The sequence below is a fragment of the Solanum dulcamara genome, chromosome 12, assembly GCF_947179165.1.
Source record: "Solanum dulcamara chromosome 12, daSolDulc1.2, whole genome shotgun sequence".
Taxonomy (NCBI): domain Eukaryota; kingdom Viridiplantae; phylum Streptophyta; class Magnoliopsida; order Solanales; family Solanaceae; genus Solanum; species Solanum dulcamara.
The window spans coordinates 56041610-56185788 of record NC_077248.1 but is presented as its reverse complement, the minus strand read 5'-3'; the positions used below and the strand labels follow the sequence as shown (position 1 = coordinate 56185788).

The 144179-nt window shown below is 36.0% G+C and overlaps 2 protein-coding genes across 2 annotated transcripts; both read right to left on the bottom strand.

Annotated features, from left to right (window-relative positions):
* Positions 1–63673: 63673 nt before the first annotated feature.
* Positions 63674–84513, bottom strand: LOC129877492 (THO complex subunit 2-like). Its single transcript, XM_055953001.1, has 13 exons — positions 84308–84513; positions 83612–83737; positions 82754–82795; positions 77450–77509; positions 77283–77345; positions 76870–76950; positions 72447–72518; positions 72325–72372; positions 72130–72198; positions 71901–72034; positions 70791–70884; positions 70501–70694; positions 63674–64069 (listed from the first exon to the last, which is right to left on the bottom strand). The coding sequence occupies exons 1-13, from the start codon at positions 84440–84442 to the stop codon at positions 63985–63987; spliced, it is 1203 nt and encodes a 400-aa protein (XP_055808976.1). The 5' UTR covers positions 84443–84513; the 3' UTR covers positions 63674–63984.
* Positions 84514–86766: 2253 nt separating this feature from the next.
* LOC129876059 (THO complex subunit 2-like) lies at positions 86767–142413 on the bottom strand. The gene is given in 33 exon segments (XM_055951364.1): positions 86767–87117; positions 87689–87984; positions 94966–95508; positions 95511–96125; positions 98868–99260; positions 99813–99893; positions 99985–100140; positions 100649–100753; positions 100881–101487; positions 101637–101818; positions 102482–102662; positions 103032–103135; positions 103919–104047; positions 104145–104241; positions 114860–114987; positions 117797–117856; positions 117954–118073; positions 118157–118237; positions 118312–118554; positions 118691–118898; positions 124830–124910; positions 131337–131530; positions 131645–131720; positions 132758–132891; positions 132987–133055; positions 133182–133229; positions 133304–133375; positions 137725–137805; positions 138138–138200; positions 138305–138364; positions 140467–140508; positions 141325–141450; positions 142021–142413. Coding segments are annotated over 33 exon segments (5580 nt in total). The 5' UTR covers positions 142156–142413; the 3' UTR covers positions 86767–87047.
* Between the last annotated feature and the right edge of the window lie 1766 nt (positions 142414–144179).

Here is a 144179-nt window from a genome sequence, read left to right as displayed (position 1 = left end):
TTTGGAGCTTTTATTGTGTAAGGTTAAAGTGATTTAATTGTAAATATGCTGCTAGTTGTTGTTGTTGGTATGGTTGTTGATATTGTGGCTGAGTTGGAATCTCAGGAATGTTGAAGTTGTAGGGGAAATGCTGCCCCATTTTCTGTAGCATCGGAACTAGTAACAAACTAGTCGGGGGTAATGGATAAGGAAATGACTCCTATTAGTATTTGGTTGTGGAGTGGGATATTGGAAAGTGAAAGACTATTAATCTTAGTATTACTTTCATGTCAATTGGTTAAGGAGGTATCAAGGCATGCCGGATTTTAATTAATCCCGAAAAAGGTATGTAAAGCTATCTTTTTTTCTTTTGGCATGTCTTAGCCTTAAGTGATTGATATACGAAATGTGGAGATAATTCCATTCATAGAAATCCAAGTATGACTCATAAGTCTTATTCACTTCTTGATGGTAGAATTTCTATACTAGTTGAGTTATTGCCTCTCAAGGCTTCTATACGATGGAGAGTAGCAAGTATGGGAAGTTATCTTATTTCTCTTGGCATATTTTTGGCATAAGTATGTGAAGCTTCTTTCCTTCTCTTGGCATGTTTTTGGAATAAGTAAGTATAGCTACCCTTCTTCTCTCTTGATATGTCTTTGACATAAGTTATGATGAAATGTTTATTGTACCGAGTCCCTTGATGGGCCAAGTATGATATATGTTACTATCTACGGATCGGGACAAACGCTCCTCGGCATTATTATATGATAAATGGATTGAGCCGAACGCTCCTCGGCATTACTATATGATATATGGATCGGGCAGAACTTTCCTCGGCATTACTATATGATAAATGAATTGGGCCATACGTTCCTCGACATTATTCTATGAGATAGCACTAATAGCACATAGATGCTTATGATAATAGAGTGATGTGGTTGTTACATCAGGTCCCCGAATGGGCCGGGTATAGTATGTGATGATAGTATGTATGACTTTATTTTATGAGATGCAGGTACAGTGGTTTGTTGAATGTTATACTTTTCCCTGCATCCCTGTGTTAGCTGTGCCCTCCTTTTGATATTTTATACTTTACATACTCAGTACATATGTCATACTGACTCCTCTTTCTGGGGAAGGGGGGGCTACGTTTCATGCCCATAGGTACAGGCGCGCGCTTTGGGGATCCGCCAGCTTAGGATTCCACTCTGTAAATTTTGAAGAAGCTCTATTGAATCGGAGCCGAGTTTTGGTACTACACCTTCTATGTATATATTTATTTGATTACGGGTATGGTGGGGGCCCTGTCCCACCTTATGTTACTGTTCTTTCTCTTAGAGGTCTGTAGACATTTATGTGGATTGTATAGGTATGCTTGTAAGGTTATGCCTATATATTACGATAGCCTTGTCGTCTTATATATTGTCTTGCCTGTTTGTACACTATGACTCAAATAGAAGACATGTTTGCTTATAGCTAGCAGGGGTATATGCAAGTGTCCAGTTCGGGCACCCGTCACGGCCCGCAGGGGTGGTCATGAAAAAAGTGGTATCAGAGCGGTCCTTCCTTGAAATGTCCACAGACCGTGTCTAGTAGAGTTTTATTTATCAGTGTGTTGTGCACCACATCTATAAACAGGAGGCTACAGGACATTTAGGATGTTATCTTTCTTTCTTGTCTTAGATCGTGCGATAGAGCTGTGTTCTTAGGATGACCTTTTACTAATCTACCCTTATGTTTGTAGTAATGCCTCCGAGGAAAGAAACAACCGCCCGGAAGGGCAAGTCGGCAGCGGGGGAAACCAGTTAGGCCCCGAAAGTTACTAGGGCTTGTTCCCAGCCTATACCGAGGATTGTGCCTTAGTCGGCGAGTTCTACTAGGCCGCCACCTCCAGAGAAGTTTGGGGAAGCAACCGTAGGTCCTAAAGCCCCAATACCGGAGCCTCCATCCCAACAATAAGGGGCGGGGGATAGAGCTATGAGAGATGCAGTGCAGTTGTTGACCAGACTGATGGCAGGACAAGCTCGAAGGCATGGCCTAGATGATGCAAACAAACAAGGCAGCTTGAGGGTCCGTGACTTCCTAGCCTGCAATCCCTTAGAATTTCACGGGTCAAGACCTGTAGAGGATCCACAGGAGTTTACTCGGCAAATGCAGCGCACACTTTGAATTATTAGGGCCTCGAAGACTGAGTCGGTTGAATTGGCTTTATATCGGCTGCATGACATAGCTGTTAACTGGTATGAGTCGTGGGAATTATCGAGGGGCGAGGGTGCTCCTCCAGCCGAATGGGATGAGTTCATATAAGCCTTTGTTGGCCATTTTCTGCCTCCAGAAATGAAACGAACCAGAGTTGATAAATTCTTACAGTTAAAACAAAATGGTAGGAGAATTAGAGACTATAGACTTGAGTTTGACTCATTGGCAAGACATGCGCCCAGTATTATGGCTGATATGGCTAATAGGGTGCATCGCTATGTGATGGGGCTAAATCGTCACCTGATTGATAGTTATATGGCCATAGCTTCTTAGTAGGGCATGGATATTGCTCGGGTACAGGCGTATGCACAAGGAGTGGAGGATCGGCATAGAGGGCGTCAGTCTGACCAAGATTATGATAGAGACCAGCAAAAGAAAACTAAATTACCTGGTTATTATGGTGATTTTCGAGGCGGGCAACCTCAATAGTATAACGGATATCCTCCTCAGCCGGCCCAGAGTGCACCCCTACAGTTTGTAGGTAGGAGACTTGATAGCGCAGGGTATACGGGCGATAAACAAAGCTCCAGGGTCTTGGGCTCACAGATGAATAGAGGTAGTTGTTTCACTTGCGGCCGTGAAGGCCATTTTATGAGAGATTGCCCACTTAAGAGTAACCCGGGTGGTGCAGCTCAGCCTACTGGGTCGATGGCTGGTTTTTCTTCTTCTTCTGTAGCTATGTGCCCTATGGGGCGGGGTATGCAGGTACCAGCTAGCCGTGGGGGAGCTTCCAATGCTAGTGGTCCTTCGAATTGTATCTATGCCTTGGTTAGCAGACAAGATCAGGAGGCGTCACCAAATGTGGTTACAGGTATATTATCAATTTTCTTCCAAAATATATATGTATTGATATTAGGAGCCCTGTGTGGCTGTAAAATGATATGGTACATATATATATATATATATATATATATACATGTCGGCCCTGTGAGGCACTGTTGGTATTTCTTGCGTGCAGGTTTTTGAGATGGTAAAAAATATAGAGAAAACTCTGCCAAAATTTTCCAAAAATAAAATAAAAAGAGAATGAGATATGGGGTTGTAGTATGTCTTGAAAGGTCATGTCCACCGTAATGATAAGATTTGACTAAACTACAAGTTTGGCTAACCTCGAGTAATGAGTTAATTGTTGACTTGACGACAATAGTAACTGGGAGATCAATGCTGGTAGGGTAGAAAGGGACTTAGAAAAGACTTGTGATACTAAAAGATGCTTTAGAGAGGACTAGTATATCTTGATAGACGAATATATGAAGGCACCGGCTAAATTGATGAACAGGGAGAAATTGTGATGAGTTATAGCTAAAGGAGTAATGGTGTGATTGAGACAAGAGTACAAGGAAAAGAGAATGGTGACGGATATGAAGTATGAATAAAATAACTCGTGATATATTAAGAATATTATGAAGGGTAGCAAGGCTATACTTGACTAAGGGTTAAAATGTTGGCAACATGGTTATTGGCTACTGATAATGTGACATACAAGTAGCACAAGGGAGAGAATAAGAAATATTTCCTATGGTAGCATAGAAGAGAACTTAAGAGTAAGTAAAGGAAGCGAAACAAGTATGAGTTATTGCAATAAAAGGAATTTTCCCTATAGTCTGTGTAAGACTTTGAAGAAGGTTTTATTTAACATTCGAGTACGAATGTTCTAAAGGGGGGAAGGATGTTATATCCCACACTTTTGGGCATTCGGAAAGAGAAAAAATATTTTTGGCTTGCAAAGAATGAGGTTGTGAATTATTTTATTTATTTTAATTAATACCGATGTGATGTTCATGGAAAAATTGGTGTGAAAATACGGAGGAAGGCTAAGGGAAAAATTGGGAATTTTGGAAACTAGTTTGTGAATTACTAATAAGACTTATGGTTTTGTTGGGCTCAAAACCATAATAATAATAGTAATATTGAGGCCCAACAAAAGAAAAGGCCCAAGTCTTGGAAAGTTAGCCCATTAATTAGGTAGCCTATATATATTTATGTTGATGACTTTTAAGTCATCTTTATCCATTAAGTTCTCTTTATCAAAAAGAAACTACAAGAAAATTCTAGAGAAAAGGAAGGAGAGAAAACTCTAGCTAGAAAGGGAGAAGGCCATAGATTTGGAGAGAAAAAAGGTGAGTTCCTCGATTTTGTTCCGTGAATTAATTATCTAGAGTGAACCAAGATGATATGGAGGTATTGATAGTATAAAATCATGGGTTAGTGCATCCCAAAACGGACAGCAAGCAGTCCATGCAATTTTAGCGCGTCTAGAGAAGTTCTAAGGCGAGTTTTGGCGAGTTTTGGCCAATTTCGGGAAAGGTAAGGTATTTTCTTTCAATTTGAAGTTTATGGTGTTGTTATATGGTGTATTACACATATTGTATGCTGCTAGAAGTGGAAGAACATCGTATAAATGCTCGACGGTAGAAATAATCTAAATTGAAATCGTTATAGTTAAATTGTAGTCGAAATGAGGCATTGTGCGGGTGGGGGGTGCTTCTGGTCGTGTGGTGGGGTATTTCAGGGCCTAAAAGTGTTCTAAAGGAGGTGGTGGATCTTCTTGTTGTAGCCACACGAACCCCGCTTCGTATGGTTAAATGGTTTGCAAAATGGAAACTAGAAACTCTATTTTTGGTATCGTAGTTTGGAACTAGTTGTTTGGAGCTTGTATTATGTAAGGTTGAAGTGATTTAATTGTACATATGCTGCTAGTTGTTGTTTTTGTTATGGTTGTTGATATTGTGGCCGAGTTGGAATCTCGAGAATGTTGAAGTTGTAGGGGAAATGCTGCCCGATTTTCTGTAGCACCGGAACTAGTAACAAACTAGTCGGGGGTAATGGATAAGGAAATGAATCCTATTAGTATTTGGTTGTGGAGTGGGCTATTGGAAAGTTAAAGGCTATTAATCTTAGTATTACTTTCATGTCAATAGGTTAAGGAGGTATCAAGGCAAGCCGGATTTCAATTAATCCCGAAAAAGGTATGTAAAGCTATCTTTTTTTCTTTTGGCATGTCTTAGCCTTAAGTGATTGATTTACGAAATGTGGGGATAATTCCATTCATAGAACTCCAAGTATGACTCATAAGTCTTATTCACTTCTCGATGGTAGAATTCCTATACTAGTTGAGTTATTGCCTCTCAAGGCTTTTATACGATGGAGAGTAGCAAGTATGGGAAGTTATCTTATTTCTCTTGGCATATTTTTGGCATAAGTATGTCAAGATTCCTTCCTTCTCTTGGCATGTTTTTGGCATAAGTAAGAAAAGCTACCCTTTTTCTTTCTTGATATGTCTTTGACATAAGTTATGATGAAATGTTTATGGTACCGAGTCCCTTGATGGTCCAAGTATGATATTTGTTACTATCTACGGAATGGTCCGAATGCTCCTCGGCATTATTATATGATAAATAGATCAGGCCGAATGCTTCTCGGCATTACTATATGATATATGGACCAAGCCGAATGTTCCTTGGTATTACTATATGATAAAATGGATCGGGCCGTACGTTCCTCGGCATTATTCTATGAGATAGCACTAATAGCACATATATGCTTATGATAACAAAGTGATGTGGTTGTTACATCGGGTCCCCGAACGGGCCGGGTATAGTATGTGATGATAGTATGTATGACTTTATTTTATGAGATGCAGGTACAGTGGTTTGTTGAATGTTATACTTTCCCCTGCATCCTTATGTTAGCTGTGCCCTCCTTTTGATATTTTATACTTTACATACTCAGTACATATGTCGTACTGACCCCCTCTTTTCGGAGGGGGATGTGTTTCATGCCCGCAGGTATAGGCGCGCGCTTTGGGGATCTACCAGCTTAGGATTCCATTCAGTAAATTTGGAAGAAGCTCCATTAAATCGGAGCCGAGTTTTGGTACTACACCTTCTATGTATATATTTATTTGATTACGGGTAAGGTGGGGGCCCTGTTCCGCCTTATGTTACTGTTCTTTCTCTTAGAGGTCTGTAGACATGTATGTGGGTTATATATGTATGCATGTAAGGTTGTGCCTATATGTTACGATAGCCTTGTCGGCTTATTTATTGTCTTGCCTGTTGGTATGCTATGACTCAAATAGAAGACATGTTTACTTATAGCTAGCAGGGGTATACTCAAGTGTCTAGTTTGGGAACCCGTCATGGGCTACGGGGTTAGGTCATGACAGTAAAGGGATTTGCTTCCATTGCTTCCCAGCTAACCAATTCGACCAAGCAAAATGTTCCATTAATATGGTCGGACGAGTGTGAAGAGAGTTTTCTGAAACTCAAGACCTTATTGACTACTGTATCGATTTTTACCTTACTAGTAGAAGGTAAGAATTTCATTGTTTATTGTGATGCATCCTACTCTAGTTTAGGCGTAGTGCTAATGCAGGAGAAGAATGTAATTGTCTATGCTTCATGGCAATTAAAGGTGCATGAACGTAATTACCCCACTCAAGATTTGGAGTTTGTGCAGTTGTATTTGGATTGAAGTAGTAGAGACATTATTTATATGAGGTAAAGTGTGAAATTTATACAGATCATCGTAGTTTACAATATGTGTTCATTCAGAAAGACTTGAATTTGATGAAGAGGAGGTTCATGGAATTTCTAAAGGACTATGATATCACTATTCTTTATCACTCGAGAAAGGCTTATGTAGTGGCCAATGCTTTAAGCAGAAAAGCAGGGAGCATGGGAAGTTTAGCTCATTTGTAGGTTTTCAGACATTCACTGGCTAGAGAGGTTCAAACTCTGGCTAATGACTTTATGAGGATGGAAGTAACTGAGAAAGGAGGATTTTTGTATTGTGTGGAGGCAAGATCTTCTTTTCTTGACAAGATTAAAGAAAAATAAGTTTGATGATGAGAAGCTGAGCCAGATTCATGATATGGTCTTGCAGGGAGAGGCCAAGAAGGTTGTGATCGATGAGAAATGCATCTTGAGGATTAAGGTGTGAGTATGTGTGCCCCTTATTGATAATTTGATTTAGACTATTCTTGCAGAGGCTCATAGTTTGAGGTACTCTATACATCCTGGTGCAACCACGATGTATCGCGATCTGAGACAACATTATTGGTGGAGTAGAATGAAGCGTAACATTGTTGATTTTGTTGCCCATTGTCCAAATTTTCAGTAGGTAAAATATGAGCACCAAAGGCCTGGAGGGACACTTCAAAGAATGTCCATTCCTGAATAGAAGTGGGAAAGGATTGCAATAGATTTTGTGGTTGGTCTTCCAAAGACATTGGGTAAGTTTGATTCAATATGGGAGATTGTTGATAGGTTAACTAAGTCTGCTCACTTTATTTTAGTCAAGGTGACTTCTAATTCAGAGAAGTTAGCCAAACTTTATATCCACGAGATTGTTCGATTACATTGAGTTCCAATTTCTATCATATTAGATAGAGGTACGCAATTTACTTCTAAATTTTGGAGAACCTTGCATGCTGAGTTAGGTACTAGATTGTATCTTAGTACAATATTTCATCCTCAGACCGATGGGAAGTCTGAGAGGACAATTCAAGTGGTGGAGGATATGCTTCGTGCATGCGTGATAGATTTTGGTGGTCATTGGAATCAGTTCCTACCCTTGGCAGATTTTTAGTACAATAATAGTTATCACTCCAGTATTGATATGGCTCCGTTTGAGGTATTATATGAGAGAAGATGTAGGTCTCCTATTGGTTGGTTTGATGCATTTGAGGTGAGACCTTGGGGAATTGATCTTTTGAGGGAATCATTCGAGAAGGTGAAATTCATTCAGGAGAAGCTTCTAGCAGCTCAGAGCATGCAGAAGGAGTATGCATACCGAAAGGTCAGGGATATAAAGTTTATAGAGGGAGAGAAGGTGTTGTTGATAGTTTCACCCATGAAGGGTGTGGTGAGATTTAATAAGCGAGGTAAGCTCAGTTCGAGGTATATTGGGCCGTTTGAAGTTCTTAAGCATGTTGGAGAGGTTTCCTATGAGTTGGTTTTACCTCCAGGTTTGTCTGAGGTACAACCAGTGTTTCATGTATCTATGCTACAGAAATATCATGATGACGGAAACTATATTATTCACTGGGATTCATTCTTGCTTGATGAGAATTTGTCTTATGAGGAGGAGCCTGTAGCTACTCATGATAGGGAGGTCCGCAAGTTAAGGTCAAGGGAGATGGCGTTTGTGAATGTTCAATGGTAGAATCATCCGGTTGAGGAGTCCACTTGGGAGACTGAGGCGGATATGCGTGGAAGATATCCATATCTGTTCGTCGAGTCAGGTACCCTTTTCTACCCTTGCTCTTCTTTTGACTATTCGGGGACAAACGGCGGGTAAATTGGTATCTGTTATGACTCATTAAGCCATTTTGAGAACTAGAGCTTTTTTATTTCCTCAAAGACTCATACCATAAATTTTAATGGGTATTTTATACTATTTGATAATTCTGGATATTAAATTAAGGGTGAATTTATATAACTTATTTAATTAATGGGCTAAAGTGATAATATATTTAATACCATATACCACTTATTCTATATTTATTAAAATAAGTTAATAGATTTTGTCACTTTTAATACATAAGAGATTTAGGAAAGAAAAGAGAAGAGAATCGTTTAGGAGAAGAACTTACCTGCGGCGGACGAAGAGAAGACCGAATGTTTCTTTAAGAAAATTGGTTCAGGTAATACTCAACAAACTTAATTGAATGCCTTTAATTACTAGGATTTGCTAGCATCTGATTATATTATTAATTGAAAGGGACTAAACCAATTACATGATTGTTGTTTGTGAGGTTGTCGGTCTGAAACGGGCAACCAATTGTCCTGGATGATAAATGATTAGGTGAACCTTTGAGTAAGGAATTTAGTATGCCAATGATTAGGATATAATGAAATTATGATGGCTTAGAAAAGATAAGATGCTAACTGGAAAACTAAGGCATATAGGTGAGTGTACAGGTGTAACATCCCCTAAACACGTTGTATACGATGTTTCAATTCTCGCCTAAAAATGATACAGCCTCTGTATTTTGGGCATAACTTTTTATAGGATTGTCCAAATTGGGTGATTAAAATTTCTGAGTAACCAAAGGTTCATTACCTACAACTTTTATGAAACCATAATTTATGTTTCAGAGGTTAAGTAGGTCAAATAAATTAATTACTGTAAGATAGTGTGTTGTGACGAAATGGAGTATTTGTAGAAGAAAATTCATATCTCACTGTAGGATGATCCAAATTGGTTTATTCTTGAACCAAATGAACCTAGACTTCTATATCTACAATTCTTATGAGACACCAAATCTTATTAAGAAATTTATCTTATTCAAAAGCAGCTCCGAAAAGGAGTATTCTGTCAAAGATAACTCATTTCACCTACCATGGAAATATCTAGATACATTTGACATCACTCATGACATAAATTGTCCTCAATTAACATCATCCATGACATCACAATTTTCCATTAAATTTTTAGATTTTTCTTTATAATTATTTTATTTATTGTTAGGTCCCTCTTTCCCACCTATAAATACCCACCTTATTTCCTTATTTTATTCATCAAGCTTTCTCAAGCAAGTCTTTTGTCTATACACTTCTTTACACATTCTCAAATATAGTTTTAGTTCTTAGTAGTGAAAAAAATACTATTTCGGTGATTCATATACTCCAGGTAGTACACAAAACGTTCCGGCGAATAGAAAAGCTAGGACTCAAGAGTGTTCATTAAGTCTTTCGGTTCTGACTAAAGCTTCGGAATCCAGGTATGTAAGGCTTCAATAAGAGTATTACTTCCACTCTCATGTCTAAATTATTTTGATTATATGATAAATTATATTTATTTTCTTTAAGCTCTACTCTAAGTTATGTGGGTGTTTATCCATGGGTTCTTCCACCCATATAGTCCAAAAACTCTTTCAATTAAGACTCTTGATTTCAAGTAATATTTTCTTATGGTAATTCTTATTTTTACTTAATAGTATGAATAATGGTTAAACTAATGATTATTAGTCTATTTTGATGCGACATAATTTCATATGTATGAATTGATGGTTTGCAAGTAATTCCTCTATTTATCTATTTAAAGGTTCTTGAAATTCATGGTGGGTTGTTTAAAGCATGATTTTTAATTAATGGATTTCAAAGTATTTATGTATATTTATTTACATACATATTGGCAAGTTGAAGTGATTTGAACCCACCTAGTTTTACTATATGTTTAATAAAGTTTGACTTGAAAGCCTTGACTCCAAATCAATATTTGTGAAAACAATATCTATGATAAAAAGGGAGTCTTATCAAAATAAAGAATGATGAAATGATATGAATGATGGATTCTTTATGCAATAAGGACAATTCTTGAATATTTGAATTTTCAAATGTTTTAATAGGCTATTCTACCGAATATGATATTTGAATTCTCAAGTTATATGCTATGAATATTTTAAAGTATTAAACTATTCCGTGGGATTGACTTAGCACCGAATGAGGTATGGAGGTGGGATTCGATAAGGGAATCCTAGTAGCAACCCCTTGTCTCATTAACTATATGTCAACATAGGAGCCCTTGTAGGCTTAGGCTAATGGATCCATAAATAACCCTTAAAGTTAAAGTTAAAGAAATGAATGAAGTTGACGGAGTTCTACCTGGCAAGTAGTCTCCCCAGCCAACGTAGGAGGTTATGTTGGATTCCATGTAATAGCTCGCATGGTCTTAAATGTCGGTTATGATTAATTTCCCACAAAATGAATGTTTTAAAGGATATCTATATGATTTATTATGCATTAATTACAATATGTTCCATATTACATAAATGTTTTAATGTTTCCTCAATGTTCATGCATCCTAACATACTTAGTACATTCAAAGTACTAACGCATACTCTTTTGCCTACATGATATCACCATGTAGGGACCAGTGCTCCTCCTCGTTCTCCTCCACGTCGCTAGTTGAGATTTCGTTGAAGACTACTTTTGGTGAGTTTCCATGTTTCGGGAATAATACTCCTTTGTCCTTCTAGCTTATGATATGTTAAGATATTTTACTATGACATTTCTTCTATTATGATTGAGAGTGAGCTAGGGACTTTTCTTAGCCCCGTTAAATCTAATAGTTAGAGGTATTATTGGACATATGTAAGTTGAAGATTTACTATTATGATTTTCTGTTGTTTATTTATCACCATTACCTATGAAAGGCTAAAAGAATGCTAAGAGGCTTGTTTGAGGTACTTTTGGGTTCTTCATTCGCCATGTCACGGCTATGCCCTAGGCGTGGGTCGTGACAAACGGGAAATTTGGGTGGGTTAATTATGTGTGGTTTAGACTTTAGGTATTGTTTTGTGTAGTTAAGTCCTAATTTGCGTAGTTGTCTTTGGTTTTGGTTTTTTTTTATAGCTTCAATTTTTGATATATTGAGAGAGGAAATTAAATAATAGGTGTGGGTCAAAGCTAGACATATAATATTGGTGTATAGGGACTAAATTGCTTACAAATATTATATACTTGTTAGATTGGAAACATTTTGAGGCATCGATGAAAGGAAAATCACCGGTGAATTTGCTCGCTTGATTCGATTCTTTGGTTGAGCTAGATTATGATTTATTTTATATCATATATAGACTCTTAATAGTAATTGATAGTCATTGAGTAATTTTTGAAGTTTACTATGCATTTAATTATTGTGGTTTGGATGGTTGATATGTTGTTGTGATTGGTCTGAAATTCCAAGACCGTGGAATCCATAATCTTGAACTTTCCCTATCAAAAATGGTGCCTTAAATAAAGAAGGCTTGATAAAATATTTTTAATGAAGTGAAATATGATAAGAAATAATAATAAATTATTATATTTGGATCGAGTGTCATGAGCCATCATGGTATATTTGGATCGGGTGTCACGAGCCGATGGGTGTAATTGGATCGGGTATCATATTCCGATATATCAACAAGCACGGCGTGCAAAGAAACATGTTTTGGAGATGTTAAGGGGAAATCTGTTGATGGATATAGGGAGATGCCTAGATACATCCATATACTAAATATTTTGTATCCAAATTCATACATAAGGATGCACAAGTCACTAAACGATGAGTTCATGTATTTGTTCATAGCATTAAGGCCACTGATGAGGGGGTTTCAGTTCTGCAGGCCTGTAGTTATTGTTAACAATGCTCATCTTAGTTGACCTTATAAAGGGACATTTGTATTAGCAAGCACTCTTGATGAGGCGGGGGAGAGTTTTTGCTAATGTTACTTATTGAATAACTATATATAAGCTATTTTAATATATTTATTGTGTACCTGAATTACTAATATAAATATTTGTGGTACAAAATTTATTTTTAAGTTGTATATTACCTTTGGTGTATGGTGGTGTTGATATGGAAAATGATTCTTCATGGACATGATTTTTCCAGCAGTTCAAGAATGCATTCAGTGAAAGAAAAAATATGCATGTTGTATCGTATAAGAATGAAAGTATAATGAAGAGAGTAAGTATTGTGTTCCCCAATGCTCCTCACTATGCATGCATATGACATCTATAAAAAAATATGTGAACAAGCTACAAGAGGAGCAAAACTGTACTAAGTGACCTTTTCTACTCAATGACCAAGTCGTTTCGAAAGGATGAATTCAAAAAAATAATGGAAAAGTGAACAAAATTGATCAGAGGGTGAAAGAGTATCTAGAAAATGCTGGGTACGAAAAGTGGTCAAGGGTTTATGCAACTGTGAACAGGGGGAGAATGATGACTTCAAACATCGCAGAGTGTATCAATGGATCTCTTGTTGAAGTACGAGAGCTACCTATATTTGAATTCTTGGAAGAGACTAAAATGTTAATTGGTGCTTGAAATTGCAAAAATAGAGAAATAACCTCTTGTACAAAGCAAACATTGGCTAGAAAATTTGAAGATATCCTTGTAGTAAATATGATGAAGTGTTCGAGAATGAATGTATGTATCAATTAGTTAAATAGATTGCATCTGATTGATATTTATTTTTACAGATATTTAAATAATGTGTCATTCATTGTGTTAATTTTAGTAGGTTGTTGCTTCATCTTGATATCTTTATTTAGTTTATGATTTAGGAAGAAGATACATTGTGTGTCTTGAAAGAAAAACATGCAACTGTGGGAGGTTTCAACTACACGAGATACTATGTTCACATGCAATCACAGTTTTGAAGAGCAAGAATATTACAAACATGCACCCATACTACTATGATTACTACAAGCCAGATGCATTGGCAAATACCTATGAATTGCCAATGGCTCCAATTCAATGCCAAATAAGAAAGATTGGTCAGTTCCAAAAGAAATTTTGGAGGAAGTCGTCTTGCTACCAAGATACAAAAAGATGTCGGAAAGACCAAGCAAAGGAAGAAAAAAGAATTGTAGTAAGAAGCTAAGTACGAGCACAAACTGTTGTGGATTTTGTGGGCATGAAGTCCACAACAGAAGGACTTGTAACTTCTTTCCCAAAAAGAAGTGATATTTTGATTTTTCAAGGTACATTCAATTTGGATTTGAATGAATGTCTTTTATTCCTTTTAAGTGTAAATGCATCTTGATTTTGGAATTTTAAAAATATTTCTATAGATTGTTTAATTACTTTTAGAATAAGCAGAGTTGTAAAATTTTATTGTTTATAATTGATACATTCTGTTCAGTGATTTTGATACATTATGTTCAATGTAGAAGGCACACGTCCATGCTAGATGATAAATCTATGTATCTGGAGTTTAATGATTAAGGAGCATAATATTTTGATACATTCTATTTGTGTCCTGATAACTGATACATGGATGATTCATTATTTTTGGTTAGACATATCAAAGACACACCAATGGTGTGTATCTGATACAACATATACTCTTTTATCAGTTGAATATAGATAACAACTTTTTATTAAGTATGATACACAAAGATGTATCAAAGTTCAATGTATTATAACTAATACTTAAGTGATAAATGAAAATATTTACTATTTAATTAATAGTCATCTAAGTTTTAAACATAAAACATGATGAATGATACATCTTTGTTATTTATCAAATATAATAAATGTATCAAAAAGAATTGACAATGAAATCTAGATGACATTTTTTTTTAAATACTAGTACATAAGATGTAACAGTTTTTATGGCAATGTAACTGATAATTAATTGTAAATAATATTATTTAGCAAAGAATATTCATTTAAGATTGGGAACTGATACAATAAACTGATGTATCTGTAAGGTGCATCTGATATAAGGTATCATGTTATGTATCATAGTTAACATCAGTAAGATGAAAAACTTTAAAAATGACAAACTGATAGCTAAAATTCAATAATATTTGATAAGTAATTGCATAAAAAATGAGTAAAATAATAATTTTTCAAAATAGTATGCAGTAGTACTTATCCAAAGCAATGTTAACTAACAGTAACCTGACAACTCTAAATTTCAATAACTATCAAAAGAAAAACTTTCATTCTACTAGTATCAAGATCAAACAACTAGTCGACATCGACCATTTCTTCTTCAGCATGAAATATGAAATCACTCTTGGGATTTGGAGGATCATAGTTTTCACTAACATAACCCTCTTTTGCCTTTCCATATTCATAAATCCATAAGAGTGATGGTATCTTGAGCGGAGATAATCTGCCTGTAATGCAGTTGATGGGATAGGTATTTCATCACTGAGATATTCAATGAAAGCAGCCAAGAAAACACCACAACACAAAATGAAAAGTACTAAATAATATAAAATGGATAATATTGAATTAAATATACATAATGATAAATACTCACAATTTATCACTTTCATGTTGTCCAATGCCTTGAACATATTCAACCCAAAAAGGGTGATGTGGTTCAAGCAAATGGTCGGCAGATTTGCCCTTATACGAATCAAGAATTGACCAATCGATATATTTGGTATGCTCAAGAAACCCACTATCATGGAGGTAGGTTGGAAGCATTACTGCTAACTTTTGAATATCTGGGAAAGGAATTTTTTTTCTTGATCTGGATGATGAATCATACACACATATAAACCTATCTCTCAATACAACAACAACCAGCATCCAATGAAAATTACTATCACAGTTTATGGAGATATATACTTCATCTACCAAATGCAATGGAAAACCAGAGGTATTGTGTAACCTCTGATTATGTTCTTCATGAACTTCTCGTGAGAAGATACAACAATGACACGTGACATGTCTTTATGTGTAGAACATTCAGCCGGAATGTGATAATATCGTGCGTGTGCCTCCTCGATGTAAGTCTTGAAGATACAATTTGTTGTTGTGTATATAAACTGATTATCGAATTGTATCTTAGACTTCTTAGGTAGTATAACATTACATCGATGTGCTGCACAACGTAAGTAATAGTTAATTCTATAAAATGATAAATAGATGTTAACACATGTAAGAATTTAGTTTAGAATGTCTTTAATACTGATAATTTAACTTTATTGCATGCATCTGATACATATATTTATGTATCAGATACATTGGTTACAGGTGTATCAGAGAATGACTGTTAATGTATGACTGATGAGTGTATGACTGACCTCATCATTCCAGCATCTGTTGGGCTATGACATCAAATAAAATAAGTTCTTATCATGAGGAAAGGCATTAACAAAATTCATATTTTCAAATCCAAAGAAAGAGCACTTTGCTTTATAGGTTCCTCCTTTGATTTCCTGAATGAAAAAATATAGTAAATTTCCTGTAAATAAATATAAAGTAGATTTGGTTTATGAATACAACACTTATTTGTTGGCATGTGATTTTAATAGCTCCTTGTCTACCCATTGCGAGTAGTCAGTGATTATCTCAAATGGAGAACCGTAGCAAATGTCAAAATATTCAAAAGGGTATTTTTGATAAATTTCAGTCGATAACTTTTCCTTATCCTTTTCACTTGACCCAAATGTTGTCAGGTATGGTGATTGCAAGATCTTCGATGGCATCCTACTGCATTGGATAGGAGTCTTTGTATCATCACACAAGACAATAACTTTGGATGGAAGAGTGGTAGGCAGTTGACTGTCGCATAAAAGATAACCGAATTGAATAGCTTCTTCATGACTAATAACGGTTAATAAACTTGCAGGTAATGAAAGTCCATATATAAGAGCATCTATCACGTCTCGTATTTTGAATAATATTGAAGTTGAAGTTGTGGAATCCTATTTAATAAGAATGATTAAATATGTTATTTCTGTACTATATTTTGAATTATTTACTTTTGTAATTGGATTGAAATAATAACCAAAAACTAAAAAATATTGAACAAGATAAAATTTTAGAAGCCCATCGACACATTGTTCTTAGATTTATCTGTATTCGACTTGCTGAACATTTTTTTCACTTATGTTAGTCATATTAGGAGCCTGAATTGATTCTTTCATGATTTAAATATGTTCATCTGATACATTAACCTATATGACATGTATCAAGTTAATATTAAACTTTTTAATACTAAATGCATCTCAAAGTTGTTTTGATACATTACCTTTGATGTATATATATATATCAGAAGGCTCTTCAAAACCTTCAACAACATCTGTTTTCTTTGGCATTGGTGATACATCCTGTATTTGTTGTGGAATATTGGAAGTTTCTGATTCCTAAAAGTATACAATTAATAATTACTTCAGAAAATAAATATTGAGATGGAAAATAAAAAATCTGATACATCAATATGGAATGTATCAGTTTTTTTAATATTGTGACATTTAGTAATTTTGACACATTACCTTTGATGTATATGTAGTAGCAATCTCTTGAACACAATCAACAGAATCTGAATCTTTGAGCATTGTTGATACATCATCTACTTATTGTGGAATTTTGGATGATTCAGATTCCTAAAATTACAAGACTAACAATTACTACACAAAATAAGTGTTGAAATGAGAAATGATGAATCTGATACATCAGAAGTAATGCATCAACATAAGAATTTGTATGTACTTGAGTAAATTCCTATGCATGAGATATTTCTTGTGTTTTAGGGGCATCAGACTTAATTGGATTAATAATGGGCTCCTTCACTATAGTAGGTGGTTGTGGTTCTTTAACCACATTGAACGATTGCACAAAATCAATATTTTGAATTGGATTTGATATACCGGCATTATCACGATCAAGAATCTATAATGTTAGGAAAAATCTTATTTGTAAGAAATAAATAAATACAAATATTTTAACAAAAAACACTACACTTTTATGGATGGGTTAACTTTTTCTTTAATGTCTTTCAAAATATCTAAGCAAGTAGATTTGATCATACTCTTGAGTCGATTGAACTTCCGATCAACCTTAATAGAAAAATAACAAAAATTAGAATGTATAAACTTATTTAAAATATATTGATTTACTTAAATCTAATATTTAAAGCTTACATATTTCTTTATAAACTTCTTTAGCTCATTGGCATCCGCTAAAGCAATTTATTTCAAAATTCCAGAAGTTTCACCTCCCCTTACTGTCTTTGCTACAGATTTTTCTATAGTGGTTGTGGTCTTTGATACATCATGAACATGCTTTTCTATTGGTTGTGGGGGTAGGACATCTTTCTCTTTGATCGCCATTTTCATCGGAATAGTCTTTTTACCAAGAACAATCTTCCTTCTTTTGAGAGGCGGTGGGGGAGATGTACCATCAACACGATCGAATCTCCTTAGCAACTCTTCGGGTGGTTTAGTTGAAAATTCCTCAAAGTCAGAGAGTTCTTGAGCTTCCGCTCATTTGGGATTCGCAACATATGTCGATCATACATTAGGATCTTCGCTTCCAAGAATATCAAGGGATAAAATTTCATCTTGTGTTGGAACATGAAAACTGAATAAGAAACGGAAGTAAAATGCAAAAAACTCAAAATAAATTCCCCTTCTTTTTTCGGCTAGCTCTAGCCCTAGTAAAGGTCTGAGTAGACTAGACTACTAATGGCCAGCATCCAAGGACCTGCCAGACTGTTGATCTTACTTAAGCACTCGACGTTCATTATGTATCAGTGGTTGTGTAATAAAACATGATGTATCATATTCAATATTAATGAATGTATCAGATTTGTTAAATGTAAAGCATTAGATCATAATTGAAAACAAAATAAAGATTATGTTAATAAAATCTTTGGAATCCGGTACTATAATTCATAAGTACCAGATGATATATACATTGTATGAATGGAGTTTTATGGAATATACCTCACTGAAAATGCTAGACATAAATGTCTCATATTTGGGCTTGACCGCAACAACAAACCAGTTAAGAATTCTAGGGATGTGATTACCCACTCTTACATCAATTTCAGAAGGGACTTGAGATGCACATTCATAAATTCATTCATTTATACCGTATGGCATGCCGCCTAAAGGATACATCTATTTGGCAGTAGTAAACTCATGCCTCATACCTTTCATCAATTTGGAAAAGGCGATTTGACCCCATGAAAACTGATCATATTTACCATCCTCTACCATTCTAAAATTGTCAACAAACATAGGTGAATCACCTAGTTGAGAAAATACAAATGCGTGGATGAAGTAGAGAATAGCCATCTGAACAGCGTCTTCGTTGTTTTCCCATCTACCAATCAATAAACGTTGTACTAGACGAACTTTGTTTACACCCGTTTGTGCACCAAGAAAATATTTTGACATCAACCTGCTAGGAGGTGCATTTGGGTATCAAAAATCATTGATATTATCGGTACATCACAAATTGATAATGATAGAAAATTTCTTGATCGAAAAATAGAGTATGTTACCCTGAACGTGATGAATGTGCAATTCATCAGGGTTTTTCTGCTCCAACTCAAGAAGTAGAAGAAATTTTATAATTTGACCTTGAAAATTACATTGTGGCATATTTAGGTAGTGACCAAAAAGGATTTACCTAAACAACTTAATTCCTTCTTCACCTATTGATGATTGAAAATCATCAATAAAATTAGAAGTTTAGATAGTGTCGAATCTCAATGTGTGAGAAGACATCTTTTTTATGACATACTTCAAGCCTTGCATTAATAGGGTAATTGAATAAATTTATAATAAAAATGATACATTAAATATATAGCTTGATAAAAAATGGTGAACTTATGTATCATGTACATTACTAAAAACATAATGAATAACACATTATGTATCATGAACACCACCAAAAGAATCCGCAAACCTTATGTAACATGAGTAACACGCAATGTATCGGGAATAGAACAAAAATATCATTAAAACTTATGAATTAGGTTATAACACCTAATGTGTCATTAACACAATAAAAAATAGTAGTAAAACTTATAAATCAGATTATAATGCATAATGTATCATGAAGACCACAAAATATCAGTAAACCTTATGAATCATGGATAATACATACTGTATCATGAAGACCACAAAAATCAGTAAAACTTATGAATCATGAATAACATATAATGTAACACATAATAGCAGTAAAACGTATGAGTCATAAAGATAATAACAAACAACATTGCAAAATCCTATTTATCAACATATGAATTGTGTATCATCATTAAAAAATACCTGATACATTTAGAATTATCAAAAATGGTTATATATCATTAAAGATCTTAAGAATGGTACATTTAAATTTAATAGTGAATCAGAGAATTAAACATAAAAATATCAAAAAAAATTGTATTAACTCATACCTTTGGAAGATTAGGGTGTGTTGTAACACCTTCAAATTTTTCCTCCGCTTCTTGGGGGATTGTTGAATAGAATTTTTTGATTTTGCAAGTAATGATTCCATAACTAAGGGATCATTACGATGTTTGATCTAATCTCTTGATAACCTTTCCTAGATGAATCTAATACCGTTGAAACAAGTATTTCTTGAAGTTGGTTTAACTGAATAAGACCAAAACTAAAAGATGGAGTAGGATCCATATGTATCAGTAATTGTGGATGAAAAACTCTCAGAATTTGTAGTGAATTCGATAGAAAATTCCGTTTGATGGAAAGAAAGGAAAATTGAAATTGAAACAAAATGAAGATATTATATTACCTATTTTTAGAAGTTTCAATTTGAGAAGATGGACTGTGATTCAAAAAAAACCGCTACTACATTTTCTTATAATTAGGGGTGAAATTCGGAATGTTGGGAAGAAAAAAAAGATGTATCGGAGAGTTGGAGAGAGAAATAACAAAAGAAGGATTTTTGAAATTTTAACAAATGGTAGAGAATATTTGAAAATATAGAAATATAAGGTTTGTAGTTTGATAATTTTTCATAATAATAACCTCATTTGAGAGAAGGTGAGAAGAATAATACTTTATCCTGTTCAAAAGGAATATTATTGTATCTAAACTAAGAAAACCTTGAAATATTATGTTGAAAGAAAAGAAAATTTTGTTCATCGATATTACTGTAATGATTCTGAAGGTTATTTATGGAAATTTTTAGAAAATTACTATTTTATTCCTCCTGTTAATCGCTTGGACTAGTGTTTGATCAGTTGTTGAGGTTAAAATTGAAATCAGACTGAAAAATTGAGATTTTTGAAAGTTTTAGAGCTTGAAAGCTTTAAGTTGTTAAAAAGTGAATTTTGATGTCAGTTGGAACTACGAGTCTTTGAATAAAATTTCATTAGTTCCATCAGCTCCAAAATGTGGAATTTGAGCATCTTCATCTTCAATTTTGGAGTCTTTATGTGGAATCAAGCCCTTAAGTTGGAAGTTTAAGTGTAATTAGGCTAAGAGTTGACTTCGATCAACATTCAGAGTTCGAAACCTCAAATTGGAATTCTGTCAGTTTCATTGGATTCTGAAGGTGATTTAGGTCTAGAAGAGGTCTTCGATGATATTTTAGATGTTCTGGGGGAAGTTTGATATTTTTGAGCAAATGTTAATTTATTGTGACTTTAATGGATTTTGGGTCAAGAAGACCTCGAATCCATGTTCCGGTGGTTCCATTGAGTCTAAAACGATGGTTTTAGTTTTGATTTGTATATGCGAAATTTTGAACTAATCTCGAGGATCAATTCAATAATTATTCTTGAGCCTTGGTGATCTATTGCACTACTATATGGTTTCCTTCTCAACGTCGTGGATCCTTGACCACGTTCTCGAAGGTAAAGTTGGTCGACCCTTGGATTTGCGAAGCCTTGATCGCATTTTTGGAGAGTTAAGATGGTTGTTCCTCTCATTCGTGGGACTTGGCCGCATTCACAGAGGTTAAGAGGGTTGACCGTAGATTGCGTTCATGAAGCCCTAGCCGCGATCGAAGAGGGTCGGATGAATGACCTTTTTGTTCCCGGTGTAGCTTCCGCGTTCACAAAGGGTAATATGGTTGGGATCCATCTTCGTAGAATAAGGTCCACGTTGGCGGAGTGCAATTCACTGCCAGTTTAATGAGTTTTTTAATGTCAGGGTTTCATTTCCATTTCACCATTTTTTAGCTTTGGGAACTCTTGGCAGGCAATTTCGAAGAGGTTTTTCAAGATTAAATAATTGGGTAAGTGTTTTTAACCCTAAATCTTCATTACACATTAGTTCTCTATGATTTTAAACATCAAATTCTTGCTTTTGAATTTCAAAGTTTATGGTTTTTTCAAGAACTCAAACCTTTATGAAAAATAGTGATTTAAGATTGATTTCAACTCTGTTCTTGAAATGGTTTTCACCAGTGCGTTTTGAATCCTTTGGGTAACATAATTTGATATGAAATTTTCAGATTTAAAACCCTAACTCTCAAGCATATATTTTTGGGTCATTCGGGACTTAGTTTTCAAAATCATTGATATGACTGTTGTTGTTCTCGAATTTTTATTGTGATTCCATATTTATTTACATTGTATTAATTTGGAGGCCCATAATAGAGGAAAAACTCAAGTATCAAGTTGATTGTTAGTCCTCTTTAAGACAAGTGGACTTCTTGACTCTTTGTTAAGTGTATTGAACATGGCCTAACCCATCAGTGGCTCCTTAAAGTTAGCACCAACTTTCACTTAGACACCTAAACCAGGAAATTTTCATTTTAGACACCTAATGTAAGGGTCTGATGTATCATTTTGATATTTTTTACACAGTTGGCATCTCACGTGTTTTCCACCTACCTGAGGCGCATAGAAGCTATTTTTTCATCTGATGTGGTATCAAACAAGGCCTATAACGGTCATATCTCTCTTATCTATATATTTATGTCCCTTCTTCTTCATTTTTGCCCTAATTTCTTAGCTTGTTTCTCAGATTTGGAAAAAGAAAAAGGCATAACTGAGGAGAATTATGAGGAGAATTGCACTTTCAAGTACTTTTCAAGTAGTTTCTAGTTTTGGAAGATCTAAATTTTTAATTTTTAAGAATAAATCTCTAGTCTTACCTCCGTAATTTAGTCATATTGACTCTCTAGAATTGTAAAGAAAATGGAGATGGAGGGAGTACTACTATCATCTACAACCTTGTGGAATGTTGATTATTTGATATGATTTTGTCGAATTTGTTGTGGTTGTGGATGAAATCTATTTTTTTCTCTTTTTGGTAGCCGACATATTCAGTCATATTTTCAAGCATGAACATGATACTTTCCTTTATAATATGGTTGGGTGAGGGAGGGATTGGGGTTGGGATGGGTGGGGTTGGAGAAGACGACGAAGAGGTGGGTGGTGTTGGAAGACCACTGATAGGGTGTAGGGGTGGGGGTTAATAGTTAATTTTTATTTTTTTTAAAAATTATTATTTGGATAAAAAAAGCCACGTGTCATCAAATTATTGGTCATTTTTTCTATTCAAAAGTTATTATTTGATATTATTATTCAAAAGTTGTTATTATATATATATATATATATATAACATGTGTCTTTATTTAATTCAATGCTTTTGACGCGTCAGGCATAGTGTTGGCAGGATATAATTGGTCAACTAATCTATGTGGAGGAAAGTGCAATACACGCTATAGACTCCAACTTCAGATTATTTAAAAAGAGTCAAAATGACACATCAGACCCTTACATTAGGTGTCTAAAATGAACATATCCTGATTTAGGTGTCTAACTGAAAGTTAGTGCCAACTTTAAGGGGCCACCAATGGATTTGGCCATTGAACATTGTATGCCATTGTATAATTGGGAGTAATGAGAATTGGCTACGGTTTTCACATAATTTTTGTATTGTTAAATGATGAATGAGTTCATGAATGATAACTTGGGGTAAAAGAATAATCTTATTGGCATGGATATATATAATGTGCGTGAATACTTGAATGATCATTTTAATCCACCTTGATAAAATGTCTTGATTGCATTGTGACTGGTTATTGGCATAGTAATATTATCCTCTCATTATGCATATGACCATACTTATTTGCATTGATTTTGTGACACTATTATGATGGGAATTTTGTGAATTGATGAGAAAGATATATAAAGAGGATGTATCATTATTGAGGATAGTGCCACGCGTTGTGGTTGATACTATTTTCAAGGAATGCATCACACACTGTGGTAGTTACATCGACTGATAAGTCCCTAATGGATGGCGGATTGAGATTCAGCTGTTGTAAAACATTAGGAAAGACATGCATCACTCTATATGACATTGCACTACATTGCATTGCACTTCATCCATGTTCTTATTATCCATAAGTGATGATATGTTATCGAGGTTGTTGAACTATGAAAGTTTGTGGTGATCTTCCTATATGTGTTGAGGTGCAAGTTGTGAATGAGAACTGTTAGGTTGGGTTGATTAATTTTGTGCAAGTTGTAATTTGTTGAGGTTCAAATGGTGTATGATGGAGTACTTGTATTCAGTATGAGTTTACTTAGAGTTATTAGGGTTGCTTGCTGAGTTTCCCTTACTTCTACACTTGTGTAGGTCACAGACACAAGACGTCTTAATTTCTCCTTCTTACTTTAGTTCAAGGCTCACTTGAGTAGTTCATGAGGTAGCTTCTCTTCACTTTGACAAACTTTATTTGCGCTTCAATTTTTTTGTTGTTCTACACACAAACATTCAGAGTTATATTTCTTGAATCTGATGTAATATTTAGAGGCTTGTATACGTGACATCAGATTTTTGGGGTGTATTTAATGTTAATTTATATTTATCGATGATGTTTATGCTATATAAATTTTTATTCTGTTTTACTTCAAGACTCTCTTCTTATATTGGGTTCTAGGCTGACTGTCTTGGCAGGATAAGATAGGTGTGTTCACACCTGTTTTGGGTCTTGAAAAAATGGTATCAGTGCCCAGGTTCATAATTCTCACATGTGTACAAGTCTAGTATAGTATTGGGGATCAGCACAGAGACGTCTATTGCCTATCTTAGAGAGGCTATAGATACTATTAGAAAATCTTCTTTATATGCATTCATTCTTATCGTGCGTGGTTACTTTTGATAGTGCTGATTTGTTAGGTGTCCATTACCTATCTTAGAGAGGCTATAGATACTATTAGAAAATCTTCTTTATATGCATTCATTCTTATCGTGCGTGGTTACTTTTGATAGTGCTGATTTGTTAGGTGTCCTTTTGACAAATGGCTAGGATAAGAGTTACTGCTGATGGTAGAGGAGGGAAGGGTAACCCCGAGCATTTTATTGCAATCCCAAATAGGGGTAGATATAGAGGCCGTGCGAGTGAGATAGGTCATGCCCGAGGAGCGGCACCATTGAGAGACCGTGGTAGAGGTGTCTCTTTCGAGCCAGAGTTGGATAATAAAGAGGAACATGTTCCTTAAGAGTATGCTACAACATCTTTGCTTCAGAACACCTTGTTGAAAGTGCTGGGTGTGTTTGAGGTTTTCACTTAGAGTGGGGGTGCGACAGACACACCACATGGTTCTCAAATCAGAGCAGGGCTCAGACCCCAGATCAACATCAAGTTTCGATTATTCATGATCCGATGGGACAACCACTAGTGGGTCAAAGAGTTGATGGTGATACTTTACCTAGGGTTGGAGCCTAGGATACACCTTTGCTTCTATTGACTGAGGATGAGAAGCTCCGTTATGAGAAGTGTAGAAAGATGGAATCACTTTAGTTTCAGGGTAGAGAGATTGAGGTTGCACATGATTCCTGACTACGTGTCGAGAGTTACTTGAGACAGTTGGTTTAGTTGAGCTTCATGGAGTTTGTTATGCTATACTTCAGTTGTGTGGGACGTCTAGGGAGTGGGGGAGAGTTTATTTGGGATATAGACTTATTAGATCTCCACCGGTGACTTGGGATGTATTTTCTAGTGCCTTCAATGACTATTTCGTCTCTTGGAGTGTGAGAAAAGGAGAGCCGATTGAGGTTCGAGAGCTTGAGGTAAGATAGTCTTTCAATTGCAGAGTATGTGTCGCGACCCAAGCTACCCCCTAGACGTGACAAGATAAATAGGATCCCAAAAGACCCTAAAAATCCACTTGACATAAGAATAACACTAATAATAAAAAAATACCAAATAAATCAAAAAACGGAAAATAAGTCAAAACATAGTATGATATAGCATAACGGGAAAACTAGATACAACTCAAAATATGCAAAATCATCTAATGTCTAAAATGCCTCTATCATAAATGAGATGTTAGAACACGACTCTAGTTATCTCTAACATAAGGAAAATTGAAATAAAGTCTGAACAAGTCAACCATGAACATCCTCGGAACATGAGGACTCACCAACACTGTAAAGCTGAGAGGAGTGTATACTAACCACATGCCTTATGCAAAGCATCATGACCTATATTATAAGATAAGATAGGTAAAAAATTATGTGTTCAGTACTATGAAATATACTGAACATGGAGAATGTGAAATGCATGACATAAAACATATAATGCAATGACTTAGCTAAAACATGTCGTAATCCTTTAGAATATTGTTAGAAACATGAAACATGGTCATGCAAAACTTATAAGAAAATCATAGTTAAAGCATAACATAGTGAGAGATACCGTTAACCGACATAAATCATGTGAGATATAACATGGAGTCCAGTGTCTTCTCCCTACCAAAAAGATGTTGCCCTACTTGCTAGATAAGGACCAGGAACATGAACTATTTGTGGACCCACTAGCTAAGGCCAATTAAGGCAAATTCCTACGGAGGCACGTAGTTATGAGATTAGGAGATTACTACTAGAGACTTGACCTCTACTAACGGGAGAGCCTCCATTCCAAAGTCCTCTCAGTGCTAATTAATATGTCAATGGAATATCATACATAACATATCATAAGCTTTGGAAATGGTAAGGCTCTTGTAAAATCAAATTCATCATAACATACTTAAATAACAAGAATAACTCTTTTAACAAATCATGATTTTATAACATATTCATAAAGACATTATCTAGAGCATCTAGATCATGATAAGCTTGTTCATACAAATCATGGAAATCCTTCATGATGAGAATACTCCAGTTTCAAGCAACCTTAGTTTCATTAAAACATAATTGATATTTTATCTAAAAGCATTCTTAAATCATAGTTTCTTCAATTCATCATGCATGCATAATTATCAAAAACATAGTGCATAATCATAGAAGAGGCATAATGCATGGATTCATGTAAAATGCCTTGGAAATATGTGATTAAAATCAAATCATGAATAATAAGATCACTGAAAATGAATAAAACCATAATTTATTGAACCCAATACATAATCATAAAAATTTAGGGTTTTGAAGGAAATCATAAAAGAGAATTTGTAGATTCTTTGGGATTCATAGATGGAAAGAGATCCATGGATGAAATTCTCACATGCATCAATGAATTAGGCCTTGAAACTTGAAGAGGAGACTTGAATCCTTGAAATCCTAGCTTGATTGGAGAAGAAGAACTTGAGAGAGAATTTCTTGAGAGCCTTAGGGGTTTTGTGTGAATGAGATGGGATATGGGAAATTTGAAGGGTAAAAATAGTTATTGGACTTAGGAATAGGCTTCAAATGTCATATCTTAGGCATTAAAAGAATAGAAAATAACTAAAATAGACCTGTAAATTAACTATCGAAGTGACCCTACGAGCTGACCTACGGACAACACAATAATATCAATTTTCTTAGAAAAGAACGTGGAGGTGGTGAAGTCAGATTTTTTCAAATATATTTTATAAAAGAAAATTAAAAAATAAAAGGGCGGGAGATTGTCGGGGAGTGAGGGTAGGGGATGGGGTAGATGGGTGGGGGGAGGTGGTAGAGTTGGGTGATAAAAATATTTTAAATTTTATTTTAAAAAAATAATTATTGTAATGACCCTGAAGGTCATTTTTGGATTTTTTTTTTATAAAATGACTATTTTACCCCTATCTTTAGTTGCCCGAGTTATTTCTGATTGGTACTGGGTGTTGGTATTTAGAAAATCTTATTAAATTTAAGTCTTTGAAAATTTTGAGTTTTCATAAGCTTTAAGTGTGCAAAAGTGGTATTTGGGGCCAACCGAATCTACGGGTCTTGAAATAGAATTCCGTCAATTCTAGCAGCTCCGGAATGTCAAAATTAGCTTGGGAGACTTTACGAAATAAATTTTGGAGTTGCAACGAAGATTTGAGGCCTTGAGTTGAGAATTTGAGTAATTTTAAGCTAAGATTTGACTTTGGTCAACTTTTGGAGTTTCAATGCTCGGAATGGAATTCTGACCACTCCGTTGGGTTCAGGAGATAATTTTTGGCCTAGAAGAAATGTTGGTTGAATATTTAGAGGTCCCGAGCCCATTTTGATATTTTGAAGGCCTAAGTTGGTTTAGTTGCGATATTTCGAACTCCGGGTCAAGGAGACCTCAAATTCAAATTCTAATGGTTCCATCAGCTCCAAAATGGCCAAATTAGGCTAATAGCACTATTGGAATGACTATCGAGGCAACCGATACGAGTTTGGTGTCATTTGGCATTTTTGACTTTGAAAGTTAGCCTATGGTTGACTTTGGTCAACATTCTTAGAAAATGTGGTCGAATAAAAATTTTGACAACGCAGTTCTGGAATATCGATTTTGGTCTAGAACGACCCCTTGTTTGCTTTCCGAGGCTTCCAGACTAATATCGAGGCCCGTTGTGGATTGTGGCTTAAAATGGCTCTTGGGTGTGGGACTCACTTTCTATTAAAATAATCTCGTATGGGAATTCTGAATGCGCCATTGAGTCTGGAATGTCGAATTTAATGGGGTAACACATCTGGTTTATTTTTATCGGATTTTGAACGAATTCCGACACCCCATCAGAGATTTTGGATTTTCCAAAATCTGAAATCTGCAGCAGTAGCAGCACAACAGCCCTTTTCTTTCTTTTTTGGGTTTTGTCTCAACTTTTAAACCCTTTATCTATAGAGCTCCAAATCGTGTGATTCAGAAGGCAAACTTGTGAGATTTTTCGTGAAGAACGCATTGGGGTTGAAAACTAATTTGGAGCATTTGATTCAGGTAAAAATCATGATATTATTTGCAGCAGTGTCTATTTTCAGAATGAATTTTTGAAGAACTTTGAGAAGTTATTTCTTGACCTATATAAATTCGATTTTGGTGATTCAAGGGTTTAAATTTAAAAGAATTTCATGAGGAATCTTGTGATGATCTCAGAAACATGAGGGGAAGCTTCGTTTGAGATAAATATGCATTTTTATTTACTAATTTAGTTTTTTTTGAAATGAAATTTTGTTTTATTTTGGAAGAGTGTATTTTGATCAATATAACTCTATTTTGAGTGATTCTTGATGATAGATTGTTGGGTTTTTCGCAAGGATCATAGTACAATTTTTTTGGGTTGAAAGAGTATTGTTTCTTCAGAATTAGCTGATTTTAGTGTTGTCATTTTTGGTCTTTTAGTCGGAATTTATGAGTTTTGGTTGCATGCTCATCCCGCATAGTTTTTCACCCAGAATTATGTTATAAATTTGATTTATGAGATTGGGGTGATGTTTCAAACCTGTTTTGGGGGTCAAATCCAAGATTTCCGTATACGGGTCCCATATTTTTCGATTTAGACCTCAAAATTGATCTGCCTCCCAAAATTATGAAATTAGTGTCTAAATGACCGTATCGACATCGTGGTTCTATTTTTGATAGCGTGGCAGCATTCTGAAGCAGTTCGAAAGGGAAAAGCTCTGGCACAATAATTTGGAGCTCACGTGTTTTGCCTATAGGTAGGCTACGATTTACCTTTCTTTAGATTGATCTAAAATATGTGAAGGCATGTTAAAATAGTTGGAATTTTGGTTGGTTATTTTAATTGTATAGCTCAGGAATTAGAAATCATGCTTTAGGTTTGTTATCGAATTTTTTGGGTATTTAGAAGCATGTGTATCTTGTCGTTATTTGTCAGTATTATAAGAAGAGTTGAATGAGCATGTTGTTGATATTGTAGAGTATTTTGGCCTTAGTATAGGATGTAAACTTGCTTTAGATGCCCCAACGTCGCTCCGATGGACTTAAATCCTTGTAGAATAGTGTAGTGGGCTAGTGTCTAGTAGTTTGGCCTTAGTTAGGCTTTATCCTTGCTCTTAAAAATATCCCCATAAATAAATTGGTATAATCGTGACTTTTGTGATGGGTCGGCAATGCTAAATTTCATGATCGTTGACTTTGTCTTCGGTTTCAGTTTTGGCGGCATATCGGTTGACTCATTTGGAAAAAGATTTTTGGTACTGTTGTATTCTAGTTGAGAAGTAGAATATTTGACATCATGGGATAAATTATCTGTGAGTATCCAGGTACCAAGTCCCGGCCTCCGCTCTGAATTATCGGAGAGCATCCAAGTACCCAGCCCCGGCCTCTGTCGGCTTGCTAGTACGATGAGCATCCAGGTACCCAGTCCTGGCCTCGATCATATTAATATTTTACGGCGAGCATCTGGGTATCCAGTCTCGGCCTCGACTGTACCACTATATTATGGCAAGCATCCGGGTACTCAGTCTCGGCCTTGGCCACTTTAAACATTCGGGCGAGCATCTGGGTCCCAAGCCTAGCCTCGACCCCTAAGGCACCCCTAGTTTGCTTGACTCTTGGAGATTTTGGGTTTGAAAATGATATAGTTCTTTGGTTCTCGACATCGCAGATTCTTGGTTCCTAGGCTTGGTAGTTGTAGCTATTCTGTGTAATCGGCGGGCTTATGGGGGTTCGTCCGAGTTTTTATTTAACTTGCACACGAGTGTCCCATCTGGGCTTATGGGGGCCCAGTTGGGTATAGTTAGTTGTAGTTCTCATAGGTAGTACTCTTTTCCTTTTTGATGCTTATGTTGAATACTATTCAGGCTATTCCCCTTTTTCATATTGTTTTTACCTTTTTTGCTCAGTCGACCTATGATGCCTACTAGGTACCTGTTGGCTTGGTACTCATACTACACTCTACACTCTATATCTACTTTCTTGATGCAGGACCGAGTACTAGCTACCGCCGTAGATAGATCGAGCTTGTTGCAGTCAGCTTCGGAGACTAAGGTAAGAACTTGCCATTTTTGGATCATTTCTGTCTCCTTCAGTATGGATGGCCCATCTTTTGCCTTTTGAGACTAGCCAATTGTTGTATATATTTTTGGTCCACTTTCGAAATTTGTACTCATTTTTTATTTTATAGCAGCCTTGTACTTATAACTTCTAGGTTCTGGGAGGGATCTTTAGTTGTTTAAATCATGTTTTGGTTTACTTCCACCTATTCATTTTGTTTACTTTTATAATTCGCCACTCTTATTTGGTTTCTGCCCTCAAATCCATTACTTGAAGTTTTGGGTTGACGGATTGGCTTACCTATTAATGGGTTATAGTAGGTACTATCATGACCTAAGGAATCGGGTCATGATAAGTTGGTAGCAGAGCCCCAGGTTCATTTGTCTCACTTGTACAGAGCTAACATCTAGTAGAGTCTCGCGGATGGGTGCGGAGACGTCCGTAAATTATCTTCGGGAGGCTACCGAATATCATTAGGAATATTCTCTATGTTGTATCATTTCGTGCAGTTTTGTGTCTTATTGGTTTCCTGAAATCTCATTTGTCCCACTCTTTTATAGAGATGGTTCGTACACGCGGTACCACTGGTCGTGATGACGCACCAAGGCCTTAGAGGCCGACCCCGTGGGATAGGTAGGGAAGCAGCACTAGCTCTAGAACCGAAGATAGAGCCGGAGCTGGTAGTGGAACATCAGGATGCTTTTATTCCTACTCAGCCAGAGGGACCACCACTAGCAGCACAGCCCCCAACAACACCAGTTATAAACCCAACACTACAAGAAGCGATTGTGCAGCTCCTCACGGCTATTGGGGTTGTAACACAGGCTCCAACCCCAGTAGCGGGCATACCAGCACAATGGGATCCACCTACTCAACCAGCACCTAAGGTTCAGCTGCCTCCCCTAGTTATTTCTCCCCCGCCAGCAGTTTTAAAGGGTGTGATGTTATTACATTATAGAAGATGTTAGGGGTATTTCAGAGGTTGTCACCCCCGATATTTTCTAGAGCCATTGGCGAGGATGCCATGGAGTTCTTGACGACTTATCAAGAGCATCTCTATTCCTCGAGTCATGTGGAGTCCATAGGGGCATACTTTAGTAATCACCAGTCCAGAGGGGCAGCCAGACAGTGATGACGCTCTTATTTACATTCCAGGCCAGTTGGGTCACCACCATTGACATGGGCCCAGTTCTTAGAGGCTTACCTAACTCGATACATCCCTAGGAGTGTTAGAGACTAACTCCAGGTTCAGTTTACTCGATTGGAGTAGGGCCACATGACGATTGCGGAGTATGAGGCCAAATTTCATCAGCTTTCCTAACATGCCACTATGATTCTACCTACTGATTAGGAGCAGGTACGATGTTTTATGCGCCGATTGAGGCCTTATCTGAGGTTGGGGACCGAGTACTTAGTTTATGCGGATCACTGTTTTTTGGTTATGGTGGATCATGCCTGCACGATCGAGATTATTCATCAATAGGACCAAGGAGGCAATGATAAAAGACCTAGGCATTATGGTAGCTATTGTGGGTCCCCTTTTAGAGGCCATGATAGTTATGATAGGCCCTGCCAGCGATTCCAGCAGGATAGGTACCAGCAAGGTCAGTCCAGACGGTCAATTCAGGCCGCCCTGCTAGCATTTGAGGGTAGTCATCCCTATTTTAGGGGTTCCACCACATGTCAGAGCTCGAAAGGATTAGGTCCGCTTCGTTCCTACCGCGGACGAGTTATCACAGGTCATTCAGCTTCAGCATGCTTCGATTGTGGCTTACTAGAGCACTAGGCTAGGGAGTGTCCCAGCTGGGCTAGACCGTTGGCAATAACGCCACCTCTACCAAGACGTATAGATCAGGGTCATAGTCGCAGCGATGGTCAGTAGGGTGTTCGAGGAGGTTCCCGGGGAGGCAGGCTAGGTGGTAGGGCGAATGTTCGTGGAGAAGGCCGACAAGGCCACTTCTATGCTGCTCCGGTGAGGGCAGAGGCTAAGGCATCAGGTGATGTTATCACAGGTACTATCCTTATTTGTTAGTAGACTACTTCAACTTTACTTGATCTAGATTCCAAGTATTCCTATGTGTCTATATATTTTGCTCCATGTCTGGGTATTGCTTATGAGTCACTTGAGGTTCCATTGCACATTTCGACCATAGTAGGGGATTCTTTAGTAGTGAATCAGGTTTGTAGATCCTGTACGGTGACTATTCAAGGGCATGAGACTCAGGCAGATCTTATTTTACTTGATATGCTGGACTTCGATGTTATTCTGGGCATGGATTAGCTATCCCCTCATCATGTGGTTTTGGACTGTTATGCCAAGACTATTACATTAGCCATGCCTGATATTCCCCTAGTCTTATGGTTGTGTCCGTGATGTGTCCAACGAGGCTTCTGCAATTGATTCAGTCCCTGTGGTTAGGAAGTATATTGTTGTCTTCCCCACTAACCTACCTGACCTACCCCCAGAGAGAGATATTGACTTTGCCATAGATTTAGAGACGGGAACTAAGCCTATTTCTATACCACCTTATCGTATGGCCCCTACGGAGCTCAAGAAGCTCAATGTGCAGCTTGAGGATCTATTAGTAAGGAATTTATTCGCCCGAGTGTGTCTCCGTGGGGTGAACCTATCTTGTTTGTTAATAAGAAGGATAAGACTATGTGGATGTGTGTTGATTACAGACAGCTGAACAAGGTGACGGTTATGCCTCATATCGATGATCTATTCAATCAGCTTTAGGGTGCCATGGTATTTTCTAACATTGATTTGATATTCGTAGATTCATCAAATTGGTAGGGTAATACAGGCACTTTGTTGAGAGATTTTCTACTATAGCAGCACTTTTGACTCGGTTGACTTGCCAGGATGTTTCGTTCGTGTGGTCGGAGAATTATGAAAGGAATTCCGACTACTCGGGAGATTTGACTTTGGTCAACTTTTGGAGTTCTGATGTTTGGAATGAAATTCTGACTACTCGGGAGATGATTTTGGGTGTAGAAGAAATGTTGGTGGAATTTTTAGAGGTCTTGAGCCCATTTTGGTATTTTGAAGGCCTAAGTTGGTTTAGTTATGACTTTTCAAACTCCGGGTTAAGGAGACCTCAAATTCGAATTCTAATGGTTCCATCAGCTCCGAAATGGCCAAATTAGGCTAGTAGAACTGTTGGAATGACTATCGAGGCAATCGATACAAGTTAGGTGTCATTTGACATTTTTGACTTTAAAAGTTAGCATATGGTTGACTTTGGTCAACATTCTTGGAAAACGTACTCAAATAAAAATTTTGACAGTGCGGTTAGTTCTAGAATGTCGATTTTGGTCTAGAACGACCCTTTGTTCGCTTTTTGAGGCTTCCGAACTAATATTGAGGCCCGTTGTGGAATGTGGCTTAAAATCACTCTTGGGTGTGAGACTCACTTTCTATTAAAATAATCTCGTATGGAAATTCTGAATGCGCCATTGAGTCTGGAACGTCGAATTTAGTGGGGTAACACATCTGGTTTATTTTTATCGGATTCCGAACGAATTTCGAGCACCCCATCGGAAATTTTTAAGATATATATATATATATATATATATATATATATATATATATATATATATATATTTTATACTTTCCGCACGATTTGTCTTAAAAATAAAATTTTTATTTTTGTTATATTCGGTGTGCAAGTTGACAAATATTTTCCTAAAAATATATGTACATATTTAACACAAAGCGAGAAATATGTAAAAAATATAAAAATAAATTAAGAGCGGAGGGTTAGATAGCGTGGGTAAAATTTTTATTTTTTAAAAAATAATATCAATTTTCTTAGAAAGGAACGGGGAGGTGGTGAAGTCAGATTTTTTCAAAAAAATTTTATAAAAGAAATTTTAAAAAATAAAAGGGCGGAGGATTGTCGGGGAGTGGGGGTAGGGGACGGGGTAGATGGGGTGGGGGGAGGTGGTAGAGTTGGGTGATAAAAATGTTTTAAATTTTATTTTTTAAAAATAATTATTATTTATTTTTGGGTAGTAATATTTTGATTTTTAACTTTTAACTAATATTGAAAATTTATTTTATTTTATCAAGGTGGAATATTTTATTTATGTGCAATGACATGTGACAAGATTTTTTCAAATAAAAAAGAGAATGTATTACACACTGAGGTGTGTTTTTCAAATTAACAAGTGATAGTTTAGGTATGAAACTCACACTCTCAATAATTTAAGAATAAAACTCAAAAAAATATGATAATTTAAATATGTTTTTAAGGTTATTTCTTATTTTTTCAATACTAAAAAGTCACCCAACTTCACAATTTTTCTCAAAATATATTTAACGCCACAAAAGGCAAAATAAAGTGCAATTTTTCATATAAAGTGACAAAAAGGACTAGGTCCTACCTACATTAATATTTAGTAATAAATTTCATAATACGAAAGATGGTTTCCACTAACTATTATAATGGCTGCAATTCGTTATTTTACTAAAATAAAAAAGATGCGCTGCAATTCGTTATTTTAGCCTGTGTGCTTATAGCAGCTAGACAAAGAGAGAAACAAAAAAAGAAGGGCTGTGTCGAGTGAACCTCCAGCTTATTCCCTTATTCTACCCCACACACCAACTCCCGCCTGTCAAAATGTTATTATTAAATTACTTAAAAAATAATCACACATAAATAGTCCTAAAAAATAATCACATATAACAAGTTGTGTTATATACTATAACAAATTTAATACATGATATTAGTAATCACATGTGTATGCTTGTTCCAATAGAAAAAGAAGAAGAAAAATTTGAGTTTTGAACTTTTTTAGTGAAGAAAAATTTATTGAAAATAGTGCAAAAAATGCTCTTTATGTCTTTTTCTATTAAAAAAAAAGTCATTTTTAGACTTAAAGATGGATATCAAAGATATTTTATGTCTAATAGATGAATGAGGATTATTTTGTATCAGTTCCAATAATTTAAGGATATTTTAGGATCTTTTTCGTAAATTAAATATAACTTTGAATCCATCCACTTGATTCACGGATTATATTCTCCTCTAGTACTTACCACAAAAAAGTAGTACTAATAAGCAGAGTCAAATATCTTAATGTGAGCGCTTATCATCTGGCATCCACTATCTCTTATTTTTATCAGTACAACAACTTGTATGGTGTTTCTACTTAATTTATCTATTTTCACAACATGATTATGACACACGTACCAATGTTGATTACGAGTCTTTAAAATACAATAAGCTTTGATGTAATTGTTAAGACGAAAACGTTAGGAAGCCTACAAAAATTTTATATGATGATGAGCTTTTCTTGTCCATTTCCCCTTTTTCAACTTTACCTGATGTGCCTATCATCTAATTTCAACTAAATGATGTTTATTGTCAGATTCCATGCGTTTTCACATGATAATGACCTTAGAAATCTTAGCACTGTTTTTTTGACTCCTTTTCTTCTTAACAGTTCAACTGTGTGGGAAGTATGGCAGCGGCAGAGTTACAATCAATCAAGGGTATGCACGTGAACACTATTTATTAAAAGATTATATTTTCTCCGTTTAAAAAAAATGTCCTTATTTTTTTAATTTATTTAAAAAATGATTTCTTTTCTTTTTTGATAAAAAATTAATTTCAATTTTTCACGTGATATGTTTAAGGCCACAAGATTAAAGGACATTTTGATATATATTAACATAACTTTAATTTAGAATTATAATATGAAAAAGTCTTTTTTATTTTATTAAACTTGTGTCAAGTCAAAATAGGTCATTATTTTTGAAACGGAAGAAGTATTTTATATGTAGGTCAAAATTTATAAAATGTATTATATATTTGATATTGTTACCCTAAGGGGTCGTTTGATTGGAAGTAAGTTATTCTGGAATTAACTATCCTAGGATAAGTTAATTTAGAATAAGTTATCCCATTATATATATGAAATAACTTATCTCATATAAATAGTGGAATAAATAATCATATGACTACCTCATACCTCTAATCAAACACATAATAAAATAATTCTATATTTTATCTTAAAATTATTATTTCTTACGCCTCACACCAAACGACTTCTAACGTTATGAAAGTCTTTGGCTCAGTGGAAAAGCCGATGCAAAAGTTTTTAACTTCATTTTGTTTCTCACCTAAATTTTTAACTTTATACTATTTGACTTTTTCCCTGAGGATTATTAGATACTATTTCATCGCTCATAATTTATATGATATTGTTTGATTATTTATGTAATTTTAAATTATTTTATGAAAAATAAAAGAATAATTTTAAAACATTTTTTAATTATAAAATTATATTATTTTTGATTTAACACATTCTTTATAAAATGTCTGGCTTCGTCACTAAAGTGTGGAGGAGGATCAAAGTGTCAGAAAATACCGACCCTTTCTTCCAAGTGAAAAAAGAAAGAAAAAAAAAACTAATTTTAAGCTACACATACAAATCCATTAAAATGCCAACAAATAGTAACAGAGTATTTTAAGAAATTATAGTAGAGTATTCTATTATATGGTTGTCGAAAGTGGAGAAATTTAGCTTGTGCTTGTAGATCACTAGAAGATATATAAATCTTAAATCTTACAACAAATAATTTAGGAAGGAAATAAAGAAAGAAAAACAATAATGCAACGAAGAGATAGACAAATGAAATGAAAAACAAGTAAAAATCACGTTTCGTCCCTAACTTTTAATGTTGCTTGTAAATATTTCACTGGTGTCCTATTTTGGATGCCTCATCTAATTAATACTCGATATATATTTCTTTTACATGAATATTCAATATTAGATGATATTCAGGTAAAAGTATATATTTCTTTTTCAGTTCTTTCGTTTTAGTTTCTGTGTTAAGATGCACATGCCTGAAGTTTTAGTCATTTCTAATATATGCTTCAGTCATAAATGACCGAGCTCTCTAACATACATAAAAAAACAAAAATTAAAAACTGAATGGGTGTTAGATTTTTGTAATTTGACAAATTGATGATTAGGATTTGTTCTTTATAATACATGAAACTTATATTTCAAATTTGAGCTTATTTGGAGTAGATTTTAGTGTTGAATTTATAAAATAAAATTATTATTTTGTTGGCAAAATATTCTAGATACACACGCATGGAAATTTGGTCAGTTTAACATGTGTTTCAGTCAACTCATACATTCATGAAAATATAAAAGAATGATAAATGGGTTGGTTACATTTGTTGTTTTGAAAAATTAATGATTTTTGTTTGTTCTTTATGATATATGAAATTTATGTTTTAAATTTGAGCTTATTTGGAATAGATTTGAAAGTTAAATAATTGAAATTCGGAAAAAAAATTGGCAAAACAAATTCAGACACACATGACTAATATTTAAGACAAATTTTACATACTCTTCATATGTGAATTTTCAACCTTAGTTGTGTATACCTTAACTATTACTAAAAGTTGATAAACTTGTAAACAAAATTCTAGAGAAAAAGCCCAAAATAGTCTCTTATCTTTGGGTTAATACTCAAAGTCATCCTTGAATTTTTACATCGAGCATTAATAGTCTCTCATGTTTGTAATATTGGTGCACTTTTGGTCTTCTCTCAAAATTTTGCCTATTTTTAAAAATTAATTTTGTCCACAATTTTATGTATGGAATGTTCAATCATATATATATATATATATATATATATATATATATATATATATATATATATATATATATATATATGTGTATATATAGTAATAATAATAGTAAAATTTACCTAAATCCCATAGTGAAAAATCACAATTACAATCCATCCCTACTCTTTCTTTAATTATCCGAATTCACTGATTTTTTAATAATTTCGGATACATAAGTTATAACCTAATACATAACTAATTGATACATAGTAATTAATGTAGTTGAGTTTATTATGGAAAAATAACGTATGCCAAATTTAGAGTTCTTCTTTCAAGCAATCACGTATTAAATATGTAATTAACCCCCGCCCCCCATAAACGCATAACAACTTGTAGAATCTGAAAATTCAAAATTCCAAACGAGCAGAGCATGGAATCTGTATGATTTCAATCCAATTTTCGAAATTCATTAAACTAACAACAACAACAACAACAACAACAAACCAGTGAAATTCCACAACATGGGGTCTGGGGAGAGTAAAATATATGCAGACCTGACTCCTACCAAGGTAGGACGACTGTTTCCGAAAGACCCTCGGCAAATTCATTAAACTAATCAAGATGAATATCTCGATTTTATTGAGATATTCTGGAGTTTGGAAATCAGAGTTGAATTATGAGAGATACATAAGTCATGAAATCGTAGTTGACAATAATATTTTGTTCGTGAATCTAAAATCAACCATTGCAGCTGAGTTGAACATCGACGAATCATTAAAAATCATTGATATCCGATACATTGTGCAAGTAATTCATCCCCAATGATTATTCATAATGATATGCGTGTTAAACTTTACATAAAGTTGAAGAAGAACGAGCTTGGATTTGCAAAGTATCCCCTATGCATAACAACATCATATAGATAGAATTGTGAGATTCAATTGTTCGATGCAACCTCTCGTGCAATTGTTTGTGTCGAAGTAAACACGAATGATACATAAGCTCTTAGTTTAGTTCAATCAGATAATGTTGCTACTTGTTATATACCTGAATTGGATGTAACTAATTACATCACTGATACAATCGTGTAGAAGTAAAGGAGAAGCAATTGTATAAGAATAAAACAACACTAGTTATTGTTATGGCCAAATACAAAATTGAGAATGAATTCAATTTCAGAGTTAAAAGATCCGATATGGCATTGTAGTTATTTTGCTATGTATTTGGTATTAGATGAATTCTGATGCAAAGTGGTAAAATATTATATATTTTCAAATTTTATCTAGCAGAATACTTCTATAGTTTAATTACCCAATACATTAAAATTTTAGGTATCTGATACATTTGAATTCTTAATGGTAGAATACGTCTTGATTATTTATACATGAAATATAAGAAATAATATGTATCTGATACAATTAAACTAGATTATCTGTCAATATGCAGAATTGTCATAAGTTTTACTGCTATTTTTTGTTGTTATCTTGATACATTATGTGTTATTCATGATACATAAGGTTTAATGATAATTTTTTATTCTTCATGACAGATTATGTGTTATCCATGATTCATAAGGTTTACTGATATTTTTTGATTTTTATGATACTCTATTTTTTATAACCTGATTCATAAGTTTTACTGTTATTTTTTGTTGTGTTCATGATATATTAGGTGTTATAACCTAATTAATAAGTTTTATTGCTATTTTATTGTGTTCTTGATACATATTTGTTATTCATGATACATAAGAAATATTATGTATCTGATACAATTAAAATAGTTTAACTGTCATAATGCATATTTCAAATTTTATCAATTAGAATACTTCTTGATTTTATATGCTCGATACATTAGTGTAAAGACTCATTAGCTTGTTTTGAGAACTAGAGCTTTTTTATTTCATAAAACATTCATACCATAAATTTTAATGGATATTTTAGACTATTCGATAACTATGGTTATTTAATTGAGGAGTGAATTTAGATAACTTATTTAATTAATGGGCTAAAGTGGTAGTATATTTAATATCCTATACCACTTATTCTATATTTCTCAAAATAAGTTAATAGGTTTTGTCACTTTTAATACAAAAGAGATTTAGAAAAGAAAAGAGAAGAGAAGGGTTTAGGAGAAGAACTTACCTACGGCGGACGAAGAGAAGACCGAATGTCTCTTTAAGAAAATTGGTTCAGGTAATACTCATCAAACTTAATTGTGCCTTTAATTCCTAGGATTTGCTAGCATTTGATTATACTATTAATTGGAAGGGACTAAACCAATTACATGAATGTTTGTGAGGTTGTCGGCCAGAAACGGGCAACCAATTGTCATGGATGATAAATAATTAGGTGAATCTTTGAGTAAGGAATTAAGTATGCCAATGATTAGGATATAATGAAATTATGATGGGTTAGAAAAGATAGGATGCTAACTGGAAAATTAAGGCATATAGGTGAGTGTACAGGGAAATTTGGGTGGGTTAATTATGTGTGGTTTAGACTTTAGGTATTGTTTTGTGTAGTTAAGTCCTAGTTTGCGTAATTGTGTTCGGTTTTGGTTTTTCTTTTTATAGTTATCACATTATAATTCAAGTTTGATATATTGAGAGAGGAAATTAAATAATAGGTGTGGGTAAAGGCCAGACATATAATATTGGTGTCTACGGACTTCTTGCTTACGAATATTATATACTTGTTAGATTGGGAACATTTTGAGGCATCGAAGAAAGGAAAATCATCGGTGAATTAACTCGCTTGATTCGGTTCTTCAATTGAGGTAGGTTATGGTTTATTTTATATCATAGATAGACTCTTAATAGTGATTTATATAGTCATTGAGTAATGTGTGAAGTTTACTATGCATTTAATTACTGTGGTTTGAATGGTTGATATGTTATTATGATTGGTCTGAAATTCCAAGACCATGGAATCCATAATCTTGAACTTGCCCTATCAAAAATGATGCCTTGAATAAAGAAGGCTAGATGAAATATTGTTAATGAAGTGAAATGTGATAACAAAGAATGATAAATTAATTATATTTGGATCGAGTGTCACGAGCTGATACGGTATAATTGGATCGGGTGTCACATGCCGACATGATATATTTGGATCGGGTGTCATGTTCTAATACAGTAATATTAAAGGAAAACACATTAAAATGACTTAATACTACCCAGTCTCCAATAACTCATTTCCCAAAGGAGAGTGATATAGAGGCCTGAGTCCTCATATGTGATCTTGATATTGTTGACTAGTTATGTAATTGTTCATTGTGTTGTCACTTGAACTCTATCTTATTGGTTGCCACCTGTTACGTGCTATGGTTGATTTCCCGCTATTACTTTATATTGATTTCTATTTTGAGTCGGCCGATGATACCTTCTCAGTACATGTTGTCCTGTACTGATCCCTACTTGTATTTTTCTTTATTTTATTTTATGGAGTGTAGCGAATGTTCCATCGACTTCGACTCGACCTCAGCTCTAGCCAGTGTCCAACACATCAAGTTCCAGTATGAGCTATTCCTTCTAGCTCATGTTGGATTCTCTCGGGCATGGCATGATGTCCTTATTTATCAGACACATTAAGTTATTTATTTATTCTGGTGTTTGATATTTACAGACTTGGTATTTTAGAATTAGATGTTCTTGAAGTGATGACATTTAGATTTTGGGAATGATATGTAGTAGACTCTAGTGGATTGATATTTCTTACTTTAATAAGGTTTGAACTTCCGCATTATTATTGTATTTCATAAGTTGAACAACTAATATAAGTTGGGGTTTGTATCGTTGATTATCCTACCTAGAAGGTTAAATATGGCCCATTTTGGATCGTGACAAACTTGGTATCAGAGCTTTAGGTTCGGTGATCTCATAACATAAGGACACGTCTAGTAGATTCTTGTGGAACTGTACGGGGATGCCTTTACTTTTCTTCGAGAGGCTACGAGACTTTAGAAAAACTCCATTCCTTCTTTCTTTCGTATTACTTGAATCCAATTGGTAGCTCGGTGATACAAATTGGTATCTGACCTTCTTCACTTTATTTTCGTAGATGGTTAGAACTAAAGCAACAATATCACCTGAGCCTGCCATTGGGGTTGTAGCTAGATGAGGAGTAGCAACGAGAGGCCATGGTATAGGTCATGGGAGAAATCCCACCAGGGATAGGGGCCAAGCAACTGGGCCATCCAGGGAAAGAGTAGCGACCCTTCCACCGACTGATGAGATAGCTAGAGAGGATATTGAGGTGGAGGATGAGCAGGTTCATGAGAGAGAAGCACCACCCCAACCTACTCTAGAGATGATCCACCAGGTTCTCACCTATCTCAGTGGGTTATTCGATTAGGCACAAGCTCCCCCAGCATCTCATATTCCAAGAGTTCAACATGCAGCTGTTGTGGCTCCCCGCATGACTGCGTCCTTGGGAACAAGCATGTTTCTTCAATTGACTAAAGGGCCGATAATGAATAGTGACCAGCATGATCTCTTTGTTAAGTTCTTGAAGTTGAAACCTCCGATCTTCAGGGGTATTGAATCTGAGGATGCCTATGATTTCCTTATTGATTGTCATGAGCTTTTTCATAAGATGGATATAGTAGAATGATTTGGTGTTGAGTTTGTGACATACCAGTTTCAGGGAGACGCCAAATTATGGTAGTGGTCTCATGTTGAGTGCCGACCAGCAGGAGAAGTATATTCTTCGGACCTTGAGGGAAATAAGGAGAGATGAGTTCCTGAATATAGAGCAAGGGAGGATGTCTGTTGTCACTTATAAGGCCATGTTTCGTGCCTAACCAGATATTCTACTCAGCTTTGCTTCATTCCAGAAGAGTGGATTCGCCGCTATGTGAAGGGATTAAGGTCAGATTTATAGATTCCAACTTTATAGGTGGCTACTTTAGCAAAATCTTTTCAGGAAGTGGTTGATTTTGTGATAGAGGTGGAGGTGGTGAAGCCAGATAACTTCGCTAAAGAGACAACATTCAAGAAGTGTTGTAAGGGAGGTAAATTTAGTGGTTCTTACTCTAGAGGAAAAAGTTTTGGAGATTATTCGACCCGTCCTATTCAGTCTTCATTGCAGGTTTCAGATGGAGGTCCGTTAAAGACTAGTCAGTCCTTTTCTAATTTTAAGGGTTATCTTCAGTCTTCTTCGTCTTCACAAAGAACCACTCTTGACCCTAAGACTTGTTACGGATGTGGTGAGCCTAGACATATTAGACAATATTTTCCAAGGTAGAGTTAGGCTTGGCATGATCAGGGTTATAGAGCCCTAGTAGCTAGGGGTAAAGGTTACAACTATGGTAGGGGCCGTTATTCTAAAGGACGTGGTAGCCAAGGTCGTAGTGGTCGCCAGTCCAGTTGAGGTGGCAGGAAGGTTGGAATAACTGGAGCACAGCCCAACAAGGGAAATGGTCAGACGGACGATAGAGCCCATTGTTATGCTTTTCCTGGGAGGTTAGAGACAGAGGCATCTGATGCAATTATCACAAGTACTCTTCTGGTCTGCGATAGCTTGGCTTTCGTATTGTTTGATACTTGATCCATATTTTCTTATGTATCTTCTACATTTGTTGATGGACTCGATTTACATTGTGACTTACTTGACATGCCTATTCGTGTTTCTACTCTTGTTGGTGACTCTTTCTAGTTGAGAAAGTGTATAGGTCTTGCCTTATGACATTTGTGGGGAGAAAAACTTATGTAGATTTGATTATTCTAAAGATGGCTGACTTTGATGTAATCTTGGATATGACTTGGCTCTCTTAAAATTTTACTATCTTAGATTGCAATGCTAAGACTGTGACATTAGCCAAGCCTAGGATGGATCAGTTGTTGTGGGAGGGTGACTATCTTCCCGTCCCAGTTCGGATTATCTCTTTTCTTCGTGCTAAGAGGTTGGTGAGTAAGGGTTGTTTTTCCTTCCTAGCACATCTCAGGGATGATAGTTCTGAAGTGCCATCGATTGAGTCTATTTTGATAGTGTGTGAGTTTATGGATGTTTTCCCTACAGACTTACCTAGAGCCCGACACTCACCTTATTTCTATTCCACCTTATAGAATGGCCTCGGCTGAGTTGAGGGAGTTAAAAGCCCAACTTCAGGAGTTGTTGGTAAAGGTTTTATTAGACTGAGTGCCTCTTCTTAGGTTGCTTCAATTTTATTTATAAAGAAGAGGGATGGTAGCCTTCGTATGTACATAGATTACAGGCAGCTGAACAAGGTGACTATTAAAAATAGGTGTCCCCTTCCTCGCATTGATGACTTATTCGATCAGTTGCAGGGTGCTTGTCTTTTCTCAAAAATTGATTTGAGGTTCGATTAACATCAGCTGAAAATATGGGCAGCAGATGTATCAAAGACTGCTTTTTGAACTAGATATAGGCACTATAAATTTTTGGTAATGTCTTTTGGGCTTACAAATACGCCTGTTGCTTTCATGAGTTTGATGAATGGAATATTTAAGCCATATTTGGATCTCTTTGTTATTGTTTTTATTGATGATATATTGATCTACTCAAAGAGCAGAAAAGAACATGAAGAGCATCTGAGGATTGTTCTGGGATTGTTAAAGGAGAAAATGCTATATGCCAAATTCTCCAAGTGTGAGTTCTGGCTTGATTCAGTGTCTTTTTTAGGGAATGTGGTTTCTAAGGATGGAGTGATAGAGGATCCCCAGAAGATTGAAGTAGTGAAGAGTTGGGCAAGACCCACTAATGTCTCAGAGGTAAGGAGATTTGTTGGTTTGGCTAGCTACTACAGCCGGTTCGTCAAGGGATTTTCTTCCATTGCTTCCCAGCTGACCAATTCGACCAAGCAGAATATTCCATTTATGTGGTCGGACGAGTGTGGAAAGAGTTTTATGAAACTCAAGACCTTATTAACTACTGCACCGATTCTTGCCTTGCCAGTAGAAGGTAAGAATTTCATAATTTATTGTGATGCATCCTACTCTGGTTTAGGTGTAGTGCTAATGCAGGAGAAGAATGTAATTGCCTATGCTTCAAGGCAATTGAAGGTGCATGAACATAATTACCCCACTCAAGATTTGGAGTTAGCTGTAGTTGTATTTGCATTGAAGTAGTGGAGATATTATCTATATGGGGTAAAGTGTGAAATATATATAGCTCATCATAGTTTACAACATGTGTTTACTTAGAGAGACTTGAATTTGAGGCAGAGGAGGTGGTTGGAATTGCTAAAGGACTATGATATCACTATTCTTTATCACTTGGGAAAAGCTAATGTAGTGGCCAATGCTTTAAGCAGAAAAGTAGGGAGCATGGGAAGTTTAGCTCATTTGCAGATTTTCAGACGTCCATTGGCTAGAGAGGTTCAAACTCTAGCTAATGACTTTATGAGGCTGGAAGTAACTGAGAAAGGAGGATTTTTGGACTGTGTGGAGACAAGATCTTTTTTTCTTAACAAGATTAAAGGAAGGAAGTTTGATGATGAGAAGCTGAGCCAGATTCGTGATATGGTCTTGCAGGGAGAGGACAAGGAGGTTGCGATCGATGAGAAAGGCGTCTTGAGGATTAAGGGGCGAGTATATGTGCCCCGTTTGATAATTTAATACAGACTATTCTTGTAGAGGCTTACAGTTTGAGGTACTCTATACATCCTGATGCAACCAAGATGTATCGCGATCTGAGACAACATTATTGGTGGAGTAGAATGAAGCATGACATTGTTGATTTTGTTGCCCATTGTCCAAATTTTCAGCAGTTAAAATATGAGCACCAAAAGCCTAGAGGGACACTTCAAAGAATGTCCATTTCTGAATAGAAGTGGGAAAGGATTGCAATAGATTTTGTGGTTGGTCTTCCAAAGACATTGGGTAAGTTTGATTCAATATGGGAGATTGTTGATAGGTTAACTAAGTTTGCTCACTTTATTTCAGTCAAGGTGACTTCTGATTCAGAGAAGTTAGCCAAACTTTATATCCGCGAGATTGTTCGATTATATAGAGTTCTAATTTCTATCATATTAGATAGAGGCAAACAATTTACTTCTAACTTTTGGAGAACCTTGCATGCTGAGTTAGGTACTAGATTGTATATTAGTACAATATTTCATCCTCAGATGATGGGCAGTCTGAGGATAATTCAAGTGGTGGAGGATATGTTTCGTGCATGCGTGATAGATTTTGGTGGTCATTGGAATCAGTTCCTACCCTTGGCAGAGTTTTAGTACAATAATAGCTATCACTCGAGTATTAATATAGCTCCGTTTGAGGCATTGTATGAGAGGAGATGTAGGTCTCCTATTATTTGGTTTAATGCATTTGAGGTGAGACCTTAGGAAAATAATCTTTCGAGGGAATCATTCGAGAAGGTGAAATTCATTCAGGAGAAGCTTCTAGCAGGTTAGAGCAGGCAGGAGGAGTATGCAAACCGAAAAGTCAGGGACATAGAGTTTATGGAGTGAGAGTAAGTGTTGTTGAAAGTTTCACCCATGAAGGGTGTGGTGAGATTCAGTAAGTGAGGTAAGCTCAGTTTGAGGTATATTGGGCCATTTGAAGTTCTTAAGCATGTTGGAGAGGTGTCCTATGAGTTGGATTTACCTCCAAGTTTGTCTGGGGTACACCTAGTGTTTCATGTGTCTATGATAAAGAAATATTATGATGATAGAAACTATATTATTAACTGGGATTCGGTCCTGCTTGATAAGAATTTATCTTATGAGGAGGAGCCTGTAGCTATTCTTGATAGGGTGGTCCATAAATTGAGTCAAGGGAGATGGCGTCTGTGAAGGTTTAATGGAAGAATCGTCTAGTTGAGGAGTCTACTTAGGAGTCTGAGATGGATATGCGTGGAAGATACCCATATATGTTCATCGAGTCAGGTACCCTTTTCAACCCTTGCTCTTCTTTTGACCTTTCGGGGACAAATGACGGGTAAATTGGTATTTGTTATGACTCATTAGGCTGTTTTGAGAACTAGAGGTTTTTTATTTCATCAAAAACTCATACCATAAATTTTAATGGGTATTTTAGACTATTCAATAACTATGGTTATTAAATTGAGGACTTTTGTTAGTGCATTCACTGCACCAAAATTGGCTAATCATATAAGAATTCACATCCAAATGATATTAGAGAGGATGTTAAAGTAGCCTATAGGGTTTATATTACATATCAACAAGCATGAAGTGCAAAGGAACATGCTTTGGAGATGTTAAGGGGTAAACCTGCTGATGGATATAGGGAGATGCCTAGATACATCCATATGCTAAATATTGTGTATTCAAATTCATACATAAGGATGCACAAGTCACTAAACAATGAGTTCATGTATTTGTTCATAGCATTAAGGCCACTGATGAGGGAGTTTCGGTTCTTCAGGCCTGTAGTTGTTGTTGACGATGCTCATCTTAGTGGACCTTATAAAGGGACATTTGTATCGTCAAGCACTCTTAATGGGGAAGGGGAGAGTTTTTGCTAATGTTACTTACTGAATAACTATATATAAGCTATTCTAATATATTTTTTGTGTGTCTGAATTAGTAATATAAATATTTGTGGTACAAAATTTATTTTTAAGTTGTATATTGCCTTTGGCGTATGGTGGTGTTGATACGGAAAATGATTCTTCATGGACATGATTTTTCCAGCAGTTCAAGAATGCATTCAGTGAGAGAAAAATATGTATGTTGTATCGTATAGGAATGGAAGTATAATGAAGAGAGTAAGTATTGTGTTCCCCAATGCTCCTCACTAGCATATGGAATCTATGAAAAAATGTGTGCACAATCTACAAGAGGAGCAAAACTGTACTAAGTGACCTTTTCAACTCAATGGCTAAGTCATATCAAAAGGATGAATTCGAAAAAATAATGCAAAAGTGAAACAAAGTCTCTATCCCCTTCCTCATTCAAGAGTTTATGGAAGTAGGACTGCTATCTCTATTTAATGAGGGTCTCATCTCCTAACACAAAGTCTCTATCCCCTTCCTCATTCAAGAGTTTATGGAAGTAGGACTGCTATCTCTATTTAATGAGGGTCTCATCTACCAATACTTTTACATGCTCGTCCTTAATGCACTTCACTTGGTCCACATCGCGTGCCCTTTTCTCCCGCGCCCTGGCTAGCCTGAATAATTTTCTATCCCTACCTGTCTCTTTTAGTTCAGCATAAAGGCGTTCAAAAGCTATTGTTTTTGCCATCGAAACCGCCAACTTCGCCTCCTTCCTTACTATCTTATAAAGCTCCCTATTCGTCCACTTCTCCACCTCATCCGTGCTTTCTATCAACTTCGCGTACGCCATCTTCTTTGCTTCCACCTTTTCTTACACTTCTCCATTCCACCACTAGTCCCGTCGATGCTGACTATGACTACCAGTCGAGATTCTCAACACTTCCCTTGCCACAGTCCTAATATAGATAACAATTTTTATTAAGTATGATACACAAAGATGTATCAAAGTTCAATGTATTATAACTAATACTTAAGCGATAAATGAAAATATTTACTATTTAATTAATAGTTATCTAAGTTTTAAAAATGAAACATGATGAATGATACTTCTTTGTTTTTTATCAAATACAATAGATGTATCAAAAAGAATTGGCAATGAAATGTAGATGACTTTTTTTTTTAAAATACTGATACTTAAGATGTAACAGTTTTTATGGCAATGTAACTGATACAACAACAACAACAATTCAGTGAAATTCCACAATGTGGGGTATGGGAGGGTAAAGTGTATGCAGACCTTACTCCTACCAAGGTAGGACGGTTGTTTCCGAGAGTCCCTCAGCTCAAAAAAAGCATAAAAAGAGGTCAGATAAGGCTAAGAAGTTCAAAGCGATATAAAAAAACAAATAATGAATAACACAAATAATGAAAGCGACATAGATAAAATAGAGTAATCAAAGTACAGAAAGTAATAGAGAGATAATAACAGAAGTCAAAGCATAAGAAAATATAGTGCGCTAATGCGCCTACTAATACGGGAGAATAACGAGACTATGTACTAGCCTTCTACCCTAATATGGGTCATGCACACCCTCCTATCTAAGGTCATGTCCTCGTTAAGCTGTAACTACGCCATTTCCTGTCTAATCACCTCTCCCTAATATTTCTTCGGCCTACCCCTACCTCTTCTAAAACCATCCATGGCCAACCTCTCGTACCTCCGCACTGGGCATCTGTGTCTCTCCTCTTCAGATGCCCAAACTATCTCAGTCATATTTTTCGCATCTTATCTTCCACCGAGGCCACTCCTACCTTGTTCTGAATAGCCTCATTTCTAATTCTGTCACTCTTGGTATGCCCACACATCCATCTCAATATTCTCATCTTGGCTACTTTTATCTTTTGAATGTGAGAGACCTTAACTGGCCAATACTCTGCCCCATAAAACATAGCTGGTCTAACCACCATTTTATAGAACTTGCCCTTAAGTTTTGGTGGTACCTTCTTGTCATATAGTACACCGGAACTGAGCCTCCGTTTCATCCATCCTGCCCTAATATAATGTGTGACATCCTCATCAATCTCCCCGCTTCCTTGCATGATAGGCCCAATGTACTTGAAACTACTTTTCTTTTGGATGGCCTGGTCACCAAGCCTAACTTCCGCGCCAACCTGGGATGTATCACTGAATTTGCACTCTAAGTAATCTGTCTTGGTCCTACTCAGCTTAAACCCTTTAAACTTCAAGGTATGTCTGCAATCCTCCAGCCTAGTGTTAACTCATAGTTAACATCAGTAAGATGAAAAACTTTAAAAATGACAAACTGATAGTTAAAATTCAATAATATTTGATAAGTAATTGCATAAAAAAAAAGATTAAAATAATAGTTGTTCGAAATAGTATGCCATAGTACTTATCCAAAGCAATGTTAACTAACAGTAACCTAACTACTCCAAATTTCAATATTACTATCAAAAGAAAAACTTCCATTCTACTAGTACCAAGATCAAACAACTACTCGACATTGACCATTTCTTCTTCAGCATGAAATATGAAATCACTCTTGAGCTTTGGAGGATCGTAGTTTTCACTAACATAACCTCTTTTGCCTTTCCATATTCATAATTCCATAAAAGTGATGCGTATCTTGAGCGGAGGTAATCTGCCTATAATGCAGTTGACGGGATAGGAATTCCATCACTGAGATATTCAGCGAAAGTAGCCAAGAAAACACCACAACACAAAATTAAAAGTACTGAATAAAATAAAATGGATAATAATGAATTAAATATACATAATGATAAATACTCACAATTTATCACTTCCATGTTGTCCAATGCCTTGAACATATTCAACCCAAAAAGGGTGATGTGGTTCAAGCAAATAGTCGGTAGATTTGCCCTTATACGAATCAAGAATTGACCAATCGATATATTTGGTATGCTCAAGAAACCCACTATTCTGGAGGTAGGTTGGAAGCATTACTGCTAACTTTTGAATATCTGGGAAAGGGATTTTTTTTCTTGATCTAGATGATGAATCATACACGTGTATAGACCTATATCTCAATACAACAACAACCAGCATCCAATGAAAATTACTATCACAGTTTATGGAGATATATACCTCATCTACCAAATGCAATGGCAAACCAGCGATATTGTGTAACCTTTGATTATGTTCTTCACGGACTTCTCATGAGAATATACAACAACGGCACGTGACATCTCTCTTTGTGTAGAAATTTCAGCCAAAATGTGATAATATTGTCCGTATGCCACCTCGATATAAGTTTTGAAGATATAATTTATTGTTGCATATATAAACTGATTACCGAACTATATTTTAGACTTCTTAGGTAGTATAATATTACATCGATGTGCTGCACAACGTAAGCAATAGTTAATTCTATAAAATGATAAATAAGTGTTAACACATGTAAGAATTTAGTTTAGAATGCCATTTATACTGATGATTTAATGTTATTGCATGTATCTGATACATATCTTTATGTATCAGATACATTGGTTACATGTGTATTAGAGACTGTTTATTAATGTATGACTGACCTCGTCATTCCAGCATCTGTTGGGCTATGACATCAAATAAAATCAGTTCTTATCATGAGGAAAGGCAATAACAAAATTTATTTTTTCAAATCCAAAGAAAGAGCACTTGAAGTTGGCTATTGCGTAAAAGACAGCCGCACTGAATATCTTCTTCATGACTAAAAACGGTTGTTGAATTTTCAAGTAATGAAAGTCCATATATAAGAGCATCTATCACGTCTCGAATTTTGAATAATATTGAAGTTGAAGTTGTGGAATCCTATTTAATAAGAATGATTAAAAATGTTATTTTTGTACTATATTTTGAATTATTTACTTTTGTAATTGGATTGAAATAATAACCAAAAACTAAAAAATATTGAACAAGATAAAATTTTAGAAGCCCATCGACACATTGTGCTTAGATTTATCTGTATTCGACTTGCTGAACATTTTCTTCACTTATGTTAGTCATATTAGGAGCCTGAATTGATTCTTTCATGATTTAAATCTGTTCATCTGATACATTAACCTATATGACATGTATCAAGTTATAATAAACTTTTTAATACTAAATGTATCTCAAAGTTGTTTTGATACATTACCTTTGATGTATATATATCAGAAGGCTCTTCAACACCTTCAACAATATCTATTTTCTTGGGCATTGGTGATATATCCTGTATTTGTTGTGGAATATTGGAAGTTTCTGATTCCTAAGAGTATACAATTAACAATTACTTCAGAAAATAAATGTTAAGATGGAAAATGAAAAATCTAATACATCAATATGGAATGTAACAATTTTTTTAATATTGTGAAATTTAGTAATTTTGATACATTACCTTTAATGTATATGTAGTAGCAATCTCTTGAACACAATCAACAGAATCTGAATCTTTGAGCATTGGTGATACATCATCTACTTGTTGTGGAATTTTGGATGAATCAGATTTCTAAAATTACAAGACTAACAATTACTACACAAAATAAGTGTTGAAATGAGAAATGATGAATCTGATACATCAGAAGTAATGTATCAACATAAGAATTTTTATGTACCTGAGTAAATTCCTATGCATGAGATTTTTCTTGTGTTTTAGGGGCATCAGACTTAATTGGATTAATAATGGACTCCTCCACTATAGTAGGTGGTTGTGGTTCTTCAACCACATTAAACAATTGCACAAAATCAATATTTTGAATTGGACTTGATATACCGATATTATCATGATCAAGAATCTATAATGTTAGGAAAAATCTTAATTGTAAGAAACAAATAAATACAAATATTTTAACAAAAGACACTACACTTTTATGGATGGGTTAACTTTTTCTTCAATGTCTTTCAAAATATCTGAGCGAGTAGATTTAATCATACTCTTGAGTCGATTGAACTTCCGATCAACCTTAATAGAAAAAATAACAAAAATTAGAATGTATCAACTTATTAAAAATATATTGGTTTAATTAAAACTAATACTTAAAGATAACGTATTTCTTTATAAACTTCTTTAACTCAATGGCATCCGCTAAACCAATTTGTTTCGAAATTCCAGAAGTTTCACCTCCCCCCACTGTCTTTGCCACAAATTTTTCTATAGTGGTTGTGGCCTTTGATACATCATGAACATGCATTTCTATTGGTTGTGGGGGTAGGACATCTTTCTCTTTGATCTCCATTTTCAACGGAATAGACTTTTTATCAAGAACAATCTTCCTTCTTTTGGGAGAAGGTGGGGAAGATGTACCATCAACACGATCGAATCTCCTTAGCAACTCTTCGGGTGGTTTAGTTGAAAAATCCTCAAAGTCAGAGAGTTATTGAGCTTCCTCTCATTTGGGATTCACAACTGATGTCGATGGTACATTAGGATCTTCACTTCCAGGGATATCAAGGGATAAAATTTTATCTTGCGTTGGAACATGAAAAATAAAAAAGAAACAGAAGTAAAATGCAAAAAACTCAAAAAATCATTATGTATCAGTGGTTGAGTAATAAAATATGATGTATCATATTCAATATTAATGAATGTATCAGATTTGTTAAATGTAAAGCATTAGATCATAATTGAAAACAAAATAAAGATTATGTTAATAAAATCTTAGGAATCTGGTACTATAATTGATAAGTACTAGATGATATATACATTGTATGAATGGAGTTTTATGGAATATACCTCACTGAAAATGCTAGACATAAAGGTCTGATATTTGGGATTTACCGCAACAACACGTTAATTAAGAATTCTAGGGATGTGATTACCCACTCTTATATTAATTTCAGAAGGGACTTGAGATGCACATTCATAAATTCATTCATTTATAGCGTATGGCATGCTACCTAAACGATACATCTATTTGACAATAGTAAACTCCTGCCTCATACCTTTCATCAATTTGGAAAAGGCGATTTTATCCCATGGGAACTGATCATATTTACCATCCTCTACCATTCTAAAATTGTCAACAGACATAGGTGAATCACCTAGTTGAAAAAATATAAATGTGTGGATGAAGTAGAGAACGACCATCTGAACAACGTCTTTGTTGTTTTCCCATCTACAAATAATGAAACGTTATACTAGATGACCTTTGTTTACACCCGTTTGTGCACCAAGAAAATATTTTGACATCAACCTGTTGGGAGGTGCATCCCGGTATCGAAAATCATTGATATTATTGGTACATCGCAAATTGATAATGATAGAAAATTCCTTGATCTAAAAATGGAGTACGTTACCCTAAACTTGACGAATGTGCAATTCATCGGGGGTTTTCTACTACAACTCAATAAGTAGAAGAAATTTTATAATTTGACCTTGAAAATTGCATTGTGTAATATTTAGGTAGTGACCAAAAATGATTTGCCTAAACAACTTAATCCCTTCTTCACCTATTGTTGATTGAAAATCATCAATAAAATTAGAAGTTTAGATAGTGCCGAATCTCAATGCGTGAGAAGGGATCTTTTTGATGACATACTTCAAGCCCTGTACATTACTAAATATATAAAAATATGATACATGAAATATATATCTTGATAAAAATGGTGAACTTATGTATCATGTACATTACTAAAAACATAATGAATAACACATAATGTATCATCAACACCACAAAAAGAATCAGCAAACCTTATGTAACATGAATAACACGCAATGTATCAGGAACAGAACAAAAATATCAATAAAACTTATAAATTAGGTTATAACACCTAATATATTATGAACACAATAAAAAATAGCAGTAAAACTTATGAATTAGGTTATAATGCATAATGTATCATGAAGACCATAAAACATCAGTAAACCTTATGAATCATGGATAACACATAATGTATCATGAAGACCACAAAAAATAGTAAAACTTATGAATCATGAATAACACATAATGTAACACATAATAGCAGTAAAACTTATGAGTCATGAAGATAATAGCAATCAGCATTGTAAAAATCCTATTTATCAACATATGAATTGTGTATCACCATTAAAAGAAACCTGATACATTTAGACTATATCACAAATGATTATATATCATTAAAGATCTTAAGAATGGAACATTTAAATTTAATAGTGAATCAGAGAATTAAACATAAAAATATCAAAAAAAATATTGTATTAACTCATACCTTTGAAATATTAGGGTGTGTTGTAACACCTTCAAAATTTTCCTCTGCTTCTTGGGGGATTGTTGAACTGAATTTTTTAATTTTGCAAGTAATGATTCCATAACTAAGGGATCATTATGATGTTTGATCTAATCTCTTGATAACTTTTCCTAGACGAATCAGAGCCTGTTGAAACAAGTATTTCTTGAAGTTGGTTTAACTGAATAAGACCAAGACTAAAAAATGGAGTAGAATCCATATGTATCAGTAATTGTAGATGAAAAACTCTCAAAATTTGTAGTGAATTCAATGGAAAATCTTGTTTGATGGAAGGAAAGGAAAATTGAAATTGAAAGAGAATGAAGATATTATATTACCTTTTTAGAAGTTTCAATTTGAGAAGATGGACTGTGATTAAAAAAACCCTCTTTTATGTTTGCTTGTAATTAGGCGTGAAATCAGGAATGTTGGGAAGAAAAAAAAAGATGTATCGGAGAGTTGGAGAGAGAAATAACAAAAGAGGGATTTTTAATTTTTTTACAAATGGTAGGGAATAATTGGAAATATAGAAATATAAGGTTTGTAGTTTGGTAATTTTTCATAAAAATAACCTCATTTGAGAGAAGATGAGAAGAATAATACTTTATCCTGTGTAGAAGGAATATTATTGTATCTAAACTAAGAAAACCTTGAAATATCATGTTGACAGAAAAAAACAATTGTTCATCGATATTACTGTAATGATTCTGAAGGTTATTTATGGAAATTCTTAGAAAATTACTGTTTTATTCCTCCTATTAATCGCTTGGAGTCATGTTTGATCAGTTGTTGAGGTTAAAATTAAAATCAGACTGAAAACTTGAGATTTTTGAAAGTTTTAGAGCTTGAAAGCTTTAAGTTGTTAAAAAGTAAATTTTTATGACAGTTGGAACTACGAGTCTTTGAATGAAATTTCATTAGTTCCATCAGCTCCAAAATGTGGAATTTGGTCTAGGAGCATTTTCATCTTCAATTTTGGAGTCTTTGAGCCCGTTTGGATAAAGCCCATTTTTAGCTTTTGGACGTGTTTGCCTAATGCTGACTTTAAGCCATAAAGTTCTTAAAGTCAGTCAAAAATGAAAAGTTAGGATTCCTAACTTTTTTTTCCAAAGTGCTTAAAGTCATTTTCTTTGACAATGGAAATTACTTTTATATCCCTTATATTTTAACTAAATTCTCAAACTATCTTTTTTTATTCTTTTAACCCTAAAATTCACATCATAAGCACTTTTATCCAAACACTCAACTGGTTATTTATAAAAATAATTTTCAGCACTTCAAAGTTCTAAAAACACTTCATAAATAAAAGATACTTTTTTTAACCCCATCCAAACGGGCTCTATATGTGGAATCAAGCCCTTGAGTTGGAAGTTTAAGTGAAATTAGGCTAAGAGTTGACTTTGGTCAACATTCAGAGTTCGGAACCTCAAATTGGAATTCTGTCAATTTCATTGGATTCTGAATGTGATTTAGGTCCAGAAGAAGTCTTCGATAATTTTTTAGAGGTTCCGAGGGCAGTTTGATATTTTTGAGAAAAAGTTAGTTTATTGCGACTTTAATGGATTTTGGGTCAAGGAGACCTCAAATTCATGTTCCGGTGGTTCCATTGAGTCTAAAACGTTGGCTTTAGTTTTGATTTGTATACTCGAAATTTCTAACAAATCTCGAGGGTCAATTCGATAATTATTCTTGAGCCTTGGTGATCTATTGCACTACTATATGGTTTCCTTCTCAATGTCGTGGAGCCTTGAATACGTTCTCAAAGGTAAAGTTGGTCGACCCTTGCATTTGCAGAGACTTGATCTCATTTGTGGAGAGTTAAGTTGGTCGATCCTCTCATTCATGGGACTTGGCTATGTTCACAGAGGTAAGAGGGCTGACCGTAGATCAAGTTCACGAAGCCCTAGCCGTGATCGCAGAGGGTCGGATCACTAACCTTTGTGTTCCCGGTGTAGCTTCCACGTTCACAAAGGGTAATATGGTTGGGCTCCGTGTTTGTAGAATAAGGTCCACATTTGCGGAGTGCAATTCACTACCAGTTTAATGAATTTTTTAATGTCGGGGTTTCATTCCCATTTCACCTTTTTTTACTTTGGGAACTCTTGGGTGGCAATTTCGAAGAGGTTTTTGAGATTAAATAATTGGATAAGTGTTTTTAATCCTAAATCTTTATTACACATTAGTTCTCTATGATTTTAAACATCAAATTCTTGCTTTTGAATTTGAAAGTTTATGGTTTTTTCAAGAACTCAAACCTTTATGAAAAATGGTGATTTAAGATTGATTTCAACTCTGTTTTCAAAATGGTTTTCACCGGTGAGTTTTGATTCCTTTAAGTAACATAATTTGATATGAAATTTTCAGATTTAAAACCGTAACTCTCGAGAATATATTTTTGGTTCATTCGGGACGTGGTTATCAAAATCATTGATATGACTATTGTTGTTCTCGAATTCTTATTGTGATTCCATATTTGTTTACATTGTATTAATTTGGAGGCCCATCGTAGAGGAAAAACTCTAGTATCAAGTTGATTGTTAGTCCTCTTTAAGACAAGTAGACTTCTTGACTCTTTGTTAAGTGTATTGAACATTGTATGTCATTGTATAAATGGGAGTAATAAGGATTGGCTACGGGTTTCGCATAATTTGTGTATTGTTAAATGATGAATGAGTTCATGAATGATAACCTGGGGTAAAAGAATAATCTTATTGGCATGGATATATATAATGTGCACGAATACTCGAATGATTATTTTAATCCACCTTGATAAAGTGTCTTGATTGCATTGTGACTGGTTATTGGCATAATAATATCATCCTCTCATTATGCATATGAACATACTTATTTGCATTGATTGTGTGACACTATTATGATGGGAATTTTGTGAATTGATGAGAAAGATATATAAAGAGCATGTATCATTATCGAGGATAGTGTCACGCATCGTGGTTGATACTATTTTGAAGGAACGCATCACGCGCCATGGTAGTTACATGGAATAATAAGTCCCTCATTGATCGCGGATTGAGATTCAGCCGGTGTGAAACATTAGAAAAGACATGCATCACTCTATATGACATTGCACTACATTGCATAGCACTTCATCCCTGTTCTTATTATCCATGCATGATGATATGTTATCGAGGTTGTTGATCTATGAAAGTTTGTGGTGATCTTCCTGTATGTGTTGAGGTATAAGTTGTGATTTTCTATATGTGCTCTATTGTTGTGAATGCGAATTGTTAGGTTAGGTTGATTAATTTTGTACAAGTTGTAATTTGTGGAGGTTCGAATGGTGTGTGATGGAATACTTGTATTCAGTATGAGTTTACCTAGAGTTATTAGGGTTGCTTGCTGAGTTTTCCTTGCTTCTAACCTTGTGTAGGTCACGGACCCAAGACGTCTTGATTTCTCCTTCTTACTTTAGTTCGAGGCTCACTTGAGTAGTTCATGAGGTAGCTTCTCTTCACTTTGACAAACTTCACTTGCGCTTCAATATTTTTGTTGTTCTAGACACACAAACATTAAGAGTTATATTTCTTAAATCTGATGTAATATTTAGGCTTATGTATGTGATATCATATTTTTAGGGTGTATTGACGTTAATTTATGTTTATCGACGGTGTTTGTGCTATATAAATTTTTATTCTGTTTTACTTCAAGACTCTCTTCTTATATTGGGTTATAGGCTAATTCGTCTTGGTGGGACAAGATAGGTGTCATCACACCCGTTTTGGGTCTTGACAAAATGGTATCATAGTCAGGTTCATAATTCTTACGTGTGTACAAGTCTAGTATAGTATCGAGGATCAGCACAAAGACATTCATTGCCTATCTTAGAGAGGCTATGGATACTATTAGGAAATTTTCTTTATATGCATTCATTCTTATCATGCGTGGTTACTTTCGATAGTGCTGATTTGTTAGGTGTCCTTTTGACAAATGGCTAGGATAAGAGTTACCGCTGATGGTAGAAGAGGGAAGGCTAACCCCGAACATTTCATTGCAATCCCAAATAGGGGTAGATGTAGAGGCCGTGCGAGTGAGATAGGCCATGCCCGAGGAGCGGCACCATTGAGAGACCGTGGTACAGGTGTCTCTTTCGAGCCAGAGTTGGATAATAAAGAGGAACATGTTCCTTAAGAGTATGCTACAACATCTTTGCTTCAGAACACCTTGTTGAAAGTGTTGGGTGAGCTTGAGGTTTTCACTTAGAGTGGGGGTGCGATAGACATGCCACATGGTTCTCAAATCAGAGCAGGGCTCAGACCCCAGATCAACATTAGGTTTCGATTATTCATGATCCGATGAGACAACCACTAGTGGGTCAAAGAGTCATGGTGATACTTTACTTGGGGTTGGAGCCTAAGATGCACCTTTGCTTGTATTGACTGAGGATGAGAAGATCCGTTATGAGAAGTTCAGAAAGATGGATCCACTTCAGTTTCAGGGTAGAAAGACTGAGGTTCCATATGATTCCTGACTACGTGTCAAGAGTTACTTAAGACAGTTTGTTTAGTTGAATTTCATGGAGTTTGTTATGCTATACTCCAGTTGTGTGGGCCATCTAGGGAGTGGTGGAGAGTTTATTTGGGATATAGACTTATTAGATCTCTACCGGTGACTTGAGATGTATTTTCTAGTGCCTTCAATGACTATTTCATCCCTTGGAGTGTAAGGAAAGGAAAGCCTGTTGAGGTTCGAGAGCTTGAGGTAGGATAGTCTTTCAATTGCAGAGTATGTGTCATGAACCAAGCTACCCTCTAGACGTGACAAGATAAATAGGATCCCGAAAGACCCTAAACAATCCACTTGACGTAAGAATGACACTAACAATAAAAAATACCAAATGAATCAAAAAATGGAAAATAAGTCAAAACATAGTATGATATATCATAACGGGAAAACTAGATACAACTCAACATATGCAAAATTATCTAATGTCTAAAATGCCTGTATCATAAATGATATGTTAGAACATGTCTCTAGTTATGTCTAACATAAGAAAAATTGAAACAAAGTCTGAACAAGTCTAGCGTGAACATCCTCAGAATATGAGGACTCACCCACATTGTAAAGCTGAGTGGAGTCTATACTAACCACATGCCTGATGCAAAGCGTCGTGACCTATATTATAAGAGAATATAGGTAAAAAAGTATGCGTTCAGTACTATAAAATATACTGAACATGGAGAATATGCAATGCATGACATAAAACATATAATGCAATGACTTAGCTAAAATATGTCGTAATCCTTTAGAATATTGTTAGAAACATGAAACACGGTCAATGCAAAACTCATAAGAAAATCATAGTCAAAGCATAACATAGGGAGAGATACCGTTAACCGACATAAATCATGTGAGATATAACATGGAGTCCAGTGTCTTCTCCCTACCGAAAAGATGTTGCCCTACTTGCCAGATAAGGACCATGAACATGAACTATTTGTGGATACTAGCTAAAGCCAATTAAGGCAAAGTCCTACGGAGGCATGTAGTTATGAGATTAGGAGATTAATACTAGAGACCTGACCTCTACTAACGAGAGAGTCTCCATGCCAAAGTTCTCTCAATGCTAATTAATATGTCAACGAAATATCATACATAACATATCATAAGCTTTGGAAATTGTAAGGCTCTTGTAAAATCAAATTCATCATAACATACTTAAATAACAAGAATAACTCTTTTAATAACTCGTGATTTTATCACATATTCATAAAGACATTACCTAAAGCATCTAGATCATGATAAGCTTGTTCATAGAAATCATGGAAATCCTTTATGATGAGAATACTCTAGTTTCAAGCAACCTTAGTTTAATTAAAACATAATTGATACTTTATCTAAAAGCATTCCTAAATCACAGTCTCTTCAATTCATGATGCATGCATAATTATCAAAAACATAGTGCATAATCATAGAATAGGCATAATACATGGATTCATGTAAAATGCCTTGGAAACATGTGATTAAAATTAAATCATGAATAATAAGATCACTGAAAATGAATAAAATCATAATTTATTGAACCCAATACATAATCATAAAAATTTAGGGTTTTGAAGGAAATCATAAAAGAGAATTTGGAGATTCTTTGGGATACATAGATGGAAAGAGATCCATGGATGAAATTCTCACATGCCTCAATGAATCCTAGCCTTGAAACTTGAAGAGGAGACTTGAATCCTTGAAATCCTAGCTTGATTGGAGAAGAAGAACTTGAGAGAGAATTTGTTGAGAGCCTTAGGGGTTTTGTGTGAATGAGATGGGATATGGGATATTTGAAGGGTAAAAATAGTTATTGGACTTAGGAATAGGCTTAAAATGACATAGCTTAGGCATTAAAATAATAGAAAATAACTAAAATAGACCTATAAATTAACTATCGAAGTGACCCTGTGAGCTGACCTACAGACAACCCAAACGTTTCGTAGGTCAACTTCAGGAAGTCAAAAACCACAAACCCCTCATATGATTCGTAGATCACTCTATAGGCCGTACGCCCTGCTCATCCTATTTAACCTTGAACTCCAACTCTCTGTTCCTCTCCTATGACCTCACTTACGGGCTATAGGTCCCATCTACAGAACGTCCCATTAGTCCATAGAAAAACTTTAGAGGCTTCAAACTTTCCAACTTTCAAGACCTCTTCTACTATGGCCTTGTACAGATTGTAGGACTTTATATGGTTCGTAGGTAGGCCTCGTGCAATCATCCTCTAAAACTAAAATTTTCCCAAGTATTGAATTGATTCCACGACTAGTTCCTATAGCCCGTTGAACCTTTGACGGTTCATACATGGGCTCGTTGAACCTTTGTACCAGCAATATTTTTGAACTGTTTCTTTTTTAATCGTCTTTTTCATTTCCCAGGTGTAACAATATCTACCTATAAGGAATATTCATCCTCGAATGATACTCAAGTTATCATGAATAGAGTGGAAATGAGATATAACAACCTAACATGAGTGCAAAATACAACAAAATGCATAAATTCAAGGAACAATCAATCTCAAGCTAAAACATGACTTTAAAAACTAACTTCATGAACATGCATGTATGTGGAAACATGAGAATAGCTTAAACGTATGAATCCAAGACATTAAATCATAAGGATGTAATACCCCAAGCTGAAACTGAAATGGAGGGAAATAGATAAGGATACCACAATATCGTATTGGCTTTGGCCTCCCAAATAGCACACTCAACGAATTGATTCCTCCAAAGATATTTCATGGAAGCAACTTTTTTATTTCTCAACTTCCGGACTTGATGATCAAGAATCTCAACCGGAACTTCTTTATAAGAGAGACTTTCCTTCACACCCAACACTTTTCAATGGCACAATTTAAATAGGATCACCAATACAATTTTTTAACAAAGAAACGTGGAACACCTAGTGCACCGATGTCAATTCTGAAGGCAAATCTAACTCATAAGCCACCTTACCAAAATGCCTCAAAATATGATATAGTCCTACATAAGGGGGACTATGATTTCCTTTCTTACGAAAATGCATTGCATCCTTCATTGGCGATATTTCAAGTAAACACAATCATTAACTTTAAAATTGACCTCTCTTCTTCACATATCTGTGTAGGATTTCTGTTGACTTTGGGCAGTCCTCAACCTCTTTCTAATGAGTCAAACTTTTTCCATAGCCTCATGACCAAGCAACTGGAGATTTACACCTCCTACCATAGAGAGCCTCAAATAGAGCCATTTGAATACTGGAGTGAACTATTGTTATAGGCAAACTCAATGAAAGGCAAATGGAATATTAATTACCCTTGAAATCAATCACACAAGCTCTCAACATATCTTTCAAATTCTTAATAGTTTGATCAACTTGACCATCAGTCTGAGGCTGAAAAAGTTGTACTAAGCTTAACTTGAGTACCAAAATCCTTCTGAAACGATCTCCAAAAATAAGAACTAAACTGAGTACTTCTGTCAGATATGATACACAATGGAACACCATGCAGCTTAACGAACTTTTGAATGTAAGGTCTAGCATAATTCTCCATTGAATAAGAAGTCTTAATTGGAAGAAAATACACTGACTTAGTCAATCGATTACAACAATTCAAATCGAATCATGTTGATGGCGAGTGTGAGATAAATATTAATAAAGTCCATATTCAAGTCTTTCCACTTCTATGGAGGAATTCTAATATCTTGAGCTAAACCTCCCAATTTTTTATGGTCAATATTCACTTGTTGGAAATTCAAACACTTATCCATAAATTCCGCAATATCCTTTTTCATGTCATTCCATTAATAGAATTTCCTCAAATTCAGGTACATCTTAGTAGGTCTCACATAAATAGAATATTGAGAACTATGAGCTTCCAATAAAATTTGTTCCTCAAACCATCAACATTCAGAACACTCAAACAACTTTGGTAATGGAGTACACCATATCCCCCTTAGGAAAAAAACCACTATTGTATTTTCTGAAACCGCTTTCTTCAATTCAACTAGCCTTAGATTACTATCTTGTTTCACAAACACATCTGATAGAAGAGATGATTCTGAGCTAATTTGCACAATAACACTACCAAGTAAAAATGTAACAAGGAGGAGAAAGCTCAACTTTGATTATTCCCTCAAGCTATTGGGTTTTAAATAGTGGAGTTTGACTACTATCCAATGTTGCAACATTGATCTCCTTTTCTCGTATAGCATTTGAAGAAGAAACAAAAACTCATGATCCCATATTTGACATTTTTGCGGAGGATTAATCTCATAGCAACAAGGTCTAAAACGGGAAAGCAAACCATAGGTAACATAATTATTGGAAAGAAACAAATATTAGTTAAATCTGACTGATCATAACTAATACACAAATAATTTACTATACTCCAAACAAAGAGAAATGATAGTATCAATTAAGAGTCCACCCTTGCTCAAAAAATTACAACAGTTAAATCTTAGTGAATGGATAATGAACCAAGAATGTATTAAGACCAATTACCACACCTGATGCATAAGTAGTTCCGAAGAACAATGCAAAAGTGTGATAGATGATTGATAACGGCAAAAAAAGCATAATTCCCCGGTGTCATAGGTTACCTTTCTATCTTCCTCCCCCGTGACGTTCCCAAAGCGATTGGGAATTGAAGAGGGGAGAACGAGCAGACATCAAACGATTAATGAGATTTTGATTTACCTGAATAATCCATCACATATTTGTACATGCTCTGCTGGATTAAGATGGGAGAGACGGTCAAACAACACATGAGCATGATACCTGGCAGTAATAAATGTTATCTGTAAAAGTATCCATATGTATAAATTATAAAAAAGAAGACAGAAGAGCGAAAGACCAAAATACCACAGAAGGAGTCAACAAACATGGAACTCAAATGATTTTACCTACATAGGATTACAGAAATATTTTACCTGCTGGACAATTAAAAAAGGGATATCTAGGGAAATTGAAGCATGCAAAATTAAACAAAAATGCTCTCAATTAATAGTTTGGTCTAACAATACCCCTGCCATCATTAGTTTAGTCCTAAAATGCCCCACCACTAATAGTTTTGTCCAAAAATGTCCCTATTGTTACTTAATGGGTCAAAATGTTCTTTTTCCAACAAATATATTATATCTTTTCTTTTTAAAAACATTTTATTTTTAATAAATATAAAACTTTTAACAAACGCTATTCTTGTTTTTTTAGATAAGAGTAATTATGTATTCACAAAAGGATCATCATTAAAAAAATGATGAGCACAGGTCACTTACAATCACATCAGAGCTTATCAAAACTACCCAATGGGAGATTACAAATTGCCTATGAAATCAACAAAAAGTTCTGTATCCCTCATCATATCATGTTTACACCACAAATACAAAAGACTAAGACAATTCATTCTAATCTTATGAATGTTGTTTCTTTTATCCTTGAAACATCTAGCGTTCCTTTCTTTCCACAGAGTCCACCAAATGCAAGTTGGGTTTAACTCCCACCAGTCTTTAGCAGAGTCTCTTCTTCCTATCTCCTTCCATCTGTCTAGTAAATCCTTAGTGGTCTGTGGAATTACCCAACACACACCAAGGATAAAAAAAATGTTCCATAGGTTAGTACCAACCTCGCAATGAAGGAATCAAGGAACAGATGCCCATTGAATTCAGCATCTTAGTCACACATAAAGCACCTTGAGCAGATCTATCTTACTTTCTTCTGAAGCACTTCATGTGTTAAGCATGCCCTTCTACACACCAACCAAAAAAAACATGAGACCTTTAGAGGTATTTTTATTTTCCAAATTAATTTCCATGGCCAGATTAGCATGACTTTACTATGAACATTCCTTTACTTTGTAATCTCCATATAGGCTTATCAGGTTCGATAGAGGTACCTAGGAGGGCATTTAGAACCTGAAATAGGTTAATGACTCTCTCAATCTCCCAATCATTGAGGGCTCTTCTGAATAAGAGATTCCAACCTTGAGGGCTCCATATCTGGAAGATTGTGTCCTTGCTCTGTTGGTTGCGCATAAACTGTGTGTTTAGGCATTCTTCTCCAATCCATAAATCGTACCAGAAGTCAATTTTTTTGCCACTTCCCACCTCTAGTGAGATGTTACCTTTGAAATGTAGCCATAGTCTTCTGATGGTTTTCCATACACTACACCCAAATGATCCCAGAACCTCCTCAATCGACCAATGGCTTTGCATGCCATATTTCTCAATGATGACACTCTTCCATAATGGCAACTCTTCAGTGCAAAATCTCCACAAACATTACTGAATAAGACGAGTTCTGAAGACTTAGTTTTTTATACCCAGCCCCCCATGCATCCTGAGGAGAGTTAGTACGTCCCACTTGACTAGCTTATACCTCCATTCTCTCTGTTCCCACTCCAAAGAAAAGATCTTCTAAGTTGGTTGATCTTCCTCTTAATGCTCTTTGGGATAGGAAATAAACTCATCATATAGGATGGGAGTGCATCTAAGACTAATTTGACCAGTATCAACCTTCCTCCCAAAGAGAGGTATTGACTTTTCCCCCTTGCTAGTTTCCTGTCACATCTCTCCAGTACTTCATTCCACACTTATGTGTCCTCTTTTTTTTCTCCCAAAGGCATGCCCAGATACTTAGTAGGTAGTGTTGCTATTTGGCATCCCAGATTGCAAGCTAGCAACTCCATGTTACTTACATAATAATTGGGTAAAGGAAACTCTTTTGCCAATTAACATGGAGCCCAGATATACCTTCAAAGATAGTGAGAATTGCTCTGATGTGTCTAATTTGTGTCACCTCAGACTCACAGAAGATCAAAGAGTCATATGCATAGAGTAGATGGATAACCTCCAACTCCTTATCCATGTTGCCCTGCACCTTAGCTTTAAAACATTTTAACCATCCATCGCCATTTGCTTTTCTGAACATGTGGTTGAGTCCTTCCATGGCTAGAATGAACTAGAATGGTGAGAGAGGGTCTCCCTGCCTCAACCCCTGTTGTGATTGGAAGAAACCCTCAGTTTCCATTTATAATTATTGAGAGCATAACAGTGGATATGTAGAACCTTATCCAATTAAGCCACTTCCTTCCAAATTCCATGACCTTCAAAATCTTCAGCATAAAAGGCCAATTGACATGATCATATGCCTTTTCTATGTCCAACTTACATAAAATTCCAGTATTTTTTTCCTCAACTCTAGAGTCCTCCAATTCATTAGCAATAAGTGTAGCATCCATAATTTGCCTTCCTTTCAGAAAGGCCATTTGATGTACATCAACCAACTTCCTATTACAATCTTCAACCTCTCCATGATTAGTTTGGAAATAATCTTGTACACTCCTCATATCAAACTGTTAGGTATAAAATCTTTTAATTTTTCTGCTCCAGCTTTTTTAGGAATCAATGCAATGAAAGTGGCATTGAAGGACTATTCAAAAACTTCATTTTGATGAAAGTTATGAATTGTCAACATCAGGTCTTCCTTTAATATTTCCTAACAGGATTTGAAAAAACTCATTGTGTAGCCATCTGGACCTGGGGCTTTGCCTCCATCACACTGTTTTAAGCAATTTAAGACCTCGGTCTCAGCGAAAGGTCTTTGAATCCAGATCTGCTCCTCTTGAGAAATAGTTGGGCAATCCAAAAAGTCAAAACAAGGTCTCCAGTCCTCAGGTTCACTATAGAGTTTCCTATAGAAACCAACCATAGTGTTTCTGATTTCTGAAGGATCTTCTACAACCACCCCTCTGTCTATTAGCCTGTCAATGGTGTTGTTCCTTCATTGTGATGTTGCCATTCTTTGAAAAAATCGCTTGGATTCTTCATTTTTTGCCAGCTCTTCCAGTTCCACTACTATGGTGGCTCTTACCATCATTTCATCCACAGTCAAGTCCCTTGTTTCCTGAAACTCATCAATTTCAGCCAATTCTTCAAGTAGACTATTCTTTTTATTTACTAGCTTCCCAAAATTTGATTTGCTCCATTCCTTTAGCTTCTGCTTGAGAATTCTTAGTTTGACATTAAGCTTTAATCTGGGCATCCTTCAACCAAAAATTCAGTCCACCAAGCTTGGATCAAATCAGTGAAACCCTCCACTTTGAGCCACCAGATCTCAAACTTGAAGTTTGATCTTTTTTGTTCCCAATTTCCACATTTTAACATGATAGGGCAATGATCAGAGAGCACCCTAGGTAGCAACTTTTGTTTGATAGTTTTGACCTTTTCTTCCCATTCTGTAGAAAATAAGAATCTATCTATTCTAGCTGCGGTGTGATGATTAATGCCTCTAAACCAAGAAAAGATTCCGCCATTAAAATGAGGGTCATGTAATTCCATCTCTTGTATCCACCTTGAGAAGCCAGACATAACAAAAGTGATTATGTCACATCCTCTTCTTTCTTCCATGGTTCTGTTGGTGTTAATGTCTACACATGTGAGCCAAGGACCATCACATAAGGTTCTGACTGCAGCCAACTCCTCCCAAAATAGTAGCTTCTCATTTCTAGCATGTGGAGCATACACTCCAGTGAGGTACCAGGTAAAGAAGTTATGAGTTGATACAAACTCATAGTTAATGGTGGTGGCCTATTTTAACTTGAGTCCCACTTCAAATTCTACAGTTCCACACCAAAATCCCCCCCCCCCCCTCCACACACACACACACACAACTATCCTCAACCTCTAGGTAGCCACATTTAATCCACCTACATGATAATAACTGCTTGTCCATTGCTTCAACTTCCTTGCTTATCTTTGTTTCTTGAAGGCAGTAAACATCAACTTTCCATTTTTGCATTAAACTATTCACCATTGTTCTCCTTTTTTGGCTGGTTAACCCCCTTACATTCGATGTCAACAGATTAACTTTCATTTAAAAGTTAAACTCAAGTTCCTCCCCCTACTTCTGCTACCTTCCACTTCATTAAAGCTGGATTTTAGGTTTTTCAATTCATTTTTTCCAATTCCTCTACTCATTGGAGTAGACACTGCCTTCCCAGGCCCTTTATTATCTAACAATTATTTTCTCTCATCAATCTTCATTAACATTGCTGTGGTTACCTTTTCAAATCCTTCGAAAGCCACCCCATAAGTATTGCTCAGTTCTAAGATATTTGAATTAACCCAATTTGATGCTTTTGTCTCGATAACTTCTTGAGAAATTAGAAGTTGAATATTGACTACATCAGCATTAAGGATATGTTGTATCTGCAAATTGTGTTCTGTCTCTTGCGTGTTATTGGTAAGCAGTCAATACAGGTCGGCCCAGCCCATCCGAGCCCATACAGGCTTTGTAACTTTACAGGTCAGGCAGTCTGGCCCATTATTTTGGCAGGACAAAAAACAGCCGGCCCAATCCACAACTACGTGAGCTACGGGCAGCGCCAGGCCAGTCTATTTTTAAAAAAAATAAATATTCTAATTGAACGAAGTTCTTGTGATGGTGTTTCAGCTCCTTTCCGTCCAGTCATACCATTCGCCAACCATTCCATTGATTCTTTTGATGTCGAAAGACTTGAAGCCTGTAGCAAAGTAAATACAATCCTCTATAGTAAAGAAAGGTTTACAAAAAGGAAAGGGTGAGGGAGAGAGGTTCACGGTGATCAGAAGGACCACCGGAAGGGAGAGGTTTGGGTGGGCCTAAGCCATTTCTTGGATGTTGTGCCTGGAAGAAAAAAAAGCTTTTATTTCAATGTCGAATATCTATTCTTGTTTGTTTTCCTTTCAAAATCACAATATTTCTTCTTAATCTCATTTTATCAATTAAAATAGAATATCTACATGCACCATTTTAACCGAAAATATAGGTGTATATATATATATACATACACGGAAAACTACACAAAATAGACCAATTGTGAAATATTTACCCAAATTGGACCCAACTCAATATTTACCTTCATAGACTCATGGCCCAAACTATTTACCTTCTTACTCCACTTTCTCCCTTTCAATCCCTTCCCTTGTTCCTATTTGATACCATCAGAGTATATTATACTTTGATGGTATCAAGCAATTTATCAAGAAGGAAGAGACAGTGCTTCAACGAAACTGTTTGATACCATCAGAGTATCTTATATACTCTCATGGTATCAAATGCGCGAAATAGTTAAAAACAAGGGGTATGAAAATAATGGAGTATCCAATGGTAAATAGTTTCTTTTTGGGGGGTATAACAATAATTATCCTTCATATATATATATATACACACACACAAGATCATAGTAACCCCATCATAGTTTCATTTCGATAATGATAAAAAGAATTCTAATAAAATAGAAAATATCCTTGTATCTTAATCGTTTTCCAATTAAAATAGAATAAGCATTTGCTAATGAAAAACTTATTATTAGGAAAAGAATATGTTTAAAAAGAAATGAAATAATATATTTATTTGGGAATGGGCAATTTTTTACCCTTTTAAGTAACAAAAGGAGCATTTTTGGACCAAAATATTGACGACAAGGGCATTTTTAGACCAAATTATTGAGTACATTTTTGTTCAATTTCGCATAGCTCAAGGGCATTTTTGACCCTCTTCCGATCAAAGTAACCCTACTCTAAAATGAATTCTTCCAACAGAGAATACTCCAAAGGATGGTTACTAAATTTGCATAACCCTTCATGAAAGGAAAAAAAATGAGCTTATGAAACAAATCACGAGTAAAATACTTTGCAATTATACAAAGATTAATTAGGAAAACACTGATTAAAACCTCACAAGTATGTAAAAAACTCTTAAGAGTTGTAGGCTGCTAGCTAGACCACACCGCAAATAATCCACTAAATTAGAACTGAGATAGATTTAAAAGTTGAAACAACCCAGTGTAATCCCACAAGTGGGATTTGAGGAGGGTAGGAATGTACGCAAACCTTTACCCCTAACTTCATAGGGTAGAGAGGTTTGGAATTCCTTCCGATATACCCTCAGAACAGGCAGATAAAAGAATGGATATTATACGCCTAATGTCTGGCACAAAGACAAAAGTAAGCTGCTATCTCACTAGACAAAAGAACTGATATTTACTTTCTAGAAGAAAAGGAGAGACCCAAAAGCTATAGTCAAAATATAAAACCAAGAGAAAAGATAGTCGAACAATTACATACATAAAATCACTCGGAGCAAAGTAAAGATGAACAGATGAACAGAACACACACACCAGCAAATGCAAAGGTAAGGTTATAAACATGGAACTTCGAAATCAAACTTACCAGTCATCCACTTCAAGAAATCCCATAAGCAAGCCCAGGGGTTGACTATTTTCTAGCTCCGAGGAACGCTCAGCAACTGCCTCTGTTTCCATGTCCAATGCAGCATACAGATCCACTGTCACATCTCCTTGTTTCTCTTCATCCATGAGATCCTTTCCAGTAGCAGCAAGATTTATTCTACCTATTTTGTTAGCCTACATGAATCCAAGAGGAAAGCTAAAATAACCTCCTAACCAAATAAGCATGCCGAACTTCAAGCTAAAATACCCGCATTGAACAGAAGTATTCACACTAGAAAAAGTTGGAGCCTCATTAAGTCTCTTAGCTGAAAATGCATTGTAATGGTCAAAAGCATCCCCCTCCTTGGGAAGTAAATGTGCATAACTGAAACAAAAACCAGGTCACCAGTAGCAATAAGTTGAATTAAATCTAATAGTCCAGATTACCTACCAAGAGGTGACTAGAAAGCCCAATTATGCTTTGGGCCTTAAGCAACTCAAATTAATCAGTAGATGCTTTTGCTTAGAATAAGCAACTTCTTATATCAATAAAAAGAGGATGTAAAGATCTTACTTATTTTCCCAGAAAGAGAAGACAAATAAGTAGCATATTTCTTTCCCTGTATACATTTTATTAAGCTTACAAGTCTCTGCCTTTTGTTACCTACCTAATGCCCATTGACACCAATCTCAGGGCAACATCCTTTTTTATTATTATTAAACGATCTTTTCGATGAAAACATTCATACTATCCTTATAGAAGCAGTATGTTGTAAACAAAAGAAGCCATGAAAAACACACACGAGATGCTCTTACACTCCTTAAAAATACTTTTATTTGGTCCAACGAATAATAGCACCTTTGATTAGCTATTTTGTTCAACTATCATAATTCACACTAGTAACCAGCATCAGAAGGCATCGGTATCCTATACTCTTAGTAACGTCAATGTGCATGAGATAATAAACAAAATCACCAAGTCAAACTCTTACTTGGTTTTTCATAAAATACACAAAAATCTTTTTATACATTTTTTTCCGACAAGGTAAATTTCTCGATTTGTGCGTGTCATCCAAATTCTTTTTATACATAAAGAAGGTGTCTAATGAAATACACAGTTTAATTGACATCTATGGTTTGTGAAATGGATAATAAATAACAAAATCCATTTCTGCAAGAACCAAAAAAAAAAGAATACAATCAAGCACGAAGACAAGACATAATACTTTCTAGCAAGAAAGGTGGATGTTCATGGACAACAGCTATTCAGAGCTTATTTGAAGCCTAATGTTCACTACAAAAGTTAAGTACCCCTTTTTTGGCACTCAAATACTTAAAAGAAATTGTAAAGGGGAGGAAGAAAAGGTGGGCTGAGGTAACCAAGTACACAGATATACTCACATGCTGTCAACATCAATGAAGTCTCTTTTCACCAGCAAGGCTGTTAGCTGATAAAGTTCACTCGGAACAGGATCATTTACTTCCAGACGTTGGTAGTATTGAAACTTAAATCCAAGAATTTGGGAGGCATGGGACTGCAAATAATGGAGAGAAAATGGAAAACAAATGCACTTTCAAGACTCGGAGAGCTCCACAAAACAAGAAAACAGCAAGACAACCACAACTATACCTTGGGAAATATGGGAATCAAGTCCAAAAATATACTATTACCAGGCTGACGTTCAAAACACTCCAAAACCTGTAAAATCATAGGCCAAAGACAGAACAGAACACTGAACTTTCAAAAGTTTAAAAGGAATGGAACTCAAAAAAATGCATAAAAAGGAATGGAAATGAACGATATAATTATGGATAAAGAACGCACAATATCAAACACTCGGTTTGGATCCAGATCAAAGTGCCCAATCAGCGACTGCATATGGTCCAAGAATTAGAAATACATAAAAATGAGATTTCAGCTACCAGAGTGCTGAGGTGAAATAAAACCTTGATTATGCCAACTGTAGCAGCTGAAGCATTCCGTGTAGAACCCTCTGGAATTTGACAAAGGAGAGTGACCTACAATTACAGTCAATGGAGGGTCAAATTAAAGGAGAAAACAAAAGTAAAGTTGAGCTACAAAGAAGTGGAGGACAAGAGGTAAACATCACCAAAAGCGAGCATGAACTACTAAAAATTGCCTTAATTAGAGAACAAACGCACAGAGAACTTTGCTTTGCACAAAGCAAGAAAGGAATGGGGATAATCGTTTTGCTTGGAAGGAGAAGTGTAGGTTTGGTCTTTGATCTTTCTTCCCTTACTTTAATCCATTGACTAGAAGTGTTCAATAATTATCACCTTCTAAGAACACTACAGAAAGGGAAAACGAGGTGGAGCTTTAGGGGAAAGGATGAAAGTTTTCACCAGGCACTCTGCTGTATCTTTAACCGTCAGTGTTTAAGGACAACCAGTTTTCAGAGGACAGGTAAAAGTCCACCAGTCACCTCACACACTTACGTGTCATTTGTTTGCACTAAATGGGGTCCGAATCTGAATGCTTCAAATCTCAGCCCATTAAGTGCATTTGCTTTCTGCATTTTAAAATCTCTTAATGAGGGAGGCGAGATTGAAATTATTCAGGAGATGCACAGATGCCTCATTGAGGAGGTGTGAGAGGTTGTCTATGGCGGGTCTGAGGAAAAGTAGAGGTATGCCAAAGAAGTATTGGGCATAGGGAGTAGACAGGACATGGCGCACCTGCAGCTTACTGAGAACATGACCCTAGATATAGAATATAGAGAAGGTTAGTAGATAGCAAAGTATTGTTCAGTTTCCATCATCACTATGCAGTATTAATATCACCCTCTTATCTTGTTCTTCGATTTTATTATTACATGTTTGTTTAGCTTTAGTTATCGTACTATATGTTGTTACTATTGTTCTTTTCTCAATTATTTTCGACCTGACTGCTTTACTATAGTATTTCCATCGGAAACCTCTCTACTTCACAAGGTAGGGGTAAGGTTGCCTACACACCAACCTCCTCAGACCCCACTTCTAGGAATACACTAGGTATGCTGTTGTTGCTGTTTAATGGGTCTGAATGGACCTGAATAAATCACAATTCAGACTTATTCAAAAATGCTACTTTTATTTCCCGAAAAGTTCACGCTTCTCTTTTTTTTTCTTAGACAGAAAATTTCACACCTCTTTTATTTTTGAGAATCGTAACAGTATATTTAAAATCACTTAAGTGTGCAAAAGAGTAGATCAAAAGTGATCTACCTACAGACTACCTAATGTATCTACCAGAGAATCTGTACTCTCTACGTGGTTTTTTTTACACCAAAAATAAAAATAAAAGGATACAATTCATCTTAACTTTTTGCATTGAATTGTATGTCTTCAAAACTTCTTGAGTTTCTCTCTGTCCATACTGAACGCCATATGCAAGCATGGACCACTCCACCACTGTTTCTGTCTCACTATGTTCCCCTTGTTGTTCCAAGTTCTAGCAGATCAGCAGAATTAACAGACATAGTCCATCTAAGCCCCACCAAGTTTAGGAACAGAAGCCACAAATGAGTAGTGAAAGGAAAGTGTATAAACAGATGGCATTGGATTCTAAAGCTTTCCCATATAATCACACCTTGAAGGCTTGAACATAATTAAAAGCCCTTTGCTCTTGAGTTTTCCTGAGTTAGGCAAGCATCTCTAGCAACCAGCATGAAAATCATACAACTTTGGTAGGAACTTTACCCTTCCAAATGCACTTCCATGGCCAATTCACAATGGATTGGCCTGTATGTGAAAGGTTAAGATAATCTGATTTAACAGTATAAATCCCATTCTTATTTTTGTTCCAATAATGAGTCTTCTTCCTCCTTGAAACCTTTGAAAGCTTCTAAATTAAATAAAAAATAATTGATTCTCCCCAGGTCCCAATCATTTAACCCTCTCCTGAAGATCATATTCCAGCCATTCAATCCCCAAGCACTATCCAGTTTGATGTCAGGAAGTGATGCTATAGAAAAGAACTCAGGAAATATGTCTTTTGGTGGCCCATGACCTACCCATTGATAATGCCAAAATGAAGTCCTTCTCCAATTGCCCACCCTTGTCTAGTATTCATTTGAAAAGAATCACATAGTTGCCTGATAGCTTTCCAGACCCCTGTCCATGAGGGGTGTTGATTGGACTTGTACACCACTGATCTGTCTGGTTCTATTTTTCACCAGTGACAATTCTCCATAAGGCATCAAATTCAGAATTGTACTTCCACAACCACTTCAAGAGTAAGCTTTGATTATGTGCTTCTAAGTTCCTACGACCTATGCCACCTTCCTTTATGCAGGTCATGAGAGATTCGCAATTAACCAAGTGCATGTTCCCTATCTTCCTCACTCACGAAGGCTCCCTCTTTAAAGACAAAAGTAAGAACTCCAGTTAAACAGCCACACCCATTTTTTCTCTTTTTTTCATTGCTAATTTATTTTGGATTTTCATACTGACTCCATTCACTTTTACTTATTTACTATACTAAAAATAAATGTTCACTTTTACTTGTCTAGTTTGGAATACCAAGCAATGATTTATCATTTTATACCTATTTTACCTCTATTATTAAGTACTAATCATTTCATTTCCCAACATGTAGATGACTTATAATAATTAGGGGTAATATAGAAAAATTACCATTTTACTTATTGCTTCTTAAGGGATGTATCAAGTCAAACATGGACAAGTAAACATGAATGGAGGGAGTATTATTAAAGACTGCAATTCAATGGAGTTTCAGCATAAACCCATTTGGTTTCTTCCAACATCCTATTACTAGAATGAGATGATCCCCTCAAATTTAAGATATAAGATTACATAAACTTTTATTTGTTTGTGATGGACCAATAATAGTAATAGACTCTTCTTCACCAAATGAACAAGAAGGTTGAATCTGTGATGGTAAAGATCAATTTTCTCGTTATTATTAAGGGTAAATTACTCAAAAGTCAATTTTCTCGTTAATAATAAATAAGTTAATAGAATGTAGAATGTTACAGAGAAATCAAGATAAGGGAGGTCACAGTAATAATGTAAACCACAAGAAGATTAGTGTTAAGAAGCAAGACCGTAGGGGTGGTTTCTAAAATTAACCTTCGGCTTTATTGTTTGGTTGGATAACTTTCTTTTAAAGATTAAATTATGTTGAGCTTAAAAATTTATGACAACATTTTGTGTTTTAATTGATATAAATTTTTCTTTGTAGTCTACATAGTTCAAAAAATTAGCACATTTACATTTTTTATCAAATTATAATTTTATGTTTTTGTTTGAATTAAAATTTTCTCTTATATTTTATTTTAATTACTATTTATATGGGTTGTATTTTATTGTGTTTACACATATAAACTATACTCAATTCACATATTTAAAAACAAGAAATTGTCCTAATTATTCTGTGTTCAGTCTAGACACAGCATCTTAATATTCAAATTTGCATTCAAATTCAAACATCTTAATATTAATGAAAACAAACGACGCCTTAAAGCATCTCCTTTACAAAGCCCTCCAATACTATCTGCATATGTAGTTCAAATGGGAATTCTTCATCTCAGAACATTCACCTTCCAACAACTAGCCTCAGTTCGGCTATATGAATCCTAAGTTAATCATTCTTCACTAATAAAAAAGACATGTCTACTAGCAACATCAAGCCTTAAAAAGAGTACTAAGAACTTAATCTAAAATAGTACGATGCATAAAAACACAATCCGCAACTGATAGTACCTTCCACCCACACCAGCCCCTCAAAAGGAACAACCTGCTCAACCATATAACTTTTAGGAAATATTAACCTGGACCATAACAATTGGCCATTCTTCAGCAACTATAAGACGCACTTCCATTAGAGCAGAACACACTGAACAACATAATGTGAATCAGGATTGGAAGTCAAAGATCAAGACTTCTTGAGATAAATCAAAAATCAAAAAAGTCAAAAAAAAAAGTTCATTGCAACATTTTTTCATAGTAAAAAAATCAAAACTGCACATGGATGTAAAAGAACAATTATCAATATCTCCTAAGCAACAAAGTCAAAAGAGATGGTCCACAGGAGAGCTTCATTTTAAGCATACGACAGCCTGGAATGGTCATTTATCCATGCTCAGAAATAAACTAGCTCTTGCTTACCTCCCATAGGGATATGGAAGTTATGAACTAGAAGTTGGAAAAGTTTAAGCTACTATTACCAGCTCAAAGTGGAAGCTAAGCTCCTTATTGCCTCCTCCGTATACAAACTTAGATTTGATTGCAGTAAGATCACCCAAAGGAAATAGAGAAAGAGCATCCAGAGCAGTGACTAGCAAAAAGAGGAGATGCACAGAGACTAGAAAGACAACAGAGAGGAGAAAGACGAAGAGGAAACAGTTACCAGCTTTGCATAACCTTCACTTTCTTCGCGAAGAAGGTTAAACTTTGTTTGCTGATAAAGAAGACGAGTATTTACCCTAACCTGAAATCCATTACAAAAGGATATCACACTTATGGAAAGTATCTTCATCCACAATTTGCAAGCAATATGTTAGAGTTTACTGAATAAAAACCAACAAAAGCAATGAAGAAAAGGACAGATGGGTTCATTAACATATTAGCTCATATTAGCCAGGAAAATTTCACCAACCCTCCGAGTCATTTTATGCAAACAATAATCACCAACTGACAAGCACACTCAGTACAAGATGTATTACAAACTAGCCGGCAGGGATGACCCCGAGCAAGAACGATAGCCCTAAAATATATATTAAGCAGCACCTCCTTCCTTACTTTGGGAAAAAAAAACTATACCTCTTTCGACTTCAAATCTGCAGCCTTTATCTTGATCATCTCAGACTCCCACAAAAACTCTTCCTTTTCACATGAAAAAACATTTATAAGCTATCATTTTTCAAGCTAGTATTTAACAAGAGCAAAATCGTAGAAACATATTAAGTTAGAAACAAGTAAAGAGGTACCTCACATCGCTCCTGAAAAAATCTCAAAGGAACTAAAGCAGATTCCACAAGCCATTTTGCCTATAAAGAAGACAAACGCAAACTATGTAAAGACAAAATACATTAAACTTCAAGATGGCTTTCTACTCTGAATTAATTTCTGCAGAACAAGCTGAGTTTTTTTCTTGTTTTGATTGTTAAAAGTGCAGAACAGGCTGAGAATTGACAGAAGAAAAGGAAAACAGAAAGAAAGATACAGCAATAGCAACTACTTCTACGTCTTGATAAGTATATTTCAAATCAACTGATCTTTTTTAAGAAAGATAACAATGATTTTGTGTAAGCTTATCAATGCCTAATCCATGAGTTTTACTGTTAAGACCAAAGTTACGAAGTAAAATTGATGACTAAAGGTTTTATCCATGTATATGTAGTAATTGTTTGTTACAAGGGGTGATTAAAGTCAAAACAAGCTGAGACCAGATCTCTCTCTCTCTCATACTCTTTCCACACAATCACCGCAAGGCTAATAGTTGAAAACAGTAAGCTCTATTTCTGAAATTTGCAACCACTAGGTAGACATGTGATAAGTATGACAAAACTGTGAGCTGAAATTCAAGATTGCCATAGAGACATATGATATCACCTGTCTGAAGACTGGCCAAAACATGAGCTACAGTTACTAAATCTTGATTGCCAAACCTATAACGTGATTGCACTCTGTGTTCAAAAATGAATTTCCGGAAGACAAATTAGGAAACTCGGTCAATGCTTTTAAGAGGGGTATAAATAGTAGAGACATGAATTTGTAGGTGATGCTACAGCTAGGAAGCCAAAAGCAGCACGTCCTATGTTCTTAACAAGCTCTATGGCAAATTGATCTTCGGTAAATACTTACCAAACCCAATGTTTACACCAAAGCAAGTAATTTATCCATACAAGATTGTCAGTCTTATAGTTGTTTTATAGTACTTACCTTCCACTTTTGTAGGCACCTTTTAACACTTAACACCCCGGTAGCAATTCTCCAGTACAACCATCCGGTTTTAATCATATGGGTAACATCTCCATTCCATTTATTATTCCATTCTCTTCAAACAATAAGCCCAGATATCTAAATTGTTTGCATTTTGGCACTGTAATCCCATCCAATCTCATGTTGATTAGACCTACAATGCACGTATTAAGTCTTACTTCTACTTATCCTAAAACCATTAAAAAAATATTGAAAATGGAAACTTTTTCATCTATATATCTGCAGGTATACTACATCAATGTAGTCCCCGTTTCAAAACATATTACAACCTAACAGACTCCATCTGTGCTTTTTATCACAAATAGTCTAAGACGTCAAAAAGGTCTTCTACCTGTACTAATACTTCTTGTTTACACCAAAAATAATAAAGAGCTAAAGAATTCATCTTAAAAATCTGTAAATTGTTCTTCTTGCTCTCAAAATACCTTTGATTCCTTTCTTTCCACACTGTCCACCATATGCAAGCTGGACAATCTTCCATCTCTCTTCCTTTAATGTCGTATTGCCCACATTGATCCAGCAATTTAGAAGTTGTGCTATGTTTCTTGGTTTCACCCAAGTGATCTTTCTAAGAATGCTAAATATTCTCCATATTGATAAGCCCATTTGCAATGCAAAAAGAGATGGTTGATTGTCTCTACCTGTTCCTCACATAAGTAGCACTTGAACATAGTTGGAACTTCCTCTTCCTCATATTTTCTTGTGTCAGCAGTGCTTCCTTGGCTAGTAACCATGTGAACCAATTAACCTTGTATGGGATTTTAGTTCTCCAGATCATCTGCCATGGCCAGTGCTCTATCTTGTCATTTGAATGATTGAGGTCTTTGTAAGCTAAATTGACACTGAAGACCCCTTTCCTGCCAATCTTCCAAACAACCTTATCTTCCCCATCAATCAGATTACTAAATTGTGCCATTATGTCATGAAAAGCCTTTATATTTCCCATCTCCCAATCATTTAAGTTCCTCCTAAGATGCAAGTTCTACCCCTGTCCTGTCCACATTCTAGACATTGTTGCATTTTACTGGAGGCTTAGAGCATACAAGTCTGGAAATAATTGTTCCAAAGGTTTTGGGGTTATCCATTTGTCCTCCCAAAATAACACCTTCATGCGATTACCCACCTGGAATCTAATACTAGATAGAAGCAGAGGCTAGAGATTTCTTACTGATCTCCAGATACCACATCCATATGGTGTAGTCACCATCTTTGTCATCCACCTATTCTCCATCTCATATTTTTCCCTGCCACCGCTTTCCATAGCATATTCTCTCCTGTCATAAACTTCCACAACCATTTTACCATAAGGCTTTTGTTTTGCCTTTTCATGTTCCTGATCCCCATTCCCCCTCTTTCTTGTTTTTTATGACCTCTTCCCACTTGACTAAAAAGAATTTCTTTTTATCTTCATTTCCCTGCCATAAGAAGTTTCTTCTCAAAGCATGTATCCTCTTTATGACATTGTCTGGTGCTGGGAACACAGACATCATGTAAGCAGGTAATGCATCAAGCACATTGTTAACCATAGTTAGTCTACCTCCCCTAGACAAGTATTGGCTCTTCCCGTTTGTCAACTTCTTCTCACACTTTTCTATCACTCCATTCCAAATCCCCTTTGATTTGCTCTTTGAACCCAAAGGCATACCTAGGTATATAGTTGGTAGCTCCCCTACTCTACCACCCAAAACTTCTGCCAATCTATCCACCCCAGCCACTTCATTAATGGGATAAATGAAGCTCTTTCCCTAGTTGATGCGTAATCCAAAAACTGCTTCGAAGGTGATGAATATTACTCTTAGAATCAACATTTGTTCTCACTGCTTCACAAAAAATAAGAGTACCATCTACATATTGTAGATGAGTGATCTCCAAGTCATTTAGTGCACTATTGTCCACTTGGAAGCCCCTTACCCAACCCTTCACCTTTGTTGTCAGAATCATATTACTCAAGCCTTCCATGGCTAATAGATGAACTGGAGACCTCTACTTCCCTCGGTACCTTTTCCCCATCACCCTTCACCTTGATTCGAGCCCAGTGAAGGTGGTTCTTGAGGTTTGTTTCTTCCTCTGTCTCGATGAACCCGCTGCATTGGTCTCCGATTTTTCTGAAGATTTTCTGGAACCATAAGTTCAAAGGGTCCCATAACTCTTATCCATACCAAATCTCTCTTTACTTTCTCTGGCCAGCAGCCGAGGTTAGCTTCCACCCTTCAAAGACTAAGCTCATCTTCTTCCAAACCCATTTCCCCAACATGACATGTTCTGCTGCTACTCTTGATGGGAGTTCAAATAGGAATTGATTGTCGTTCATAGCAAAGAAGCTTACTCATATGGCTGATCTCCACGTGTTGCAAGCCCCTCTTCTTACATCATTCAAAGATGGGGTCTCCTGTGGTGTACCTTGAAATCTGCTGACGATGCATCTATTGAGAAGATTTGTCTCCACCAACAGTGCTACATATGCAACCTCTATGCGAGCATCATTTGCATGGACCTTTGCTTTCTTCATGGAGTTTGTCATCCACCTGCTGCTATGAACTGCCTCCTTATAGGATGTGCTCGATTGCATTTCAATGTTTACTTGAGTGTTTAGCTCCATTGTAGGCTGATAGATGAACTTAAATATTTTGTGGACAATATTACACCATCCCCCTTTGTATGAAGATTTCGGTGTAATAATTACAGATTTATTCTATCCTTGAATAGCAATAAAACTGATATATATGCCATTTTCATTGTATTTAAGAGAGCAATAGAACTCTGCAAAATGGTCCTTCAGATTCCGTCTCCTAATAACTTTTCCTTGTACCTTGGATGCCTCAATAAATATTGAGACCAACCACTGCAAGACTTTAATGCTAATCTTTCTCTTCTCATTAAGTTTCTGCTACTCTCTGTCCACTCGTACCAGGAATCTGTTCTTTTGCATCTGGTGATTTGTATGATTTAAATCCTGCATTGTAATAAATGTTGTTATACCCTGGTGATACGAATCTAGCCATAGTTGCTGGAAAAAGGCCCCCCGATCAGTGGCTACTCAATCTTAGCTTAGAATAGGCTAACCTCAAAAGTCGTGCCTGGGAGCATTTTTTAACTTCAATTATATAAACTTGATTTTTTTAATCCTAAAACCATTACTCTCTAAGGTGCTTCTCTCCATAGTTCAAGCTTTTCGTTGACACTTCGTCAATTATATCAATATCATCAGCAAATAGCATACCAATAACAACATACCCAGTGAGACCCCACCTAGTAGGGTCTGGGGAAGGTAGTGTACGTAGGCTTTATCACTACCTCGTGAAGGTAGAGAAGTTGTTTCCGAAACATCAGCAAATAGCATACAATAAAAACTATGTTTTGACCAATTTGCCCTTCAAGGCCAACGGAGAAACATTTGTTCTTGACCTAAAGCCTTCTCCGGCAAACCCATCTTCAACATGCTCCGAGACAACTTCCCCCTTCCCACTACACTGCCTCTTACAAATATGAAGTATTGCAAGCTTGATTCTTGTCTTATGTTTGTCGAAATGTCAACATGGCTCGAATATGTTGTATAGTAGTTCATAGTAGTCTTGTTACTGGTTATTGTAGATTGAAACAACAAAGGAACGTTTGATCGTCGCAATGAGCTAAAGGATTGGAATCAAGAAATAATAGATGTTAATCATGTCATTGACCAAGTGCAAACTAAGAGTAGCAGTTGCAACATAGTTTTCATTGAATCATAAAAGACAAACAATCACATCCACCGTTAAGATCCAAATCCTATCTAGCACATGTTTCTCCCAAGCCAACAAGTGCAGAACACAACTTATCTAGAATTAAAGAATGGGTCCTTAACAGGGTAGCATATGAAAATTAATGCACTTTTATTTATTTTCTCCATCCTAAAACTTGACCCACTTTGATAGCTCGGAGATGTAATTCTCTTTATTACTCCATCCACCATTAAGATCCAAATCCTATCTAGCACCATACTTCTCCCAAGCCAACAAGTGCAGAACTCAACTTCTCCAGAATTAAAAAATACGTCCATAGCAAAGCAGCACACAAAAACTGATGTACTTCTCTTTATTTTTTTCCAGAATTAAAGAATGGGTCCATAGCAAGGTAGCACACAAAAACTGATGTACTTCTCTTCATTTTCTCCATCCTAAGACTCATCAATAGCTTAGAGATTTTTTCACAAGTTCAATAAAAATGTTTGAAATAATAGCTTCAAATGCTAGACTATCCAAACAAAGAGACACGAGTAAGGCACACAAAAGAATAAAGGAGATCAGGCTAACCAGTTTGTTAACACGTTGACGATTTTCTCCCGGTAATGACAGCTGCAAAGCAAAAAATATTTCATGTGTATCAGTATGATAAATGTCCTAAAAGAATATTCACAATGCCATTGCATAAATTAGCAAGTGCATAGGCAAGGAACAAGAGCTAGCTTCTTGCTAATTTTTGCTGAATCAAGCTCTTCATTTAGAAAAGGAATATCCATTAAATTTTTCTCTTATTTAATATGTGAAACCAAAAGAACTATATAAGCGATATCAACAAAAGTCTCGCTTAGGTTGGTATTTTTCTCTGGGATCTGGATTGATTTTGGAATAATTGATTCCCTTGGAAAATAATACATGTTAACAGCAAATAATTCTGAAATAATTGGTTTTAGATAAGAAAAATCCGGACAGTATATGTCCCCTGCATCCTATTGTAACTCACACATCTGTCCTGATAATAACCAAAGAAACCCTGAGAAATCACTCCTATTTTCCACCTATACCTAGTGCCACTAATGCTAGTGCTAACAACATATAGTCAAGTTTGGCCTTCTGAATTGAGCTTTTACAAGTCGATACTCGACTAAATATACTCATCAATTCATTAAACTAAGCTAATGCTAAGAAATAGTATTCACAGAACTCCAACAAAGAAATTTGATGTTTCAGGTTGGAGGTTTATAAGCCAAAATCAAGTGGTGTTTGTTTGATATCTAAAGCATCAAGTGAATGAAAACAAACAAAGATACCCCTGTATCCTTCTATTTATGTCTATTTTCACATATTAAGAGTCAAAAAGTAAACAAATATGGACAATAATTTCAGGATTAATAGTTGACAATAAGAAGAAATGGGAATACGAAAACTCACATCCTGAGCCAATTGGGTAACAATATCAGCCAAACTCGACCCTAGCTCCTCCTGGGATGCATAATCCACAAACTCCACACACTCTAATGCCATTTTACATTTCTGAAAGGGCAATTCACCTCGAACCTTAAAAACAACCCAAAACAATCAATTCACAGACCTTAAAGCAACAAACCAATGAAAATCAACGCTAACGAAAATATCCTTTCAGGGTGTTTTGTTTGAATTCTTTTATATGATCTAATCAGTATGTTGTTTTAAATTCAATAAATTTACAAACAGAAAGTAGTGTTTTGCAGCAAATAACCAACTAATCTCATCCAAAACGATCAATAATTTATCAATTAGCTATTTATTGACTTTCCAAATAATCAAACTTGTCAGAAAATCACCTTTTTTTTAGCAACTAACCAAATTTTTAAATAAATGGAATAAGCTTTTCTATCAGTTATGTAATAATGGATTTTTTAAATTATCAAAGTTGTCCCTTTTTTTGCAGATAGCCAACTATTAGTTCAAAAAGTTACTAGTGAATTATCTAATAATTGTTTTTCTACATAATCAGACATAGGAAATAAGGAAGTAATATTTCAACAAAATGAATGGATTTTACTCAATTATATAAATATAAGCATGGAACTTGCAAATAATCCTAAGTATCTAAAACGAAACATAAATAAATAAATGAATGAATACCATAACCCAGCAGAGCTCATAGAGAAAGCGAAGAGTGGGAAGTGGTTGAGAGAACTTGAAGCTAGTGTTTCCATTTTTCAACTCTTTGATGGAGTCCTCTGTAAAGTACAAATACTCCAAAGGTGAAAGAGACATTTTTGTTGTCGGGAAATGACAAACCCTGCGAGCTAGGGTTTCTTCACTTGCTTATTAAGAATTAAGATAGAGAAACACCAAATCCTAAATTGGGGAATTTTCCATGGGTCACTACAGATATCACTACAGATCTTATAGCTATGCTTATGATGATGGCACCAGCACCTTCACTTGTGGTTCTGCAGATTCTGTTATCGCCTTTTGCCCTGTTCCTTCTGCTAGGTATGTGGCAAACTTGCTTCCTCTGTTTTGCTTAACTTCTTATGCCTAGAGGCGGACACAATTTTAGGTTTATATGACTTTTGAATTCACATCTTTTTTTAATCCTTCTTTTTTTATTAATTATGGGCAAATTTTAAATATATAGGATAAAGTAAAGGTAAATTACTTAGTTGAATTGAACGTGTTTTAAAAAATATTTATTATTTTTAAATATATTTTTATTTTAATAATATTTTAATTAAATAAGATAATATATTATTTTTTTATTTGGGGAAAAGAAAAAGGGCGCGTCATTATTTCTCTTTCTTTTAGGGCTTTTTCTTCATTTTTTCTAGCGTCATTATCCCTCTCTTTTTCTTAGGGCTTTTTCTTCATTTTTCTAACTCATCATTCTTTCTTTATTCCTTTATCTTTTTGTTTGTTTCAAACGAAACTCATAGGTTTTAGGTGCACGATTGTAATGGAAGGTCAAAAATCTTTTAGAAAAAGCCCACGAATTTGAATTGTTGATTCAGCAGACGGTGGTGAAATGAATGTCGGTCTTACTTTTAGTTTGAGAATTTCTGCAAATCAATCTCCAGAAGAAGGTGGTGGTGAGGTTAATCAAAATTTTCAAGCAATGTATGTGAAGAAAAAGGGCAATAGAAGTTAGAAAAAAAAATCACTGAGTTGAGTTCTAAATCTAAATCAAAAAGAAAACAAGTTGATGTTGCATCGACATCTAAGAAAGTTGTTGACAGATGATTTTGAGGATTTATCTCCTCAAGGATTTATCTCCTCAATTTCAGTCAAAGAAAGTGAGACATATAATTGCTCAGGAGAAGAATCCAAAAAGTCGAAATCGATTATGCAAAAATACGGCTCTGTCGGGGAGTCTAGAATTAAGTATGTGATTCTACCAACACATTATTTAACTGATAGCATTTTCAATTTGTTTATGTGTATTTTTTCTTAGTTTGTTGTTTTGAACTTGTGTGCTAGATGTTGAAGAAAAATGTATGTATTTGATACTTTTATTATAGTCTAAATTTATTTGCTCAAGTTTATTATACTTCAGTGATCTATAGACACACACATTAAAATTGAATTAGAAGAGAATTAGAGACGAATGAAACTTGTAGCTAATGAAAAAAAGTCTTCAGTGATCTATACACTACAAAAATGAATTAAATTTTGAACTAAAATGTATTACACATACATTAAAGTTGAATTAGAAGAGAATTAGAGATTAATGAAACATGTAGTCAATTGAAAAAAGTCTTCAGTGATCTGTACACCTTGAGTATCTCTTTTTTGTTTTGTTTCCAGCTTGTCCCCATTCATATTGGAATCGGATACGGTTCAAACGACTTCACAAATTTCCACAGAAATGATGGTTCATCATTACATTCACCATCATTGCAACATATGGTTGCCTACTATTTTCACCTACCAATATCATCACTTGCAATGATTATTAATTATCACAATCAACATTTATTACAATCACCACAATTGACCATTGACACTACCAATCACCATAACCATAATAACGAGAATGCAGTTCATAAATGCTAACTATTCTATTACAAGAAATTGAATAGAAATCTATTGTTTAATAGGAGAAAGTTGAAAAGATTGAGAAATAGTGGCATCTAACTCAAGTTTATTCTCAATATCCACTAGATGATCGTCTTACCGTAAGCTTAGATGTTTTATTCGATGCAAGTGTATATCAAAGGGACTTTCAATCCGAGCACTAACAATGAGAAATACCAAGCCCACCGGGGTAAGTGACAATACCAGGGCTCTGGCATATCCAGTAAGCTCATGACATTACCCAATAAGTTTTATAACTGGATGAAAATAATCTTCTTGGATAAAAACTTCAAGCACCAAACTAACTGGATAGTTTAATTGTACTACATGAACTGTTCTTAGAATTCGAATTATCTACATGCACATATCAAACTATAGCACGATTTATAAAGTTGGAACTATAAGTACTAGTGCTAGTTCCTGGAGTTCTTCCATATTTTTTATTAGGGGGGATTTAGTACAAATACTTGTGTCAAAAGTGACAATTTATTTTTTTACATTTCAAACAATGGCTAAATAAACAGTGCAAGAAATAATTATCCAACCTAAATTTATTTTTCCAAAACTGTAAGCAGTATTCATATTGCCATGTAATAATGTAAATATAGAGTTCCGAAGCATTTTGCACAAAGAAACACAATCTTCTTGCCTACTTACATGCATATAATAATTCAAACCCCATCGAGGGCCTAATAAAACAATTGACTAAACAAAATTGGTCTGGGAACATATATGACACAAGCCAAAAACCCCACTAAGTAAATTTTACTTCGACAGAAACTTCAGTTGTCTAGTGGTTTAGCAATTACTTCCGATGCCGCCTCTTGGGCTCAGCTCTTTGCCTCTTGTCGTCATCCCACTCTCTGTCATACATACTGCGGTGCATAGTTAAGGCATCAAATATAAACAGACTTCAATGGCAAGCCATGACACTACCTTTATACCAACACTGCCCAAGTTGAGTTAAAAAAAAAGATTAATTACACTAAATCATTGTACTTTTCATGTAATATATCAATTTATGGAATCATAACTGATTTGTAAACCTATATACAAAAATTGACTTTGAACAAACTCACAAACCCCTGATAGTGAAATATGGGCAACAAATTTTGGGTAGACCATATGAAATAGTAAAAGTGCATAAAATTTATCTAATTATAATTGTATTTTTTTTCAATAGTAGTCAGTATGCAATAGTAGAGGAGTTGGATAAAACAATGACACAAAAAACATTTCTATCAAATGACAACCACTAAAAAGGCCATATAGATTGGTAGCATTGTACAGTTACAGCCAGACTGGTATTTTGGATGACAAGGCATTGCTGATAAAAGAAACAAATCTTCAATTCAAACAAAAAAAATTGCATATGTTGGTTTATGCAGCAGATGGTCAAAAGAAAACGCTATAAGGAATTGTATGCACATGTATCAATAAGGATACGAGTCCGCATCACGACGGGGTGCTTTGCTGGCACTTTCTTTTCCATGAATCCTAAGACCTGGCTCGTCCACGTAACCTGGACGCTGCTGAACAATAATACCCTTTCGCTCTCCCCTATCTCTTCCATCACAGGGCTGCGACATATTATTAGAAAGAGGAGGATGAGCAGCGGGTGAATACTCGCCAGGTTCTGAAGCCATATGCTCTCTTTTAAGTTTACGCCTCTTTGAGGCATTTGGATCCATATCTTCTTTCACAAGGCATATTTTCTCCCTCTCTCTTTCCCTATCCTCTACCTACATCACACAAATGAAATGTAAGTAACCACTAACATACAACAAGGCGGCAAGAGATCCAAAAACAAGGGTTTTACTCGAAAGAATCTGACGCTTGAAGCAAGAACGTAAACTGCAAAATGTAGGTAAACAACAAATAAGTCTCAATTCTAAACAAGTTAGGTCAACTATATGAATCCTCACTCACAATGTCGCTCCAAACTTGTAGGATATATCACACAAAAAAATAAATTTAACAAGTACTAGAAAAAAAAATTGATCAAAAAAATCCAAGAAACCATATAACCTATCCACAAATGCATGCCTCTGACCAATATGAAGACAAAAGGTTATTTTAAGCAAGGAAAGAATAGCATTAGAAAAGATTTGAGTATTATTGTTAAGCCAACACAGAAAATCAACTTAAAAAATCAGCTTCTACCATCCTTATCACTTCAACTGGAAAGAGGATGCAAAAGGTGTAAGGAAAGAATATCCCAGCTGCTACATCTCAATAAGGTAACATGTCAGTGGATACAAAAGTGTTACAAGTCAAGAACTCAAAAGTGTTGCAGGTCAAATGATTAACAAGAAAGAGACGCAGGGAATGTTTTCAACATGCAAAATGGATAGACATTTGACAAGCAGCTATGGAAGCAGATTGATACATAAAATTTAGACAAGCAAACAAAACGCAAACCTATTCCACAAAAATGTTCAATGTCTTCCAAAATGTTGGACTCTTAACCTAAAACCATTTACACTAATATGGGGAAAGCTCATCAAGTACAACCCAAAATATATCAAGACAGTCCAAATGATTAAATGAAGTTAAAGATGGATCTATGGCCAAATAAACATATCATGGTCTTGGGCATATAAGCAAGGCATCCTGCTACTTCTAACTTTAGTCCACTAGGGCCTTAGTCAATGGTCAACCTTGGTCAAACCCTCCAGTCTTCACTTTTAATCATCATTGTGAGCACATTATACTCCTTGGGAAGCCTCCCAAATACTAAGAAGTTCCTCCACCTTCTTAAATAAATGAATCTCCTAGATTCCCTAGTACAAACTTTTTAGGAATTGTGATGCTTCCTCCTCTTGAATAGGGTCACTAGAACCTAGTCTGTTGTTACTCAGACCTCAAGGGCCAAAAATATAACTCAAAACAGGGAAACTACTCCCTCCATACTTTAGAGAACCTAGTTCCATGTTGCCAAGGTCAAAATATGAACGTTAGGGCATATTATCACATTAGAAATTAAAATACCTAGAGAAAAATATTAGTTACATTGGCAACTGAGGTAAAACAATTGAGCAATTCTTCAACTCGAACCACAGGAACAATAATTGGGATCTACATGCATTCTTGCACAATAAAAACTCAAGCTATAGTTGTAGAAATAGATCAGAAGAGGTACAGGATGCAACGGAAAATATAAATATTAGAAAAGCTTTCTTGTACAGATGAAATCATCATAGAAGTATGGAGAGGCTGGAGTAGGATGCCATACCAAGCTATCCAATATAACACTTATGAAATGGTAGGATTTCCAATGCGTGCAGCAGGATCCTGATGCTAATTAATAAGAATAAATAAGATATTAGAAGTTGTCCGAACTATCATGGCATTAGGCTTATGAATTATGCTTTGACTTCCATTTTTTTTCTATTTTTGGCCTGCTATGGACTATTTTTCTTTGAGATGAGAGTCCATCGAATATAATCTTTCTATCTCTGAGATAGCGGTAAGGTCTACTTACACTCTACCCTCCCCAGACCCACTTTGTGGGACTACACCAGGTATGTTGTTGTTTCCCAATGGACCTACAATGTAAGCTATATTCTTGTTAAGAAGATAATTGAAAATTTATGGCGAGAAAGAAAGATATGCACATGGTAACCGTTGATCCGGAAAAAGCATATGATTAGAGTCCCTAGAAAGGTTGTTTGGTAGGCGTTGGACAAGAAAGGAATTCATGTTAAACATTCATAAAGGACTTCCATGAAGTAGCCGTTACTACTGTAAAAATAGAAGTGGGAGATACAAAGGACTGTGGGTTTGCACGTATTTGCTTATGGTAACTATGGGTAAGCTAATGCACAAAACAAGAAGAGGTCCTTTGGTGTATGCTATTTGCTGTCAATGCTAATCACAAAACCAGCAAGGAGGTCAAACAAAACTTGAATTATGGAGAAGCACTCTACTTTTAGCAGTAGCCGAGGCCATGAATGAGAATAGGTCTTCTAAATACCACTTTTAGGGAAAACTCTCAAGGTATAATTAGAACATTTAAACATTTTGAAGGGGAATTTGACTCTTTCCCTAGAGAAGGAGCACCACATGTTAGAGAGAAGATTTTCACCAAGTTCTTTGCAAATTCAAGCTATTCAAGGAGTATAGTTAGGTTTGTGAAGCTTTGTCTTTACTCTTTTTACTTTAGCTATGTGTTGAATCAGTCTTGTTTGCATCTTGGTGACTTGAGCTACATGTAGTAGATCTTATAGTAGGGACTAGAGCTGTCAAAAAGGCTTGGCCCATGAGGCCGGCCCAACCCAACCCTTGAATTAAGAGGGGTTGGGCTAAATTTTTTCAACCCAATTAAGAAGAGGCTTTTTAACCTAGCCTCATTTGACCCGCCAGACTAATAGGCCTAACCCGCGAGCTTCAGAGGCCAACCCGTGGGTCGTGAATTTTTAAAATATTTATTATATATATTTTAAGTAGTGTTTTATTTTGTGAAATCTACACCAACTAGGCAATTGAAGGTAATATAACTATGAATCTGACATCCTTTACTTTTATGTTTATGCCTAATTTTTCATTTCTCCTTTCTTGTCAAATTTATGAAAAACAAATGATCATGTAATGTATGTTGTTTTGATGAATCATATGAATGTTGACTGTTGTATCTTTGCCTATTCTGTTATTTTGTAAGTGTTCCACTAAAATGTGTGCAACTCATAAACATGTGAATTTTTGACATATTGTTATTGTGCTCATCAATATTCGATAATATTTCTAAGAGGCCAATGTTGTCCATCTTTTGATTGAAGGGTAAACCCATCCCAACCCGGAGCCCGCTTAGGACTGAGTTGGGCTGCTATTTTATAGGCCCTTTAGTTAAGAGGGTCAACATGTCCTAACTAATTTAACTAGCTAGCCCTTTAGGGTTGGGTTGGTTGGCCCGGCCCATTTTGCCAGTTATAGTTGGGATGTAAGGGGTACACAGAGGGGTAGGGATGGGCTGAAAAAAGTATTGAGGAGGTGATGTGATTTGACATGACATGACATAACTTCATATTTTCGAGGACACATTCCTTTAGATAGAAAAGAGTAAAGGTCGAGTACTAGGGCAGAAGGCTAGTAGGGGTAGAGTATTGTCTTGCCTTGTGAAGGTTAGTGCCAAACATAGGACTAGTCATGCCTTGGAGTTCTTGTCATATGTTGTTTATTGCTTTTCGATTATCATATTATTTTGATGTTGTTATTGTTTCTCTCTTGTAGACTTTACACTGCTTTTCTTTTTAACTGTTATGCTCTCTCCAGTATTTTCTTCTTCTTTTACTTGGGTTTGATACACTTGAGTCGAGGTCTTTCGAAAACAACTTCTCTACCTCTATGATGTAGTGGTAAGGTTTGCGTATACTCTACTCTTCCCAAACTCCACTTTGTGGGATTTCACTGGGTATGTTGTATATGGATGGGACTTGGTATACTAATTTAAGTTTAATCTTTCTAATCCTACACCCATGTGATTGTTAGAATTTGAGAAAGAAAAGACATTTTTTTATATTTGAGTATGTATTTACATCCAATGAGAAAGGGTAAATAAGTGAAGTCAAACTAATTGAGGAGAGACAATCAATTACAATAAAAGAAAAATTCTATAATTACGTTGGAAAAGGAAAATAAAGTCTCCTAAAACCATGTTAATTAATAAACACAATCAATACCCCCCCCCCCTAAGTTAGAGCAAAGATGTCACACATGCCTAGCTTGCAAACCTAAATATAAAGTCATTTTGCAGATGTCTTTCGTAAGCATGTTCATTAGTTGTTTTTTCTGGCAGTACATGAAGCAAACTCAAGGTGCTACTAGTAACTTTCTCATTGATTCAGTACCGATCAATTTCAATGTATGGTTAGTTATGTTGAACAGGAATCTGAGCTATACTGGTCGGAGCTTTGTAGTTGCAGTACAAGATATTTCCTTTTACCAGACAATCTCAATTCTTCCAATAACTATTGTAGCCAAAGATGCTCATAAATACCGAGGCAAAGATCTACATTCTGTTTCTGCACTTGATCATGCAACTACCCGCTGCTTCTTACTTCTACAAGTAACTAGGTTCCCTCTACAGTAATCAGATGTAGATCTTATGTCATCTAAAGATAGACTCACTTTCGCGTCTGTAAAAACTTTAATTGAAGGCAGCCATGTTTAGAGACACGCAAGCCTTTCCTTGGAGCAAACTTAAGATCGGAAAATGTGAAAGACAACTTGCATAAGACAATTTTGGGGATCATAAATATGAATAACTCACCAAGCTGACTGAATATTTTTCAAAGCACCCTATCCAGTGATTGTAGTTGATAAATCAACTTGTAACAATTGTCAATATAAGACTGTAAAACCAACCTCCTCTTATTACCTTATCATTTGTATTAAGTCTATCAAAGTCGCCCTTAATTTGATTTCTATTAGTGAACTCATCAGAGACCTTAATTGTTATATCTCGTTCTTTCACAATCATTGTCTACTTTGTGAGAAACAACATTTATTTGATGATCTCTTCATCCTTGATGATGGAAGCTCACACTAATTGTCTTCTCTAGAAGTTCACACTGAGTCATGTCAATTTGCGAGAAATCACCACATATCATTTGGACCAAGGGGTTTTAAGCGAATTGAGAGTTGGTTCATTCTAATGTTTGAGGACTATGTCATGTTGTTGCCAAAACTAGACATAAATATTTCACTTTTGTGGATGATTTCTCTTGAATGACTTGGATTTATCTTACGGAAAAGGATCAAAAATGCCCTCATTTAATAGTTTGGTATAAAATGCCCTTGTCATCAATAGTTTGATCAAGAATGTTCTTATTGTTACTTAATGGGTCAAAATGCCCTTTTCCAAATAAATATATTATTTCTTTTCTTTTTAAACACATTCTTTTCCCAATGATGACTTTTTCATTAGAAAAAGTTAATCCTACTTCAATTCATAAAAGATTAAGAAATAAAAAAATTGAATAAAAAGGCCAAGAGACGTGAGTTATAACAAAGAAACTGTCTATGTACAAAATAGCTTAGGCCCAAGCCATCACGACCCGACCGAAAACGCAAAAGGAAATAAACTAAAAACTAAGAACAAATCTGAAGAAAAATCTAGAAATTAAACATGAAAAGGAAAGTGAGGAGGTTAGTCTTCCTCTTCCTCATCTAAGCTAGAATCAGAACACATCCGGTACTCTTCTTCAGCTAGAAACTTGGAGATGATTATTGAGCTGAGACTCTGTGATGCAGTGGGAAAGATTGTTGCGATGCCTCTCTGTGATGCGGTGGAAAATGTTTTTTATTTTATTAGGAATTTTTTAATCGCTACGCAAATGAAAATCAATGATGGGGTTAATATGATCTTATATATAACCTATAGTATCAGTTAAAAAGGTACATGGAGTTATTCTATTTTTATTGTTAAAATGAGATTAACAAGAAAAAACGATTATTTCCTACTTATTTATCAGTTAAAATGATTTTTTTTTTAAAAAAAAACAAGAATAGGGTTCTTTAAAAGTAATATGTTTGTCAGGAATAGAATAGATTTTTTAAAGGAACAAAAATACTAATGTATTTATCAGGAAAAGGGCGTTTTTGACCCATTAAGAGTCTGTTTGGAATGGCTTTTTTAAAGTACTTTTAAGCCAAAATAGCTTTTAAGCACTTTTAAATTGTTTGGATAAATTAATAAAGTGCTTATACGCACGTGATTTTAAGTTGAAATGCTTTTAAAAAGAAGACAAAAATCATAAGTTAGAATTTCTACGTCAAAAGTCAATCCAAACAGGCTCTAACAATAAAGGCATTTCTAGAACAAACTATTAGTAGAACCATTTTTGGACCAATTTATTAATAGCATGGGCATTTTTGGACCAAACTATTAACTGGTGGCATTTTTGTTCAATTTCACATAGTTTAACGGCATTTTTTTACCCTTTTCCATTTATTTTATGAGAAGTCGCTCTAAAGTGTACCAACTTATGTGCCTTTTGTGTGGAATCCAAAACTCAATCCAGTGCTTCAGTGCATATTCTAAGGACTGATAATGCTAACAAGTATATGTTAGTATTGTATTCTTCATCAATCTTCATATGTTGATACCATCTCTGAAAATGGAGTTGCAAAAAGGAAGAGTAGGACTTCAGACAACTCGAGCACTTTTGGTCAAATTGAAGGTTCCTAAACAATTTTGAAGGGATATAGTCTCTACCGCTTGCTTTCTGATTAATCACACACCAATGACTGTTCTTGTTGGTAATGTTCCTTTTTCAAACATGTCAATATTTCCGGTGGAACCTAAGGTGTCTGAAAGAACATGTTATGTTCGACCATCTATTACCAGTTGGACCCTAAGGCATAAAGTGTGTTTTCTTGGGCTATAACATCTGGTATCAACTGATATTTGGGACAGAGTCGTAGTTTCTGGCAACTGGGTCAAATTAAATATGAAACCAGAAATGAGATGTGCTCTTGGAAACGGAAAGCTTCTTCAATTTAAGAACAAAGGTCAAAGGATTAAAAAATAAGTAACTGGCCCCTAGAAAGGGAGATAACCTGACAATAAAGCATATTGTTTCTTTCACGGGGCTTCACTTCCATTAATCCATTTTGATAGCCAAAACTAACATTGAATTACGATGAAAGATTAAAAAATGTACGAGCAAATAGGAATCTGCTGTATCTTGAACAATTATGCATGAAATGTAAATCAAGCTTACCTTCATTGAAAGTTCTCTCTCTTCCCGCTTTCTATCTCGAAAATCTTCTTCTCTCCTTCTCTTCAAATCATCCTGCAACAATGTGTTATTCTCTTCTGACCGCCGTCTCTCTCTCTCATCATGCCTTGGAGAAAGTCTTTGACTATGCCTGGCAATTCCAAAACGTCTATCAGCATCGTCATCTCTCCTGCCTGCATTAATGGATTGTGGGACCATGTGAGGAGGCAATGGTGGAGGTGGAGGCAAATTTTGATTGTGAAACCGATCATCTGTATGAGATTTTTCTACAGATGCTTCATTATGTCGCAGCTTGCTCCTATCATCTTTGATTCTTTCATCCTTACTCAACCTATCAAAGTTCCTATCAGCAACTCTTTCATGCACTCTCTCAATTGAACGTTCTCTTCCATGCCGCTCCGTTGACCTATCTCTAGATTTTTCAAATGCATCATCCTCGCGAGACCTATCAGGACGGTCCCCTCGTTCTCTGGGGTCTCTCTCAAGTCTTTCACCACCCTTATCTTTTGATCTATCAAGAGGCTTTTAGAGGCTCGGTTCAATATTTGATCATCAGAACCATGTTTATCATAATCTGCTGGATGAAGTTTATCTGCAGCTCGTGCATCTATCAACCGCTCTTTCTCCGATGAACGGGTATCACCACAATCAATATCTCTACCGTCAATTTCACCTTTCCGGCGTTTATTCAGTCTATCAAGCTCTTCTGCAGGAATAGATCTCTTCTGTACTTTATCATTAGCTTTAGAAGCATCCTGTCTAGGCGAATGAACCAGACGCGATGTGGACTCCTTATGCACATCAAAACTTTCAATGACATCATCTTTTCCAGCAGAAACCCTCAGATCAGCAGACTTAGTAGCTGTAAGTTCAGCATTAGATTCATTTGAAAGATCTAACAATCTCGTTAATGAAGCTGCACCTCTAGGTACAGTAGAAAACATGCTACCATTCCCTGAAACGGTAGTAGAAACATTAACACTCCCACTTGCTCTGCTCTCAGATGGATAAACAACATCACCAGAAACAGCTCCAGATGCTCTTCCAACAGCTTTCCCAGACTTGTCATCTTTTGCAACATCATGCTTTTGTTGCTTTGAGAAAGATCCAGCAGGAGTAGCTCGCTTGCCTGTAGCTCTTCCCTGCAGAAAAGAGTGAATATTTTTTAAGTTCAAACAAGTTGACAAAAGAGAACTGCTCAACTGAATAATGAAGAATCCATCCATATGCATAAGATTCATCGAAAAGGAAAGCAAAGTGGTTACTTCATGATACATATCACACACTAACAATTAGGGTGGCAAATGGGCGGATTGGGTTGTATTGAGCGCTTTGCCACACGCTTTATGGGCGCTTCAGTGTCATCATCAAAGCTCTGAGGCATAATTTTCCTTGCTAATGAGTGCAATCCTGAAGATGTGACACTAAATAATTGATATTTCGCAGTATTATAATGATTTTTTAAAATTTCTTTGTCTATATTTATTATTCATGCTTACGATTATTAATCTTGGACTACAGATACATATTTGCAGTTTTCCTCCATTTGTGCTTTTTTCAATTAAGCCCATATTTTATTTACACTTAATCCCCAGAGGATCTTGGAGCTTTTTTGCACGTTTCGTTTTCTGATAACACTGATATAAGTTAAACGAACATTACTCCAAGTACATTGGTTTCAAAAAAAAAATCCCCAAAAAATAAAAAAAAATTACTCCGAGTAGATGCAGCGAATCACTATGATGAGATTGAGAGGATCAGATGGGTTGAACTATTGAAGCATCTTCAATGATGATTTCGAAATGTTGAAGTAGCAGCAACTCGAGGGATTACTGAAATTGGCTACATGGAATCCATATACCGTGTCTGGAACTAGCAAAATAAACACACACATGGCAAGCCCATTTTTACCTATACTAGTATGGGTTAAATATAGGTTGAAATCCACATTTCACCCTTTGGCCAAAATCTTGGCATGATATTGAAAATAGTTTATCTGTAAAGCCCTGGTGACGCTGATTCGGGTTAATTATGAACCCAATTACGTGATTAAAATAACCCCGATGTATGTTTGGACCCACACATGGTGGGTGGGACCATTAGGACATGTTAACATATGTGCATGGTGCAAGATGGAAAATGTATTGAAGTGCTGAAGTGGCTAAAAGTTTCAAAATGGAAAGATGGAATCAAGTCCAATGCAGTGCCATGGCGTCACGTTGCATGCCTAATGTGAAGAACTTAAAAGTTTTTGAGGGAGAGTGCCTGGCGGGGACAGTAACGTTAGCCCCCCATGCAAGCTCATCACATACTCATTCCCAGGCACTAATATCAGGGCTCATGCCACTAGCACATCACGAGAAGGATTCTTCAGCTGACCACCCAGCCTTGTGATGGTCTCGCGCCACAAGGTAAGGTAAGTCGAGGAACAATCCAAGCTATGCAGTGAGCTCATGTTGCAAGCCTATTCTGAGGACCCTCAACATATTAGTGTCTGAGGTGAGACTTTGCATTGTTCATGGAGGCTGCCGTTTTAACTATATATATTTTGTATCGTTTATTTTCTTTTCTTGAGGTTTGCATGCCCTCAATTAGAACTCATGTTATTCTATTAGATGCTCCATAGTCTTAGTGTGGGATTTGGGCTAGAGATTTATTATTTGAGTGATCGTTGGACTTCATAAGTTGATATATAATTTTGGTTGGATAATTATTTCGTATCTAATGACCATTATGTGTTTGGACTTGCACTTATTACCTCTCAGTACTTACATAAGTGGTTAAGTGAATGGAGAACTGATTTGCTTGGCAGGTGGTGTTAGCGGGTGACAGTCACGTGTGGGTGTAGTTTGGGATGTGACACTTTTTTTTGTATAATGTGGTATAATTATGCATGTTTTTCATAAATCTCATCCCATCTTTTGAAGGGAGGTTGACGACACTTACACAGTACATAGTCGTACTCACATCTGTTTTCTATTTCCTTCCTATAAGAGAAAAGTGTTCTAGGTGACGGTATTACAAGTTAGGTATCACCTTTTAGTGAACCCTATTATAGATCCAGTGGAGGTGTCTTAGTTTCATTCTTTTGCATAATTGGGTTGAAAGACCCAGACTATGATCATTCTTTTGTTATTGTTGTCTTTTATTGCTTATTATGGATATGAGTGTCAAAACGGTAAATAGGGTCCGTTCTCTCGATGCGAGTAGAGTGTTATGTGCCAGTCAGGTAGGCCTGAAAATTGGGATGTGACATTATATGAAGGAACTAAGAGTCACCAAAATTTTGTTCCATAATAAAGCCTTCCGGGTCAAAAGTTCTGGAATAAAATCAGCAAATGAGAGCTATCAAGAGAGTCAACTACAAGCCTACAAGACAATAAACTATTAATTAGTTATGCAAAAACAGCACATCAAAAATTTAGTTAAGACTGATAATTCGTGTAGGAATAACTGTCGAGCTAAGTGATGCTATATTAGTGAAGATTGTGAAAGAACAGATCCATCATGACTGAAACATAGATGCTCCATCAGAATACAGGCTTTTCAACAAAGGAGTTCCATAAAGGAACAAAGCTTATGTTACTAACTAAACTAGGCATGGTTTACACGACCATCTCAATATCATAGTCTGTAGTTAAACAATAGAGGTGGTTATTTAAGATGCTATGATATAATAAAAAAGTGAAGTTCAATACAACTACATTTAGACAAACTACTCTAGGCTCTTTCAACTATCAAATACGATGATCGATGTGAACATAATTTGACAACAATCACACAGTTAAATTCAAAAACCAAAGCCACCACACATCCACAAAAATGGCTGCTAAATTAACATCTATTAGATTGTATTTGGACGGTCAATACTGTATGGAACATACCTCCTGCTCGCCAGACATCTTAGAAGCAGCTTTTATGGTACTCTCTTCCCTACACATAGAGTCATCTACGTGTTTTTGACTTGGACTATCAGAATGCAGGGCAGTAGATGGCATAGATTGCACATCCAGTCCATTAATTGATTGACTGCCTTTCTGTTTTACCTGACCTAAATCAGGTTTTGGCATAGAACTGTCTGGCCTATCCAACTTGCCATCAGCTACTCTTCCTGCCAGCACAGTTCTTCCAATAGAAGGCTCACCTTGAGAAACACTAGCGCCGCTCCCGTTTGGTATGGCCACTGAATTAACAGCCGAAGACTTAGAAGCAGGTGCTGCTGCAAGTTTTAGTTCTAGGTAACCCATTCCAAACTCTTCATCTGTCACCCATGATGGCTGGGGGGAAAAGAAGGCAAGCAAATTGCAAATATCAATTAATTAAGTCCCTGAATCAAATCTAACAATACAAAGTAATTTTAACGTCAAAACAGAAATAATCTCACTGCCCCAATTTTTTCCTTTTGATGTTTCACTGAACATGGAGCTTAATGGAATTTAAGAAATAAAAGAAGACTGCCTGACATAATCTTTATCTCCATGAAGTCACATCAGGTCCTAACAATAGCATGTCACTAAAAGCAAAAAAGCGTAAAAGTGGGCAGGGTATAAAGATAAGAAGTGCTAATTTTTTGGCAAAAATTGGGACGAAATAAGCAATATTTCATATCAGGCTTTCACCCGCCAATGTCATCCTGCCCTCAACAGGAAGATAACAAAGAAAGAACAAATACCACAACATCAGGTGAAATAGAAGAGCAAAGAAAACTCATGCTTACAGAAGTAGAAACTCTTAAGAAGCCATATAATATGGTTTTTGATTGTTGTAATCAGGTAAGGTATTGCTCATAATCAGTTAAAAACTACGATAAAGCTTTACTCAAAATTTACCTTTCTAGATGCCAAAGCTGCAGCAACCCCTGTAGCCAATACTTTGAGATCCTCTCTTTCATCAGATTTAATTTTGGCAACCTAGAAGAAGACCAAAGAATAAAAGAAAAACCTAAGAGCTTGATCTTTTAGAGCTCTAAAGATACAAATTTGAATTTGCAATCAGGTGTACCCTCTTCTCAAGGTTTATTCCACTCTTCCGAGTAACTGGAAAGACACTGGAGATCTTTGTCAATAAAATAAGAGCATTTCTGATTTCCATGTACTCAGTTGATTCCAGACACTGTATGAGCAACCTCGTGATTCTCTGACTCCACTTCCAGTGTACCTTAACCAGAATTGCAACTATTAAGTAATAAGGTAAACAAAGAGTATTTAGCACTAAGGAAACAAGAATGATAGGTGGAATAAAAGAAATCAAGCATCATAACTTTTTTTTATCACACAATAGGAGATAAAGGAGGAAATCACATAGAATATATAATATATAAATAAGAACAAAAAAAAAATTATGAAAAAGAGAAGTAGAAGAAAGAGAGACTAAAGGAGGACCACCTCATGAAAAAGAGGACACCTTATATACACTTTTTGAAGAAATTTAGTGTTGTGAAGTAAAATTCAATCACAAATTTACGTGTTAGGATGATAATCCACTGTTTGTAGACCCCTCATTTTCTGCTGCTGAGAAATGCTCCTAAGGAGAAAATCTTTGGAAGTGAAGTGACTTGCCAAATTATCACAATAAGGGTAAATAAGGAACTGAGCAGTTTGTTCCCCGCAATTTAAACTGCACTCATGTTTTCCCATTGTATGCATATGAAATGTCACAGACTAACCTTAATAAACTGGCCATACGTAACACGCTGGCTGTTTGGATATCTATAATAGACGGCAAATCCAGGCATGTTTCCACACTCACGTTCATAAATTGATTCATCACCCTTCAATTTGAAATTTAAAAAGTTAAAAACGGTAGCTAGTATAGCTGCACATTGTTAGAAACTGCCAGTCAAACGACTATTTCTGTCCATTGAAGGTATTATGCAACAGTGATGTACTGAATTGTACCTTCCAATAATAAGCCATCTTCAATGTCTCATACAAAAATCTTCCTAGTCGACCTACTTCATACTCGGTGCAACAACAGATCATGGGTTGTAATGTCTTACATATCAAAACGTCTATGTGATTCACAGTGTTGAAGAAAGGCGTTCCAAGGGAATGAAGAGTATTAACAAACACGGCGCAATACACAGCGTCCGGCATACTGAATGTACAGCGTGGAAATATACACCGCTGAAGGAATTCCATGTTGATCTTTAAAGTATCAGGACAGGAACTCAGCCATGTATCCTTCTCACGAGTCAGGCGTCTCCGAACAGATGTTACATGCTCTTCATGCCTCTGAAGCTCCATAGTTAACCGATCTAGAGACTCTTGAATTCTTTCTTTATCTTTTTTCCTTTTTGTGATTGCAGAACTTGAATTATCAGAAAGTTCTTCCAGAGCTTTAAGAGCAGCATGCTGCTTACCAATTTCAGACTCATAACGGGATCTAGGAACATGAAGATCATAGAGTGTAAGACCCCAAAAGGTGGCATACAAGTCTGGGGACAAGCTATTCCAGGCTTTTGAAGGCAACATTGTTTTGATGGTATCAAGAAGGTCTGTCCATCTACACAAAAGATAAGGAAGGCTGAATAATACTTAAATTGATCGTAGAAGCAAGAAAAGAAGATTCTGTGCAACAGACATAATTACATGCAAAACACTTATATAAAGACATTCTCTAACTACTCGAGCATGGAGTTCAGAAAGTATTACGAGATAGGTTTCCAAGAAGAACCAAGATCAAGGAGTAAGCAAGCAGATGAGTCTGATCTTTCAGACTCCTTTTCAGCATTGGCTGCACTCACTGCTTCATCACTATCTGAAGGCCAAAAGACATCTGAATTTCTCTGACACCTGAAGAGCCTCATAACAGGCCGATAGATCAAAAATGCTACCTGAGGTAAGAAATCGCACGTGTTATAGGAAATTCCGAAGCATATTACTTACAATGGTGTGAGAACGCTAGAACAGAGAAGACCTAGAGAAAACCTAAGAGGAGACCATTTGGATGGAAAGTTTTGCTGCCATTATTTTTTTAAGGATTCTCACTGCTACAAAATATAATGTAGACTCTGCCACTTGGGCAGGAGCCTCTTGAAGTACAATGAAGGTCACCAACCTATTTGCACCTATTTGGATATACATCAAAAGAGATCTTGAATTGTAATATAAACTCAATAACAATTCATTTCAAATTTTATTTTCAATTTATTTTATAACCAGGAAATCCCAGAGAGCTCGCTAGCACATATTTTGAAACTCGGGAGATATGGACTCACCCCTCAACCCTTATCTACTTTATATACCCAGCATTAGTCCATAGAAGAGCGAACTCGTAGCGTGCTTAACCGACATGCCATGCGTCACACTCTTATCAGGGAACCAAAGTCAAGGGGGATCTTATTTTGTCTTTTTAAATGACAATTATGTCCTTTAGCATTTATATATTTGAGATGCCCTCTCAGTCACATGGACCCAAGACTTCAACAAATTTATTAAATCAAGAATCATATGAAACATAAGAAAAGTTGGAAGACACCAATAGACATTGGGATAACCTCAGGATCAAGATGATACACATGTACAAGCTCATCCAGAGCTGGAATAAGAACAGCATAGGCAGCTGTTGGAGTCACCGCACTAGACAAAAATTCCACATACTGAAGAAGGGCTCCATGACACCTATCAAACTGTTCACTGACCATTTTAATAAATGGAACTTCGGCATTTATAACTACCCTGCAGAACAAAATGCAAGATTAAAAGAAATCAATCAACACAGTTGTTGAAAAATGTAATAAGGGATTCTGTTTTTAAGCGCGAGAAGTAGCTCGAGCCTCTTGATTGGATCTCGATCAATATAATATTGAAATAAAATTGGATGAGCCCAAAAAAAAAAGCATAAACTCCGTTGATGTGAAGGAAGCCACAGTATCCTTCTATATACTATCCTTCCAGATATAGAATATTCAGCATCTTTCAACTAGGAATCAAGAAAAGAAGTTGGACTTGATTTTCCCGGGAATAAATTTTAACTCTTCATAACTACATGCTTCATATTTTGGTTGTGGAATTTTTCTACACACACTCAGTATGGTATATGCTTACAGAGAACGATGTTGAGCAATGAGTAGCAAAAGTGGAATTGCCAACTTTGGTTCATCTTTTGGGAGCAAAGCATCTCTCAGCCTGTTAGTCGATTTAATCAATGCCTGTAAGAAGAGCCACATTTTAGGACACTCAGTCAAATTAGGATGCTAAATGTCAAATTAGAGATCTACAGCAGGCACACAACAAGGTGCAAGAGAAATACGAAATGAATTGCACAACTATATATTTAAGGTTTGTGGAAATCTGAGCCTACTAGTGAAAACAACATAGACAAAATACAATGTCAGAAGGACACCTCAAGCTAAAGTAAGATTATTTTTTTTGGCTGGAGAGGGAGAGGGAGAGGGAGGGGAGGTGATAGATTTGTATGTACCCAAGGCTTTTTAATGATGTTGTATCAATTCATAAATGTTTGAATAAGGGAAAACCAACAAATCAATGTAGATACATTATTTATATTTATATTTTTCATTTGATTGGTACATAATTTATGTTTATCTATAACAAATAATTAAAACTTATCTTATACCATGTCCCACTTTACGTAAATCTGTTTAACTGGTCACGAGTTTACGAAATAAAAGAAGATTTTTTTAAGACAAGATAAATATATGCAAAGTACCAACACTGCCCTTACTACCATTACTAAATACGTCACGGTAAGATTATCAGATGTTCACTCCAACATAGAAAGATTTCAAAGCTACTAGCACTTGCATATGTAAAATCAAAATCAAATGGAAATGAAAACCTTTCCAACCCAATTCTTTTGAAGACATTTATTTGTAAGTATCATGCTCCAGCACCATTGCAGATTCAAGTAATCATTTTCCAAAAAATAAATTTCTGAAAACTTCTGCAACTAAAATGAGTTTCTAATGCACCTTATTGTTCCGTGTTATACCAAATGAGGTAGCCTGGTAGCGTAGAGTGTCACTTCCAGCCATGGCATCCAATTGCTCCTCTGTCATATTTTCTGTATAGTGTACATTAGCCATTTGCTGAATGAGCTCCTACAGATTATCAACAAAATTCCAAAAGAGGTGTGTTTTCAGAAGAAAAAAACAATTCACTGTGTCACGTATCAAAATAATAAAATAAAATCCATACCTGCATGAAAACAAGCTCAATACCATTTCCTTTCTTCAACTGATTCACAAGATACTGAAAAAGGCCCCTCAATTCCATTGACGGATATTTTTTACACCTGGAGAATTTACCAATGATTATACTAAGACTCAAGCTATGCAAGAATGTAACATGGTATTAGGTTGACATCATTCACTCTGGCTGAAAAATAACTTATTTTCGATCAACAAGGTAATTGACTTTCTTTAAGTAGCTTATAACCTAAAAGCCATAAGTTAGTCATACCCAATGTTTGGCTTTTAGCTTATTTTTCTATTTTTTTGGCCAAAATAAGTTCATAATAGCACTTTTTGTCTTTCTCAAACACCTCCAAAAATAAAAAAGAACTTACAAACCAAAAGCTACTCAAAATAAGCCAAACCAAACACCCTCTTAGTCCATTACTGTTAAATAAGTTAAATGAAAAATGCCTATTGTGTGATTATAAATTGCTACGAATATAGTATTTCTAAATATAGCAATAACAAAAGAAACATCTAGAAACATTATAGTACAATTTAAGGCACGAGTTCGACTGACAGATGCAAGATCAAACGGACAATTAGGGACATAAAGAATGGAGTTCAGAGTGATAAAGCATACAGAAAATATTGTGAATAAACAATATTTGACAAAACTGATTTATCATCAGAAATATGATCGGAAGCGCCGAAGTTTACAACCCACGATCCAAGGGTATTAGACTGTGAAGCACAAGCAACAAAAGTATCAAGCTATGCAATTGAGGCTACTTGTAGAGATGTCTTACTTGCTCGATGTTATTAAAGGAACTTATTATATTACCCTACAAATAAATAATCCCGCGGATTAGTCTGAGCAACATTAACATTTTTGGGTGTCGACCATGTCAAAAATAGCATACTTCACAAATGTGTCCAAACCTAAAACAATAACTACACTAAGATCAAGATATTCCAAAATGACCTCCTCCATGTTGATTCTTCACAGACCTCGATCTTCGATTTCCTGATCATGTCATTTTTTTATTTGTTTTGTCTTCTCATAACAAGTTCTGAGGTAACCATAGGACATCAATTTTGGACTTCCATAGTTTGGAATTAAACATATCAAATCCAAGAGACATCGTCATGCGTAAACTACTGTCGCTACGAAAATTTGAAACGAGTGCGCATATTAGGGTTCCGACGGTCAGAATCTTCAGAGAAAATATCACCACCACTTAGAAATCTCGAGAAACAAAGGGATGTGTAGCCGCCGGAATCTGGCCTAAAACAATCTGGAAAACAATCTCATGCACCCAACCAGTGTTCTGAAAGGCGAGCGCCATGTCGTCTTTGGCGAGAGGCGAGGTAAGGCGAGGCCTTGTCGCCTGTTCTCTTCGAGGTGAAGCGAGATCAAAATGGTGAGAAAAGGCGACAGAAAGGCGAGAGGCAACCAGGCGTGGCAAGGCGACAAAGGCGGACCTTTGTTTTGCGTTTTAAAAAAAACATTGATTTAATAATAAAAAGGAAATATTACGGTTTATTTGATGTTTTGGCAAACCTGCGGTCTCGTCTCTCCTTCGGGACAACCGACGACTCTTTTCTCTCTTTCGCATGAGTCGCGACTCTTCTTCAGTTCGCGCGACATTAGCTGCTCAAGTCTCAACAGGTACGTTTTCAGTTCTTCAGTTCATCAATTTTTTTTCCTTCTTTTTTCTTCTTCAGTTCTTCTCCTCTTCTTCTTCCATATGCAGTCAGCACAGCAGCGTGCAATGTGCTCTTTTTCTAGTGCTTTATTTTTGTCTTATGAATTATTGAGTAATTCAAGTTCTAGACTTTAGTATCTACTATTAGTTTTTGAATAGAAATATTTGTTAATATATGTTATTGTTATTGAGATTTTGAATATTTATATATGCAATTCAATATTTTAAGATTTTGGTATTAATTGGCACCTCAATTCAAAACGACGAGCGCCTCGCCGTGAGGCGAGGCAGACCCTTGTCGCCTTTCGCCGTCCAAAACACTGCACCCGGCGCATGTAACAGGCGAGTTGCCTGAGCCAAAGGTCCTTCCAGCACATGACGGCGATTCTAGCGGTGGTGCTTTCTTGGGATTTTTATCTCCAAGAGTGTTCTCTACCATGTTGTGGTCTAGGATTTCGCAAAAGACCCACTGGAGAGAGACTGAGCAAAAACAACCCTAGCAATGGCCAAAAATTCAATACAGCACTAAATTTTCTTTCCTGGATTTTCTCACCAATGCTCTAATAGCATTGTGAGAAATAAAGACTTAGAAAATATTATTAAGACGAGTTAACTACACTATCACACTAAGCCTTATTTATAGACACTATATTACAATCTTATTCCTATTACTATTCTAACAATTCACATTGGTTACCAAAACAAAACATAAGAATTGTTTCTAGTCGTGAGTTCACGTGTGACTTCAGTGCTCTTGGATGAGGTGGGTCGTTCCAACAAATCTTTCAGAAGGACCCAAATCTCATATTTGTAACACTTACTATTTTATTTATAACTTGAATAACAACAAATTATTCTAGTATTTTATGAGCATATATATACATGGCAGCATAAACAAAAAAATCAAACAAAATATGCAATCAACCTATACTTCTTGGCCATAGATGTAGTCAAATCAATCAAGTTACATTGCCCAAATCTGATGTGGATCCAACACTCACACCTAAATTGTGTTGGATTGAAATGAGCTGATTTTGAAGGATCCGAGCAACATAGCAAAAGATTCTCCAGCTTTTTATGTTGGAAGCTAAAAGATTCACTAGATGAGACTGAAATAGGCTCAAAACTAACTACCAGACACTACACAATAAGCACTTCAATTTCACAGATAACAATGAAACTCAATCATCAACTAAACCACCCCTTGTAATGACCTTGAGAGTGATTTTCAAAAATTTGTACAAAACACGTGTGAACAGTAACACGTGTGAACAGTAACTTTTTGGGCAGAAAATGCCCCTTTCTTCCCATTTCAATATTTTTCATCATTTGTTTGAGTTCTTGAACTCCTTGAGGTGATTTGAGAAGAGATTTTCGAGGCAAAGTGTTGGGTAAGTGATTTTTGACCTAAAACCTTCCTTTTTCATTAAGTTTTTGACGATTTTAACTCTTAAATTTTAGTTTCAAACCCCAAAAATCCTTGTTTCTTCCCTAATCCGAATTTAAGGAAAATTGTGATTTCCAACTCGTTTTGAGGTCTATTTTTATGGGTTTTTCAACCATGAGTTCCTTATTACCAATAGAATGGGATTGTTCAATAAATTTACAGATTTGACCCTTTTCGAAAATAGTTAATTTTTGGACCATTTTACCCCCGATTCCGAAACCTATCAATATGGGTGTCATTGGACTCCTTGTGACGTGTATGTTTCATTGTTGATAGTGGGTTGTCATTCCGAGCGCTGAATTCGAGAGTTGCTTGTCCGGTGGAGGTATTCGAGTGCGGTTTCGGCAATTGAGGTAGGTTTGGCTATCTTTCTTTGAGATTGAGATGGGGTAATTAGTCATTCATATGTTATAGACTTTGGGATGGGTTGTAGTATGAGTTGAGAATGTTATATATATTGTGATGCCCGTGTGGGGGCTCATTTATTAATGTGTTGCCGTGTGGCGGTTTATTCGTATTACATAGCCCGTGTGGGGGCCTTATTTGTTATCTTATTTGCTTTGAGAGCATGTGAATTGTGATTTGCCTAAGAGAGGCTTGAGTGTATTATTTGACTTGTGATTTGCCTAAGAGAGGCTTGAGTATATTATTTGACTTGTGATGTCGCTTGAGAGATTGAGTTGGGGGTTTTGAGCATACTTGAGTATTGAAATATTGTTGAGAAAGGAGTGAATATTTAAATGAAAGTGTGTTCTTCCCGTTACTATTTATTGAGGGTGAATATTATGTGTAGGTTAAGTTTTGAGAACTTTGAACCTTATACCACATGTGAGTTGATTATTACTTCCATGCATATGTGTTTTGACGCATTCATCCTCATTCATAATATCATGAAACATGGGAAGTTGAGAAATATGAAAATTCTTTTTGAGAAAGAAAATGAAACACCTTTAAACCTTTGTATCTTGAGTCCCTGACCGAGGCAGTTTTCCGGCAGGGTAGTGGATGCATTGTGATCCCAACCTTTGTATCTTGAGTCCCTGACCGAGACAGTTTTCCGGCAGGGTAGTGGATGCATTGTGATCCTAACCTTTGTATCTTGAGTCCCTGACCGAGGCAGTTTTCCGACAGGGTAGTGGATGCATTGTGATCCCAACCTTTGTATCTTGAGTCCCTGACAGAGGCAGTTTTCCGGCAGGGTAGTGGATGCATTGTGATCCTAACCTTTGTATCTTGAGTCCCTGACCGAGGCAGTTTTCCGACAGGGTAGTGGATGCATTGTGATCCCTTGACCACGAGGAGGTGGCAAGGATAATGAGATATTGTGATTGATGTATATGGTCTGCAAGACCCCCATGGGTCCTGCTTGGTAGCACAGCTCAGCAGGTGTATACAACAGGCTGTGCGATAGTCTTGATTCCACCGTACCACCACATCATTACATCATCATATTGCATTGCATTGCATTGATATTTGTGCTGCTTGAATTATCTGATTAATTGTGATTATGATGTTATTATGGATTTACTTTACTCGCGCCAATATATATATAAACTGGCGGCACCAATGCCGAAGTGGGACTTTTCTGTATGCAGGTGGAAGCGTTCCTTAGTTTATTTCATAGGTTTGATTAATTCCTTATATTCAGTCAGCTAAAACCTACTGAGTACATATGAATTGTACTCACCCCTACTTCTGTGTCCCTTTTTGATGCAGATACTAGTCGGGGTACCCCACGTGGCAGTTAATATTCTAGCGGATTGTGTATTCTCAGATTAGTGGTGAGGTCCCAGAATTCGGATCGTCACTAGTCTATCTTTATTTTTCAGTCTTTTGTATCATTCAGAGACTTATGTTGTATTTTCGGATTCGAACCTTGTATTAGATGCTCTTTATACTTATGACACCAGGTTTTGGGATAATTTCTTCATTATTTTTTTTTCTTTTTATTTAAATCGTGGCATCACTTTCCCCTTTGGGAGTCTTGTATGAGTTTTATTTTTAGGGTTACACATCAGATTGAGTTTTGAGATGTGTGCCATCATGACGTCAGTTTTTGGGTCGTGACACCCCTCCTCCCGGAAAAAAAAAGAGAGGAGGAATATTTGAATTGTCTTGAACCTACAAAAAATCTCAATGGTACAGCTTTTTCACTTCTGGTAAAACAGTTGTTATCGTTTGGTTATATCATTGATACACTAGGATTTTGTTAGCCTTGATGATTTATACTACTCCCTCTGTCCTGATTTATGATGATTTATAATACTACCTATGTCCTAGTTTTTGTGACACTTTCATTTTAGTCAATCCAACACTCTAATATTTAGTAATAATAGAACGTTAAACTTCCCATTTTACATAAAATGATCTATAGCCACATATATCTATGGACTGTTTGAGACCATAAGTTTCAAAATTCTTCCTTATATTCTTAAACTCCATGCTCAGTCAAACATCATCACATATATTGGGATGGAGCGAGTACTAGATATGTCGCCTGATAGTTTACACATATAAATATGTACCTACATGCATATACAGATATGTATTAGTTATATTTCTCTTTTTATAAACTTGGGACCAATTGTGAAATACCCATTTTCTGATAAAGAAGACACTCCCAAAGTCCTCAACATGCATCCATAATTATGCCATAGCATTGATCATACTTATCATATCAAATTGAACGACACCCTCAACACGAAGCAAAATACTCAAGCACATAAATCTTATTTGTTAGTCTTCTTAATTAGAAATAAAAACAAAATAAAAATCTTCATTCCCAAATGAAAGGATTCATAGATGCATCCAAAACATACTAACCGCCACAGCAAAAAGACTCAATTAGCAAGCAATAAATATAAAACTTACAAGAAGAAAGGGACTTGTAAATCTCAGGGACCACTGATTGGCTGTGATTACAAGATAGTGGCCAAGTTACTTGCAAACAGACTGAAGAAGGTCATTGGCAAACTGGTCTCCAACTTTCAGAATACAACAACATAGCCAGTGAAATTCCACTATGTGGGATTTGGGGAGGATAGAGTGTACTCAGACCTTACCACTACCTCGTGGAGGTAGAGAGGTTGTTTCAACAAGACCCTCGACTCAAGAGCATCAAACCAAGTAGAAGAAGAAGAAAAAAATGAAGAAAGCATAGCCATTAATAAGAAAAGCAATGTAAAGTCTACAAGAATGAAACAATAACAACAAAATAGTGCGATAATCAAAATACAATAAACAACATGTGGAAAGAACTACAAGGGCACGACTAGTACTATGTACCCTTGGCTAACAAGCCTACACATATGCACAATAAAACAACACTTCACCTCTACTAACCTTCTAACATAATACGCGATCTCCACTCCTTTTTATCTAGAGTCATGTCCTCGGTAATATGAAGTTGCACCATGTTTTGTCTAATCACATCTCCCCAATACTTCTTCGCATACCTCTACCCCTCGGCGTACCCCCTACAACCAGCCTCTTGCACCTCCTCAACGAGGTGTTAGCACGCCTCCTCTGCAAATGCCCAAATCATCTCAGTCTCGTTTTCCTCCACTTTTCTGCCACACAAGCCACTCCTACTTTCTCTCAAATAACCTCAACCCTAATTTTGTTGCTCCTAGTATGCCCACACATCCATCTCAACATTCTGATCTCCACCACATGTGAGTTGTTGATTGACCAACACTACACCCCATACAACAAGGAGTCAAGGACGATCTAAACATTACTCTGTAAAATTTACCCTTAAGTTTATGTGGTACCTTCTTATCATACAAAAATACAGAGGCAAGCCTCCATTTCATTCATGCAGCCCAATGCGATGTGTGACATCATTGTTGATGTCCCCATTACCCAGAGTACGGACCCAAGATACTTCGAACTTTCTCTCTTGGGAATAGTCTGTGTGGCAAGCCTTACTTCCACATTCGCTTCATCCAACGCAATACTGAATTTGCACTCCAAATTTTTCATTTTGGTCCTGCTCGACCTGAACCCTTTGGGCTCCAAAGTCTATCTCCAAACCTCCAACCTAGCATTAACTTTGTCTCATGTCTCATCAATCAATATTACGTCGTTCGCGAGCTTTCAGAATGCCTTTGTTAAAAGCAAACAGAGTACACATGCAGTTCTAATAGCAAATGAGACCTTGGACTAGAGACTAAAATCAGGGGAGCCTGGAATCATGTGCAAGCTTGACATAAAGAAGGGTTTTGACAAATTGAGATGATCTTATCTAATTTCCATTTTGAAGAAGATGGGATTTAGCATTAAATGGGCTAGATGGATCAGATTCTACATCTCAACTTAAATACTCAGTATTAGTCAACGGAGAACCAACTGAGTTCTTCACACCACAGAAAGAGATTAGAATGGGAGACTCTCCTTATTTTTGTTCATTTTAGCTATGGAGGGCTCAAGTGACTCTGACATGTTTGTTTATTAAAGTTTCCTCCAGCACTTGAAGTGCTCAAAAGCCTGTGTTGGTGTGACATCAGTCAAAATAGTACTAGGTTTTTTAGGTATAGATACACGACCTCTATTACCTAGTGGTATGAAGGTCTCCTCTTCTCCAATTATCTTTTTCCTTCTCACGGTCGTCGGAATCTCATACCAAATCGATAAATTAGAAAATATAATTGTCACTTTCTATCTCCACCTCTTCTAGAAATTTTGCTCCGTCGCCCCTAACTTTGAATCTAACAAAACATTGATGATTTTTAAGAGTTATTCCTCCTCTGTTTCAATCCAACTCCTAGACATCTCCTCGATCTACTTGAAGGTGGTTTGCGACCACAAGTGTAGAGGCAAAGCATAAATAAGGATTCATACCCATCTTCTTGTCACCTCTTCAAGCTAGCATCCAGCTGTGGGGGACCACCATTCTAGTGAAAATTTTGACTTCTTCCATCTCCACTCACCATTGATGAAATGCTTTGCTTCCTTTCTAGATGGAAGCTCGAACAGAGACTGGGAATCATTCATAACGTCTGCATCGATTCCATGAGATGACTTCCACATACTACTAACATATCTCCATACTTCATTCAAAGTTGGTGTTTCTTGGCTGAGGTCTAGAAATCTCCCCACAACATGTCTGCCAAGCACATCCTCTACTCTTAACTATAGAACTTCCAGGGAAGTTGATTTTGCAGTTGGTTATCTGCGGGATCAAGCCTTTTATTTCTTCTGCCGACCATTCATTGCCTCTAATGGCTTCAGCAAAAGAAGATTTGATATGATGTTTTATAATAACTGCTTCTTTCTCGCCCCTTTCTAGGACCCTGATAAACCTTGTAATTTTGTGAGCTATTGCTAATCATCCAACATATAATCCAGTATGTGAGTTTTTTCATCTGTAGAAATAAGAAAATTGAAAGCAACTCAAATAATAAGTCATAGTATTGCATATTTACTACTCCCTCCTTCCCAATTTATTCAAGTTAGTTTGGCTTGACCGTCCCAATTTATGTGAGTTAGTTTTACTTGACATGCAGTTTAAAAAAGAAATACGGACTTTTGAAGCTTGCGGTCTAAAATAAGTCATAGATGTTTGTGTGGCTATAAATCATTTCAATAAGGTTAAAATGGGCATTTTAAAGTTAAATTGCTACTAAATACAGGAATGTGTCATTTTATTTGGGAATGACTAAAAAAGAAAGTGAGTCATATAAATTGGGACAGAGAGAGCATTTGAGAACACCCTGAGGGTGAATATCACTTCACATTTGTTTTATGTCTCAAAATTATCATATTTTATCATTTATCTATTTAGTTTTTTTTATTCATGAAGAAGTGATGTTTTAACTATAATACTAGTAAAGCTTATTGATTATTTTCTTTTGGTGAGGTAAATTGCATAGCATGATAGTAATATATTTAAGAAATTGTGATTCTTTTATTGTTTGAAGGTCAAGATGTTAGAGTTGTTTTGCATCTCATAATAACATTTATATCATTGCATTATTTATACTTGTAAAATCATGTTAGAAGTTTAGTTTTTTTATGTGTTTCTTGAATCATGTTTTTAAATTTTTTTAAACTATAAATATATTTGTAATTATTTATCCTGTTGTTATACTATTTTACTACAACAACAACAACATACCCAGAGAAAATCCTCGGGTGCATCAAACTCAAGTACAATAAAAAGAAAAAAATAGTGTGATAATCAGAACACAATAAATAACATATGACAATAACTACAAGGAACATTCGCAAGGCAAGACAACACTCCACCCCTACTAACCTTCTACCCCAATATGCGACCTCCCCTCCTTTCTATCTAGAGTCATGTCCTCGATAATCTGAAGTTGCGTCACATTATATCTATCACCTCTCCCCAATATTTTTCGACCTACCTCTACCCCTCCGCGTACCCCCTACCAACAGCCTCTCACACCTCCTCATCGAGGCTTCAGCACACCTCCTCTTCATATGTCCAAACCATCTCAGTCTCGTTTTCCTCATCTTGTCCGACACAAAGGTCACTCCCACTTTCTCTCGTATAACCTCATTCTTAATATTGTCGCTCCTAATATATCCACACATCCATCTCAACATCCTCATCTTCGCAACATGCATCTTCTGAACATGTGAGTTCTTCACTTGCCAACAATCCACCCCCATACAACAAGAAAGGTCTAACTACCACCCTGTAGAACTTACCTTTAAGTTTAGGTGGCACCTTCTTATCACAAAAGACTCCAGAGACAAGCCTCCATTTTATCCATGCTGCCCCAATGCGATGTGTTACATCATCTTCAATGTCCCTACTACCTTGGATTACGAACCCAAGATACGTAAAACTCTCTCTTGGGGATAGTCTAGGTGGCAAGCCTTACTTCCACGCCCGCTTCATCTAACACCACACTAAATTTGCACTCCAAATATTTTGCTTTGGTCTTGCTTAACCTGAAACCTTTGGCCTCCAGAGTTTATCTCTGAACCTCTCTAATCTAGCATTAACTCTATCCCGAGTCTCATCAATCAATACTATGTCGTTCGCAAATAACACACAGTCCCACACCACGGAACCTCCTTCTAAATGGACCACGTCAACTCATCCATCACCAAGGCAAATAAGAAAGAGCTAAGAATTGATCCCTGGTGCAGCCCCATCTCAACTGGGAAGGGCTTCGAGTCTCATCCCACCGTTCTAACCGGAGTCTTGACTCCATCATACATGTCCTTTATCGCCCAAATATAAACCATCAGGATACCTCTAGCCTCCAAGCACCACCAAAGGACATCCCTCGGGACTTTGTCATAGGCCTTTTCAAGATCAATGAACATCATATGTAGATCTCTTTTCCTTTCCCTATACTATTATTTTACATTAAAAATTAAAAATTTACAGATTTGATGGGCTTACACCTCGCCTCAGGCCCCCACCTTTTGAAACACTGACCACAACTACATAAAACGACACAAGTGTATGCAGTTGCTAAAAATCCCAAGTGACATACTCGTTCCTTAAGGAAGAAGTACAACAAAAACCAGTAACATCATATGCAACAGAATATGTTCAAACTAGGGAGATAATAATGAGCAAGAAGAAACTACACATACAGGTGACCCCAAAATGATGCCAAAGACTGAAGCCAATCAGACAAATTAAGGCCGTCATCTTTCAGCTTCTCTCTCCCACTTTGTGCCAACCGTTCAATAACAACATATTCCAAAATATCATATTCCAACTGTTTCAAAAAATAAAATCAATAAGTTAAGTACAAATAAATCAGACTAATATCCAATTTTAAATTAAATAAACTCAAAATGTGATCTGACAAACTATTGTATATCTTTCATGGACAAGTCATAATAGTTTTTTAAAAAAAAGAATACAGAGCAGCTTATGACAAGCCATAACGGGAATGTAAAATATTGGCACAAAGTTCCTCGACAAAATGATAGTCAAGGCAAGATGCATGGCCAATGGTGTACAAATTTCTGTAACTTCTGCACAATCAGCAGTGATATGGGGACGTCTATAAGGAATCGGAATCCCTGGGAAGAAAACCAACCTTAGTGCCTTTGAGGGAGAAAAATTTTAAACAGTAAGGCTATTGCTTGAATGTTGGCTAGATGAACCAGAAGATATATTTCCACAATTATATAGCATTGCAGTAAACCAGGAGCCAGCAATAAAAAATACTAGTAAACCGTATCGCTGACTTCGGCATTTCATTGGACATGTCTTATGGCGTTCAGGAATGCATTAAGAGTGCTGGGAAACTGAATGTCCAGAGGCATCCCTAAAAAAGTTCTGCAGAGCTATTCCTCTTAGCATAGCTAGGACTATGAGGGTGTTTGGGTGAGCTTAAAAGCTGGTCAAACCTGCTTTTAAGCATTTTTTAACTTAATTTGGTGTTTGCGTAATATTTAAAATGCTTTGAAGTTAGGTGCATTTAAGCCAAAATAAGCGAGAAGATGTAGTTAGTCACCCTCGACTTATTATTTTTTTTACTTAACAGCTTTTTTAGTTTGCCAAAAAAAATTAATTTATTATCCCTTAAATATCTTATAAACCCCAAATACCCTCCCCTCATAGAAACCCAAAGTAGGACTCTTTTCAATTCAAAATTCTTGACTCATTTTTCTCCGGGAGTCTTTCTCCGGAGAAGGTAACTTTCTTTAAATACGTCGTAATTTCTTCCTCGTCTTTGAGATAGAAGTAAGCGTGCAGTAAAGAAAACCTTAAAGTCTTCCATTGATTTTGCTTCTTTCATGTATTTGTTCTCACAATTCAAATTCATGTTATTTATATGTGATTTTTTTATCGTATTGGAGTATATTTTTTATTTATAAAAGTCAAATTATACCATAATAGTCATTTAAAAAATAATTAATATTTATTCAAAGTTATCAGAGCAGTTTATAATTTAAAAGTGAATTGAGATAACATCATTTACAAGGGTAAGATTACTCTAACTATATAAATTTGTAAGACATTTGGTCTGCCAGGGAACTGTTGGGAGTTGAAATGCCATCAAAGCATCTACATTTCCTTTCAGTCCAAATACACTAAAAGTCACACAGGAGCTACCAATTGTTGAAACCTAATTTTATCCCTCTTTTTCTCTATATAATATTTTGGCTCTATAATTTATGCTAAGCCAACAAGGTTACTAGTTTCAAAAAAAAAAATATAAAGCCAACATATTATGTTATCACTACTACTATAGTATTATTTTCCTTTCACATTGTGCTATATTGTTCAGGAATATTAAAGAAATAATTTTAAAATTACTGCTTTTAGCACACCTAAATATTTATCTCATATTTAAGTTGTTTCTTTAGTTTAGTTCATACATTTATTTTATTTTGCACCGACTTATTAATAATGATCTACTTATTTCCTATTTACTCTCTTTGAATTAATTTGTTACTTTAGTTATTTATTAATCATTTTATAAAAGCCCAAATCAAATAAATTGAGAAGTAGATAAAAGACCAGTCCATTTATACTAACACCACTAGGCGCCCATTTTATTTATATCACCAGACCAAACCCACTTCCCATTTGACCTATCCGGAAAACCCAAATACCACCTCACTCTGGCCCAACCAAACTAACCAGTCAGCCCAAAACTATCACCAAACCCATCCATACGACTCGAAGATCTGCTAGACCAATTCAAACCCAGCTGAATCTCAGCCATCCATCAAATCCCATTCAATGGCCCGCGTTTCCCTATCCTTTTATATAAAAAAATCTCATCAAAGCAAAACCTTATTTCCTAAACCTAGTCTCCCAACCTCCCCCCACCCCCCTGCCTACCCCCACCCCCATCCCAAAAAAAATATGGCCCTACCCTAGTCTATATTGCCTCTCCCTATTTTCCCAAACCTCTATTTCCTCTTTCCTTCTTCATTTATGATATTAGCAGACCTTTCCATAGAGGAACCAATACAGGATACGATTTTCCCCTCCTTTTCATTTCCAACCATACACCACCTTCGCCATCTTGGTAACTGGAATATCACCCTGGTATGATACACATCTTTCCTTTTACAGAGAATTCAACGCCGGCCTGGACGAACAAAGATACGAGAATGCATGGATGTAAGATTTTGAAGTTCAGGGCCTCCACGCAACCACCAAAGCCCACCAGATATGAATTAGTTAAAACATCATAGTCAATAACAGTAGTCCTCTTTAAACTTAGGATTTTGATCAATGTCAAAAACATAAGAAAGATTAACTAGCTACAAAACTGCTGACAACACCCAACTTAATTATCATACTGCTTAACATAACATTTAAGATCTTCTAACAGACAGAAGACATGCAATGACCAAGCAGCAGCAGCAACAATATACCCAGTGTAATCCCAAAAGTGGGGTCTGGGGAGGGTGATGTGTATACAGCCTTGCCCCTACCTTGTCGAGGTAGAGAGGTTGTTTCCGATAGACCCTCGGAACATGCAATGACCAAGCACACATGAGAAAGAGATACATAAAGAGAAGTAGGAGCAGAAATGGGAGAAGAAACAACGACTAGACCTGAGTCAGATACTTAAAAGCGTCTACAACAGGTGTAATCATATCTCTGTAAGCCTCAATCTGCACAGATGAATTGCATGTTATATACCTAAAGTTACAACCTTAAATCTTGCAGGACTTGAAAAACACAGGCCGATAGGCACCAATTAAATGATACCTGGTGAACAATTGTTCGCAAGACTGTCATTGGGTTGGCATGAGCAAGTTTGGCAACCATTCGACCAAGCTGCTTTAGATTTTCTTTTGCAAGGCGCTTCAGGATCCTCCTAGTGTCCAACTGTCACACAAAGTAATATTGCAATTAACACAGAGACATGACAACAAAATAAAATGCACTATTTCTAGACATCAGAATTACACCTTTGCTGTTTGCCTTGCAGCCAAAAGCATTGGAAATTGGTCATCATCTTTCTCCCATTCACCATACAAACGATAACGCACCTAAAGCAACTAATTTTTTATCAGACCAAATAGCAGCAAAGGCTGTAACATGAAGGTTAAAATCTTAAACCAACCTCATACGGAAGGAGATTCATTAGTTCCCAGATCTCTAGTCCAACTGCAGGATTTGCTGGTATCAACTGTAAGGAAGGAAGCAGGCATCCTCCTAATGCTTCTTCAATTCTTGACCTAGCATCCTTCAGGTGCATTCGAGGAGTTCGATCTCCAATGGTAACAGTTTGGGAGATAAAGCCTGCCTCACCACTAGTGACAAGCTCATGTGCACAAATGTAGTAACCTCTCAATACTCTGCATACCTGATTATCCCAAAATCAGAAATATTAATCTTAGGAAATATTTCAAATACTTACATTAGAGTCCTGGTAAATAAGCAAAAGTTAAGTCATAGCATAAACAAGAAGTCATATTATCATCAAATCAGGGGCACCAAACCTTCTGTAGCAATAATGTATCTCGATAAAGATGAGGTCCCACAGAAGAAAGCATCTCAAAAAGCTCTTTTCGAAGATTGATATAAGATCTATTGCTTGATGAATTTGCCACTTCCATAGAGTTGTCAGTGACAACTCCAGGAAGTGAACCCAAAAGTTGCATCTTGCAAACAAGGTCATTCGGTTCAGATATTGATTTTTCAATGAGCCTGATCACATGAATGAAAATAGAAGTATCAGCCAGCAAGATTAATAGGAAGGACAAATGACAAATATAAAGAAACAATTATTTTTGATGTTTAATAGGAAGCCCATAACTCCCTTAACAGACATTTAACATCTCCTAATTTGCTACCCAATTCCACTGGTGTACTAGCTTCTTCACCAACTTTCTCTAATTACCCTCATTTAATTCCCTAACATTCCAAGAAATAATTTAGGTTCTCATTGATCACCAATTGATGGCCTTCTCCCCTTCCTCAATTCACTTCTTGGTTCCCCTCCCTTATACATTACATCAAAGATTAAATTTCTAACTTCATTTGGAACTAGTTGAGTTCTGTTGCTAACCATTGGTATCCCCCTCCTTTGATAAAGCTTCTGGAATAGTACTTCTGCATCCTTCTCCAAACCATCAAACAGTCTGCATTGCTTGCTCAATTTGATGATGTTATCTTGTACCCAGGTAGAGGCACCAGCCTCCACTTCCTTGATACACTCACTGGAATCATATTGAATTGGTGTTGGTTACTCCAAAAGAATTATTTGGCTTTGCGAGAGGTCCCCTGTGTTCTCCTTGTTTCCACCTGTGTCAGCCATGTCCAACTCTAAGATCAGAATCTCTGAGGCTAAGGTCGCCCCCACCACAAAATTCACCTCCCCCTTCTTCATGTGTATTTCAGAGCTTCCTTTGATGATAAGATCTCTGTTTCATCACCATAACTGGCACTTGAGAAAACTCTCTCCTCCGCGACATTTCCAAGAGTTAAATGAACTCTTTCTATGAAAGGCTCATCAACTAAAGGAGCTCCCTTACATTCCATGTGACCAGCTTGACTTTCATTAGTTAGTTAGGGATAGAATTCTCCCTCTGGATCTTGATTCTCAATCTTTGAAGTTTACATCGAAAAACAAGTTCCTCGCCTCTTTTGGGACAGTGCTCTTTGTAACTGAAGTCACTGCCTTCAAGCAGTTCCCGTTACCTTCTCCCCTTCTTTTATCCAATTTTGACAATAATAAAAAGGCTTCCTTCTTACAGCCTTTGAAGTCCACTCCAAATTGTTGGCCAAGTTTGAACATGTTGTCCTGTACCCATGCATTAGCATTAGCTGCATAATTTTCTTCTTCATCACCATTGTAAACTTGTAAAGGCTCTGGGTCTGCATACATGACCAGAAGAGAATCTGAAAAATCAGTCTCTGTAGCATCATCATCATGGACCAAACTGGTCTACTTATCGTGCTCTTGGCCCCCATATTTTTGTATGGTGTATTGCTCCTTTTCCTCGGTTCCTTAACCATTGTGTCTTCACTTTCGGCTCTTTTATCACTTAGCTCCGTCTCGCTTTCAAAAAGAACAAAATTCTCATGAACTTCTTCTTTTCTTTGAGGTGTGATAAGTTCTGTGAAAGACTCACAAAAAAGCCTTTTGTTTTGGTTTGGGCTTAAGTGAATTAAATCAGCATCAGCCGTAATGTAGGAGGGATTGGCCTTTTTGGTTGAGAGTCCACTACTTAAAAGCCCACTAAGACCTTTGTCTCTTGAAACCCTTCCATCTATTGACAGCTGTACTCCACAGGTCCCCACTGCACTATTCAAATTTTGGGCTAGCCCCATATCCTCCACATGTTTATCTTTCCCCATAAGTACTTCTTCCATGTAAGTATCAAAAGATGAGACACCTTTCCCTACTTTTTCCTTACCTTTTCCATGCAAAGGTCTGAAAAGACCTTATTTCACAGCTAGACCCTACCTCCTCCTTCTCCGGCTCCCTTTTCCGGTAAGATGCCGGTTCTTCACACCAGATTGGTAGTGAGGAGGTCAGATTTTCATCTGAGACTTCAATGGAAGCTGGAATTTTTTCCCTGGGCCCTTTCACTCTAATTCTTGCCCACCTCAGGTGATTTTTGAGCTCTGTCTCCTCATTTTCCAGCCAACCGCCATACTCTGCTCCAATTTCCTCATTGTCTTCTCATCCCAAAGATGTAGGGGCAGACCCAAAACCCTAACCCAGAACCAGTCGTACTTGGTGGACTTCGGTATTGCACTGGAAGTTGGACTACACCACTCGAGATTCAGAGCTTGTCCTTTTCTCTCCCATTCTCCCATGAGGATATGTTCCGCTGCCCTTCTTGATGGAAATTCAAAGAGGAATTGGAATCCATTCATGTCGAAAACTTGAAGGTTTGGGACCCCCTTCCAAGTCTGAGATGCCCATCTCCTGACGTCATTACGAGTGGGGGCTTCTCCTCCAATGAATATGCCGACCAAGCATCTTTGTGAGAGAGTATTCTTCTCCCAACATGGTGTCTTCGTTGATTCGATCCCGCTTTGTACTTTTCCTTGAGTCCATTTGTTATTAGTGATGGCTGCTTTGTAGTTACCTTTGCCAGTGAACGTATTCATTTTAATATTTCCTTCTGTAATAAAGGCCCCCCGTGTGCTTGACACTTTATTAATGAAATCTTCGATTCTGCTGGCAAGTTTTCCCCATCCTTCATTAAATTGGTTCTCTGGGATAATGATTACTGATCTGTTCTGTCCTTTAACTGCAATAACGGAGATGTAGCGACCGTATTTATTTAACTTTTGTCAGCAATAAATATGGGTGGCTATGTCCTTGCATCTCCAGGATTTAAAATTCTTCCCCATGTTTTTTGATGCTTCAAGTAGCCTTCTGCATAGCCACAACATCACTCCCCTTCCTACTGTCATCCTTCTCAGTGAGAGTCTGGAACTCTCCACCCAATTAAACCACCAGCCAGGTTTTGCTGGTATTGCTGTAATGTCGTGAGATTTACCCCCCATTTTGAAAAAAATACGATCCTCCATAACAAGAGAAAAGGAAGAAACCAAGAAAGATGAATAGAGAGATCTCTGATGGTAGAATACCACCGGAGAGGGGATTAGGAGCCTGGAAGAAGCTCCTAAGTGATCACCTTGGGGAATGTGCCTGAGAGCATTTAGTTTCCAATGCATGCATGGCTCACTTGAGTGTGATAATCAAGTTGTGAAGGGGAACTCCTATAACTTTGATCCAAGTTTCTTTGAATTCCATGGAGGTTGGTACACAACCTAGAATTAGGCACCACCTTTCTAGGCTGAAACCTAGGTTTTCCATTTCCACTGGCCTTGAAGTATTTGTTCTGTCGTTGAGTCTGTGGGGGAATTCAAAGAGGAACGTGTCGCTGTATAATGCATACATATTGACTCCAAAACCTTATTTCATTCAGATGAGGACTATCTTCTGATCTCAGACAAGGAAGGGTTCTCTTTGCTGGCCTTCTCCAGATATCATACAAGACACCTACTCAACAACCCACCCTCTTGCTTGTCTAATATGCTAGCCACCTTTGTTTCTCTATGGCATTTTCAAAGCCATTTGCTGTCTCTCACAGCCTTTGATTAATGATAGTTGAGGTCTGTAAATGTAGGTAGAGTAGCTGTTAGTCTATTACTAGTTTTTTTTGGAGCATTTAATGAAATTCTCTACCTTAAATGCTATATTGTTATCAAGCATTCAAAACTGGTTCTGGGATGATAATAACAGATCTTCCCCCAGCATTTAAGGCTATAATGCTCATTTATCTCCATTATTCAGTATGTTTCCTAATACAAAAACATCCTCCCATATTCATTATGTTTCCTAGTTCATTCTTCTTTTCTGTCAGCAAACTTCCATCTCCTGGTGTTCTTCTTTTTATCAGAGGTGGCTTCTCTTAGTATGAAGCATATCCATTCCATTACCTTGCTGCTCACAGTTGATCTCCTTATCATTCTTCGACTTCTCTCCACCCATTCATACCAAACAGTACCATCTGCATTCCATTTGGTTATATCAAAAGAGAGCATTTTTTTCAATTGTTCAATTCTCCCACTCCCCTTATTTCTCTATTATATACCACTATACTTCTCTTTTTTTGTCTCATCCATTCACCCTCCCCACCCTGACATAACACAACTACCTTCCCTGTCAATTCTTCTAGTCTCTTGTTCAAAATATCTAACAAGAGAAATAATTATATCATCTTTCCCTCTCATGGAACTCCTAAGAAATTACAAAAATTAAGGAATTTGTTCCCTGGGAGCCGAGGGTCTCCAGGAAACAGCCGTCCTACCTTGGTAGGAGTAAGGTCTGCGTACATTCTACCCTCCCCAGACCCCATGGTGTGGGATTTCACTGGGTTGTTGTTGTTGTTGTTGTAAGGAATTTGTTCCCTGGCCATTTAGACAACTTTCCCCTACAATGGTCACTAAAGGTTCAGAGATATCTTCCCCTTCCCTCAATCCCCAAAATTTTCTACAATGTTCACAGACAGGTTTGAAACATTCCTCAAAACAATGACAACAGTAGCTTAGAGTTACCCACCTGTCCCAATCACCTCCATACTGCAAGTATTTACCATAAACTGGGGACCTAAAGCTTTACTCAAGCTCTCACACCTCAACAGGGTATTTTGACCCCCACCAACCATGCCTCCTTTAATTTGGAGTTCACCGGAATCACCAAATCTAGCTAAAGCTTTGATTGACATAAAATATTCATGTAATTTCAACATAGAAAATATATTTTAAAACAAGACATGGAAAATAATATCCTATTCTTGAACTTCTCTAATAAATCTTCATGAAGATGATTACATGGAAAAAGAGAGAAAAATAAGCTAAAAGCCAAGGAAGGGCGATGCATCTGTAACAATTTCATCAAACACTACACAAAAGCAAGGAAGAAAAAATCATGATATATTGCCAACGGCCTCCATGATAATTACCAAGCTTTTGTAACTGGTCTCCAAGGGTTGTTGAAGCTTGTGTTGGAATTTTGTTGTAAATAGGCACATGTTTGTATAAATGACATCATCCAGTTTTCTAACGTAGAAGACACGAGATCTATAATGATCCCAGGTGCCAGAAAATAAAGTGAGAATAGAAAGAAAACTCAAAATCTCGCCAAAAAATAGATTAACCCTCTCGAACTAGGGTTCTGGTGACCAAAATACAATGGAAAATGTATGGGGATCTAGTTGGATGGAAAAGATGAACAGCACAGGCAGAAGAATCACACTGAAGAATGTCAAAGGAATTTCTCACGAGCCCCACATGTGCATGACTGTCGTCAATAGGTCTAGCTGGGTTTTCTTCCGAAGAAGGTTGCGAGCTTGCAGAAGTGTTGGTTTCGCACATCTCCAGACACTAAAGGTGACTCGAAGAGCAACTTTGGTCAATGAAAAATGCATATTGAATATCTTTCTTCCTCCTTCACATTGCTAGTGATTGCATAGTAAGAATTTTAACAAAAGGATTGTTATACCAAGTAAAAATGTAACAAGGAGGAGAAAGCTCAACTTTGATTATTCCCTCAAGCTATTGGGTTTTAAATAGTGGAGTTTGACTACTATCCAATATTGCAACATTGATCTCCTTTTCTCGTATAGCATTTGAAGAAGAAACAAAAACTCATGATCCCATATTTGACATTTTTGCGGAGGATTAATCTCATAGCAACAAGGTCTAAAACGGGAAAGCAAACCATAGGTAACATAATTATTGGAAAGAAACAAATATTAGTTAAATCTGACTGATCATAACTAATACACAAATAATTTACTATACTCCAAACAAAGAGAAATGATAGTATCAATTAAGAGTCCACCCTTGCTCAAAAAATTACAACAGTTAAATCTTAGTGAATGGATAATGAACCAAGAATGTATTAAGACCAATTACCACACCTGATGCATAAGTAGTTCCGAAGAACAATGCAAAAGTGTGATAGATGATTGATAATGGCAAAAAAAGCGTAATTCCCCGGTGTCATAGGTTACCTTTCTATCTTCCTCCCCCGTGACGTTCCCAAAGCGATTGGGAATTGAAGAGGGGAGAACGAGCAGACATCGAACGATTAATGAGATTTTGATTTACCTGAATAATCCATCACATATTTGTACATGCTCTGCTGGATTAAGATGGGAGAGACGGTCAAACAACACATGAGCATGATACCTGGCAGTAATAAATGTTATCTGTAAAAGTATCCATATGTATAAATTATAAAAAAGAAGACAGAAGAGCGAAAGACCAAAATACCACAGAAGGAGTCAACAAACATGGAACTCAAATGATTTTACCTACATAGGATTACAGAAATATTTTACCTGCTGAACAATTAAAAAAGGGATATCTAGGGAAATTGAAGCATGCAAAATTAAACAAAAATGCTCTCAATTAATAGTTTGGTCTAACAATACCCCTGCCATCATTAGTTTAGTCCTAAAATGCCCCGCCACTAATAGTTTTGTCCAAAAATGTCCCTATTGTTACTTAATGGGTCAAAATGTTCTTTTTCCAATAAATATATTATATCTTTTCTTTTTAAAAACATTTTATTTTTAATAAATATAAAACTTTTAACAAACGCTATTCTTGTTTTTTTAGATAAGAGTAATTGTGTATTCACAAAAGGATCATCATTAAAAAAATGATGAGCACAGGTCACTTACAATCACATCAGAGCTTATCAAAACTACCCAATGGGAGATTACAAATTGCCTATGAAATCAACAAAAAGTTCTGTATCCCCCATCATATCATGTTTACACCACAAATACAAAAGACTAAGACAATTCATTCTAATCTTATGAATGTTGTTTCTTTTATCCTTGAAACATCTAGCGTTCCTTTCTTTCCACAGAGTCCACCAAATGCAAGCTGGGTTTAACTCCCACCAGTCTTCAGCAGAGTCTCTTCTTCCTATCTCCTTCTATCTGTCTAGTAAATCCTTAGTGGTCTGTGGAATTACCCAACACACACCAAGGATAAAAAAAATGTTCCATAGGTTAGTACCAACCTCGCAATGAAGGAATCAAGGAACAGATGCCCATTGAATTCAGCATCTTAGTCACACATAAAGCACCTTGAGCAGATCTATCTTACTTTCTTCTGAAGCACTTCATGTGTTAAGCATGCCCTTCTACACACCAACCAAACAAAACATGTGACCTTTAGAGGTATTTTTATTTTCCAAATTAATTTCCATGGCCAGATTAGCATGACTTTACTGTGAACATTCCTTTACTTTGTAATCTCCATATAGGCTTATCAGGTTCGATAGAGGTACCTAGGAGGGCATTTAGAACCTGAAATAGGTTAATGACTCTCTCAATCTCCCAATCATTGAGGGCTCTTCTGAATAAGAGATTCCAACCTTGAGGGCTCCATATCTGGAAGATTGTGTCCTTGCTCTGTTGGTTGCGCATAAACTGTGTGTTTAGGCATTCTTCTCCAATCCATAAATCGTACCAGAAGTCAATTTTTTTGCCACTTCCCACCTCTAGTGAGATGTTACCTTTGAAATGTAGCCATAGTCTTCTGATGGTTTTCCATACACTACACCCAAATGATCCCAGAACCTCCTCAATGGACCAATGGCTTTGCATGCCATATTTCTCAATGATGACACTCTTCCATAATGGCAACTCTTCAGTGCAAAATCTCCACAAACATTACTGAATAAGACGAGTTCTGAAGACTTAGTTTTTTATACCCAGCCCCCCATGCATCCTGAGGAGAGTTAGTACGTCCCACTTGACTAGCTTATACCTCCATTCTCTCTGTTCCCACTCCAAAGAAAAGATCTTCTAAGTTGGTTGATCTTCCTCTTAATGCTCTTTGGGATAGGAAATAAACTCATCATATAGGATGGGAGTGCATCTAAGACTAATTTGACCAGTATCAACCTTCCTCCCAAAGAGAGGTATTGACTTTTCCCCCTTGCTAGTTTCCTGTCACATCTCTCCAGTACTTCATTCCACACTTATATGTCCTCATTTTTTTCTCCCAAAGGCATGCCCAGATACTTAGTAGGTAGTGTTGCTATTTGGCATCCCAGATTGCAAGCTAGCAACTCCATGTTACTTACATAATAATTGGGTAAAGGAAACTCTTTTGCCAATTAACATGGAGCCCAGATATACCTTCAAAGATAGTGAGAATTGCTCTGATGTGTCTAATTTGTGTCACCTCAGACTCACAGAAGATCAAAGAGTCATATGCATAGAGTAGATGGATAACCTCCAACTCCTTATCCATGTTGCCCTGCACCTTAGCTTTAAAACATTTTAACCATCCATCGCCATTTGCTTTTCTGAACATGTGGTTGAGTCCTTCCATGGCTAGAATGAACTAGAATGGTGAGAGAGGGTCTCCCTGCCTCAACCCCTGTTGTGATTGGAAGAAACCCTCAGTTTCCATTTATAATTATTGAGAGCATAACAGTGGATATGTAGAACCTTATCCAATTAAGCCACTTCCTTCCAAATTCCATGACCTTCAAAATCTTCAGCATAAAAGGCCAATTGACATGATCATATGCCTTTTCTATGTCCAACTTACATAAAATTCCAGTATTTTTTTCCTCAACTCTAGAGTCCTCCAATTCATTAGCAATAAGTGTAGCATCCATAATTTGCCTTCCTTTCAGAAAGGCCATTTGATGTACATCAACCAACTTCCTATTACAATCTTCAACCTCTCCATGATTAGTTTGGAAATAATCTTGTACACTCCTCATATCAAACTGTTAGGTATAAAATCTTTTAATTTTTCTGCTCCAGCTTTTTTAGGAATCAATGCAATGAAAGTGGCATTGAAGGACTATTCAAAAACTTCATTTTGATGAAAGTTATGAATTGTCAGCATCAGGTCTTCCTTTAATATTTCCTAACAGGATTTGAAAAAACTCATTGTGTAGCCATCTGGACCTGGGGCTTTGCCTCCATCACACTGTTTTAAGCAATTTAAGACCTCGGTCTCAGCGAAAGGTCTTTGAATCCAGATCTGCTCCTCTTGAGAAATAGTTGGGCAATCCAAAAAGTCAAAACAAGGTCTCCAGTCCTCAGGTTCACTATAGAGTTTCCTATAGAAACCAACCATAGTGTTTCTGATTTCTGAAGGATCTTCTACAACCACCCCTCTGTCTATTAGCCTGTCAATGGTGTTGTTCCTTCATTGTGATGTTGCCATTCTTTGAAAAAATCGCTTGGATTCTTCATTTTTTGCCAGCTCTTCCAGTTCCACTACTATGGTGGCTCTTACCATCATTTCATCCACAGTCAAGTCCCTTGTTTCCTGAAACTCATCAATTTCAGCCAATTCTTCAAGTAGACTATTCTTTTTATTTACTAGCTTCCCAAAATTTGATTTGCTCCATTCCTTTAGCTTCTGCTTGAGAATTCTTAGTTTGACATTAAGCTTATAATCTCGGCATCCTTCAACCAAAAATTCAGTCCACCAAGCTTGGATCAAATCAGTGAAACCCTCCACTTTGAGCCACCAGATCTCAAACTTGAAGTTTGATCTTTTTTGTTCCCAATTTCCACATTTTAACATGATAGGGCAATGATCAGAGAGCACCCTAGGTAGCAACTTTTGTTTGATAGTTTTGACCTTTTCTTCCCATTCTGTAGAAAATAAGAATCTATCTATTCTAGCTGCGGTGTGATGATTAATGCCTCTAAACCAAGAAAAGATTCCGCCATTAAAATGAGGGTCATGTAATTCCATCTCTTGTATCCACCTTGAGAAGCCAGACATAACAAAAGTGATTATGTCACATCCTCTTCTTTCTTCCATGGTTCTGTTGGTGTTAATGTCTACACATGTGAGCCAAGGACCATCACATAAGGTTCTGACTGCAGCCAACTCCTCCCAAAATAGTAGCTTCTCATTTCTAGCATGTGGAGCATACACTCCAGTGAGGTACCAGGTAAAGAAGTTATGAGTTGATACAAACTCATAGTTAATGGTGGTGGCCTATTTTAACTTGAGTCCCACTTCAAATTCTACAGTTCCACACCAAAATCCCCCCCCCCTCCACACACACACACACACAACTATCCTCAACCTCTAGGTAGCCACATTTAATCCACCTACATGATAATAACTGCTTGTCCATTGCTTCAACTTCCTTGCTTATCTTTGTTTCTTGAAGGCAGTAAACATCAGCTTTCCATTTTTGCATTAAACTATTCACCATTGTTCTCCTTTTTTGGCTGGTTAACCCCCTTACATTCGATGTCAACAGATTAACTTTCATTTAAAAGTTAAACTCAAGTTCCTCCCCCTACTTCTGCTACCTTCCACTTCATTAAAGCTGGATTTTAGGTTTTTCAATTCATTTTTTCCAATTCCTCTACTCATTGGAGTAGACACTGCCTTCCCAGGCCCTTTATTATCTAACAATTATTTTCTCTCATCAATCTTCATTAACATTGCTGTGGTTACCTTTTCAAATCCTTCGAAAGCCACCCCATAAGTATTGCTCAGTTCTAAGATATTTGAATTAACCCAATTTGATGCTTTTGTCTCGATAACTTCTTGAGAAATTAGAAGTTGAATATTGACTACATCAGCATTAAGGATATGTTGTATCTGCAAATTGTGTTCTGTCTCTTGCGTGTTATTGGTAAGCAGTCAATACAGGTCGGCCCAGCCCATCCGAGCCCATACAGGCTTTGTAACTTTACAGGTCAGGCAGTCTGGCCCATTATTTTGGCAGGACAAAAAACAGCCGGCCCAATCCACAACTACGTGAGCTACGGGCAGCGCCAGGCCAGTCTATTTTTAAAAAAAATAAATATTCTAATTGAACGAAGTTCTTGTGATGGTGTTTCAGCTCCTTTCCGTCCAGTCATACCATTCGCCAACCATTCCATTGATTCTTTTGATGTCGAAAGACTTGAAGCCTGTAGCAAAGTAAATACAATCCTCTATAGTAAAGAAAGGTTTACAAAAAGGAAAGGGTGAGGGAGAGAGGTTCACGGTGATCAGAAGGACCACCGGAAGGGAGAGGTTTGGGTGGGCCTAAGCCATTTCTTGGATGTTGTGCCTGGAAGAAAAAAAAGCTTTTATTTCAATGTCGAATATCTATTCTTGTTTGTTTTCCTTTCAAAATCACAATATTTCTTCTTAATCTCATTTTATCAATTAAAATAGAATATCTACATGCACCATTTTAACCGAAAATATAGGTGTATATATATACACATACACGGAAAACTACACAAAATAGACCAATTGTGAAATATTTACCCAAATTGGACCCAACTCAATATTTACCTTCATAGACTCATGGCCCAAACTATTTACCTTCTTACTCCACTTTCTCCCTTTCAATCCCTTCCCTTGTTCCTATTTGATACCATCAGAGTATATTATACTTTGATGGTATCAAGCAATTTATCAAGAAGGAAGAGACAGTGCTTCAACGAAACTGTTTGATACCATCAGAGTATCTTATATACTCTCATGGTATCAAATGCGCGAAATAGTTAAAAACAAGGGGTATGAAAATAATGGAGTATCCAATGGTAAATAGTTTCTTTTTGGGGGGTATAACAATAATTATCCTTCATATATATATATATACACACACAAGATCATAGTAACCCCATCATAGTTTCATTTCGATAATGATAAAAAGAATTCTAATAAAATAGAAAATATCCTTGTATCTTAATCGTTTTCCAATTAAAATAGAATAAGCATTTGCTAATGAAAAATTTATTATTAGGAAAAGAATATGTTTAAAAAGAAATGAAATAATATATTTATTTGGGAATGGGCAATTTTTTACCCTTTTAAGTAACAAAAGGAGCATTTTTGGACCAAAATATTGACGACAAGGGCATTTTTAGACCAAATTATTGAGTACATTTTTGTTCAATTTCGCATAGCTCAAGGGCATTTTTGACCCTCTTCCGATCAAAGTAACCCTACTCTAAAATGAATTCTTCCAACAGAGAATACTCCAAAGGATGGTTACTAAATTTGCATAACCCTTCATGAAAGGAAAAAAAATGAGCTTATGAAACAAATCACGAGTAAAATACTTTGCAATTATACAAAGATTAATTAGGAAAACACTGATTAAAACCTCACAAGTATGTAAAAAAACTCTTAAGAGTTGTAGGCTGCTAGCTAGACCACACCGCAAATAATCCACTAAATTAGAACTGAGATAGATTTAAAAGTTGAAACAACCCAGTGTAATCCCACAAGTGGGGTTTGAGGAGGGTAGGAATGTACGCAAACCTTTACCCCTAACTTCATAGGGTAGAGAGGTTTGGAATTCCTTCCGATATACCCTCAGAACAGGCAGATAAAAGAATGGATATTATACGCCTAATGTCTGGCACAAAGACAAAAGTAAGCTGCTATCTCACTAGACAAAAGAACTGATATTTACTTTCTAGAAGAAAAGGAGAGACCCAAAAGCTATAGTCAAAATATAAAACCAAGAGAAAAGATAGTCGAACAATTACATACATAAAATCACTCGGAGCAAAGTAAAGATGAACAGATGAACAGAACACACACACCAGCAAATGCAAAGGTAAGGTTATAAACATGGAACTTCGAAATCAAACTTACCAGTCATCCACTTCAAGAAATCCCATAAGCAAGCCCAGGGGTTGACTATTTTCTAGCTCCGAGGAACGCTCAGCAACTGCCTCTGTTTCCATGTCCAATGCAGCATACAGATCCACTGTCACATCTCCTTGTTTCTCTTCATCCATGAGATCCTTTCCAGTAGCAGCAAGATTTATTCTACCTATTTTGTTAGCCTACATGAATCCAAGAGGAAAGCTAAAATAACCTCCTAACCAAATAAGCATGACGAACTTCAAGCTAAAATACCCGCATTGAACAGAAGTATTCACACTAGAAAAAGTTGGAACCTCATCAAGTCTCTTAGCTGAAAATGCATTGTAATGGTCAAAAGCATCCCCCTCCTTGGGAAGTAAATGTGCATAACTGAAACAAAAACCAGGTCACCAGTAGCAATAAGTTGAATTAAATCTAATAGTCCAGATTACCTACCAAGAGGTGACTAGAAAGCCCAATTATGCTTTGGGCCTTAAGCAACTCAAATTAATCAGTAGATGCTTTTGCTTAGAATAAGCAACTTCTTATATCAATAAAAAGAGGATGTAAAGATCTTACTTATTTTCCCAGAAAGAGAAGACAAATAAGTAGCATATTTCTTTCCCTGTATACATTTTATTAAGCTTACAAGTCTCTGCCTTTTGTTACCTACCTAATGCCCATTGACACCAATCTCAGGGCAACATCCTTTTTTATTATTATTAAACGATCTTTTCGATGAAAACATTCATACTATCCTTATAGAAGCAGTATGTTGTAAACAAAAGAAGCCATGAAAAACACACACGAGATGCTCTTACACTCCTTAAAAATACTTTTATTTGGTCCAACGAATAATAGCACCTTTGATTAGCTATTTTGTTCAACTATCATAATTCACACTAGTAACCAGCATCAGAAGGCATCGGTATCCTATACTCTTAGTAACGTCAATGTGCATGAGATAATAAACAAAATCACCAAGTCAAACTCTTACTTGGTTTTTCATAAAATACACAAAAATCTTTTTATACATTTTTTTCCGACAAGGTAAATTTCTCGATTTGTGCGTGTCATCCAAATTCTTTTTATACATAAAGAAGGTGTCTAATGAAATACACAGTTTAATTGACATCTATGGTTTGTGAAATGGATAATAAATAACAAAATCCATTTCTGCAAGAACCAAAAAAAAAAGAATACAATCCAAAAAAAAAAGAATACAATCAAGCACGAAGACAAGACATAATACTTTCTAGCAAGAAAGGTGGATGTTCATGGACAACAGCTATTCAGAGCTTATTTGAAGCCTAATGTTCACTACAAAAGTTAAGTACCCCTTTTTTGGCACTCAAATACTTAAAAGAAATTGTAAAGGGGAGGAAGAAAAGGTGGGCTGAGGTAACCAAGTACACAGATATACTCACATGCTGTCAACATCAATGAAGTCTCTTTTCACCAGCAAGGCTGTTAGCTGATAAAGTTCACTCGGAACAGGATCATTTACTTCCAGACGTTGGTAGTATTGAAACTTAAATCCAAGAATTTGGGAGGCATGGGACTGCAAATAATGGAGAGAAAATGGAAAACAAATGCACTTTCAAGACTCGGAGAGCTCCACAAAACAAGAAAACAGCAAGACAACCACAACTATACCTTGGGAAATATGGGAATCAAGTCCAAAAATATACTATTACCAGGCTGACGTTCAAAACACTCCAAAACCTGTAAAATCATAGGCCAAAGACAGAACAGAACACTGAACTTTCAAAAGTTTAAAAGGAATGGAACTCAAAAAAATGCATAAAAAGGAATGGAAATGAACGATATAATTATGGATAAAGAACGCACAATATCAAACACTCGGTTTGGATCCAGATCAAAGTGCCCAATCAGCGACTGCATATGGTCCAAGAATTAGAAATACATAAAAATGAGATTTCAGCTACCAGAGTGCTGAGGTGAAATAAAACCTTGATTATGCCAACTGTAGCAGCTGAAGCATTCCGTGTAGAACCCTCTGGAATTTGACAAAGGAGAGTGACCTACAATTATAGTCAATGGAGGGTCAAATTAAAGGAGAAAACAAAAGTAAAGTTGAGCTACAAAGAAGTGGAGGACAAGAGGTAAACATCACCAAAAGCGAGCATGAACTACTAAAAATTGCCTTAATTAGAGAACAAACGCACAGAGAACTTTGCTTTGCACAAAGCAAGAAAGGAATGGGGATAATCGTTTTGCTTGGAAGGAGAAGTGTAGGTTTGGTCTTTGATCTTTCTTCCCTTACTTTAATCCATTGACTAGAAGTGTTCAATAATTATCACCTTCTAAGAACACTACAGAAAGGGAAAACGAGGTGGAGCTTTAGGGGAAAGGATGAAAGTTTTCACCAGGCACTCTGCTGTATCTTTAACCGTCAGTGTTTAAGGACAACCAGTTTTCAGAGGACAGGTAAAAGTCCACCAGTCACCTCACACACTTACGTGTCATTTGTTTGCACTAAATGGGGTCCAAATCTGAATGCTTCAAATCTCAGCCCATTAAGTGCATTTGCTTTCTGCATTTTAAAATCTCTTAATGAGGGAGGCGAGATTGAAATTATTCAGGAGATGCACAGATGCCTCATTGAGGAGGTGTGAGAGGTTGTCTATGGCGGGTCTAAGGAAAAGTAGAGGTATGCCAAAGAAGTATTGGGCATAGGGAGTAGACAGGACATGGCGCACCTGCAGCTTACTGAGAACATGACCCTAGATATAGAATATGGAGAAGGTTAGTAGATAGCAAAGTATTGTTCAGTTTCCATCATCACTATGCAGTATTAATATCACCCTCTTATCTTGTTCTTCGATTTTATTATTACATGTTTGTTTAGCTTTAGTTATCGTACTATATGTTGTTACTATTGTTCTTTTCTCAATTATTTTCGACCTGACTGCTTTACTATAGTATTTCCATCGGAAACCTCTCTACTTCACAAGGTAGGGGTAAGGTTGCCTACACACCAACCTCCTCAGACCCCACTTCTAGGAATACACTAGGTATGCTGTTGTTGCTGTTTAATGGGTCTGAATGGACCTGAATAAATCACAATTCAGACTTATTCAAAAATGCTACTTTTATTTCCCGAAAAGTTCACGCTTCTCTTTTTTTCTCTTAGACAGAAAATTTCACACCTCTTTTATTTTTGAGAATCGTAACAGTATATTTAAAATCACTTAAGTGTGCAAAAGAGTAGATCAAAAGTGATCTACCTACAGACTACCTAATGTATCTACCAGAGAATCTGTACTCTCTACGTGGTTTTTTTTACACCAAAAATAAAAAAAAGGATACAATTCATCTTAACTTTTTGCATTGAATTGTATGTCTTCAAAACTTCTTGAGTTTCTCTCTGTCCATACTGAACGCCATATGCAAGCATGGACCACTCCACCACTGTTTCTGTCTCACTATGTTCCCCTTGTTGTTCCAAGTTCTAGCAGATCAGCAGAATTAACAGACATAGTCCATCTAAGCCCCACCAAGTTTAGGAACAGAAGCCACAAATGAGTAGTGAAAGGAAAGTGTATAAACAGATGGCATTGGATTCTAAAGCTTTCCCATATAATCACACCTTGAAGGCTTGAACATAATTAAAAGCCCTTTGCTCTTGAGTTTTCCTGAGTTAGGCAAGCATCTCTAGCAACCAGCATGAAAATCATACAACTTTGGTAGGAACTTTACCCTTCCAAATGCACTTCCATGGCCAATTCACAATGGATTGGCCTGTATGTGAAAGGTTAAGATAATCTGATTTAACAGTATAAATCCCATTCTTATTTTTGTTCCAATAATGAGTCTTCTTCCTCCTTGAAACCTTTGAAAGCTTCTAAATTAAATAAAAAATAATTGATTCTCCCCAGGTCCCAATCATTTAACCCTCTCCTGAAGATCATATTCCAGCCATTCAATCCCCAAGCACTATCCAGTTTGATGTCAGGAAGTGATGCTATAGAAAAGAACTCAGGAAATATGTCTTTTGGTGGCCCATGACCTACCCATTGATAATGCCAAAATGAAGTCCTTCTCCAATTGCCCACCCTTGTCTAGTATTCATTTGAAAAGAATCACATAGTTGCCTGATAGCTTTCCAGACCCCTGTCCATGAGGGGTGTTGATTGGACTTGTACACCACTGATCTGTCTGGTTCTATTTTTCACCAATGACAATTCTCCATAAGGCATCAAATTCAGAATTGTACTTCCACAACCACTTCAAGAGTAAGCTTTGATTATGTGCTTCTAAGTTCCTACGACCTATGCCACCTTCCTTTATGCAGGTCATGAGAGATTCGCAATTAACCAAGTGCATGTTCCCTATCTTCCTCACTCACGAAGGCTCCCTCTTTAAAGACAAAAGTAAGAACTCCAGTTAAACAGCCACACCCATTTTTTCTCTTTTTTTCATTGCTAATTTATTTTGGATTTTCATACTGACTCCATTCACTTTTACTTATTTACTATACTAAAAATAAATGTTCACTTTTACTTGTCTAGTTTGGAATACCAAGCAATGATTTATCATTTTATACCTATTTTACCTCTATTATTAAGTACTAATCATTTCATTTCCCAACATGTAGATGACTTATAATAATTAGGGGTAATATAGAAAAATTACCATTTTACTTATTGCTTCTTAAGGGATGTATCAAGTCAAACATGGACAAGTAAACATGAATGGAGGGAGTATTATTAAAGACTGCAATTCAATGGAGTTTCAGCATAAACCCATTTGGTTTCTTCCAACATCCTATTACTAGAATGAGATGATCCCCTCAAATTTAAGATATAAGATTACATAAACTTTTATTTGTTTGTGATGGACCAATAATAGTAATAGACTCTTCTTCACCAAATGAACAAGAAGGTTGAATCTGTGATGGTAAAGATCAATTTTCTCGTTATTATTAAGGGTAAATTACTCAAAAGTCAATTTTCTCGTTAATAATAAATAAGTTAATAGAATGTAGAATGTTACAGAGAAATCAAGATAAGGGAGGTCACAGTAATAATGTAAACCACAAGAAGATTAGTGTTAAGAAGCAAGACCGTAGGGGTGGTTTCTAAAATTAACCTTCGGCTTTATTGTTTGGTTGGATAACTTTCTTTTAAAGATTAAATTATGTTGAGCTTAAAAATTTATGACAACATTTTGTGTTTTAATTGATATAAATTTTTCTTTGTAGTCTACATAGTTCAAAAAATTAGCACATTTACATTTTTTATCAAATTATAATTTTATGTTTTTGTTTGAATTAAAATTTTCTCTTATATTTTATTTTAATTACTATTTATATGGGTTGTATTTTATTGTGTTTACACATATAAACTATACTCAATTCACATATTTAAAAACAAGAAATTGTCCTAATTATTCTGTGTTCAGTCTAGACACAGCATCTTAATATTCAAATTTGCATTCAAATTCAAACATCTTAATATTAATGAAAACAAACGACGCCTTAAAGCATCTCCTTTACAAAGCCCTCCAATACTATCTGCATATGTAGTTCAAATGGGAATTCTTCATCTCAGAACATTCACCTTCCAACAACTAGCCTCAGTTCGGCTATATGAATCCTAAGTTAATCATTCTTCACTAATAAAAAAGACATGTCTACTAGCAACATCAAGCCTTAAAAAGAGTACTAAGAACTTAATCTAAAATAGTACGATGCATAAAAACACAATCCGCAACTGATAGTACCTTCCACCCACACCAGCCCCTCAAAAGGAACAACCTGCTCAACCATATAACTTTTAGGAAATATTAACCTGGACCATAACAATTGGCCATTCTTCAGCAACTATAAGACGCACTTCCATTAGAGCAGAACACACTGAACAACATAATGTGAATCAGGATTGGAAGTCAAAGATCAAGACTTCTTGAGATAAATCAAAAATCAAAAAAGTCAAAAAAAAAAGTTCATTGCAACATTTTTTCATAGTAAAAAAATCAAAACTGCACATGGATGTAAAAGAACAATTATCAATATCTCCTAAGCAACAAAGTCAAAAGAGATGGTCCACAGGAGAGCTTCATTTTAAGCATACGACAGCCTGGAATGGTCATTTATCCATGCTCAGAAATAAACTAGCTCTTGCTTACCTCCCATAGGGATATGGAAGTTATGAACTAGAAGTTGGAAAAGTTTAAGCTACTATTACCAGCTCAAAGTGGAAGCTAAGCTCCTTATTGCCTCCTCCGTATACAAACTTAGATTTGATTGCAGTAAGATCACCCAAAGGAAATAGAGAAAGAGCATCCAGAGCAGTGACTAGCAAAAAGAGGAGATGCACAGAGACTAGAAAGACAACAGAGAGGAGAAAGACGAAGAGGAAACAGTTACCAGCTTTGCATAACCTTCACTTTCTTCGCGAAGAAGGTTAAACTTTGTTTGCTGATAAAGAAGACGAGTATTTACCCTAACCTGAAATCCATTACAAAAGGATATCACACTTATGGAAAGTATCTTCATCCACAATTTGCAAGCAATATGTTAGAGTTTACTGAATAAAAACCAACAAAAGCAATGAAGAAAAGGACAGATGGGTTCATTAACATATTAGCTCATATTAGCCAGGAAAATTTCACCAACCCTCCGAGTCATTTTATGCAAACAATAATCACCAACTGACAAGCACACTCAGTACAAGATGTATTACAAACTAGCCGGCAGGGATGACCCCGAGCAAGAACGATAGCCCTAAAATATATATTAAGCAGCACCTCCTTCCTTACTTTGGGAAAAAAAAACTATACCTCTTTCGACTTCAAATCTGCAGCCTTTATCTTGATCATCTCAGACTCCCACAAAAACTCTTCCTTTTCACATGAAAAAACATTTATAAGCTATCATTTTTCAAGCTAGTATTTAACAAGAGCAAAATCGTAGAAACATATTAAGTTAGAAACAAGTAAAGAGGTACCTCACATCGCTCCTGAAAAAATCTCAAAGGAACTAAAGCAGATTCCACAAGCCATTTTGCCTATAAAGAAGACAAACGCAAACTATGTAAAGACAAAATACATTAAACTTCAAGATGGCTTTCTACTCTGAATTAATTTCTGCAGAACAAGCTGAGTTTTTTTCTTGTTTTGATTGTTAAAAGTGCAGAACAGGCTGAGAATTGACAGAAGAAAAGGAAAACAGAAAGAAAGATACAGCAATAGCAACTACTTCTACGTCTTGATAAGTATATTTCAAATCAACTGATCTTTTTTAAGAAAGATAACAATGATTTTGTGTAAGCTTATCAATGCCTAATCCATGAGTTTTACTGTTAAGACCAAAGTTACGAAGTAAAATTGATGACTAAAGGTTTTATCCATGTATATGTAGTAATTGTTTGTTACAAGGGGTGATTAAAGGCAAAACAAGCTGAGACCAGATCTCTCTCTCTCTCATACTCTTTCCACACAATCACCGCAAGGCTAATAGTTGAAAACAGTAAGCTCTATTTCTGAAATTTGCAACCACTAGGTAGACATGTGATAAGTATGACAAAACTGTGAGCTGAAATTCAAGATTGCCATAGAGACATATGATATCACCTGTCTGAAGACTGGCCAAAACATGAGCTACAGTTACTAAATCTTGATTGCCAAACCTATAACGTGATTGCACTCTGTGTTCAAAAATGAATTTCCGGAAGACAAATTAGGAAACTCGGTCAATGCTTTTAAGAGGGGTATAAATAGTAGAGACATGAATTTGTAGGTGATGCTACAGCTGGGAAGCCAAAAGCAGCACGTCCTATGTTCTTAACAAGCTCTATGGCAAATTGATCTTCGGTAAATACTTACCAAACCCAATGTTTACACCAAAGCAAGTAATTTATCCATACAAGATTGTCAGTCTTATAGTTGTTTTATAGTACTTACCTTCCACTTTTGTAGGCACCTTTTAACACTTAACACCCCGGTAGCAATTCTCCAGTACAACCATCCGGTTTTAATCATATGGGTAACATCTCCATTCCATTTATTATTCCATTCTCTTCAAACAATAAGCCCAGATATCTAAATTGTTTGCATTTTGGCACTGTAATCCCATCCAATCTCATGTTGATTAGACCTACAATGCACGTATTAAGTCTTACTTCTACTTATCCTAAAACCATTAAAAAAATATTGAAAATGGAAACTTTTTCATCTATATATCTGCAGGTATACTACATCAATGTAGTCCCCGTTTCAAAACATATTACAACCTAACAGACTCCATCTGTGCTTTTTATCACAAATAGTCTAAGACGTCAAAAAGGTCTTCTACCTGTACTAATACTTCTTGTTTACACCAAAAATAATAAAGAGCTAAAGAATTCATCTTAAAAATCTGTAAATTGTTCTTCTTGCTCTCAAAATACCTTTGATTCCTTTCTTTCCACACTGTCCACCATATGCAAGCTGGACAATCTTCCATCTCTCTTCCTTTAATGTCGTATTGCCCACATTGATCCAGCAATTTAGAAGTTGTGCTATGTTTCTTGGTTTCACCCAAGTGATCTTTCTAAGAATGCTAAATATTCTCCATATTGATCACATCCACCGTTAAGATCCAAATCCTATCTAGCACATGTTTTTCCCAAGCCAACAAGTGCAGAACACAACTTATCTAGAATTAAAGAATGGGTCCTTAACAGGGTAGCATATGAAAATTAATGCACTTTTATTTATTTTCTCCATCCTAAAACTTGACCCACTTTGATAGCTCGGAGATGTAATTCTCTTTATTACTCCATCCACCATTAAGATCCAAATCCTATCTAGCACCATGCTTCTCCCAAGCCAACAAGTGCAGAACTCAACTTCTCCAGAATTAAAAAATACGTCCATAGCAAAGCAGCACACAAAAACTGATGTACTTCTCTTTATTTTTTTCCAGAATTAAAGAATGGGTCCATAGCAAGGTAGCACACAAAAACTGATGTACTTCTCTTCATTTTCTCCATCCTAAGACTCATCAATAGCTTAGAGATTTTTTCACAAGTTCAATAAAAATGTTTGAAATAATAGCTTCAAATGCTAGACTATCCAAACAAAGAGACACGAGTAAGGCACACAAAAGAATAAAGGAGATCAGGCTAACCAGTTTGTTAACACGTTGACGATTTTCTCCCGGTAATGACAGCTGCAAAGCAAAAAATATTTCATGTGTATCAGTATGATAAATGTCCTAAAAGAATATTCACAATGCCATTGCATAAATTAGCAAGTGCATAGGCAAGGAACAAGAGCTAGCTTCTTGCTAATTTTTGCTGAATCAAGCTCTTCATTTAGAAAAGGAATATCCATTAAATTTTTCTCTTATTTAATATGTGAAACCAAAAGAACTATATAAGCGATATCAACAAAAGTCTCGCTTAGGTTGGTATTTTTCTCTGGGATCTGGATTGATTTTGGAATAATTGATTCCCTTGGAAAATAATACATGTTAACAGCAAATAATTCTGGAATAATTGGTTTTAGATAAGAAAAATCCGGACAGTATATGTCCCCTGCATCCTATTGTAACTCACACATCTGTCCTGATAATAACCAAAGAAACCCTGAGAAATCACTCCTATTTTCCACCTATACCTAGTGCCACTAATGCTAGTGCTAACAACATATAGTCAAGTTTGGCCTTCTGAATTGAGCTTTTACAAGTCGATACTCGACTAAATATACTCATCAATTCATTAAACTAAGCTAATGCTAAGAAATAGTATTCACAGAACTCCAACAAAGAAATTTGATGTTTCAGGTTGGAGGTTTATAAGCCAAAATCAAGTGGTGTTTGTTTGATATCTAAAGCATCAAGTGAATGAAAACAAACAAAGATACCCCTGTATCCTTCTATTTATGTCTATTTTCACATATTAAGAGTCAAAAAGTAAACAAATATGGACAATAATTTCAGGATTAATAGTTGACAATAAGAAGAAATGGGAATACGAAAACTCACATCCTGAGCCAATTGGGTAACAATATCAGCCAAACTCGACCCTAGCTCCTCCTGGGATGCATAATCCACAAACTCCACACACTCTAATGCCATTTTACATTTCTGAAAGGGCAATTCACCTCGAACCTTAAAAACAACCCAAAACAATCAATTCACAGACCTTAAAGCAACAAACCAATGAAAATCAACGCTAACGAAAATATCCTTTCAGGGTGTTTTGTTTGAATTCTTTTATATGATCTAATCAGTATGTTGTTTTAAATTCAATAAATTTACAAACAGAAAGTAGTGTTTTGCAGCAAATAACCAACTAATCTCATCCAAAACGATCAATAATTTATCAATTAGCTATTTATTGACTTTCCAAATAATCAAACTTGTCAGAAAATCACCTTTTTTTTAGCAACTAACCAAATTTTTAAATAAATGGAATAAGCTTTTCTATCAGTTATGTAATAATGGATTTTTTAAATTATCAAAGTTGTCCCTTTTTTTGCAGATAGCCAACTATTAGTTCAAAAAGTTACTAGTGAATTATCTAATAATTGTTTTTCTACATAATCAGACATAGGAAATAAGGAAGTAATATTTCAACAAAATGAATGGATTTTACTCAATTATATAAATATAAGCATGGAACTTGCAAATAATCCTAAGTATCTAAAACGAAACATAAATAAATAAATGAATGAATACCATAACCCAGCAGAGCTCATAGAGAAAGCGAAGAGTGGGAAGTGGTTGAGAGAACTTGAAGCTAGTGTTTCCATTTTTCAACTCTTTGATGGAGTCCTCTGTAAAGTACAAATACTCCAAAGGTGAAAGAGACATTTTTGTTGTCGGGAAATGACAAACCCTGCGAGCTAGGGTTTCTTCACTTGCTTCTTAAGAATTAAGATAGAGAAACACCAAATCCTAAATTGGGGAATTTTCCATGGGTCACTACAGATATCACTACAGATCTTATAGCTATGCTTATGATGATGGCACCAGCACCTTCACTTGTGGTTCTGCAGATTCTGTTATCGCCTTTTGCCCTGTTCCTTCTGCTAGGTATGTGGCAAACTTGCTTCCTCTGTTTTGCTTAACTTCTTATGCCTAGAGGCGGACACAATTTTAGGTTTATATGACTTTTGAATTCACATCTTTTTTTAATCCTTCTTTTTTTATTAATTATGGGCAAATTTTAAATATATAGGATAAAGTAAAGGTAAATTACTTAGTTGAATTGAACGTGTTTTAAAAAATATTTATTATTTTTAAATATATTTTTATTTTAATGATATTTTAATTAAATAAGATAATATATTATTTTTTTATTTGGGGAAAAGAAAAAGGGCGCGTCATTATTTCTCTTTCTTTTAGGGCTTTTTCTTCATTTTTTCTAGCGTCATTATCCCTCTCTTTTTCTTAGGGCTTTTTCTTCATTTTTCTAACTCATCATTCTTTCTTTATTCCTTTATCTTTTTGTTTGTTTCAAACGAAACTCATAGGTTTTAGGTGCACGATTGTAATGGAAGGTCAAAAATCTTTTAGAAAAAGCCCACGAATTTGAATTGTTGATTCAGCAGACGGTGGTGAAATGAATGTCGGTCTTACTTTTAGTTTGAGAATTTCTGCAAATCAATCTCCAGAAGAAGGTGGTGGTGAGGTTAATCAAAATTTTCAAGCAATGTATGTGAAGAAAAAGGGCAATAGAAGTTAGAAAAAAAAATCACTGAGTTGAGTTCTAAATCTAAATCAAAAAGAAAACAAGTTGATGTTGCATCGACATCTAAGAAAGTTGTCGACAGATGATTTTGAGGATTTATCTCCTCAAGGATTTATCTCCTCAATTTCAGTCAAAGAAAGTGAGACATATAATTGCTCAGGAGAAGAATCCAAAAAGTCGAAATCGATTATGCAAAAATACGGCTCTGTCGGGGAGTCTAGAATTAAGTATGTGATTCTACCAACACATTATTTAACTGATAGCATTTTCAATTTGTTTATGTGTATTTTTTCTTAGTTTGTTGTTTTGAACTTGTGTGCTAGATGTTGAAGAAAAATGTATGTATTTGATACTTTTATTATAGTCTAAATTTATTTGCTCAAGTTTATTATACTTCAGTGATCTATAGACACACACATTAAAATTGAATTAGAAGAGAATTAGAGACGAATGAAACTTGTAGCTAATGAAAAAAAGTCTTCAGTGATCTATACACTACAAAAATGAATTAATTTTTGAACTAAAATGTATTACACATACATTAAAGTTGAATTAGAAGAGAATTAGAGATTAATGAAACATGTAGTCAATTGAAAAAAGTCTTCAGTGATCTGTACACCTTGAGTATCTCTTTTTTGTTTTGTTTCCAGCTTGTCCCCATTCATATTGGAATCGGATACGGTTCAAACGACTTCACAAATTTCCACAGAAATGATGGTTCATCATTACATTCACCATCATTGCAACATATGGTTGCCTACTATTTTCACCTACCAATATCATCACTTGCAATGATTATTAATTATCACAATCAACATTTATTACAATCACTACAATTGACCATTGACACTACCAATCACCATAACCATAATAACGAGAATGCAGTTCATAAATGCTAACTATTCTATTACAAGAAATTGAATAGAAATCTATTGTTTAATAGGAGAAAGTTGAAAAGATTGAGAAATAGTGGCATCTAACTCAAGTTTATTCTCAATATCCACTAGATGATCGTCTTACCGTAAGCTTAGATGTTTTATTCGATGCAAGTGTATATCAAAGGGACTCTTTCAATCCGAGCACTAACAATGAGAAATACCAAGCCCACCGGGGTAAGTGACAATACCAGGGCTCTGGCATATCC

What these genes read in the sequence shown, in the direction of transcription:
- LOC129877492 (XM_055953001.1), bottom strand. Translation starts at nt 84,442, where the DNA reads ATGTCTCTTTCACCTTTGGAGTATTTGTACTTTACAGAGGACTCCATC. An exon ending in CAGATTTGAAGTCGAAAGAG is followed by an intron (nt 76,951 to 77,282) that starts GTATAGTTTTTT and finishes AATGGATTTCAG; the next exon opens with GTTAGGGTAAATACTCGTCT. An exon ending in TTTCTTGAAGTGGATGACTG is followed by an intron (nt 64,070 to 70,500) that starts GTAAGTTTGATT and finishes TATTACTGCCAG; the next exon opens with GTATCATGCTCATGTGTTGT.